At 37.0% G+C, this 105,676-nt stretch overlaps 21 protein-coding genes across 42 annotated transcripts; 10 read left to right on the forward strand and 11 right to left on the reverse strand.

Annotated features, from left to right (window-relative positions):
* The first annotated feature begins 2,673 nt into the window (after positions 1-2,673).
* Positions 2,674-45,471, forward strand: LOC119552943 (adenylate cyclase type 2). 2 transcript variants are annotated; one of them, XM_037862903.1, is made up of 21 exons: positions 2,674-2,954; positions 13,109-13,456; positions 29,765-29,898; positions 30,501-30,698; positions 30,770-30,892; positions 31,746-31,940; positions 32,255-32,482; positions 32,996-33,123; positions 35,417-35,575; positions 37,560-38,311; positions 39,198-39,296; positions 40,259-40,377; positions 40,830-41,056; positions 41,127-41,334; positions 41,982-42,292; positions 42,393-42,555; positions 42,616-42,828; positions 43,005-43,109; positions 43,232-43,246; positions 43,700-43,942; positions 44,538-45,471. In XM_037862903.1, exons 2-21 carry the CDS (start codon positions 13,276-13,278, stop codon positions 44,667-44,669), a joined length of 3,933 nt encoding a protein of 1,310 aa, XP_037718831.1. In that variant the 5' UTR covers positions 2,674-2,954; positions 13,109-13,275; the 3' UTR covers positions 44,670-45,471. The 2 variants fall into 2 exon arrangements, with proteins under 2 accessions (XP_037718831.1, XP_037718832.1); XM_037862904.1 differs by lacking the exon at positions 43,232-43,246.
* On the reverse strand, positions 15,189-16,794 carry LOC119552945. Of its 7 annotated transcripts, none has more exons than XM_037862913.1 (4): positions 16,616-16,794; positions 15,821-15,847; positions 15,593-15,760; positions 15,189-15,535 (listed from the first exon to the last, which is right to left on the reverse strand). In XM_037862913.1, exons 1-4 carry the CDS (start codon positions 16,695-16,697, stop codon positions 15,300-15,302), a joined length of 513 nt encoding a protein of 170 aa, XP_037718841.1. In that variant the 5' UTR covers positions 16,698-16,794; the 3' UTR covers positions 15,189-15,299. The 7 variants fall into 7 exon arrangements, with proteins under 7 accessions (XP_037718841.1, XP_037718844.1, XP_037718845.1 ...); XM_037862916.1 differs by having other exon boundaries at positions 15,593-15,764; positions 16,616-16,750; XM_037862917.1 differs by lacking the exon at positions 16,616-16,794 and adding an exon at positions 16,038-16,108 and having other exon boundaries at positions 15,593-15,764.
* On the reverse strand, positions 16,918-18,652 carry LOC119552944. Of its 6 annotated transcripts, XM_037862906.1 has the most exons (6): positions 18,485-18,652; positions 18,380-18,415; positions 17,524-17,580; positions 17,300-17,467; positions 16,998-17,243; positions 16,918-16,938 (listed from the first exon to the last, which is right to left on the reverse strand). In XM_037862906.1, exons 1-5 carry the CDS (start codon positions 18,591-18,593, stop codon positions 17,011-17,013), a joined length of 603 nt encoding a protein of 200 aa, XP_037718834.1. In that variant the 5' UTR covers positions 18,594-18,652; the 3' UTR covers positions 16,918-16,938; positions 16,998-17,010. The 6 variants fall into 6 exon arrangements, with proteins under 6 accessions (XP_037718834.1, XP_037718833.1, XP_037718838.1 ...); XM_037862905.1 differs by lacking the exon at positions 16,918-16,938 and having other exon boundaries at positions 16,973-17,243; XM_037862910.1 differs by lacking the exons at positions 16,918-16,938; positions 16,998-17,243; positions 17,300-17,467; positions 17,524-17,580 and adding exons at positions 17,806-17,968; positions 18,027-18,192; positions 18,251-18,321 and having other exon boundaries at positions 18,380-18,409.
* Positions 18,585-19,546, reverse strand: LOC119552948. 2 transcript variants are annotated; one of them, XM_037862924.1, is made up of 6 exons: positions 19,426-19,546; positions 19,291-19,326; positions 19,140-19,225; positions 18,928-19,090; positions 18,775-18,865; positions 18,585-18,719 (listed from the first exon to the last, which is right to left on the reverse strand). In XM_037862924.1, the coding sequence occupies exons 1-5, from the start codon at positions 19,544-19,546 to the stop codon at positions 18,783-18,785; spliced, it is 489 nt and encodes a 162-aa protein (XP_037718852.1). In that variant the 3' UTR covers positions 18,585-18,719; positions 18,775-18,782. The 2 variants fall into 2 exon arrangements, with proteins under 2 accessions (XP_037718852.1, XP_037718850.1); XM_037862922.1 differs by lacking the exon at positions 18,585-18,719 and having other exon boundaries at positions 18,744-18,865.
* LOC119552947 lies at positions 19,865-21,002 on the reverse strand. 3 transcript variants are annotated; one of them, XM_037862920.1, is made up of 5 exons: positions 20,826-21,002; positions 20,672-20,766; positions 20,463-20,619; positions 20,237-20,400; positions 19,865-20,122 (listed from the first exon to the last, which is right to left on the reverse strand). In XM_037862920.1, the coding sequence occupies exons 1-4, from the start codon at positions 20,968-20,970 to the stop codon at positions 20,315-20,317; spliced, it is 483 nt and encodes a 160-aa protein (XP_037718848.1). In that variant the 5' UTR covers positions 20,971-21,002; the 3' UTR covers positions 19,865-20,122; positions 20,237-20,314. The 3 variants fall into 3 exon arrangements, with proteins under 3 accessions (XP_037718848.1, XP_037718847.1, XP_037718849.1); XM_037862919.1 differs by having other exon boundaries at positions 19,868-20,122; positions 20,237-20,406; XM_037862921.1 differs by lacking the exon at positions 19,865-20,122 and having other exon boundaries at positions 20,267-20,406; positions 20,463-20,607.
* A 956-nt stretch (positions 45,472-46,427) lies between the features above and the next one.
* LOC119554836 (putative uncharacterized protein DDB_G0271606) lies at positions 46,428-52,566 on the forward strand. 2 transcript variants are annotated; one of them, XM_037865910.1, is made up of 4 exons: positions 46,428-46,702; positions 49,717-49,961; positions 50,030-50,236; positions 50,298-52,566. In XM_037865910.1, the coding sequence occupies exons 2-4, from the start codon at positions 49,879-49,881 to the stop codon at positions 52,375-52,377; spliced, it is 2,370 nt and encodes a 789-aa protein (XP_037721838.1). In that variant the 5' UTR covers positions 46,428-46,702; positions 49,717-49,878; the 3' UTR covers positions 52,378-52,566. The 2 variants fall into 2 exon arrangements, with proteins under 2 accessions (XP_037721838.1, XP_037721839.1); XM_037865911.1 differs by having other exon boundaries at positions 49,737-49,961.
* On the reverse strand, positions 46,661-48,052 carry LOC119554837 (uncharacterized protein C16orf52 homolog A). Its single transcript, XM_037865912.1, has 2 exons — positions 47,856-48,052; positions 46,661-47,789 (listed from the first exon to the last, which is right to left on the reverse strand). The coding sequence occupies exons 1-2, from the start codon at positions 47,959-47,961 to the stop codon at positions 47,389-47,391; spliced, it is 507 nt and encodes a 168-aa protein (XP_037721840.1). The 5' UTR covers positions 47,962-48,052; the 3' UTR covers positions 46,661-47,388.
* A 330-nt stretch (positions 52,567-52,896) lies between the features above and the next one.
* Positions 52,897-54,736, reverse strand: LOC119553198 (vegetative cell wall protein gp1). The gene is made up of 2 exons (XM_037863450.1): positions 54,371-54,736; positions 52,897-54,007 (listed from the first exon to the last, which is right to left on the reverse strand). Exons 1-2 carry the CDS (start codon positions 54,607-54,609, stop codon positions 52,963-52,965), a joined length of 1,284 nt encoding a protein of 427 aa, XP_037719378.1. The 5' UTR covers positions 54,610-54,736; the 3' UTR covers positions 52,897-52,962.
* A 197-nt stretch (positions 54,737-54,933) lies between these two features.
* On the forward strand, positions 54,934-57,055 carry LOC119553197. Its single transcript, XM_037863448.1, has 2 exons — positions 54,934-55,599; positions 55,768-57,055. Exons 1-2 carry the CDS (start codon positions 55,056-55,058, stop codon positions 57,009-57,011), a joined length of 1,788 nt encoding a protein of 595 aa, XP_037719376.1. The 5' UTR covers positions 54,934-55,055; the 3' UTR covers positions 57,012-57,055.
* Positions 57,056-57,087: 32 nt separating this feature from the next.
* On the reverse strand, positions 57,088-58,132 carry LOC119553199 (N-acylneuraminate cytidylyltransferase). The gene is made up of 5 exons (XM_037863451.1): positions 58,050-58,132; positions 57,805-57,995; positions 57,547-57,751; positions 57,311-57,478; positions 57,088-57,248 (listed from the first exon to the last, which is right to left on the reverse strand). Exons 1-5 carry the CDS (start codon positions 58,115-58,117, stop codon positions 57,140-57,142), a joined length of 741 nt encoding a protein of 246 aa, XP_037719379.1. The 5' UTR covers positions 58,118-58,132; the 3' UTR covers positions 57,088-57,139.
* Positions 58,133-58,693: 561 nt separating this feature from the next.
* LOC119553230 (flightin) lies at positions 58,694-60,360 on the reverse strand. Its single transcript, XM_037863499.1, has 4 exons — positions 60,283-60,360; positions 59,488-59,763; positions 59,264-59,419; positions 58,694-59,211 (listed from the first exon to the last, which is right to left on the reverse strand). Exons 2-4 carry the CDS (start codon positions 59,757-59,759, stop codon positions 59,079-59,081), a joined length of 561 nt encoding a protein of 186 aa, XP_037719427.1. The 5' UTR covers positions 59,760-59,763; positions 60,283-60,360; the 3' UTR covers positions 58,694-59,078.
* Positions 60,361-61,806: 1,446 nt separating this feature from the next.
* LOC119554114 (neuronal calcium sensor 2) lies at positions 61,807-65,968 on the forward strand. Of its 2 annotated transcripts, XM_037864881.1 has the most exons (6): positions 61,813-61,890; positions 63,128-63,185; positions 64,077-64,671; positions 64,741-64,884; positions 65,435-65,563; positions 65,672-65,968. In XM_037864881.1, the coding sequence occupies exons 3-6, from the start codon at positions 64,561-64,563 to the stop codon at positions 65,846-65,848; spliced, it is 561 nt and encodes a 186-aa protein (XP_037720809.1). In that variant the 5' UTR covers positions 61,813-61,890; positions 63,128-63,185; positions 64,077-64,560; the 3' UTR covers positions 65,849-65,968. The 2 variants fall into 2 exon arrangements, with proteins under 2 accessions (XP_037720810.1, XP_037720809.1); XM_037864882.1 differs by lacking the exons at positions 64,077-64,671; positions 64,741-64,884 and having other exon boundaries at positions 61,807-61,890.
* Positions 61,810-67,650, forward strand: LOC119554113 (neurocalcin homolog). The gene is made up of 6 exons (XM_037864880.1): positions 61,810-61,890; positions 63,128-63,185; positions 66,671-66,770; positions 66,836-66,954; positions 67,061-67,249; positions 67,324-67,650. The coding sequence occupies exons 3-6, from the start codon at positions 66,701-66,703 to the stop codon at positions 67,516-67,518; spliced, it is 573 nt and encodes a 190-aa protein (XP_037720808.1). The 5' UTR covers positions 61,810-61,890; positions 63,128-63,185; positions 66,671-66,700; the 3' UTR covers positions 67,519-67,650.
* Positions 67,651-68,354: 704 nt separating this feature from the next.
* Positions 68,355-71,218, reverse strand: LOC119554844 (4-aminobutyrate aminotransferase, mitochondrial). The gene is made up of 5 exons (XM_037865920.1): positions 71,058-71,218; positions 70,880-71,004; positions 70,520-70,691; positions 70,267-70,429; positions 68,355-69,431 (listed from the first exon to the last, which is right to left on the reverse strand). The coding sequence occupies exons 1-5, from the start codon at positions 71,092-71,094 to the stop codon at positions 68,468-68,470; spliced, it is 1,461 nt and encodes a 486-aa protein (XP_037721848.1). The 5' UTR covers positions 71,095-71,218; the 3' UTR covers positions 68,355-68,467.
* A 1,154-nt stretch (positions 71,219-72,372) lies between these two features.
* On the forward strand, positions 72,373-74,148 carry LOC119553249 (mitochondrial import receptor subunit TOM20 homolog). Its single transcript, XM_037863526.1, has 3 exons — positions 72,373-72,568; positions 72,629-72,704; positions 73,689-74,148. The coding sequence occupies exons 1-3, from the start codon at positions 72,439-72,441 to the stop codon at positions 73,996-73,998; spliced, it is 516 nt and encodes a 171-aa protein (XP_037719454.1). The 5' UTR covers positions 72,373-72,438; the 3' UTR covers positions 73,999-74,148.
* A 558-nt stretch (positions 74,149-74,706) lies between these two features.
* On the forward strand, positions 74,707-76,521 carry LOC119555077 (fibrinogen-like protein 1). 2 transcript variants are annotated; one of them, XM_037866289.1, is made up of 3 exons: positions 74,707-74,911; positions 74,976-76,081; positions 76,310-76,521. In XM_037866289.1, exons 1-3 carry the CDS (start codon positions 74,840-74,842, stop codon positions 76,440-76,442), a joined length of 1,311 nt encoding a protein of 436 aa, XP_037722217.1. In that variant the 5' UTR covers positions 74,707-74,839; the 3' UTR covers positions 76,443-76,521. The 2 variants fall into 2 exon arrangements, with proteins under 2 accessions (XP_037722217.1, XP_037722218.1); XM_037866290.1 differs by having other exon boundaries at positions 74,772-74,911; positions 74,981-76,081.
* A 383-nt stretch (positions 76,522-76,904) lies between these two features.
* LOC119553745 (spindle pole body protein pcp1-like) lies at positions 76,905-77,907 on the forward strand. The gene is made up of 2 exons (XM_037864344.1): positions 76,905-77,059; positions 77,243-77,907. The coding sequence occupies exons 1-2, from the start codon at positions 76,982-76,984 to the stop codon at positions 77,843-77,845; spliced, it is 681 nt and encodes a 226-aa protein (XP_037720272.1). The 5' UTR covers positions 76,905-76,981; the 3' UTR covers positions 77,846-77,907.
* Positions 77,908-78,055: 148 nt separating this feature from the next.
* Positions 78,056-79,189, forward strand: LOC119554536 (longitudinals lacking protein, isoforms H/M/V-like). Of its 2 annotated transcripts, none has more exons than XM_037865490.1 (3): positions 78,056-78,147; positions 78,208-78,405; positions 78,462-79,189. In XM_037865490.1, exons 2-3 carry the CDS (start codon positions 78,242-78,244, stop codon positions 78,526-78,528), a joined length of 231 nt encoding a protein of 76 aa, XP_037721418.1. In that variant the 5' UTR covers positions 78,056-78,147; positions 78,208-78,241; the 3' UTR covers positions 78,529-79,189. The 2 variants fall into 2 exon arrangements, with proteins under 2 accessions (XP_037721418.1, XP_037721419.1); XM_037865491.1 differs by having other exon boundaries at positions 78,468-79,189.
* A 964-nt stretch (positions 79,190-80,153) lies between these two features.
* Positions 80,154-100,359, forward strand: LOC119554987 (fat-like cadherin-related tumor suppressor homolog). 3 transcript variants are annotated; one of them, XM_037866123.1, is made up of 22 exons: positions 80,154-80,260; positions 84,508-87,960; positions 88,021-88,127; positions 88,183-88,390; positions 88,451-88,512; positions 88,605-88,760; positions 88,866-89,238; positions 89,302-90,310; positions 90,383-90,568; positions 90,628-90,802; positions 90,864-91,126; positions 91,188-91,917; positions 91,979-92,156; positions 92,216-92,656; positions 92,721-93,121; positions 93,180-93,488; positions 93,544-98,839; positions 98,898-99,179; positions 99,239-99,427; positions 99,666-99,695; positions 99,911-100,042; positions 100,105-100,359. In XM_037866123.1, the coding sequence occupies exons 2-22, from the start codon at positions 84,534-84,536 to the stop codon at positions 100,239-100,241; spliced, it is 14,091 nt and encodes a 4,696-aa protein (XP_037722051.1). In that variant the 5' UTR covers positions 80,154-80,260; positions 84,508-84,533; the 3' UTR covers positions 100,242-100,359. The 3 variants fall into 3 exon arrangements, with proteins under 3 accessions (XP_037722051.1, XP_037722050.1, XP_037722052.1); XM_037866122.1 differs by lacking the exon at positions 80,154-80,260 and adding an exon at positions 81,308-81,504; XM_037866124.1 differs by lacking the exons at positions 80,154-80,260; positions 99,666-99,695 and adding an exon at positions 81,308-81,504.
* On the reverse strand, positions 100,356-103,587 carry LOC119554988 (dynein regulatory complex protein 11). The gene is made up of 8 exons (XM_037866125.1): positions 102,817-103,587; positions 102,396-102,720; positions 102,055-102,344; positions 101,798-101,954; positions 101,469-101,732; positions 101,256-101,413; positions 100,613-101,196; positions 100,356-100,556 (listed from the first exon to the last, which is right to left on the reverse strand). Exons 1-8 carry the CDS (start codon positions 103,550-103,552, stop codon positions 100,452-100,454), a joined length of 2,619 nt encoding a protein of 872 aa, XP_037722053.1. The 5' UTR covers positions 103,553-103,587; the 3' UTR covers positions 100,356-100,451.
* A 111-nt stretch (positions 103,588-103,698) lies between these two features.
* On the reverse strand, positions 103,699-105,034 carry LOC119554989. Its single transcript, XM_037866127.1, has 5 exons — positions 104,886-105,034; positions 104,662-104,825; positions 104,053-104,186; positions 103,924-103,994; positions 103,699-103,840 (listed from the first exon to the last, which is right to left on the reverse strand). The coding sequence occupies exons 1-5, from the start codon at positions 104,964-104,966 to the stop codon at positions 103,748-103,750; spliced, it is 543 nt and encodes a 180-aa protein (XP_037722055.1). The 5' UTR covers positions 104,967-105,034; the 3' UTR covers positions 103,699-103,747.
* Positions 105,035-105,676: the final 642 nt, after the last annotated feature.

A 105,676-nucleotide genomic window follows, 5' to 3' on the forward strand; every position in this document is an offset into this window, starting at 1 on the left:
ATTTTAATAGAAAAAAGATAAGGATATTTAAAATTAGTTAGAATAATCATCAGTAAATCAATATTTATTAATGGATGATTTTTGCCTTCCCTCATCTAAATATTACATCATCATCTTTTAGTAGTCCGCTTGGAGTGCCTTCAATTCTGTAGAAAATATTCATTTTAAATTGTATGACTTATTACAAATTCAAGACCAAGCCAGCTAAATACCAACCCATGGAAATGCCTCGAAAAATCCCGTGGGGAATGAGTCCTTTGACTTGGCCACCTGTCTGAAGTGCCATCCTTGAGTCAGGACTAACTTTTCTGAACGGCGTGCGAAGGTAAACATGTTTTGATTTCGACCTGGTGATATATTATGCATGCCTCCCACCCGGGAAGTCATCGAATCCCACCTTGACCTTAGGGACCGGCCATTACCGATGCCATCTTTAATCTATCGGCTGGCGAGACACCTTTATCGGCCCGAAAATGTATGCAAAGTCCATTTGAGCCTTCAATTAGTTAATTTGCCATGATCCCCGGTACTTCGGTCGGTGGCTTTACACATTTTGAATTGCCATTTAATGGTGGCTGATGCTTAAAGCTGCTTTTATTTTTGTTTATTCACCAGTTGAAATTTCATTATTATTTATGCAAATCCAAAATCCCCCAGCAGCTCCATGGAAATGTAGCCTGCGAAAATTTGTCCGCAGGCTAAGGTGTGTGTCACATATATTTTGCGTGTTTGGTCGTTAATAATTTATTGGACTCCAAATGAATTTGCGGTGAAAAGCCGGCAATTAATGTTAATGAGATGAGATGTAAGGAATGTTAATGATTTCTGGTTGAACAGGAATATAAAAACTTTAATATTGCAACATTTACCTTTAACGTAAACTTCAAATACTTTTTTCAGCCATAGATTTTTGGCCTTTTAAAATAATCAATGGCGTTTTAAAGCGTATAATTAAATTGCTTATAATTAAAACAACGCGCTTTAGTGAAAAAAGTTGGGTTGATAATTTCATTAAGTTAATAGTTAAAAAAATATATCTCGCCATATCATGGCTAACTTGTGGACATCTGTTGGCCGGGCTCTGTCAAAGTTCATTACGTATACGCCCCGTGTTGTCAGACGGAAATTGCACAAGTCAGCAAACACAGTGCAACCAAAGTACCACCTTTGTGCAGGTGTTTGTGTGCCAACAAAGCAGTTCAAACATTTTCCTACACTCGGACAACAGGATCCTGGGGTTGAAAGTGAGTGTTGACAATATCCTGCTAAGCTGAAATTAACTGGGAACGAACTGAGCTGCTAGTAAGTAATTTAATTTCAGGAAATTGAGGTTGAAGTGGTGTTGGTGGCAATTGCACAAGGTGCAAATCAAAGGTCTACCAATTGGATTCCGCCAATTAAATGGTAAATCTATTCCGGTAATCATTTGGGTCTATGAAATGGTTTTCACTATTTTAATATGGTTGTTAATGAATTAATGTTTATTCACATTCATTAGGTTTCTAGAGGTTTGCCGATTTTTTGGTTTAAAGATATATCTTGTTAAAGTTTAAAAATCGGAGTTATACAAAAGAATAAAATCGTAATCAGTTGAAGGAATAGCTCTATTAGGTCACAAGTAGTTTTAGATTAGACATTTTCTTGATTACGGCATGACAATTGCAAATTGAATTGCACTTTCAAGAACATACTTGAAAAGATTAGCAAGAATGAATTAAAAGCTGGAATTGCCGGTATTGTTTTACTTATGGCTTATGTCAGATTTTATAATGATTGATTCACCGACTACTCCATACTTTGAGTTGGTTAGAAACATTCCACTTAAAGTTGAACTCTAAAAATAAACTACTTATCTTTACCGTACTTAAAAAAAAAAAGAATCTTCAGTGTACATACTTAAAAAAATATTATGTTAAATTATTGAACTGTATAAAGACTGAGTCTGTAATTATGAACAAATTATGGCATAGTTCAGTGCACGTTGTTATTGGAGTACTTTAAATTATGGATTTTCGAAGGCCTTGAAAAATGGCAGCCGCTGAAATGAAATCATAATGGAAATAAATCTCTCGACTTTGACTTATTAGCACTAATTGTTTAAGAATCATAACAAGTACTTTTAATTATCTTGATTATTACCTAACTGACGGATTTGTGTCATGGAACTCTGCTTGATTTAACAGTAATGTTGTTATGTAGTTTAATAATTCATATAAGTTTTTAAACAGTTTTGCTTAACTACAACATTAATGCAGAAGCTAATGACTTAGGACTCTTTTTAAATATATTTTAATACTTTGGCACTACCATAAAAAGTTTTAGATACTTTTTATCAACACGATAGATGAGAAAGATTGCAATTTCTTCCTTTTTTCTTGCAAGTGCAAGCGTTTCTTTGTGTTGGGGCTTGATAGCCGGTTATTTTAAAGATTATGTTAATGTTATTATAAGATATTACCTATTACAGCACAGTTGATCCATCACGATCGAATGATATAATATTTAAAGAGTTCCGGCGCCTTCAAAATGAAAACATGAAATCCCAAACCCATTCTACACTCTCGCGCTCTTTTACATCCAAGTTACTCTCCCGCTCTTTTGACAAGGTCGGCAACATGTTGCTGTGGGGGGTGGTTCGGTTCAGCCTGTTGGACTTTTGGCTGCTCAGTCTCAGTTCTGATTAGAACGTGCACGGGTGCGGTTCGCTGACGTTCTGAAGGCGGTTTACAAGCGGTTTACAGGCGGACGCGTTTTTCGCGCGTTTCCTTGCCAGCCGAAAAAGCGAGTGTGTGTGTGTGTGCGTTAGTGTCAGTGTTAGTGTGAATTTTTTAAACATCAAGTGCCATTGGGAAATGTCTCCTCACCTATATGCACAAATATATAAATAAATAAATTTATTGATACAAATGATTAGGAAATATACAGCGGCAGCGAAACCAACACCCAGCAATTAGGTAGTGTACAAAAGTATATCTGAAATTGAAGCGTTTAGTCAATGGAAAACTAAGCTATAAACAAATAATCAAAAATTATAAGTAAACAACATTTACTAAATAAATAAAACAAATGGCAGTGCTGTAAAAAGTTTCCGTACTGAGTAAAATAATTCCACGCATAATATCCAAAAGGAATATTTTGAAACCAAATTTTTCACCCAAACTGGATTAAATACCTAAACAAGTTTGTAAAGAAGGCAAAATATTGTGAATCAAATAATTTTATTGGTGTTTTATTTAAAACGTTTAATTACTTAGTGTTTTTATTTCATCGTTAAATTATACAAACTTTATTAAAGATTTCCTCTCATTTTAAAAACTACAACTAGTTCAACAACAAAGTGTAATACACTCAAAAATACAACTCGACAAAATAAACATCGAACTTGGGGGACCGGCAAAGTGTTTGCCCGCGATCTGCTTTCATATAATCAAGTGTAACTAATTGCCAAGCTCAATAGCAACTGAAATTAGCTAAAAATACAGAAATACGATGTGAGATCGCGAGCAAACGAATCTGAATGTTTAGCGACAGATCGAAGTATTATATATTCACAGCCCTCTCTCTATTTTTCTGCTCTTTTTGATAGTGCTAATCGCATCTGATTTCGGGTTTTCTATAAAAAAATATATTTGTTTTCATTTGAATTTCGGTTAGCTGTTTATTAATTAAAAAATAAAGGCTGCACCAGCAACAACAACAAGTGTCCCCGAATTAAAATAATAAAATTAATGCTGCTTTCAACTTGGCAGCTGGCAGCGAAATTCTGCGTCAGTTCTGGTCTTTATTGTAGCTCTTTCGTGTTTTTTAGTGGTTTCTTTTTATTTGCAATTTTTTGTTCAACGGCCGAACGAGTTGATGATCGCCTATGTGTGGATGTTTGATGAAAAAAGTGATACAAAACATATATGAGTTCGGTTGCGTATGTTGTTTCGCAAACAGCTGTGTTCAAATAAATGGAGCTTGTAAAATACTTAAAGAGCTTCCTTAAAAACTAACATTTGGCTGTAGTTTGTAAACAAAAATTAAATCCCAAGCAAAAAGTGTTTCAGACTAGAAGATTACATACCATTGTGTAAAATCAAGTATTGGAACAACATAAAATGCCTATAACCAATTATTTTTACTGAATATTATTATTTGAATATAATTTTTGTTCATATCTAGATATTAAAAAATAGTAGCAAACGTGTTTTGACTTTTAAAAATGGTAATGCTATAGTTTTGATCACAGCTGTTTAATTTTTTTTTCTAAAGTTGACTTTGGCATTATTATTATTTTTAGTTGCATATATTTTAAGAGGTTGGATTTAGGTAGGAATTTGTATTATTTATGTATTTAAATGGGATAATTTATAATTCCGTTCTTTAAAATGTCTGACAATAACGAATTTAGAAAGGAAATATCCCAGACAATTTATTAACTAATTAAATTTATCCACTTATGTTGTTAGTATCAACAGTGACCTTTGCCAATGTCCTTCTGTTTATGCCTCATAATTTCGATTTATTTTTAAGTCCCAACCACATACTTAAAAAAAACAAATGCCAAATGCCTTTGTCTTTAAATAAATCAAGTTATAAAAGTGTTGCCGCAGATTTGTTTTGGCTCACGGCTCCGCATTAATAAATTAACGCCCCCGCTCAGCGTTTCTCATTTTTTCCAGCTCTTATTTTATCTTTATGGCAAAGAACCGAGTTAAGATTCTATAAAAAAGTGTCACGCCGTGCGTATAAATAAGTGAAAATAAAAACCAAATCAAAGCCACTTGGCATATGCTGCTCAGATAACGAAATGAAGAAGCGACCAGGGCGGGGTTATTTTAGGGGTTTTTGGGCAGGGCCATTATCAAATGGCTATAGCGCCGATAAAATACTTTATAGAAGCCGGCACTAAGTCCGATGAGACAAATTGTATTTTGAATTCTTTTGCCAAGCCTATTATATATTTCCATATCAAATTATAAAATGATTGACAGAACAACTTGAAAGTCAGTGAAATGTTTGACTTATCACAAGTGTTTAACTAGGAATGAATAATAGCGCTGCCCAATAGGTATTCAAAATGAAGAATGAGTCACTCACTATACAGTGCGTTTCAAGATTCCTTGGGCAAATTTCTTATCTCTTAATCATTTTTTCGTAGTCTACATTTTAAAGACCTTATCTCCGTTCTTGCGAATAAATATAAATTATTATAGTAGGTATGTTCTATTTGGGGTTTTGGCTAATTTACAGCATTTACAGAACCCACATTTTGCACGGGCCTCTGCTCAGCATACACTAGTCAACACAACACAACTTAGCAATTCTCATATTAAATTAATAAAGAACATTAAAACTAGAGTGTATAAGCAATATATACTTCAATGTAAAGTGAAATTACAGAATTTTTAATTATTTGAGTTCAGGAAACATGTTGCCAAGTGTTTTGTTCGTATGTTTTTCCTTTTTTTCACATTTCATCTGTGACTTTGTCAAGTTTAAAAAAATTTGTGAAAATTGCGTTTTTATTTACGTACACAAATGCAGCAGAAAATGTGTTTGTTGTTTTTTCCTCAGGTCACACAGCGTCTTATTTTCACCAGATCTCCGACACTATATAGTATTACCCGCATATATATACATGCATGAATATGCGAACGAAGCTTATTTATATTTATTTCTCGTTTGAATTTAATTAAATTTGCACATTTGTGTTAAATTTTCAACACATGTGTCTCCGTCCGTCTCTCGTTTTTGGTGTGTGTATGGGTGTCAATCTATGAGGGACTTTCTGTCAGTCGGCCGATCTGTCTATATGTCCGCCCGTCCGTGTTTGTGTGCTCCCTATGTGTCAACCTAGACGCCTAATCAAACAACAACAACAAAGGCTATATCAGCCAAATTCCAAACCCTACACAGAGAGAAAATAACTGCAGAGTGGGTAACTTGCTTATATTAATCTAAATAAATACTGGAAATGAGGGTTCGAATTCATATTAAATTCAATGGTTTTTTGGCATCACTTAGTACCAAATTTCTTATACAATACCATTTGTATTGTATATAAAAAGGATATTATTATATTTAATTTTTTCCCGTTATTTTTTCTCAGTGTGTAGAGGGCCGACTCTGAAAAACATGTATAATGAACATGTGTAATGATGGGGAACAAGTGTAAAAACGAAAACAGAACAACAAACAAAATTAAGAATTGTAACAAATTCAAAATAAAGGGGATTTATGAAAACATTCTCAAGGGGATTCATTTTCAAACAGACTATATAAATAAAAAAGAATAGAACCTGTTTCGTTTTAATTAAGCGTAATTACAAGAAACAATGTCTCTGCGCAAGACTAATGTGAGAAAGTGTTTTCAACATGTGATAGGAAACGATTATAAGCTGTTATAATTGATTAATTACAAAAAGTAGTAGATCATTCACATTTAATTGAGATAAATACTACCAGCACTGGAAAACTTATTTATCAAACTAAATTGGTTTCAATAAAAGTGGCACAGTATTTTGAATGGTTTCCATTAATGGAAAGCAAAAAAATATGAATTAATTGTGTATTGTTCTTTTCTTACATTTTATGTATTCATATTTATAAACTAAATACTACATATTATTATAATATTTATTTAAAGGTACTATAAGATATATTTTAATTCACTTCATTTAATAATTATTTAATTATTTGTGAAGTATACCTTTAAAGATTAATACTTTTTGCGTCACGAATTTTTTTTGGTCGTGATTTTTATACGTTTTTTATTCCAGCTATTTGCAGCTTGCTTACGTTGGGTGCAACTCGTTGACGTAAATAATTTGCAGCTTGAACCTTGTTGAAATATTGCCTAAACACATTTAAATTATTGCAATCAATTTCCGAGCGTCGCGAATTTGTCGAAAGTTCCTACACATAGATTTGTAAGCATTTCCTTTCACACTTGTCCGACTCGAGAATGTCAAATGATCGCGCAGCACTTTTCAACATTTTTCAAGCGATTGCAAATTGATTTATTTGCCCAGGCTTTTTGGCCATAATGCAGAGGCCGTAGCCTCGCGATGCCAGAAGCCAAAAATTGATTTTATTCGAATGGCTTGGGCATTTGCACAAATCTTTGGGCTGGGCCGCTCCACTGGTCCTCGCCAAATGGGCGCGAAATTTAATTTTATGGCAAATCAAGTTTGTCTTGCACATTGCACAAATATTTCATTTTGACACACAAGTATTTCGGCGAAATAAAGAATCCAAAATGAATCCAAGAGCCGAGTGGAAAGCGATTTTCTGCATTTCGCAAATTCACAATGTTTACCATTGTTTATTTGTATTCTTAATTACCTGTTGTTTTGCTTTGGCAGCCGCTTGCCTTTATTTTTTTCCTTGGCTTTTATTCTTGCTGCCTTTTTGGCCAACAAATATTTTTAGACTTTTGATGTCGACGACTTTAATGGCCGGCGGTAGCTAATAAAATCGCTTAGCACATGTTTCAAACATTTCTGTTTGATCCATAAATGAGCAATTAAAGCATATCATAACGCCATCATCCCAGCGAATGGAATGCAGCTGCCAGGGGATTAGCGGCTACTGGAGAGACATTTAATTAAATAGTCCCATCAAGGCCTTTTTGAATATGGAAATGCCGAGAATGTTCGGAAAATCTGCTCCCGAAAACGGTAAAAACTGGTATAGCCGGTTGAAATTGGTTTTGGGTATGCCAGCCATTTGGTACTTGAATCTAATGAGAATTGGACTCCAGACACTTGAAAACGTCTCTGAAATAATTAATGGACAACAAAATTGCAGTCAATAAAAATGTACTTTTTTAACAGTAGCAATCTGATCATAAACACATTCATTATATGAGTCATTTTTTAAGGGTACCTACATTTTGTTTTTTATTAGATAGATTTAGAGTAATAATAATAATAATAAATATTATTATGTTACTTTAGTTTTAAGGGTCAACAGACCATTGTAAACTCATTTTACTTTAAGATTGGGGAAGTATTAATTACTTTGTTGAAATATGTATTGTGATTTACTCTCTAGATTTTAATTGGCATCCTCTCGCACCGCCTCTTAATTAGCTCACTACATGCCAGACCCAAATTGATGTTTTCCCTATAAGTAGTTTATGCCTACTCTGCCAAATCAAATTAAACACCGTCAGGCAAGAGTCACGCCTCCACCCACCAATTGCAATTCAGGATTCAGAGAAAGCTGCGACGTGCCAAGGGGAGACCACAGAACTAGGTTCTTGAATCCACAGGAAACGCCCGAACCACAATGGCCACACCCCCTACCATACAACGCCTACGCACTCACACCCCTTGTACCATACACACACCCCCTCAAAAAACACACACACACTCGCAACCGAAGGGCGGTTAGCCTAATTCGCATTTAAATGGCTCTCAGTCTGTGGACAAGAAGGTTTGGCTAATGAATCAGCATTCATGAGCCATGGGAAACACAAATATACATATATAATGGCTGCACCTCACCCATTTTATTTCATATTTAGTTTTTTGGCCAGCAATTTGAGCTTAGAAAACAAAAATTAGCCTTCTATTGAAAAGTTGCGCCCCGCTGCGGTCCAACATGGCGTATACTCGATGCCCTTGTGGCCGAGCACTTGGAACTTGATTGCAGATGAAGAATGCAAGGACCTGCACTCCATCTAATTGCATTGAAACCGAAAACCTCCTATCGCCCCTCGTTTTTCGGCATTCAATTAGGAAAGTTTCCCTTGAGCCCCAAGTTTTGATTCACACTTTTGTTTCCTTCGTGTGGCTTCTCTTAAACGTTAATTTAATTTTCAGCTTGTTATTCGGACAACAGTTTTTGGGCCACTGACATAAACGCAGACAAGCCAGCCACCAAATTTAGGGGAAACTTTTTGCTTACTAGGCCTTTAATTCTCTTTCGGAAGTTTGCAACTCTAACTCAGTTTAGTTGAAAGTAATTTGATAAAGCGGGCCAGGAAATTAAATTAGATATATATTGCCCAAAAACAAACAGAAATAGATTTGCGTTGGAACAAAAGGACCTTAAAACTATTAACGAAGTTATATATTATTTTAAATAATACTGAAAGTGTTGATTTGAAAGGGTATTTCAAGTTTGGCACCTCGAAAACACAAACTTGTTACTATACTTCTTATAAACATATGTTCATCTTTATGACCGTTTCAACAAATGTTTTAGCACGAATAAAATTGGGGATGACCAGAGGATGATAAGAACATAAAACAGAGAGATTGAGACAGTGTGAAAGACCTTAGGGGTGTTAGGAATTAATTGGATTTTGTTGTTCATAAAAACCAAACTAAATCGGTTGCTTTCAAAATAATAGGCGTTATGAAACGACAACACACTGATGCTGTTAGTTGTATTTATAACCCTCTACCTGAAACCAGCACATATTTTGTGTGCATTAATCCTTAATGGCTTCATCTTGAATGTGATATATATTGTAAGCCAAGTTTGTCCAATTATATATAAATGATGACAAACGCACGAATACAATACCTTCCCTTCCCACCGAAAAAACCATCAAATGGAGGTGCTCAAGTTGAAATATGAGAGACACGCTGGGCATCAAAATCCCCAAAAGCGGCGGAAAGAAAACTTTTATCACCCCCAACTCGCCGAATCCCTTGAAGTGGCGATGGCAATAAACACAGGCGTAATCATTAATCATGCGCGATCAAAGTCAAAGATACAAAAAGCACATACACATACGTATGAACACACACACCGAGAAACCCACTGACACACTAACATTTACACTCACGTTTATTCAATCAAGTGTACACCTAGAAAAAGATCCTTAACTTAAAACAATTTTATAAATGATGGCTAAAATAAAAAGAACAGTTATAGCGGTTTTAAGCTAGTAAAAACTATTGGCATCAGTGAATTTTAAGTTCTTCAAGCTTTAAGAAATTCCCTTATTTAAATGTATTTTTGAACGAGTGAAAATTATATTTGATTTGTTTTGCGTTTACTTAGCTTACTGGAATGGCAAACGAAATTTCTTTCTGTGCACAATTGTTTGGGGAACTGTCGTCGTTTTTCTGGATGAATGGTTGGGGGCTACTTTAATCAATCTCAAACAACAAACACAGCGCTCTTGGAAGCTCATCGTTCAAAGAACACAAGGTTCTTTGGGCAAGTGTTATTGTAAATAAATGTTTATTGAAGAAAAAAAATATTATATAGCTGCGGGCTTGAATAGTAATGTGGGGAATTTTTGTTTGGATGATAAATGCCCGCGGATAGCAAACAGACGACGTCACATTTGCCAAATTTGAAATATTAACACACATTTTGTATTTTTATATACCTGAAGCGGACACCCCCGAGACATTTGTGCACTTTTAAAACTGCAATAAACGAAAAGCCCACATAAAAACAAAAATAGGGGTTGTGGAAATTTATGAGTTTCCGTTCTTCCCATTTCTGTTGCCTCAGAAATATGAAAGATGATAATTATGATAATAGGTTAAGTGCAAAAATTATGATAATTGGCCGACGAGAAAGCTACGCCCTCGGTTTCAGTGCATTATCCAGAGAACGAGAGCGAAATATCAGCAAGTGCGAATGAGATTGCTCATCCGCCACGTTCGCCGGCTAGCTATAAAAATATGGCAATGCAGATTTTCAAGGAAATGCACATTGCACAGCCATATTTATGGCTTATGGCTAAACTGCAGATAATTTATAAAATGTTTACTCAAGCAAATTAGATGCAGGGTGCTAAAGACGCTTGGGATAAGCATTTGGGCAAAGTTTGTTTACTAAGTTGTAAAAGAAAATTCACAAAAAAAAAGAAATGACTTTTCTTATAAAATAATATTGCATTTACTTTTTGGATATAAAAGATGATTCAACCTTTTTGAAATATTTGTGACTTTTAAATTTTACATTTATATATTTGATTTCTGAAGCTTTTTTATTTTCTTAAATCAAAGTTAAGGCCAAAAACTTGAAAAAAACGTGAAATATACCTCAAAAAGTACTATCTAGTTGAAAAAACTGCAATTGAATATTTGCCAAAATCATAAACAAACTTGAACCTAATCTTTATATGAATTTATGCAGCCTGCAAAACGTTCTGTTTATTTATTTCCATTTCCAACTGAAGCACCCCTCTCGGCAATGGCAGAGCGTAAACAAACCGCCTTTATAAAAAAGAAAACAAAAAGCGAACACACGAACCGGCGAGCAAAGCCAAACAAAACAATTCAAAAAAGAACTGAACCCATCCAAAACCTAGCGAAATGCGGCTGAACAACAATGGATCTCCGTATATTTATTTATGAGTAGTTTCAGCGAGTGCCCCCGCCACTTTGTGTGTTTTTCTGTTCTGGACAGAGGTCAAACGCGTGGTCGCCTTTCCCCAGTTGCCCCTTTGCAAATGCGAAATTCCACAAGTGTTCACAACAAAAGCGAGACTGAGGTGAAAATGACAATGAATTTAAGTTGGACTTGAGGCTTATCAGTGGCGCTATTATATGTCCCATCTGAGGTCTTTGAGCAAGGCCAAATTAGATGAGAATTTCTTGGGAATCAAAGAAACAGACTCTTTAAAAAAAAACATTTTTAAGAAAACGAAAATATGAAAACATTTTTGAAATATAAACAGAGATATATAAACAAAATTTGTATTTTTTTAATTTTTTTGTAAAAATATTTATTTGAATATATATATATAATGAACGTTTAAAAAAATCTGTATTTTCATTTTAAGTTTTTCTAGAAATGATATATATTTTTTGGTACCTTTTCTTGATCTTCTTACATCAGCAAAATATATCATCATTTTCCGTTAACACGATTATAGGTGCAATAAAAATAAATACACTCAGACTTTTGTTTGCCATTATTCTGCATTTACACTATCATATTTGTAAGCAAATTCAATTGAAAGAAAGCAGACATTAAACAGTTACGATACGTTTTTTTAAAAGTAAATTTACTTCAGCAGTCGATTCTTTGAATCTGGAGTTTATTTATGTTCGCCCCACTTCAAATAAAGCTGATACAATTTAACTTGGCCGAAAGATGCAACCGTAAACTCAGAAACAAAAACGTTGAGCAATTCTGAGTAGCGGAAAGTTTTACCAACTTGAATGAACAACGGTGGAGCCAAAGTGTAGTTAGTTCGGTAGCTAAACAAAGGCGGTAAAAACTTTCTCATTGGGAAAAGGGACAGGATGGAAGGAAAGTGTCGCATGTCGCATGCCTTAAGGATATGCGAGAACTTCAACCGAGTCGGCTTGACATACTGACATTTATTGCACAGTGCTTAGAAGACTTGGAAGACATTTTCTCATCTTCACTCTGCGATGAAACTAAAAAATATCATAATAAATTGTATAAATTGGGAAAGAATTAAAATATTTTACTTTTGTTAAATCACAAAATAATGTTGAAAATGTTTTGATATTTTGTAAAATTCCTTTCTATATTTTCTTGAAAGTGTTACGTTATCTTTACTAACTGAGCCACAGAAAAAGTTACTTTTGTTGCGTTCTGAAGTGTGTTGGTTGGGAACTTTTCTAATTGCTGCATAGACACTTTCAAGCGAAGCCACAAAAGAAAAGCATATTTACAAGCAGATCCACATACTACTCCTGCCAAGAGGAGCGACGTGGAAATGCCTAAAGAAAAGCTGTCTCTAGAACAACATTTAACAACATACATTGAAACTAAATTCCAAGCTGTCTCTTGTAGCTACTCCTTGCATCTTCAATGTCCTTTTGAGTTTCGCACTGCCGGCAATGTAAGAAATTTTTTAAAGGAAATCTTGCAAGATTTTAAACTACTTAGTATGGTACTTCAAAATATATTGGCAAAAACAGTAATCGGAAAAATAGTATTGGATATTTACCATAAAATTCACTAATTTGAAGATGCCCAATTAAAATGATGCACAAAAAAAAGAGGGTAATGTATTTTGAAATACAATATATTATAAAGAATATATACATTTAAAATATTATTAAAAATAAAATAATGAATTAAAATGATAACAAATTATTTTTCGGATAAAAAAGCTCTTGAATTAAACCAGTATTTTCGTTTTCCGTTCTGTTCCGCCTCGCTTTAGTTATTTCCCTCCATTTCCGCAAGGAAGGAAGGAAGTCGGCAACAAGTGTTGGATCACCGGAAGCGGAAATCAGTGGGACCTTGGGCCAGGGTGAGGCAATCAGGACGCGCAGCTGGCGGCTGTAAGGAGTGCCACCCGATTCCCGCCAACCGCCACCGGTTTTCGCCATGGTAAATCACAATGCGGAATCTGCGAAAACGGAAAACGGCACGAATGCAACGAATCTGATTGTGACAGCCGGCGGAAATGCAACCCAGACCAAGACGATGACGTCCTCGGCTGCCAGGATGACGGAGGCCCTTTCGGCATCTTTGGCCGATTTGAGCGAGCAGGAAAATGGAACCACGGGTGAGTGTGAAAATCCCTGTTAATCCCTGAATGGGAAAAGCATCTTCAAAATCAAATTAGTTTCACAAAGGGAGCATTTTGAATAAAACTGTGAAACCTTCTAAGTAACGGAAACGACATTATTTCAATTTCATGTTTTACTCCGGAAAAACTATGTCTTAATACTAGATATATTACGGAAAAGTTCCAAAATGCAACTATTCAGTATACATTTTATAGTTCTCCATCGTTTGGTATCGAATTGTACTTTTCAAAGCATTTTCTATAATTAATTATTAATAATTAGGTATAAATTGATATTAAAAGTGACGCTGTTTATCTGAATATTTATAGTTGAACTTTTAAAGAAAAGGTTCTATCCCAATTTATTAAAAATCTATTCATCTGCTCTCTGATCTTTTGATTTATTTAAAATTAATTAATTAATTAACATTTTTCATTGCCTACATTTTCCTTACGCATCCGGTGACTTCATATCGTTGTTAAGCAAAAAATATTTAAAAGGTAACGAAAAACAATGTCATATTGGCTTGCTTTAAATTTGGATACGATGGTGTGACTTACCGAATGTCGCCTATATTTAATTTTTGGCTTGGGTGTTGGTTGGTCTATTAAATGAGCCTCAGGCTCGGTTGCCATTCATCTTTTGGCCAGCTCAGGGCCATATTCGCTGGTTGCCTTGGTTTGGTCTTTAAATTGAATTGCCCAACCCCGATTCCCCATCCGCCGCCCGTTTTATCCCCTAGCTGGCTGATGTAACCCCGTGCGCTACTTAATTTGGGCTTGTCACGATAACATCAGGGCTCTCCCCTTATTTCCACTAACAATTTCCACCGACGGCTGCTTTCTTTGGCCCATTGCGCGTTTGTTGTTTTAATTAAATTTACCCCACTCTGGGCACAGTTCATAATGATAACCCAAATAATGATGACAAAACTGTTACTTTAACTATTCATTTTTGATTAGCTTGAGTTCGTTGAGTGGGTTCAGTTAAGAAGTCAAAAGTCAAACAGTTTTTTGGATTACGTTTTTCCGTTTTATGGACTGGGACTGTGCTTATTAACTTATACTAGCTTTGTAATTCACAACTTGGTTTTAAAAGTTATTGCTAGCGACGAAAATCACCGAAAGAAGTATTACTAAGCCATGATACAATTTTATTTTCCATGCTCCACTTATCGTCCTGTGGCAAAAGCAATGACACTGTTTGTGGCATATGTCGTTATCACCGAAATACTTTTCATTAACTAATATTCCACATCCCAATTTTGAGTTCCAGAAGCAGCAATATTCTTTTATAGGATCTATTATAAAAATGGTCAAGGATGATCATAAAAAAGCAGGTTCTTGCAATAATGACTTACACTTTATCTCAAAATAACCTGGCATGCATTTCGGGTACGGACTTTCCATTTGACATTTGTTCCTTATAATTGAATTCTTATCATCTTGATGGCAATGAAATCCAGCGCCAGCACTGTAAATTACCCCCGAACAATTTCCACAACCGTATGAATCACTAACTGGCGCTAGCGTATTCAAAAAATAAAAGGACTACAATTAGTCCTCCAATTGCTTAAATTATAAATACTTACTATGATTATGATTCAGGTGATTATTATAACTATCAGTCTGCGAAGTAACTATGTGGATGTGGTGTGAGAAGAAAGATAGAAGCAGCAATAACATTTTCAGTTAAACAATTTCAATGTAGTTTTTATATATTGACAGCTGAGTCGCTGTCAACTTGGGTAACTTGTCAATGATTTCAAAATGAATAGTTCTAGCAACATTTTGAGCTTGAACATTCGATATTTCAATTTCAACATGATTCTAGAACTGTTCATGATGATAACCCTAATTGAAACAGAAAAAGTGGAGCCAGCAGTATGATCGAGATATGTTCAGAATTCGGATTCCTAGCGCTATTGTCATCATAGTTATCATCGGCCTGTTGATAGTCGCAAAGGTCCCGGCATCGATTGCAGCTTTTCAAAAATCCATCGGGGGATGTATCCCCAAAAAGTGACGTGCAACCCAATTCCGGTGACCAGAAGCAGCAGTACTCCTTTATATCTCCTAAAATTTGGGAATCTAAATGTTTCCCAGAAGATGTATTTCCCATTGCCGACTTACGAGTTAGCTCATATTGCTTTGGAACGCATTCCGGGTACTCATATTCAGTTGATCCGAATCTGGTTCTAACAGCAGTGCCATCTACATAATGACACTGATAGCCTGTTCTATTCCCGTGGTTAATATATGTCATCGAACAGGCTTCACAACCTGGAATCTTGGTCTTTGCTTTCTTGGAAAGAAAAATGTAAAGCCATAACTGATTACAAAAAGATAGAATGTGCATACTTTTATTTCCAGCATTATCTCCCTGCACTGAAATTAAAAGTAAAAAAAATATCAACAATCCTAGTGAAATTTTGAAAATCCTTTCTTAATTTTTAGAGATATAGCTTTGTGTACCTAGTTTATTAATAGTATCATTATTAGAAAGAAGACCTAAGGAAACGTTTTGGTTTAACTAATTTGTTTTCTATCTCCGTTACTAAATTAGGCTTATAGTTACATTGCAATTAAATCGAAAGATTAAAGTATTTCCGAGAACATATTATAACAGTTTTTTGGGTTCATAACCATCTCCACAGCACAGACAGGACCAGCGCATTGAGGTATCCATATGGCGACACCTTTTTATTTCCGCTCGTATCAACATCAAAGTTATGCTTCGTCCCGGAGCAATACCTTCCGCAGGTAGTGCAGAAAGTTTGCATTTTATCGTAGTGCTGTCTACCGATGAGTGCCGAACAACCCAACTTTGGCGACCAAAAGCAGCAATACTGGTTTATATCACCTGTTATCGGATGACGAGAGCTGCAAACTTATATAACATTTTTCATTGTATTCATGTAGACTCACGAGTTACAGTGAACTCATTTGGCACGCATTCTGGATGTTTGTTTTCCAATTTTTTAAAATTTTCTTCAATTGCTAGGTCATCGTCGAAATGGCAAGTGAAACCAACATTGGTTCGAAAGTTTTTTATATCTGAACAATTCGCGCACATAGGAAAAGATATTCCCAAAATGGCTTTTTGACGAAATTTTATATTGTAGAATTTAGATATAAAATACTTTATACATTTACCTGTCTTATATGGATTCCAATCTTTTGGAATAGCGCCCTCGGCACCCAATGCAATGTAAAGTATTACTACAAGAAATTTCATTTCTTTTGTTTCGAATAACTGGATCAATAATTTTTAAAAAGTTTGTGCCTGCCTACTTGGCAAAAATATTTTTAAGCAAAATGACAATTCATTGTTGTAACATATAGATATCATGTTTTTTTTTAATTTATAGAAACTTAAAGTTAATCGTAAATCCATTTTTAGGTTAATTATCGAGAGGTAGATCCAAAATTATATAAATATCAATATTTTTGGCAACCCCGAATTATTTATGCAATGCCTAGTGCAGAAAGTAAAATATAAGTGTTTCGTCATTTTATTCCAAATACATAAACAAACTTGCTTGATATTCTTAGTCATTTTGGTCATTTGATCTTATACATAGTCCGAGCAAAGAAAGCGGAATTAAATATCCATATTCCGAGATCTTATTACTTCCGTTCGAGTCAAGATTACTTTTAAGTCCGGCGCAAGATAGAGAACAAGCCTCGCAAGATTCGATGTTTTTATCGAAGATTTGCCTACCGATTAGCATTGAACAACCCACTTCCGGTGACCAAAAGCAGCAGTAATTTTCTATATGACCTATTCTTGGATATAAGCGATACTAACCGATATTTAATTTGCAATTCGAGACTCACGATTAACCATGAATTTCTTTGGTACACATTCTGAATGATTTTGTTTAGCTCCAGAACTATTTTCAACGACTCCCCAATCTTGGTAATCGCAAAAGAATCCAGGAGTGCCATGCACGTTTATTATATGGGAACAATTTTTACAAATAGGAAACTGTAAATGGCCATGAGCTGTGCAAAAAAAAAAAAATAAATACATATAAAAATTAAATATTTCAATCATTTACCTAAAGAGTAACTGTCTCTATTCTCTTTTTTATATCTCTGGTCTAATGGGGTGGTACCTTCGAGAAGTAAAGAAATTAATAGGATTCCTAACAATAAATTCATTTTATTAATTTTTTTTCAATTTTTGACTTCTTGCCCTCTACCTACTTGATAAACTTACAAAAATTATGATTTTTAGTTTTGTGTTTACTTTATCATGTAAAACATCATAGTATGCCAAGACTTTATTCAAATTAAAAAAACAGCAGTTAAAAAAAATTAATAAATATCATTGATGCATAAAGAGGCCAATAAATTCCAAGAATCCGTATTATCTTTTTGTTGAGGGTATTCTTTTGGGAAACATCTTACAATTTTGTTAAACTTGTTGATTTGCATCATTGCGCTGTTGCCTTCTAAGAATATAATATGATGTTACAATGTAAAGAAAATAAATGGTTGTCACTATTAAAAGAGATCTACGATTAAAATCAACGGGCCTCAGTGTTTTTTAAGATATTACCGCAAATTAGGACTACAAATATCCACAATACAATACTGTACGTGAGACTATAATTTGCATAGGTATTTGTTCCCAAAGCGCAGGATACCGAGGTATAAATAATCACGTATATCAGGTAAACTGCCTCGATTATTATGTAAATCAAAATAGAGATGAGAGCTCTCTGCTAAATGTACAATCAGTTAGGAAATGTCTTTCCAAATATGATTTTTTTTTGCGCTTACCACCAGAAGAGAATATGATAAACACATAGCGGCTACCAAATGTAACATTCCCCAAAGAACATTTAACCAGTCTAAAATCCGAAACAAAGAGGATTTCTTAAGAAATGATCTGAATATTTTAAATTTTACCTGATGCATCATAAGCGACACCAATCTCCTCTACTCCTGCAAAATATAACTTGATAATAGAAACCTGCAAAAATGATCTTTCAATGTTTCTTTATCGTTACTTACTGAAGAATTCAACCAGGTGCACGATACACAAACAAAAGGTAACAAATGATATGATTGCGCAGCCAATTTGAAAGCTTATACAACAGCAAAACTTTTGCGCTCTCCACATTATTTTAAATTTTTTCCATTTGCATTAAAATTTATCGATTCCAGTTGAGTGTAAATGACGATAAATCCAGTGTTATACAGTTACAGACAGCAATTTAGTTAGTATTTTTTATTAATATTGTATTTTCTTTCAGAAAAAATCATAAATTAATTGTTGGACAAGAAAAGTAGTATATATTTACAGCACCAATCATTCTACAGCATTTTCAGTTTCTCTCTCCTTTAGCTGTCGATAGTACGAATAAATTATGTACATATAATACAGTGTCAAAGCTAAAGTAAAGAAAATATTACCATCAATAGCTGTTGTATATAGACATTTCGATTTAACTTACCCAGCCAAAGTACCACGTAGATCCAATAGGTGATATTATGCCAAAAGCTCTCGTTAATTATTGCATTGAATCCGATTATAGATGAAATGATACTGAACACAACAAGGTACACCGCTTGGAGGGCTTGAATAAAAAGCGTTGTCCAGAACAGCCAAAAGTATTGCTAGAATTTTCTTTGTTATTAACTGGAATTCAGTTTTTGTAAATCTTACGGATATGATAGAAATCAGCAGCAGACACGATGCAAAGACAGACAGAAAATCTGGAATCAGTTGTAAGCAGGTGTATAGTACTTGCTCTAAACATTTAAGATAAAACAATTACTGAAATTAATCAAATTATTTTTACAACATCGTATGTTACCTGGGAATTTATATTGGGTTTCTCGGGAATAAGTTCCTATTAAAACATTTGAATTAATATACAAGTACAAATCTGTTATTATATTTTGAAAATAATAAATTTAAATATGTATACTGGCTATTGGTATTTATTTACTATTTAATAGATACATTATATAGTCAATGTTCATGCCAGACAAAAATAATCCAAGCAGAGCAAGCATAATACAACCCGTTTGCAAAGATATACAGAAGCAACATTTTTTGGCCGTAATCATAATTTGAGATGTTTTGACGGAAAATGCAAAAATAACTAATCAGAAAACAATTTTATATGTTGTATTAAAAAATATTTGATTGCTTTTTTAGCATTAAATGGCTTAAGATAATAGGAAATGACTAGTTGGTTAATAACAATAATGTAATGTGATTTAATTCAAGATTGTTGCATTGCATGATATGCAGAAATAACATTTTACGCTTCTGTATAATTTTTTCATCTGAAAATTAAATAGTACGTATATTATTTCGAACATGGAAAATAGTCCTTTCTAATATTTTGTAAATAATAATTTTCTGTCTACCATATGCCGGATACGTAATTTATTAACATTGCAGAAGTTTCAGGCGAAGATTGTTAGATTGCTTTCCCAGCTGTTGGTGCCAAACTTGAGAGAAATTGCCTCCTCATTTTCCGCCATATCCTCTTGAACGAGAGTATTAACTTTTTTGCATAATTTCAATTTAAGCAATTTGTATTATGGCCTCATTAGCATTAGCCTAGAATTTCCTGCTGTATGTGCGCTTGTGTGTGGCAGGCACGCGTGGAATCGTTTTCAGTTCTCATCAAGATGCTAATGAAATTATAAGGAAAATTGAGTCTGCCTTATTAGCACAGCAAAAGCGTTATCCACACTTTTTAAACATGTGGTAACAGACACTGATCGGCATAAAATATGTTTCATTACCTTAAAAATCCATAAAATATAAACTCGGCAAAACGTTGATATTAGTTTTATTATTTTATGGGATGCTTCTTTTGAGTCTCAGTTGTCAACACATGGTGGTCTGAATTCATCTGGATGCTTCTTCACGTAATAATATGAATAGACTTTGATCAGGCAAAATAGATCTATGGCTATGAGGTCTGACAATTATTCACAGGAGCTGAAGATTTTTATATGTAGACATTACCTAACGTTACAAGGTTTACCAGGACATACAAGAATGCAGACAGAGCACTAGTGAAGAACGGGTTGCGAACGTTTACCAAGGCATTGAAGACGATGTAGTAGGATATCATGTGGATGATAAACATTGCCATCCATAAGAAAACCACCTTTATATATTTCTACAGAGAGTTAAGAGTTCAATAAGGATCTATATGGGGATTTGTGGCTCACCGTCATAACAGATATTAGCAGGACAACTGCAGCTGCAATCATCAGAGCTATATGGAAAACATTGAACCATTTCGCCCATACATCAGTTTTAAATGCTGTCATTTTGGGAGTCCAAATTAAGTCAACATTTTTCGTACTGCTCTATTTAACTTACTTTCTCTGTATATGACTTCATCGACAGTGGTGCCCGCGTTGAGAAACCCGAAAAACAAGGTGTAGAATGAAATGATGATGCATCCGGAAGTCAGGGAGAGACAAAAGCAAAATTTTCTTCTGATCAGCTTCCTTATAAATGGCATCAAACAAAAATAAATAAATTTCCAAAAACAGCCTCATATTTGACAAACAATTCTTGCCACTTTAAACTTGAAAGCTCCTTAAAATTTAAGCCCTCAATGATTATTCCGGGGTCTTTCGCCCATCAGCTGGCGAAACTTAATCGTTGCATCTCCTCCGGTTTTAGGTCACTGCAGTCCATCTTTTTCAACAAAGTTTCAGACGACCTCGACTCTCCCCCAAGAAACTTTAGCTTTTCAGAAAGTTGGACAAAGTCCCTTGGCCTTTTTTGCACATCCTCCACTGAGTAAAGCCAAACGGCTGCCCTTTTTTTTATTGCTGTTTCTTGTATAATGCGTTAATTGAAAGCAGCAGCCGTCTTAAAAAGTATTCTTCCAATCGACTGGCAGAAAAGGATGATTTGTTGGGCTTGGTATCTAGCTTAATAAAGAAAACTCCTATTGTAGACCAACTTAAATGGGGTGTTAAGGAGGCTTTAGTTTGCTTATAAAGGGCTTGCCCAATTAAAAAGTTTACCGATTAAAATCAATTTGATAGTAATTACTTAAGTTAAAGTTGTGTGTGTATGCTAAATAAACCCATTCCATTTATTAAACATGAACAAAATAATACCTTCCTTTTCCTTTTAATTTAAGTAAAATTATTATAGGCGAATTATAAACTTTCCATTCCAATTAGGACTTGTCAAATAAGCTTTCCATATACAACCAAAATTGATTAGGTTCCCTAAAGACAATATTTTTTAGAAATGATGAAGGGTATTATTATACTGTAGCCTACTAATGAGGCTAATCAGATTAGTGTATTGTTTTCCCAGACTTCATTATCTTAGAGCTCCATATGTTGGTTCCATTTTTGATTGATTGCAGCATCAATTTATTTGTCATTAATACCCCGATATCAAATTGGGAAAGCAACGTGTTGATGGCCCATTAAATGTCAGGAAAAAGAACAGGCAGAAAAGAAAGTTAAAATGAAAAAGGCAATGTCACATATCATCAGCCTCGTTCTGTCCTCCTCGTCGATACATCGATCGATTCCGGGGGCCAATGAGAATCTCTTTCATCCATTTCCACCAGCCACTGGCAGCTCATCTATCATCATTGGCATGAGTCCTTTCTATCCAGGAATGCTTTTACTGTATCCTGCATCCTCTGTGCCCCCGATTGACACCCTAACACCCCATCTGGCGTATTTATAGCATCTTAATTGAATTTCAATTTTCAATTTCGCTTTTAATTGAATTCAATGAAAAAGTGTCTATGAGACGGTATTCAACACGGTCCCATACCCTCAAAAACCCATTCCACCATACCATTTCATACCATTCCATTCGATCCCTTGCAGTTGTTGTTGATGCTGTTTATTCAGCTGCCAGTTGAGCACCGCCTGGCTGGCTCTCGATGGCGCCGTCCAGGCCACAAAGCGTCCCCAGTGAGCCCGTGCCCCATGGCACTGGAAAAAATAAAACTTTTTTTAAAAATAAATCAATTAACTAAGAACGCCAGGCCTAACATAATTTAAAGATGACCACGTTACCACGTTGGTACTTGATACCCATCTGGGATTTTTATTTCGTCCTTAGATATATGTATGGATTGAGATAAAATGCAATAGTTCTTCAAAATCTTAATTAAAATAAAATTGTCTTATAAATTAAATAAAAATATGTTTAGTATAGGCTTGTCTATAACACTCTAATTCCTTGAAAAATTTTTGTATTTATGTTTGACGTAATGTAAACTTAATGTTTTGTTATCGATTAATTTTAGTAGCTCTACCTATAAAAGGCAGCATTTTCATTTCCAAGACGATTGTGGAAGTTTTAAAAAACTTAAACTCAAAGTATCTGTTAAACTTAAAAATGTCATACCCTTCCTAGGTTTTAATTTAACATGCGGGCGAGAAAACGGTCATTAAAGTTTTTCCATTACCATCAAACGGCAATTAATTTTCTCCAAGTGCACACCTAAGTGTACTAAAACGACTCACAATTGGCTTGATGTGATTGTGCTCATATTTTGCACTCTGATTGGTTTGTGATTGACTGAAAAGTTGTAAATTGATTCGACTGTGGGTAGGTTTGGCCCAATGCAAGATAAACAAACCAATTTCGGGGGTTAGTGGGTTATGCAATTATACACCAAAAAGTTTAACTCTCTCACTATGTGATCAATAATTGCGGTCGGTTGTGTTTTATGTTTTATGATGTTTGCTTAAAGGTAAATAGGGATATAAAATCAAATCACAGAATTCAGAGAGGTGCTAAAAATTCTGTGGCATTCTTCAACGTTCAACGGTTTTTTATTGTATCCAAGAACTCAGCATCGGTTCTTGCGTTTTCATTATAAATTCCAGAATAATGCAGACATGTGCCACAGAAATCATAATCCCGTTGGAAAAAAATCCGTCATCACCGAGGCAAATCAGACAAATAGAAATAGAAATTCAAATGAATGCAACTTGCATGCGAAATGAGAATTCCGGTACAAACACCTCTGAGAAATCGCACAGCAGCATGTGAATTTGTATCTGTATCTGCATGAGGCGATGAATCTGCATTTTGTTGGCAGTCTGGCTTATTATGCGGCCACCATTCCTCAGCGTCTCCTCGACCAAGCCATCTGTTTATGAGTTTGCATTCATCATTGTGCCGGCATGTGTGTACTCGAGTGTATCTGAGGCTCAGCGGATATGAGATTTATGCCATTCAACACAAGACGAAATATCCCCGACAATAGACTCCGTCGACCCCCTGCAGAATTCGCATGCTGGGGTCGAAGGTGACAACAACAGAGGCTCTGGTATAAACGGGAATTTCGCGAAATTGGCCCCCAAAGATAAAGCCGAGCAAAAATAGCAACCAGCAAAGAGATGTATGCAAATTACTTTGACAGTGAATACGCGCCTGGAGCAGTGTCAGCGTTTTATTGCTAAAATATGCACATTACGGATACAGATTTTTGGGATCTATCTCTTGATTGCCCTGCCCTGGGGGTCTTCACTTTGCATAGCTAGAGCAAATCACCGTTTAATAGGAAATTGATAGCGACGCGCTACAAATTCAATATTCATGTTAGCAAGAGACTCTTCTTAATCGATTGGCAAGTTAAGTGCCTTATGGGATCAACATGTTGACATCAACAGTATTCCTCCTTGAGAATAACGCGATTTAAGTACATTTTAAATATAACAGGCGTATTTTGGATATTGATAGTTTTCTTAAAACAAAAATATGTTTATAATATATATGTTTATATAAACTTTATATCATCTGAAAATAGTTTATCCATTTACCCACACTTTTTGCTTTTATGAAGAATCCATAAAGGGACATCACATACTATTTTGCCATTATTAAACTTGAAAGCTTAAGCGTTTTGGGTCTTAAAGCTGATTGGCTTTCGTGCCTTAGAATCGAAATAAAGGCAGCAAGAAGCCAAAGCGCATGCTGAAAAAAGGAAAAAATACAAAAATATATAAGTATTAAACTCAAGGATACCTATTTCTTGATAAAGTATCTGAAATAATAATAATAATAATAATAAGCTTGAAGTAAAATTAAGTGCGCTGGAGCTGGGATCTTTAAACTAGATCAATAACATATAATGTGGTAGAAAACATACCTATCGACCCATGCAATATCCCCATTTATGCTATGATTACCCTCTAAAAAAGTGTCAGCTCAAGCGAATGGGAAAAGGATAGCTAAAAGAGCTGGCTGGAAAATAAGTTCTCGATGTCAACGGCAGACTGTTGAGTTGACTGGCTACGGCTTTTGTCTTAGCCAGGACATTATTTACGAGCATCGTGCCAGCGACACGCACAGAAAACCAAATAAGCAGCTGTGTTTCCCTTCCAGAAGACCCAGGAAAACTATGGGGACACAGGAGAATACGTGCCCCCCAGGGTCGACTTCGTTGGCACGTCTATTACCTTAAGCGTCTGTTGCCAATTTTGCTTCCTCTTTTTCGCCACCGCATGGCACCAAAGGCTCTATTGACTGCACCTTGATTAATGCGCTGCCAGGACGCCTTTTTTCCCATTCCCGGCTCTATCCTTTCAGTGTCGCCATTAGCAAATGCGGTGGCCACGGGCATTTTCATTGTTTTCCTTTCCGTTGTTGTATTGTCACCAATTTGTTCAGATGCGACTTCTTTTCTTACGCCCGATAGACTTTTATTTAATCCAGCTAGGTGATGATGGCCCGTATCAGAGAAGTTGATGTATCTACTGTTTGAGGTGATGGAAATAAGATAGAACCATGCCCTCATCAACTGGGAAGATTTTTTGCCACCTCATGAAAAAATTCACCTTTCTGATACTGAAAACTGTAATGATTTGATTAAATTAAAAAAAGGGCGCTAAAAATGGAAATAAATAACAAAAGTTAATTTAACGGATTTTAAGACTTTCAATGATTTTAAATTTGTAATCTATTTATTTTGAACTCCCTAACAAAAACAATTTACATATAATCATGTCAAATAATAAGGAACACAGCATAAGAAAATATTGAATAGCATGAAATATGTTAAAAAGTGGCTAAGGGCTAAAAAATGTGACCCACATTCATCCCACATCATCCCAAATATCTCCTCTTTACATTTGCGAATGTTCTGTTTGGAAAAATATAAAAAAAAACCGTAAAATATATCTCAATATAGCATGGGCTATAAAATCAAAGTGAGTGCAAACAAACCGCCCATCGATCGTCCGACTAAGCCTCACACAAACTGCGGCTCCAACAGGAATTCACTTCAAGGCTGCGCGCTAAAATCGCCAACTTTCAAATCCTTGGCAAGGACATGTTGCTTGTGCCTTCTGCTTGCCATGCGGCCCACGATTCAGCGCAAAAAGCTTGTAATTCCTGTCTCAGCCCGAAGGATGTAATTTACAATGTTGCAGCAGGTGGCGGTTGCAACTTGGAGTGGCTCTTCGGTCGGCTGACAGGCATGTGCGGCATTTGCAGCTTGCATTTTGTTGCATTTTATGTTGTCGTCCTGGGCCGACGGGTCGTATGTGCAATATTTTTCGCATCTCCATTGCCACGGGCGAATGGTGTTGCATACTTTCAGGCTGCCTTAAAACCGAACAGTGAAGTATCTGGAAAATTTCACAACGCGTGCTAAATAAATGAAAACTGGCAGGAGGTAACGAGCCAGAGATAAAATACATGTATCTGAAGTGATTTAAAGTGGAAGCAAAGAACCAAATGTATACATATATGTGTGTGTCTGCACAGCTGCATGCAATTTCAATTTGTAGTTATGGAAGAACTGTCAAAACCACAAAACGTAAATCATTTAAATGTGCCATTGAAAGCCGTAAATAGTTTAATTTTTAATTATAACTGGTAATCAACATGCAGAAATACGATAGCGAGAAAAGCTTTTTTTCGCAGTCAGAATTATAGATTACTCTTGAAATCATTTAAGCGATGAAATATTAAAGTGACATAATTCTGACAGTTATTCCATTTTGCAAAAATAAAATCTGATTAGATTGGGATTGTTATAGCTTCGACTAAAGATTAAATAAATAAATGCGAGCGATCATCTTTCCATCCAATATGTTGTGAAATAGAAATCACAAAACTGTGCATTTAACAAATGTATAATTTATATACTTATAATAAATACAAAAATAGGCATATAGTATATAAATATATAAAAAGACCATGACTATTGAATTTTTGTCTGCCCTTGTGGTTATTAGTTATGGCCTTTTAGAGAGCAGCTTTACCACTAAGCCGGTTACCCAATAGCGTAACCCGAGGCATGGATTTAAGCCATCTTGTGCTTCTGTTCGGGGTTGCTGCTCTGCATCTTTAATGCGATGGCAGCCCACATGAAAATTCGTTAGCAACGAACTCAATCTCCCTAATCGCCTGCCCCCCCTCTCAACGGCTTGCCAGGATGCCTTGACAATGTGTCCGCACATACTTAATCGTATGGAGCAGGAGGAGGGGAAGCCGTTGCGGATCTCAGCGTTTCAGCTACGGGATGAAATAAAATCTATGCCAAAAGCTTCGGCAATGTCGCTGTGGCTGTCGTAGTCGTGTCTTCGTCTAGGTTGTCTGCAACTGTTTCACTTTAGCCGTTTTATTTTTTATGAGCCAACGCGCAGATACTCGACACTGGGGTGCTTCGGTTTGATTGGATGGAAAACTGGAGATATGCTTTGGGAGAGGTGCTGACTTTGTAAACTACAAGTAGTTTCGCAAGCGGAGGTGCCTTAGAGAAAATGTAGATGTTGGAATCTACTTGCAAATGTGTTTAGAGGTGTGCTGGTAAAAAAGGAAAACTTAATTGGACTTTCACCTCAAGCACTTCAACACTAGAAACATATTGTAGCACACTCTCAGGCTCATTTTAAAGAGACTTCAAGCCTACAGAACGTTCTTTGTATTTCTTAGAATTGTTTATAAATTCAATATATTTTCAAGATGAATTAAATTTTCCTTTCTATGTTTGTAAAAGTAATCAAACAAATATTCCCCTAAGTTTTGCCTAGATTTTGCAATTTCTAAAATCAAATCGAGCCACCCTAATACACACACAAGAGCATCTGTCGCCCTGCACTGGTGTGTGTGCTATCGCTTATAAAAACAGAAACACACACACGCTTACACTTTCAGGATCTCGGTTCGTGTCAAAAGAATTTCTGTTTGATTGCAGAGAATAAACAAGTGAAGGCAGCTCCACTCGCCATATAACATGGAACGAAAACTCGTTCTACGAGTATGTGCCGCTGTCCTCTGATGTTTTCCTCTCGACATATTTTTTTTCCTGCCTGTGGCTTTTCCAGAATTTTTCACTCAGACCCTGTGCAGCAATTGGAGAATCCTTAGCTTAATGCAATGTCGACAGGGCGGTTAAATGCGGTTTCCATTTTATAACCCTGCCAGCAGTTGGTTTATGTATTTTACACCTTAACCCCTGCTTATAAATAATAATGCAGTTAATGCGCTTTGTTTGGCTTTTAAGGTTCTTTATATATCAGAATCCGATTTAAAGCTTTCAAAATAAAACAAGCTTATCTAAAGCCGTAATGCGTTTATGCCTTGCCCTTTAATAAAAATGCATTTTGAGCGAATTTATAGCCCTTGCTTTCTTTGTGGTTTATGACTTTGGGTTCTTACTTTTAAATTTTAGGTGTATACATTTAAGTCGAGAGTATCATATTAAAATTATTTTACATGGTCTTATTATATATTTTTAAAAGGGTATTAAAGGAATGGTTTGTTTTAAGGTTTTTTATCGCTCTTCACAAACTGTTAGTATAAGTATGGCTCAGACTTAAGAATGACAAAATATTTCCCATTAGTAGAGTTTAAGCTGCCTACAAAATCTAATCATTTAACCGAAGTAGGGTAACCCCAAAGCATTCAGCTTATACGCCATACACAAAAATTAGTCACCCCTATAAATGTTTACACATTTTATTGTGCGTATAATTTGCGGGATTGTCCCTCATTAATTAAGCAGACATATTTCAAGCCACTAGACAAAACAACTTGACCCAACCTCTCAGACTTGTCTTCATTTCTGTTCATTAAGGGCTCTCAGGCTGGCCATATATTGATTTATCGGATCGGTTTGATGGAAACTGATACCAGAAAAAAGGCCTGTGAGTAAGGGAAAAAACCCATTTAGCTGACAGACAAAAAATCAAGTTACCACAACACATCTATAAATAGGCTGACCCCAACAAAAACAGAATAATCTGTTATATCCAAACATCCAGTGGACTTTTTGGCTTATCTGGCCTGTCTGCGACCATAAATAAATCAAACACTTTAAATGCCCCTAGTCAATTAGCGAGCCATAAATCCGTGCGTATCGATTTACAAATTGTACAAAGGGGGAAATATCAACAAAGGCCTTACGAACGCAGTATGTTAATTTTGACGTTGAGCGTAGTTTAAGTGCGTGTACAAAACTTTTATGGGTGACTGTGAGTGTGTTTTGGCTTGTTGATTTATGAATGCGGCGAGCGTGTGTTGATATTATTATTTTCCCTTAATTGCAGCTGGCAAAATGTTTGTTTGCCTGCCTCGATTTCAATTTAAGGCTCTTCAAACTGTCTACTAGTAATCCCTTAAAGTTTGGCATTCGGTTGGCCCATTAAATTGTACCTTTATTGATTAAGCTATTTCCGAATAACCTTCAGGAAACGTTTCATTTATCCAAAGGTGATATTTGATTCCATTTGCATATTTTCCCATACATCCACTCCCGACAGCACGCTCTGGCCCCTGACAGCTCAATTAAGTTGCTTTTCAAAGACAATTGTCTGTGAAATTGAACGGAGGTGGTGGAACAAAGTGGATGTGGAGCCTTTGCAAAGTATACAATTTCTTTGCGTGAGCGTCAGTGAAATGTATGCCACTGTTAAATGTCAAATTTAAATGCCAGACAAGCGGTATTATATTAGTGGGCGGTACGAATACAAGAATTGCCAGGAGGCTGATGAACTTTACCCTAGGATAAACCAATTAAGACTGTAGATTTATGCGAGTCCTAATAATGTTATGAAAAAGCTAAGGAGGAAAATACTATTTTTTCAGGAGATAAAAATTTACTTGTTCGAGAAATACAATCTAAATTTAACTTTTTTAATATTACTAAATTAAAAGAACCGTATTTTGTTGCTACTATTCGCATTTACTAGTAATAATTAAAGCTCCACATCTTTTTCACATAGTTTAAGAACTCCTCTTTCCCATTTTTCTTTCAAGGAAATGATTACCTAATGGATGCTAATGAACTCAACTTCGTTTCTCTCTTGCAGCTGAGGACATCCACCTAAACGATTTATATACCCGCTACCGCCAGAGGCTCCGCAAGTCTCTCTTCAGATCGGGCCTCTTAACTTCGCTGCTGGCATGTGTTGTGTCCATAATAATTGGCGTCGTTTACGACCAGGTGAGCACTTACCGCACTTAGATTGCCTCGAATGGATAACCGAGCTTCAGCACAGAAAACAAAGATGATTAGGAACCAAATTTTTCATCTATTTCAACCGATTAAGGGAATATTAAGAGGGATGCTTTAGCTTAAATAAGTGTTTGTTAAATATAATGGAAAGTGTACTTAAATGTTTCAGAAATATTTACTATAGTACAAAATTATAGTTTATAAAGAAGTGTACAAAAAACAAAATAAAACTAAACGTTATCTCTGCAATATTCCTTAAAAAAACAAAAAAAAAATTTTTTTTTTAAATAACTGTCTTATTTTTAATGGTAATTCTATTTAAATTTCCTTTTTTGTTTTACAAAATGACAATTTGTTGAAGACCAATTTTCTTTAAATGGCTTTTAAGAAAGGATTTTAATATGTAAGGGTAACTCCAACCAAAAATTTGCTGTCTTCACTGACTGATATTTACGGATTTCAAAAAAGATTTCTAAAATTCGAAATAAAGATTTTGTAAACTTTATGTTGAACCTGAAATTTTTATCTAAAAGGTTGTTCATTTAGTTATGTCCCTGACACCTATTATATTTATCTCTGTGTATCCACAGAGCCTGCTGCAAACTTTGCTGCTGGTGCTGGCGGCTCTAATCTCGGGATCCATTCTGACGGCTCTGCAGTTTCCGGCGGTGCTGAGCTCCCCGGCCGCCGCCTTGGCCTTCGCCATCGTCACCACCTTCTCGCTGGGCACAATTGCGGCCATCACCGGGGACGAGCTGGCCCCGCTGCCCATGTACGCCCTATTCCTGGTAAGCCGGTGCAATCGCAGTCGCAATCCCACTCCTCCGGGGGGATTATAATACTCGAGCGTCCATTGCAGTGCATCCACTCCATGCTGCCCATTTCATGGCCCGTCTCCGTGGTGCTGGCTTTATTCATGACCGCCATCCATATCGTTTACCGGATCGGCACAAGTCCCGACTACGCGCCCAATTTGCCAATGGTAAGTCCTCGTTCATTTGCATTCTCCATAGAGTCGCAGAGCCGTAAAGCCCCATTAATGCGGGCCGGACACCAGCCATTGGATTAGTTTATATGTGTTTGGCGACTACAATTGTGACGAGAGTGGGGATTACCGCGGATCAGGTTGCACAATTAATTTAAGAGCTCTGCTTATAATGTCGTATAAAACTAAAACCCATTTACTAACCTTTTTTTTATTTAAAAGAAAGAAAACTCTATAGTCGTTTCCAAAATACCATTAGTATACATTTAACAAGACTTTAGATACCTTTAGAAATTGGTCCTAAGACTATAAATACACTGGAATTTCCAAAATAGGTTTTATAAAATGTGTTCTTTAAATTTTAAATTTTCCTTCCCCATGGGATTATTAGCTAAATACTATTTTTAAGATATATCTGAAGATGTTAAAGATATTTTATTAACCCCTTCTTGAACTTCCGTGGAAGAAGACAGATTTATTTATTTGCAGAACAACAATCGTAACCAAACAGAATTCATCTCTTAAAAGCAGTTTTTCGCTTAACCCCTTTTTGCAACTGTTTACTTTCTTTTGCGCCAGCTGGGTGAGAAATAATTTGTTTCCCAGCTCGTTTCAATTCCCCCTGCTCCCCTAATGGGTTGCGGTGGGATATCCGTATCCCCGGAACCCCGTATCCCCCTGCTCCGTGATTTGTTAATTAGGTTGCATCGTGTTATTTGCCGCGCTGCAAGGACACTATGATGTGCCATGTGCCGGCTGGTAATTGCCAACCCGGGTTAGACATTTATTATTTATGGAGCGTGCTGCCTCACTCATTTTAACCGTTTGTATTTCTTCCCGGCGCTCTTAGCTCTTCGGGGAGATTGTGATGCTGGCCAGCGCCTCCGTTTCCGGGCTCTACTACCGCATCATGTCGGATGCGGCGCACAACAGGACCGTGGATGGAACCCGGACGGGAATCGAGCAGCGCGTGAAGCTCGAGTGCGAGCGGGAGCAGCAGGAGCAGCTGCTCCTCAGCGTCATTCCCGCCTACATTGCCGCCGAGGTGGGTAGAAAACTAAATCACTTAGCTTATAAAAACAATTTAAAAGTTTTAAAAGTCATTGTACCCATTTATAGTGATCAGATATAATCCAAAATAAATATAGAAACCATTTATTTGTTAGGAAATAGCATCTTTAAATTTACTTTCCTAATCTTTTTTTCCTAACTTGGATGGCATTTTAACAAAGTATTTCGGGTTTCCCTCAATTATAAAATTCTTTAATGTTACTGAATTAATCTTGAATATTTTTTTATTGCAATTACTTATTTCTTCAGTGCTATGCATTAAATAATTATAATTCTCCTTTCCTTCAGGTGAAGCGGAGCATCATGCTGAAGATGGCCGATGCCTGTCAAAGAGCTGGAGGACAGGCGTCCACCTCGGCCACTCGGTTCCACGAACTCCATGTCCAGCGGCACACCAATGTCACCATTCTCTTCGCCGATATCGTCAACTTCACGCCCCTCTCAAGTTCCCTGACGGCCAGCGATTTGGTCAAGACCCTGAACGATCTGTTTGGACGATTCGATCAAATAGCGCAGGTAAAAATCGTATTTATAATAGTATAATTCGGCATATAATCGTATTTAAAAATCAATTGAAATAAACAAAAGAGTGAATAACTAACGCGATTTAAATATGATTTAATAGAAAAACGTTGTATTTATATACAGTTGGCCAAAAATAAAATTTTTTAAAATATTTTTCCTGAGAAAACTATTACAATAACCGCTTTTTTACGTAATAACTAAGCTAATAAATAAAATTCAAGTTAATTTCTTTATAAATTGTGTTTGGCCAGCAAATTACCATGGGTTACAACCAAAATTTGTAAAACCCTCTTTGGCTATAAATTACCTTAATGCTTCTGCCGGCAATTTAAAAACGAAAATACAGTTCTTTTTGTTTTTCCATAAAATCAATAAGCTCATCAAAATGAGATATTATTCATATTATAAGGGGGTCTCGTCGAAGGGACTTTAATAGGCATAATTAATATGTGAACAATGTACACTGCACAGTTTAAATACTAATTAATTGCTTTATCCCCGCAGGAGAACCAGTGCCTGCGCATCAAGATCCTCGGGGACTGTTATTACTGCGTGTCCGGCCTGCCCATTTCCCGGCCCCAACATGCAACCAATTGTGTCAACATGGGCCTGCAGATGATCGATGCCATCAGGTGAGCGGGTTTCGCCGGGTTCGGTTTGGGCCGGCTTGGCTTTGCCAGTCCTGACGGCAATGCAAATGTTTGCATTGGAGCCGTCATCGGGTGTACGACTTGTTTGTCTTTCGCTCCTGGCCAGCCTTTGACTTTCAAACGGAGCTCCATTGGCCAAGGACATTTGACACCGTGATTGTTGACTTTGTGGCTAGCGGGAAACGGAAATCTTTGCTGCATTCACAGTTAACTGGGCCATAAAGCGTCCTTTGTTTGCTTGGTTTGAGTTTCAATGCCTCAGAATATTAAAATCTTTTGAAACTTAATTTGATTTTAAAATTTGCTGAATGAAGTTTTAGTTAAAATAATCGTATCATCAGCAGCATCTTCATTTCTTAATTTATATTATTAAACTGCTCTAAATACTTAACCATTTTAATTTTCTGCACTTTTTTCGACAATTTCCCTTAGTAATTGTGGCACGTTATTAAAACCAATTAAATAACAAAAATGTAAATTACATATTATATCCAATTTCACTCTAATTAAAAGCGTGACATCGCATTGGATCTGTTATTCTCATTTTTTACTGGTTCGAGGCTTTAATTGCAGCCAGATATATGCTGATATTCCAGCTGAAGTCACTCCCTTGAAGTCTCCGTTTCATGGAGGGCCATTAAAAATGTATTATGCAATAAAGGCAGATGAGAAAAAAACGAATGGCAAAGAGAAACATCATAAAATACAATAAACAATATCGACACAAAGGCCATTTTATTACACGCGAGAATTTATGCACAAGTGGCCTCAGGACCAAAGGGAACCTCTCATTTTGGCTTTTTGCTGGCCTTTTTCCCTGCTTTTTATTGGACTCTGTGCTTATTTCTATTGTTTATTTTTGCCGGCTGGCCTTTCCTGATTCCATTGCTTTTTGGGAGCCGTGGCCTTTTAATCTTTGCCACGGCCAATGCCCCTCAAGTGGCCTGAGACTCTGGCTTTGTTCCTGCCGCAAACTTGGTCAAAAAGATACTCGTGCTGTTGACTTTCGGGCAGCTTAACAAGCCGCCCGGGGAAAACGCCAAAAGTTTTGAGCAGAAAAGGAAATATCATTTAATTATGAATTGCATTTACTTTTGTCGAAAAGCCAGAACAACATCAAACTTTAATTTGGCTGGCGCGTCGCCCAAGAAAGTATGCTATGGTATTCGACGCAAAGTCACTTGATTTTATCTCTTTCGGTTTTGGGAAATATTTACATGAATTATGCAGTTCAATCAGAATTTCGCAACTTTTTGTTTTCGTAAAACTTTGCCACTTGGAAACTCGCAATCCCCAAAATCCGGATCGAAAATCCAATTCCTTGCTTGCCTTGTTTGCGGCCATATCCATATCCTGCTAACCAAATGACCAGGAAGGGCAAAAGCAAATAAAACCCTGAAGGGCTCCCAAGTGATTTGGCCTTCGATGCGGCTCATTTGACCCCGACGGCATTCAGGCCAAAGAAAATGCTGGTTAACGTTAATAACTCAGTAGGTTGTTGTTGGCTGACCTTCGCTTTCTAGCCACTTTCCGTGGAACTAAAGTTCCTGTACAGGCAATACTAGATTAGACACTGAAAAAATCAAAGGACAATTAAAACATCACCTATGATTTTAACATACCTTGTTCTCTTTTTATATTTTTTAAGATTTTTATGACACTTGAAAAGTAAAAACACACAAATATAATGTTTGATTACAAAAATGTTGGTGTTACTTATAGCTTTGGAAATATATTTCAGAATAGAGAATTCTTTAAGAATTGGCTAGCAAATTTGTATTTACTTTTATAAATATAGCTCACTAAAAAGAGTTTATAAAACATAAAAAATACTTTGTATGTTATTTTACATCTTTTAAACAATAAAATATCTTTTTATTTAATTGTTATGACCAATACTTTAAAGATCTAGGTGGGGTATGGTAAAAATAAAGTTACAAAATAGATAGATTTGAGAGAAAAACGGGCTGTTTCTGGGTTAGATAATTTTATTTTTTGATTTTCCCTACCTTATATCATACCATACCCTAGATTTTTCATAGTGTACCTGTAAGTTGTTCGTTTGTCCCCACTCGCTGGCCGACTCCCGCCCATATCATAGTCGTACATCAGGCTGGAGTCGACCTGGTCTGCTTGTGTTTTATGGCCCATAAAATTGTTAATACGACGGCACCAACTAGCCCGTAGTTGTGCGCACATATCCTTAATAATACATCTGCTGCTTTGTGCTCCCTCCATTGTTTGTCCTTCGCTTATTCTTCGTTTATTCCGGCAGACACGTGCGTGAGGCGACCGGCATAAATGTTGACATGCGAATCGGCATCCACACGGGCAACGTTCTCTGCGGCGTCCTTGGCCTCCGAAAGTGGCAATTTGATGTTTGGAGCGACGACGTTACATTGGCCAACCACATGGAGAGCGGCGGTGTCGCCGGGTAAGTGTGTGCCCACACTGGGAGAAACAATCCCTGAGATCGTGGAATCAATAATCGATTATATCTATTATGATATAAGCAAGGTTTCCTGAGTACCTTACTAAAAATAATTATTACTAGTAGTCGGATTATATGGAAAATCATTTTTTCTTGCAATACTACTTGTTTTTTTCATAAAATCTTAATTAGTAATACACTTTATAAAACAAATTTTAAGACAGAAATGATTTTATATACCAAAACAAAGGAGTTTATATATTGTCATATTAAAATTCGTTAAAATCCTTTACACTTTGTTAGGTTTTAAACTTGTAACATTAATTTAAAAAAGCAAATGCAAGCTTTAAATTTCAATTTAAAAATATATCACGGGTGCCACAGAAATCGCACTGAAGTCGCGTAGAATTATAAGACCCCTTAACAATTCAGCACCAAACGAATTTTTTACATTTTCTAAACTAATGCTACAAAATTAATATAATAGGTATAATAATGAGTAATATAATAAGTATTATAGGACAGACTTTGATGATATTTTTTAGCGGTGTAGGCAAGTGTATTCTCTTATTTCGCCATTATGTTTGTACGAATGACAACGATGACGAGCGAGGCGAACAAAAATAAATAAACAAAACGCGGAGCCCGCGGCGGGTGAAAATGGGGTTTGGGGAGGCGCCTCTAATGGGTGTGGCAGCAGAAAGCGAGTCAAGCACTCGTAATGGCAATTTAAATTAGCCACGTGTAGTCCCAATTAAACGGGTTTCAGTTCAAGTCTGCATAACATCCGAATGCAAAGGTTAAGGTGAGCTGCAGTGAAAGAAGAAACACAAGTACACGAAGGAATTTGCCAATTAAAGAATTCCTACATATGCAAACATTAATTATTCGCATTACCAAGGTTTGCTTTTAATTAAATTTTCGTAATGCATTTGAGGTTGAGAATTTCAATTATGAAGTTGCATTGTTCAAATTAATATTGTGAGCTGCGTACATTTTCATACTAATGATGGGCCATGTGAATCTTATACATTTTTTGAAAAGGTAAATATCAAGAAACAACATTTCTTTGGCAGCAGCTGTCATTTAAATTTTATTTGTGTATAGCCTTTTTCTTTAAAAAGATGTTTTTAAAATGCTATACATTTATTTACAGCTTTTTAGCAAGGACTTCCGCATGTTTGCTTTGCAAATACCAAAGTCTAAAACTCTCCCGCCGCCTCAACAGTTTAACTTTTATACCCCCACAAACAAACAAATTTCTTTAGGTTTATTCATTTTGCGTGCTTAAGCCACACTCGAGTCTTTCAGATAAATGGTAGCTGAACATGTTGAAATGTTTTTCTTTTATCTTACCTGCGGTCACATACGCTGACTTCAATTATTTCGAATTGAATTGAAATGCTACAGTCAATGAGCCGGAAAACACTCAGACGCCTCAATTCGGGCCTTTCGCACGAGTTCCGTTTTCTGGGGCATAAGTATAAACAAAATTGCGTAGGGATCCAGATAAATAGACAAAGACACCGACAGCCTAAATTATTTTGCATAAGCTTGTGTGAATGCACTTAGGGAAAAAGGGGTACAAATATACTTTGTAAAAAAAAGAATCTTATCAGCTAATAAGGATAGGACTGTACAAATTGATATTACATTTTTACATTTCTCTATAAAATATTAAAGATATTTGTTACAATATATAATAGGATTTTCAGAATTGAGATTTATAAAGAATATTTTTAACCCTCAAATACTAAAAATATTTAAAAAAAATAGATTTTTTCAAATAATATTAAAAAATTGATTTCAATTTTTATAAAGGTGGTCTAAAACATTAACATATATACACTAAACTTATTTTATTTCTGTGTAATTGTGTGGGAGCAAAAAACTTTTGAATGGCGCACAAATGTAGATTGCTCATACGCCCCGTATGTCAGCCCACAAGCATTCATCATCATTTCTCATGTGTGCGTCTCTCCTGCAGGCGCGTCCACATCACGAAACAAACTCTGGACTTCCTGGGCGACAAGTTCGAGGTGGAGCAAGGAGAGGGTGGCAATCGGGATGCGTATCTGGCGGATCACAAGGTGGAATCGTATCTCATAGTGCCGCCCAAGCCGGCCTACACCTACAGCGTTCCGCGAGTGGTGGAGTGCATCGAGCAGAATGATCCCAGTCCCACGGAGGAGAAGGAGACCAAGGTGGTGGATCACTCCAACGAGGGCGCAGATGTCACCGACAGCCTAATCCCGGTTACGGTGGATCCCATACCCTTGGTCGTTGACGAAAAGATGTCGCCCACGTCGACGAATAGCCAGGAGGTTCCTTTGCACGCTCCCCTGGCCTCTGCCGCCTCGATGTCCATCAAGGAGTTGTCCGAGGAGGAGGACGAAGCGGACGAGGCCACCGCGGTCACCGAGCCCCTGATGCTCAAGGATCAGGAGAGCAAGGATGGCCAGGAGGTGAAGCCCAATGGTGGCCATCGCGGCAGTGGCGATTCTGCCGCCTCCGAATCCGCGGCCAAGTCCACCGCCCTTTCCCTGCCCGCCGAGGATCTGCTCAGCATGAGCGGATCGGAGAGCGGCATCTCCAACGGCGGCACCCCGGCTCCATCCTCGAATCCCACGAGTGTCACGCCCACCGCAGCCGCCCCCGCCGGAGCAGCTTCCTCCGGCACCAACAGCCTCACTGTGGCCGAGGCTCCGGAGCGATCCCGCCGGAAGTTGTCCGTTCAAGGTGAGAATAACGAAATCCATTAAACACTTCATATATCCACACACAAAAAAATGTCCAATCAAATTTTATATTTAATGTAATTTTATGAAATGTCAAATTTATATTACATTATCAATTATAAAAAAGATATTCCTTATATCGAGTTTTTTTTGATTTCAATAATATTAAATTGATATTAACAATATCATTCTATTTTTGATCCTATATATTATGATTATAAAATAATTTCATTTTTGAGCCACTGCATCATCAATGAACTCAAGGCGTAGGTCCTCAAGATATTTTGCTTCAAGTCCTTCCATTAATAAACTTACATTTTTTAAAAATCATCATTGTAAAATACATTTACTATTTTACGAGTTCCTGAAATTTAAATATATTTTATTATAGTTTAAAACGACTTAAATTGTGTGTTTTGCATTACAGAAAAATATATTCTAAGAACTGTAACAATTTAGAAACAAATATACTTTTAACACTATCTATTTAGGTTAACAAAAAATTATGTAAGAAAATACCTTTATAAAAAAAATGTATTTTACAAAAATAGTATTTAGCATTGTCACAGAAAATCGTCTGGAGATCCATACAAAACTGATTTTAAAAGTTTTTAAGTTGCTTTTAAACTGAATTTTTGAATTTTAATACTATAAATTTATGTTCAGAAAATGCGTTATAAACTCAAAGTTCCTATTCAATATTATGCTTGAAGATCCTTACATTTGATAGTTTTTTTTTAAATAGTAGTTCACCTGCACAGTTTACACAATCATTCCCATGCCATCAATCACCACCTGTAATGGGCATTAACACTTTGGCGTTGCCTGCGATGGCTCTTATTTATGTGACCGCTCTGCCACCTCCTTTTTGTTCCTCTGCCCGCCAGGTCTGATGTCCTTCGCCGACAGACGCCGCTCCTCCGGAGCCTTCATCGAAGGACGAAAGCTGTCCATCCACAGCGGAGAAAGTTTCCGCAGTCATGCGGGTAAGTTGCCCACCGCCCACCGCCTCGTAAAACGCAACAGTTGAAAATCACTTTCACAAATGAGCTCAGGTTATGCATAATTTCATCGCTGGCAGGGCAACTTTTGCATCGTAAATTTATCGCAGGCTTGCATTTGTTTGCGGATTGGCCTTTGTGAAAACTTTATCCATGAACCATGGACCATGGACCAGGCAATTAAGCTCCTTTGACAGCCAGCTGGGCTGCTTTGGCCCTCTTAGTGGAATATATTTTGGATTGGATGGGATGAGGTGGGGGACTTTGGGTACTGCACGTGAGGCCACGAGGTTTTGTGTCGGTTTATGAGTTTTAATTTGCCAAGGACATCGAGTACGGCATGTGGCAAAGTCACTTTGATGGCATTTTTAATGCGAATGGGTGACTTTTAATGAGCTTGTCTGGCCAGCTCATCTGTAAAAACTCTGCAGCTTTCGGGGTGTCATAATGCAAGCGATTTGGGACAGATTTTTCATTATTAATGGCATCTTACTGGACCGAAAAGTTGTCGTAAAACTGTTGGAATATCTGCTGCATTCATGTAAAAACTATCACAATGTTGAATGGCACTTAAAAGTGTGGGAATTTGTACTTTGTGCGGTGTTTAATTTGAGTGCTACACAATTTTTTATAGCCAGTTCAAAGTTACATATTTGCATGTACGGTAGGGGTTTAAGAAAAAACAGAACTGAATTTAATCAATTTTATTTAAAAATGTGTAAAAAAAATCTTTAATTAATTGTTACCACTCTATAAAAAGCTAAGTACATAAGTGCATTACTCTACATATATGTATGTTGTGTATTACAATTTTTTGTATCCCTGATTTAAGTGGTTTTATATTACGGGGAGTCTTGAACTTCGAAACTGTAACATGTATTTAATTCCATTTGGAACTTTCACCTTCATTGCATTAAACTTTAATATACAGCATTGAACCCTTTCAGGTCATGTCACACGCAATCGTCCCTCATCGAAGATGACCAAATATGTGGAGTGCTGGGGGGCAGATAGACCCTTTGCCAATATTGCCGAATCCAAACTGGTGAAGAACATTGGACTGGCGGTGAGTTAAGAACCAAATAGGGAGGAGTGGGGTTTTTATGCCCCAGAAGTACGGCAAATCAAATTTAAATGGGCAGGAAATATCAGCAAATTGGATAAGGCCAAGCAGAGCATTTTCTAAAATTGCTTGGGCTGTAAACCAAGTACAGTAGATATTTGTTATAAGCAATGATATGTAATTTTTTGACATTCATTTTTCTTGATGGAAAAAACAAGGCAACACAAAAGGCAACTGTTTTATATTATTGCTACTTTGGATTTTAAACGATGAATGTCACTTGCAAAACTTTTATTATTTGATTTTTTTTAACTCTAACTAAATAACCCTTTAAATAAATGTACCTTTAAGTAACTTTTGGCTTTATACAATATCTACTGTATATAAGTTGAAGCACCAGGAGCCAACTTTATTACTATGTGTCCTCTTCGCTTTTCTCCCCTTTCTCTCCGCAGAGCATCGCCATGATTGAATCAAATTTACTGCCGCCGGAGCGTAAATGTTTCAATTTTAATTTCTTTGGACCGCCCACGGAGCTGAAGCCCTTCACCATGTGGTACCGCAACACGCCCCGGGAGGGAATGTACCGCGCCCAGCCGGATACGCACTTCCGGTTCGACCTGATATGCGCCTTTGTCCTCTTCCTCTCGCTGGCCATCGTCCAGCTGATTGTAATCAAATTGTAGGTGAGATCAACTCGCATTACGGAGCCCATCGACTCATCCTTGGTCTTTTGTTGGTGTGAATCGCAGGAACCTGGCCCTCCTGGGATCCCTTCTGGCGAGCTTTCTGTCGCTGGCCCTGTTCCTCTACCTGAGCAACATGTCCGTGCCGGATGTCCACTCCTCGGCCACGGAGCGGAACGGTCCTGGCCAGGTGGTGGCCAGCAGTCGCTACCTGCGACTGGCCATGTTCGTCGTCGTCAACATCCTCATCTCGTCCTGCGCGGTGTTCAGCGTGGTAAGTCCAGCTAAAGCTCTGTAAAAATGCAGAGAAGGGCATATCAGATAGTGTTTACTTTTAATTTAAATTTTTAATTCATATTAATTTAATTTTTCTTAAGTAAAAGGGCATATGAAATAATGTTTACTTTTAATTAGGCTAGTTTACCATACACAGAACTAAGCCATTTAAATACTAATTACAAAGGTTAAGTATTCCCTCACTTAAATTGAAAAAATTAGATACACCGAAATAATACACATACGAATCAATTTGGTTAATTAAAAAAGTATATTTATTCTTTATTTAAAAATTATCTACACTCGAAAAAAAGAAAAGAAGAAAAAATCCTCTGGGTAAAAACAAGACAGCTCTGTTAAAAACTCTCCGCATTCGAAAAAGACAGCAAAAGATGGCATCTCATATCTAGACAGAATTGATACTGAATTTCATAAAAATTATATCCATATATTATCAATTGTTTACTCTGTATAGTAATCTGCATAGCATTTTAAAAAATATTTTTTAAAGTTAGTTTATATTTTAACATAATATAATAACATAGCATACCTAATGGGTTTTTCGCTAACGTTAAAGGATTTTTTTTTAAATTGCAAAACATATTTAAATACTCTTTTTATAAAAGCATTAAACTATCATTTTAGATCAACTTCACAGTACCTGATGGGGTAAACAACGAGCCACCATCTAACGCATCCAACTTGTCCACCAATTTTAGTGACTTTTTAAACGCCACCCAGGAGGAGATGCAGCCGTGGGAAATCGCCCGTGCCATACCCATTGCCCCCGTGTTTCTATATTGCTGTGCCATTAGTTTGGCGGCCATTTCCGCCTTTCTAAGATCTGGATTTATCCTCAAGCTGATTGCCATGCTGGTGGCTCTGATCGCACAAGTCACAGTTCTCGGTTACAGCGATCTCTTTGTTATTTACAACGACACAAATATTAAATATGGGTAAAATAGATAAACCAAGAAATATAGAAATAATATTTTCCAACTTAAATAGTGAAAAAACAAAGGTTTTACATAATTCCTTTAATTTCCTTAACCCTAGCTTACCCCTGGAGATCAAGGGATTCCTGCTGCTCTTGGTCATCATTCTGGTGCTCCACACCTTGGATCGCCAGGGTGAATATGTGGCCCGTACAGATTTCCTGTGGAAGGCCAAGTTAAAGGTCGAACAGGAGGAGGTCGAGACCATGCGTGGCATCAACAAGGTGCGAAAAATAATATTAAAATGCATAAAAGCAATTCGATGCCAATCATTATATATATAGATTCTGCTGGAGAACATCCTGCCAGCCCACGTGGCCACCCATTTCCTGCACCTGGAACGCTCCACGGAGCTCTACCACGAGAGCTACTCCTGCGTGGCCGTGATGTTCGCCTCCATTCCCAACTACAAGGAGTTCTACGACGAGACAGATGTCAACAAGCAGGGCCTGGAGTGCCTGCGTCTGTTGAATGAAATCATTTGTGATTTCGATAAGGTAAGCGGCTGTATTTTATTTAATTTGAAATTAAAAAAAAAATACAAACTTAAGGCAACAGACCAAAAAAAAACTAGGTATTCCTTCTATTTAAAAAATTACCAATTATGACACCAAACCTATTTCGATTTAAAAAACTACTACAAATTATATGTTAAAATTATTTGTATTTTCAGCTCCTGTTAAAGCCAAAGTTCAGTGGAATCGAAAAGATTAAAACTATAGCCAGCACTTATATGTGTGCTTCAGGTTTGAGGCCCGGCAAAGAAGACGGCGCTACGGTAAGTTAAAGTATTATCTAAAGCCGTATCTATAATATCTGTGTCTATCTTGTCTTACTTATATCCCTTCAATGCTTTCACTAATCCTGTAAATAACATCCTGACTTGATTGCCCTATCTAGTCACGTAGCTTTGCGGTAAGTCTTCTTCTTTAAACTTGTCACATTCTCTGCTCAAAACGATGATAAATTGGCCAATACTACCTACTTAAAATTAAATGCTTTCAATTCAACCCCGCAAAAGAAAAAATGTTGGAATTCAGATAAAATTCCAACCTTTGGCCCTCTTTCCCCCAGTAAATCCCAATCGACCGAATGTTATTTACTGTTCAAATGCCTTTTAATCGCCGCTTAGCACTTTAATTAAATTTTTGCAACTACCAAACAAAGAGGAAATCAAATCACATTGGGTCAACAAAGGCCAAAGGGAGACCAATGAAAAAAAGGGTCGCCAAATGAGGGTCGAACGGTGGGCCGTGATTGGGATTAGCTGAATCCGGTGGAGGGTTTCTAGGAAGAGGGCAATAAGAACGAGTATGACTAAATAGAATCGGGACTAACGCAGTTCTCCTTTTTATTTTTCCCATAAAGGACGAGAAGCGAACGGAGGAGCACAACGTGGTTATACTGGTCGAGTTTGCGATTGCTTTGATGTCCATATTGGATTCGATTAATCGCGAGTCCTTCCAACGATTCCGTCTCCGCATAGGGCTCAATCACGGCCCTGTGATTGCCGGCGTGATTGGCGCCCAGAAACCGCAATACGATATCTGGAGTAACACAGTTAATGTGGCCTCACGCATGGACTCATGTGGCGTAATGGGACGACTTCAGGTGAGCGGTGGATCCTAAAGGTCCCTAGCATTAGTTGCTTAAGGTTTAGTAAAAAAATCACAGCTAACAATTTTAGATTAAATATTTTTTAAGTAATGAAGTCATTACATTTTATAGACAGCAGAAAAAATACCAAACAATGTATGGATATAAGATCTCCTTAATAATATTTGAAAAATTTTTCTTCACTTTTTTAAAAGTCGAAGTCGAAAGTCGAAAAACGTCAAAGTAAAGTAATGGTTACATAAAAATATCATCATTTGTGGATACGATAGGATACTGTTCTCAGTCAAAACGCAAGCTTAAAATCCTATGCTTAACGGATTAAAGGAATTCAAAATATTAGTATTAGTTTTATTATATAAATATGTGTTTGGATTATAGGATCAGATATCGATGTATCCACAGCGAACGTATTGTTGTTTTGATATTTGATGTGTAGGTTGCTTCTACAGACTCCGTAATTAAAAGTTATCATTTAACTTAATAATTATTCAGTTGTCCTATCATAAAATTTGATACTTAGAAGACAAATATATAAAACAGAAGATGAATAAATATAAACCCAACTATAATGCTATTTTTCTTTCCACAGACGACGGAAAACACGGCCAAGATATTGATGGCAGCCGGCTATGAGTGCGAGTGCCGCGGCCTGACCTATGTCAAGGGCAAGGGCAATCTAGTCACCTACTTTGTAAAGACACCTTTCGATGGGAAATTGTAAATCACCCAGTTGCTGTTGATACCTACTATTTAATGGATATTTATGATCATGTACACGTAGCGTAGGCCAAAAGTCACTTCAAAGCATCTTCTTATTTATTTTGAGCTTTTCATTTTAGTTGTAATGAATTTGCAAGCATTTAAAGTACGTTGCTCATCACACGCACATGTTAAGTATTTGTTAGCAACAATTTGTTTTTAGTTAGTTAGTAGAATTTAAAGGTTATTGACTATTTCGTACAATTTGTTAGCTAATCTTATGCGTAGCCATCACTTAAACAGCGAATAATTATATACGATTCGAATTAAAATTACGATAGACAAAGAAATGCAAATTAGCCCACCCTAGCCCAAAAATTAACCAACAAACAAATATAGCAAAAAAACATATCTATTTACTAACTGGTTAAATTCATTTCTGAGGCTCTCAAGATATGTTTCTGTCGCTATTCTCGCCCTATCGAGCACTATATAAATCGCTACTTTTAAACTATACTATTTTTTCAAACGACACTAGTTAAATTCTGTAAAAAGAATCAATTAAAACTCTATATATTTTTTTACTCAAGCGTATTTTACTGTTACTAAACTATTCACGACATCATGTTTTGATATATTTATGTATATAACTATATAAGATGAAAGCCACCAAAGCGAACTACTTCTTAAGACAAATCTAAGCTCAACAACCGCATCTTGTGTACCTAACATATCCCAACAAATTACACAATACCTCCGAGAAAAACTGACCTGCTTCGATGTGCACTTTGCATACCCAATGGATATAAAACGTACTCCCAAGACTTGGAAACTGTTTTCGAAATACCTATGCTGGAATACAAATATTGGATAAAATGTTTGTAATAACACTCTGAACGCGCTGCAGTAGTTCTTAAAGTAGATTCATTGAACAATATTTGATATTATTAAACGACTTAATTGATTTTTATTATATGATCAATAAAGGAAATCAATAAAATATTACGGTGTATTTCATTCAAGTGTGTATTTCTTTCTGTATGGTATTACAAAGATCAAAATGTGATCTAAATTTGTGTAAGTATTTCTAACCGCGAGTGGAGTTCACCCATATCTATAAATAACTGCCGCAGTAAAAACTAGGCTAGGCATGATCTACCAAAGAGCGGACAAGTAAATATATAAGATACCAGGGACCAGACAGATTTGAAAGCTAAACTACTTTGCTTTATAGGTTTTGATCAATCTCATTCAGTTTCATGTGCTAAAAGAACTTTAAAACTAAATACAAGTAATAGCCGAAAATCTGATTTGATACTGTACCACTATAATTTATTGAAAGATAATTATTGTTTTTAATTTATTTTATTTGTAAATTGGGTTTTATTCCTTATTTGAATTGGAGCGTCCTTAAGTTATGTCATGGTAATATACTATAAAAATGTAAAACTCAGCTAAGTGGATTTTTTTCAAGAAAAAAGAATATGACATAAAGGTGTAGAATTGCAGTAAATTCGATCTAGAAAGGTTATTTAGGATATAATTGAGTGGAGGGTTTGTTTATGTGGTTGTCTGATGAGAAAGAATTTGTGAAGGGCTCTCAGTTTACAAACAAGGTTTTGTAAGCAATGCAGAACCGATAACGTGCGCGGCCGATCTGAAATGCTGCTGGGGTCAGCAGTGTTCTCCAACCACATCGCCTCATATGTCACAGCCTTTATTAGAATCGGTTGTGCCAGGGAGCTTGGTCAGCATTCTCGGATCTCGGATAGCCATGAGCACATAAACACAACGCATGCGCAGACCACGAGACCCGTCGAGATCCCAACTCCAGTCTGCCTTGACATTCAGTTGCCGTCGCGGCCTTCCAAGTGGCAGAGTCTCGAAAATTTCAAGTCCCTCGCTCGGATATTTCCTTTTTTTTATGTTTCAGTGCTTAGTGTATCCGCCGTATCAAACAACTATAATAGCGACCTCTGAGGTGCTTCTGTTGGAATATTTACAAAGTGCAGATGAATTCCACATTTTAATACACATTGATAAATAAATAAAGTGGTAAAATACAATTGTTTTAATTTTAAATACAAATACAATTTATATTGTATTAATATGTCAGCATAATTTTGAAGGATATTTTTTACGTTTACACTTTGGACAATATGTACATAAATTCGTTTACAAAAAACCAACTACTAATGATCTTATGATTATATATAAATTAAGTGAATCAGCACAACAATTTAAAAGTAAACTTATTTCGCGGTCTTCTAGCTCGAAAGGGAGAACCTTTACCTTGAGCCTAAATAAGCACACAAAAATACATGTTTTATGTTGGAATACCATAAGTATATTCATATAACAAAAACGTACTAACTAAATTGGTCCTAAAACTACGCTTAATTTGTGAGATTTATCCAGACGCAGGTTCTCGATTTTTCAGCTGGAATACTGCACCAAAGTTTATAAAATACAAAAATATACAAAAGGTACTTTTAGTTTAGATGATAAAGTTGTCCAAAAGCTTGGGAGATTCGTTTAAGACAGGTATTGTTCGAGTTTCCAGCTCGGACACAAGACAACACTAGATGTTAAAATACTTAAAACAACATACATATAGAGAGGGACGGGAAGACACCCTACCAATTTAGAGCGAGAAAAATCAGGGAAAAACAAAATGTATAACAAATCACAGAGCAAACTGCAAATGAAATCAGAAAACCGGTGATGCCGTCCTCGCGTCTCTAGAAGTGCGGCAGGCAGACCTTGCCGGCAAAGAGCTCGGACACCACGGTGATCCAGAGGGCCAGGACGAACATGATGTAGGATATGCCGATCTTGAAGGTGTTGGGCAGCTGGTAGGCCTGGCCGCCGATCTCCTCGACGTGGAATCCCAGCGGGAAGACGACGGCCGCCATGCAGAAGAGCACCATGGCCGTGAATCCCACCCAGCGGGCATAGGGGATCACATTCCGGTTGCAGGAGGACGAGGCCAGCAGGATCACGGTGGTGGTCACGCAGATGCAGCCCACGAAGATGCAGATGAGGGCGATAAGCCATTCCGGCTGCAGGTCGGGGGTGTAGCACACCTGGGGTCTATTGTACAGCGTCATGCAGGTCCACATCAGGCCCAGTCGGATGTCACCTGGAATATTCATGATTTTGTGATACATTGTAAGAAAGTGGCACCTTCCTGGTTTTTAGCTTTTACCCGTCCCCGACTCTGTGATGATCCAATCCGGCAGCGCCAGGCTGACAATCGCAAACACATCGGCCGCCATAAAGAGCGTGGCACTAATTGTAGTTAGTTTATCCATTGTAATTAACAGCAAAGGGAAATTCAAAATTCAATTTCTTGAAAGTCAATTGTTTTTATACTCGTTAGCGATGGACCAGCGATTGATAACCGTGACTTTTTCACACCGATTGACAAACAAAGCAGAGGTCGATTTGTTATCGCGGTGAAAAGAGTCACTGTTATCAATGGTCGGTTCTTAGTACGCTGCTCGGCCACCAGGTGGCTGTTGGCGCGAAATTCAAACAATATGGGGTACGTTTGTTTTAGCTCAAATAGCTTTACATTTATTAGTTATTTAAGAACCGGGTTTTCAGACTAGTGGGGTAAGCAGTTCAAAAAAAAAAAAGAAAAGGATATCAACGTTTAGGTTGGCAATTCAGCCCTTCCGACCCTATAAATATATCTAATCAGGCGCAGAAGCCATGCGTGTCTGTCCATTTAAAGGTCGAAATCTCGGGAACTCCCAGAACGCCCACTCTAATGCCTACAAATCAAGATTGTTAATTATTTAGGAAAAGGCATTACAAAATAGTATCAACAGGATCGGTTTTATCATGCATTTTCGATTTAATAAGGATTTTTGCTGGTATTTACTAGATGAACTTCTCGATTTCAGCGTTTCTACCTCTTTCTTTTATTAAAAACCACCTTAATTTTAAGGAGGCTCAGAAAATTGAAAGTTGTAGAATTCAATAAGCTAGGTTAATATCTAAAGCAAACTTTTATATTCCATGAGAAAAATAGACTGTTTTATTGAAAGCAAAAGAGCAATAATGCCCGAAGTTAATTGCAGTCATAAGGGTAATTAAAACCCCAGACAGAATTGCATACAACTCCCTTGGCCAGCAATACACCCGAGTGATATGGACTGGCATTTGGGGCTGTCCGGCGTATAAAAATTAAATTACAATTCCAATTATAAGTGAGGGAATTGAATGTGGCCACGTCACATGCCCGCCGCTGACGTGTCCTTGCGTACTTAGTTCGTCTAGGTTGACCCAGGTTATGCGGCCGGTCAGCGTTATAAACGGGGTGGGTTCTGTTCAGGTTCTGTGCTTATATCTGCCCAGTGATATCTAATGGGGAAGCCAGCGGACAGCGCTCTTTCAGACCCTTCAATGCCCCATAATTGCCGGCCAGGAGCTGGTGGGGCTGTATTTTTCATCGCCGGCGGGCCATGTAACTCTCTTATTATTAGCAAATTTCATTTGCATTCATTCACTTTTCGGATGTGCAACTCAACACTTGCGCGGCTCGGTTCTCCACCGACATTCGATTCCGTCGCGACATCGAGGAGCCCAACACGAAATCGAAACCACCGCGAAATCCTGTCGGAAAGGGCTGTTTGCTAATGGAGATTTGTTTGTTGATTAGTTCGATTCCTGTTTACAAACGTATCTAAATTATGCTGGGTTGTGATTTCAGAACCGGATTCACTTTTCATTGGTGGGACATGCACAGGGGGCGGTAAGCATGCACAGAGAGAAATGAGATCACTCCTGGCATCTCATTAATATATTAAATACACTTTTTTTAAACTATGTAAGGAATACATAAAATAAATTAAATGTATTGTGCAAAGAATAATAATAAAGCATATTTTTAGTTTTTATGTTGAAAAGTTGAGGAAGTCCATTCTATTTTTATTATTTTAATGAAGAATAAAAAATATTACTGCAAACAAATTTGTTTAGAAATATAGAACTTTTTGTTAGGCAGGGTTCCGCTTTCACGTGTTTATCTATTTTGATTCTAAAGAAACTCCTATTTACAGTATTACCTTTCTGTCAAAAGTTTATTAAAGCCAACTCCACGGAATCTGAAAGGCTAAACCGGACATTCGATACCACAGCCAAACAATAACTAGGCTTTGGTATACAACTTTCATTTATAATAAGGAAACGGAAAGCTGCCCACTGGCAGTTCTTGGCACGACATGGTCGTGTCCGAATCAGAACCCGAGTTTCTGTCTAAATCTGAACCTGAACCTATGAGTGAGCACCAGGCAGCTATCGACGGGTATGGTAGCAAAGTAAAATATAATATTTTAGCCTCGTATTTTTACTAATTCGCTTTTCCATATGAAGAAATCTGGAAAACTTGCTTAGTACTCCTGCCCATGAAGGAGAGGTTGACTTGAATCCTGAGAGTGACGAGTATCGAAAAGATACCAACCAAAAGGACGATAATCAAGAACCCAAGGATCTGGATGAAAGTCAACCAGATATTAAGAGTCCAACAAAGGAAGACACCACAAGACCTCTTGTTCTAGAGGAAAGGCACTCGTTGTCCATGTAAGCTTAATCAAAAATATGGTTATAAGTTAAAGTTAATACTTAAAATATTTATTCATAGAGCGGAGACAAAAAAGCGAAGAGCCAGTGTGTATTCCAACGAATTGCTTTTTATACCCAAAGAATTGGCTCGCAGCGAACTTCAGCAGCGCACAAGGACCCTTAGCAGATACGCCAAGAACAGGGAATACCATCTGCGAATGTTGAAATTTCCCGTGGTATCCGGTCGTCCACGCTACGTGGCCAAGCAAATGAAGAAAGATCGAGATGATAACCATTCGATATCCCAAGAAACCGATAATGAATTCGAAACGAACGAATATCCTGTGGACATTAAAGAGGAAGACTTCGTAGAGGAGCCATCCGAGGAAATTCAGGACCTAAGGGAGCTACCCCTGAATATGCCCGATTTGAGTGCAGAAAGTGAAGTGAAGACTCAACTGCCCGACGATGAAGAAATCAGCGTTATGTTGTTCGATTTGGTGAAGCAGGAGGTCGATACTAACGATTCTTTGGAGGAGGAGAACCGCAAAATCCTGCAGAGCCAGCGGGAAAGTGTGATAAGGACCAGCAGCACTAGGCGTCAGCATTACCCCTACTTATGCTGGCACAATCCAGAAAGAGAAGACCTTCGCTTTAAGATGGAGCCCATGGAGCAAGGGAAAACCACAAGTGAGCCGGACACTCAAGATGGTTATAATGATATGACCAATTTAGAAACCGCAGAAGACGCAGTGGAAGATTTTGCAGTTCCTGATCAGGTTGAACAGCCATCGGATGTGCAGACCCAGCAAACGGAGACAATCAGTTACTTGTATGATCCCGCCCAGAACCAGTTAACCACTGAAATGCAGCTCCAACAGCAAGTTGCTGAGGAAGTGCCTGCCGGTAACTTCAACCCTGCAACATCCGGATCCCCTGAAGACTCTGATCAAACAGCAAATTCAATACTACGTCAGCAGTTAATCCATCACATTGTCCAACCAAATTTGTGCAACGAGGAGGTATATCAATCCATCAGTTGCAACAACAACGCCGTCGATCGAGTAAATCAAAATCTTAGACAACATCAGTTTGTTGGTCAAACGGTTGCCAATGAACCAAGTTCTCAGTGGAACCCACAAAACCAGTCATTTCACAAGCAGCAATTGCATATTCAGCAGCAATATCTGCAGCAGCAACTCCATCAGTCGTCCAGCCAACAGCAACAGGAGGTTATTTACCAGCAACATCAGCACGAGTCGGAGGATAAACTGCAACAAATGCGGGTCATGTACCAGAGGATCAAGTGCCGGGAGGAGGAGCAACTGCATCAGCTGGGCAGGTCCCTGAAAAAGCTCATGGACGATCGGGTGTCCTGCGAACGCCATCATGCGGAGGAGAAGCGATTGTTCATGCTCAAAATGGAGCAATTCAAGAAGGTGGAGGTCAAACTGAAGTCGGACAGGGAGCAAATAAAGCGCCAACTGAGATCCGATCTGAGAACTCTGGAGCTGAGAATCGCAGACCAGCAGCGCCAGCAGGAGGAGAAGGCTTTGGCTTGGTCCTGGCAGCAACAGCAGCAACAGCAGCGACAGCAATTGCTGGTGCAACAGCAATCCCAACAGCAACAGCAACTGCAGCAGCAGCATTTTATGCATCATGCACACGGCCAGGAAACCCATCATGCAAATCAAGAGCCATATATGCAGCATTCGTTCCTCTACGATCCGCCACCTTATATATACCCAACTGCCTATCGGGAATCCGTTGTGCATCAACAGCGCATACAGGCCTATCACGATCATCAGCAGAATTACAATGCCGCAGAGTCGCAGACCACAGCCATAGAGTTGCAGAGAAGACTGCTCGTGCCACCGCCCCCATATTGCCAATCGAGCAACAGGACCTCCACTGAAGTTAGTCCTCCTTCCAGGAAAGTGAGACATCGTCCTACCGCCGACCTAAGGTCAGATCCCTATCCCAGGGCCCAACTGAGAGGTCCTTTGCCACCCGCTGCAGAGATCATGCAACTCCAGAGAAACCCACGGATGAGTACACCCGCAGCCCAAGTCCAAGAACCCAGAAACGAACCCTACGGAATAACCTCTGTCATGACGAACTATGTCGCAAACTTCATGAATATGCGTGCTGAAAGATAATTGCATGGGCGGCATTAACTGATAGTTACTTGTGATTTAAGTAGGAACTCTTTAAGGGTGTATAAACATAGTTTAAAGAAAAATGAATGTGTTAATCGACAATTAAAATGGCTCATTTGTGTCCTTATAGTTTTTTTTATTGCTGTAAATAAATTAAAAACAAATTAAAAGCTGATATTGAATTTTAAAGGTGCTATTACATAGAATTTTTGAAACTTAAATCAAAGAGTTATCCGGAGATAGATTTTATTTTAAGAAGTACTTACTGTTACTTTATCTAAGTTTACTTAATAAAAACATTGTTTCTTACTCCCAATTTTCAAATTCGGGGAATATTTGTTTGAGCGTAGTCTTTTTTTTGAGAATTCGGAATACTTATAATATTTTATCAATTTTGAGATGTTTTGAGGGAAAGCTCTTGAACTGCTAATACACTATATTTAAACTAAAGCTTTAGGTTCAAAAAAAGTACCAAATTCCCAATTTCCAAAACCTATATCAGTTTCAGGCTTAGTAAATAGCCTTTATAACGAGAGCGGTCTTCAACAAGGTTATTATAAAGATTCGATTTAATGACTTCTGTTTCTATCGAGTGTCTCTCGGAGGAGTTCGCCCCAAGCCAGGATGCCAGAAGCAGTTGGAGCAATTGCAGCGCGGACAGTGCCAGCAGTTGCCGCACTTCATGCACACGTTGCCAGCTCCATGTTGCGCGGCCGAGGGATAGGGGGCGTGGCTTGGGGTGGCGCCACCACTGGCCCACAAATCCTTGTTCCGCAGACAGGATCGACTGCGCTTCGGGCTGGCTGAACGGGTACGTGGCAATCCGGCTGTGGAGGAGGAAGATGCTGCCGGTGGTGGTGATGCTGGTGGTGGTGGTGGTAGGTCACAAGGAGTTGCCACCGCAGGATCTGGAGCCTGGCTCTTGGCAGGACTCGGTGCTGGCTGATCCAAAAACTTAACCGTGGGCGCATAGAGCTGGAAGGCCAGGGGCGACGGGATCTGGAGCTCGCAGCAGGACCTCTCCCGATCCCTTCGCAGTTCGGCGAGGAGGCGGGTGAAGGGCAGGTCACATCGCACCAATTGCTGCGTCGGCAGCTGCGAATCCTGTGCAGGACTCGTCATCAGCTGCTGCTGCGGCAATGGCTGCGATTGGGCCGCCACGGGCACCAGGTTCCAGGACTGGGGCACTGGAATCAGGCTGCAAAAGTAAACGGGCGTGTGTTCCGGCTGATAGAAGCCACCTTCTGAACTGGGTCCAGTCAGGCAATAGATCGGCGGCACTACAGTGGCTCCGGGACTCGGATGAGCCACCGTCATCACCGGTGGCTCTGGTCTATGTGTCGCTGGTGGCATTGGCAAAGGACTCACTGCAGCCTTTGGAGCCGACAGCGAATCGTATCCCGAGCAGGCTCCTCCGATGGGACAGCACTGGCACTGAAAGCTGCAAGCAGGCGACTGGACAGGATTGGGGCTATGACTGGGAATTGGAATGGATCGAGTCGCCCCTGGTTGTGGCGGACAGAAACCATCCAAGTAGCCCCCATTGAACTGTGAACAGCTGGAGCAGATCATCTGATTCTTATACTCATCCAAATTGAAGGAATTGGGCAGGGGAACATTGCAGTCAATGCTAGAAAGTAAATGTAGAAGAAAATAAATGTATTATACGTAATATAATGTACGTGCTTGTCTAACAAATCTGAAAACGATACCATGAATTTGAAAGAATTGAATGCATAATTCAAACATATTTTAAAGAACTGAACAAACAAAAATGTATAGCTAGTATTGTTTGTATAACTCCTTGTTCCTTGAGATCTTCTTAGTTCCCTATTCATAAATATAAAAATATATAAAATTTTTAAAGAAACTAAAGGGTTCTTCCGTAAAATATAGAAACTTTTAAAATACATACAATTTACACAGTTAAACTAAATATTTGTCGAAAGATCTTAACTAATGGCAATTGTGTTGTATACAATCGCTAATATACCTTAGACCCTCTGGACATTCGGTGACCAGGCACATTCCCACCCGCGGTGGCTCCACCTCGCACTTGCTGCAACCCACTTCGTTGTTGGACTGCATCGACAGTGGAGCATAGCACATGTTGAACTGCTGCTGTGGAGTCGTCTGCGGCTGCAAGCCATTGCCATTGCCATTTCCACTGGAGATCAGCTTTCCCGAGGATGTGGCATTGCATCCATGCTCACAGCTCTCCGTGCAGAACATCTTCAACCCTCCGATTTGGCCTAAGTGTTAGCAGCGGCTAACTCCGGGGTAATACAATTTTGTACATGTTAAGTCACAAAAAGTGTAGAAATTTTTGACAATATTGAGTTGTGAAATACAGATTGCTGCGTATTTTTATCTGTTAGTTTTCCGTGATCTATTAACACAAATTTTCTTTTATCTTTTAGCTATCAACAAACTCCTGGCCAAAATATTTTTGGGTACTGTTGCACTGAAAATAAATATTTAGGGTAATTAATTCTGCCAACTAAACTTGCAAGCACCCTCTCTTTACAAAACTAAGTTGACATCAAAGTTCTTTCAAAATTGACAATCCAATTCAATCACCTCAAATACATAAGGAAATGCTGTAGAAAAACGAACACCTTAACCAATTCCCCGAATAGAACATCAAAATTCGCGGTTAGACCCAGATAGAGTGAAAAATGGAGTCCCAAGGCAAAAGTGAATCTTTGGACCAAAACACGAAAACAACCGAAGAAAACGTAGCCAAATGCTGTTTTGTGATTACCGTGGGAAGTGACGGACTAATAGAAATTAGTTCCCATAATCCAGACTCCCAAGCGACACAAGATGAACTAAACAGTGGTAATCCCACATCAACAAACAAGGTTTCGGATATGGTGTCAAAGAAACAGCGCTTTAGCATAGCCGTTCTTAAAGAGGATTCCAATGATATCGATGAAGGCCCTGCTAAAAGTTCCGAGAAGATCAACACTAATCTGCAATCGCTAGAAGGAGAAAAGAAAACCGAAGTGGTGCCGCCTTTCGTGAAGATCTGCAATAAAGACCTGGCGAACAGGCCTTCTTTCGTGGTTCTCGAAGATGCTTTGGAACGAAATCGGATTAAACAAGATCTGGAGCAGCCGAATTCAGAGCAATGCCAGAAAAGCTCACATGCTGAATCTCAAACAGGTGAAACTTGTTCCAAGAACAGCATGACATCCACCAATAATATCAGCCAGAGAGGTATGTTATAGATGACAGTTCATGTCTCTACTAGTATTATTTTAGTTATTGGAATTTGATACTTGGTTATTTTTGTCGAACCCCTAGTGGAAACTAGTCCCTAGCCATCTTTATTACTTTTAGAATGTATATACATTTTTAAATCCATTTCTTTTTTGTTATTACTAGATAATGCCATAACACCTCTTCGGAAATTATCTACGCAAACTGCAGCTCAGGTCCGTCAAAAACTGTCTACTTTGAACAATAAACAGCCAGAATTGGTTTCCGAATCAATCATGAGGGCTGGCAACAGTTCGATTGTTCAAAAACAGCAGCAACATCAGCCGCTGCAGCAGCATGCAAAGCAGCAACATCAGTCGTTGCAACAGCAGACACAGCAGCAACATCAGCAACTGCAGCAGCAGCAACTTCAGCAACAGTTTGGCAACAACTCTCCGTATGTGACCATTAGTTTCTTACCTATGACCCAGCCTGGAGCAACTTCTGGCAGTCCTGTGATGTATCCTTGCCAGCAATTCCTGAGTGCCACACCGAGCAACATGTCAAGTTGCTCCTGCTGCAGCTGCAGCAATTGCTGCCCGCCGAGGGCAACGCAAGTCTGCCAACTGCCGATGGGCAATGGTTGCTGTCAGATCCAAAATCCGGTATACGGCAGCAACTGCTGCATGTTGAAGCCGGAAAACTTTCAAAACAGCGGATCCTGCTGTCCTATATCGAGTGTGGAGTCGCATCCTTCTATGGGATTTAACGGCCAATTCAGTCAGCACATGATGCATCCCATCCTGACAACTTCACCTTCAGCACTACAGCAACAGCAACCAAATATTCCGATTGCCGGGGGGTTTTATCCTTGCTGCTCCTGCCACTCATTTTGTACTTGCAACCAATGCGCCCACCACAGGATGCCAGCCTATCATCATCCTTGCTGCCATTGCCCAGGGTTCTTTAACAATCAACAGATGCATCAATTCCAGCAGCAGCAGCAATCTCAATGTGTCTGCTGTCCTATAAAAATGAACCAGCAACGACATTCTCCATCCAAAGGAGTTAGGGTGTTGAAAGCCACTGGAAAACCCACCAACCGTGATGGACTAAAGCATATATTTAGCAAGAAGCCAGCTGAGATCCCGAAACCACAAGCCCAGGAGCAGGCCAAGGACCAAGAAGATCATCAAAGCCACAAGAAGACGAGCAGGGAAGCTCCTCGATCGATTGGAGGTGCTTCGTCCTTAAAAAGCAATTCCAACCCCACCCCCTTGTATTTAGCTCGATATGGAAAAACTTGCCTGATTCTGAGACCCATCAGTACGGCTATAATGCCGCGTCTTCTGACCAAGCGAATCAGTCGCTATACCTCGGTGATAGCCTGGCCCACAAATAATATCAAGTCAAATGTACACACAACCTAAACTATCCATCTATCTGGGATAAATTATACAATAAAGAAGCTTCATGGGGATCGACTTTACTTTTTAATAATTTTAAATATTTTAAGGATATAGCTCTTCACCATTCAACATAATATGCATTCTAATGTTTATAAATCGGTCTTTGTTTCACTGCTTAAAATATATTTGGCTAATGTAAGGTCGTGGCTTGTGTCTATTTCTAAACCGTCTTTGACATCGATTTCCACAATTGAGCACCTAAAAGGGCGTCAAGATGTTAGTGCAAATAGGATAGTTAGTTATATACTATGAGTTTTTACCTGTTGTTTTGCAACAACCCACTCTTTACCAGCCTCCGTCGTGAGAAATAAAACATTCCTGTTTCCACTATATCCCCATCCCAGTCCTGACGTCTTGGTCTGGCATTTAAATCGAACTCAGCTGGAATCAACTCATCATCAACCACTTTCCATCTTAAGTAATGTGATCTGAAAAAGAATATCAATGTTTTTTTTAATGATTTTGGGAGAAATATTCGGTATTTGGAATTCCTTACCTCTTAGCTGCAAATACACAGTCATGGGTCTCAAATTTTTTAACAGCTTCTTGAATATAATTAGTTTTTAAAAACACAGATGTGCATTGAAACAAGGCAAAGTCTTGGATACTCGTATGCACATCTAGGAATTCCTCAATTGCATGTAACGAAGGAGTATCGTCTCTAGCGAATTTCTCAGGACGACGATGTACAATGGCACCATCTGAAATTGCTTATTAAAGATACTAGATTCCTAACTATAAATTTAAAACTCACACTTTTGCGCTTCAAAGGCAATTCTTTTGTCGTCTGTGGAAACCCAAATGTGTTTAAAGCAAGAAGAATTTTTAATTGTTATAATTGTGCGGGCCAATAGGGACAAACCGCCAACTTCAGCAAGGTTCTTAAGATTGATGCCTTTGCTTCCACCTCTAGCTAAAATTAATGCATGAATATCATTTTTCAAACTGAAAAATAAGTATATATTAAAGAAGATTAAAGGTTATATATATTTTGCTTACCAAAATTCTGTGCATCCGATTTCAAAAGCAAGTAAAATAAGGAAAACCACCGACTTAAGTTTTATCATAGCGTGGTGCTTTCTATTTCAGGTCTGAATAAAATAACGAAAAAATTGGAGCACATATGGAAAGTATTTGTTAGGGTGAGCCAGTGAGTAAAAATTATAATGTAACAAAATAATTTTAAAACATCTCAAATATTTAAACAGTATACCAGTAATGGTATATTTTTTTAACCTGTAATCTTTTTTTCATTTAATATTTAAAACCTTAGAAAAAAGTGTTTTACTTGTCCACTCTGAATATCTTACTAATTCAAACGCACACAAAAGCTTAATTTACTCTATTATGTGTTATTAGGGTGAGAATCTCTGTATATTCTGGTTTTATTAAGCGGGCATAGAGAGTAGTATTAAGCTGGCTTTTCACCCATGTGGATGTTACTTAATCTGTACCTGCATAAATAAAAACACAGATATCAAGTTTCATCACCAAGTACAAAAGCAATATGTGATGTAATACTAAAATGTGTAAAACGAAGCTGTTACAACGTTATTTATAACTTTAAATGTTATTTTTCTCATGTACTGTTCCCCACCCCATAATTTACAGACAAATAAAATCACAAGGTTTTTTTATTTTTATTTATTGCACAGTTTTTATTTTAGGCTTTACGATATAAATATGTTTTTTAATTTATTTACTTTGCTAAAAATCAAGTAAATAACCTTAAAAATACCATGTATTGAGAGGTAAGTTGTGTTAATATATAAAAATATATATACCAATATATTAACAGAAATTACGCGTGTAAGAAAATATACAAAATATATTCTTTGTCTCTTGAAAAGTGTTCCGATCCTTACTAACATCGTTATTTAAGGTCGATACAGAGTTTGGATATGCGCAGATATACAAACGCTTACTGACTGACTATATGTAAACATCTTTTAAAAATGATATTATTTTTTATAGCTACGAGTATTCATCTTTTATGACGTTTCTATTATTACATTTAAGTGTGCTTACTTAAAGAACACTCGCATATCTTTGGTTGATATATGCCTTGGTGTGGTAATTATAAGTTCTTATTGAGGCCGCCAGTGTTTGAATTAATTGTTTGTCCCTCTTTGCTGGTGCATAGGAATCAATGTCACTGCCACTAAAATGAGTGGTTAATAAAACAATAAATTTATTTTTTTTTAATTTTTTACCTGATATTTCGTGTGCGCAGGACACGTTCCGCCCACGTTTGGGGTCTTGGGATCTCCCGTGTTACTCCAGTTTGTTTTTTGTCAATATAGTCAATTACATCATCATAATAATTGGTTCTGTAGTTGTACATATATTTGTATTGGAGAAATTTCGGCCTGAAAGTACAAGATTGCATAAGATTGCAAGATGTATTCGATACGGATATTGTTCCAGAAATACCAACCTGACCCAGTGCCGGTACAACTGCACCGGTTTCCTGTATCCATCATCTTCTGGCGGAGGTGGAGGCGCTTTGATTTCTTCGATTTCTTCAGGAGCAGCCTCCTCGTTGGCCGGAGTGCCTGCCACCACGCTATCAGCCTTATGATCGGATGCCACACTCGGTGCTTTTGATGGTGGGGCCGGAGTTCCCTGGTTGGATGCCTGATTCGATGAAGCCGCCTTCTCCTCCTCGCCGCCGTCGTCGAAACCCCATGGATCTTCTTCGTCTGCCATATTACTGGAATATAAACGGTGGGCTTATAAGTCAAGCAAGATCAAGTACTCAAAATACAACAACTTATTTACGGAAACATATTAATACTTCTTAATTAGTTATCATCTTATTGATTTAATTACTCGGTGACCTTTTCAAAAGTTGCATAACATTGCTCAACCTAAACTGCATTATCATTTAAAAATAAACTAAAATAGATTACATTTCTTCAACTTTTCCGAAATAAGGACACCCGCATTGTTCGCACGACTTAAATGGTTCAATGCATCTAATTCTATATATAAAAAGTTACATCATTCGTCTAACGGATTCATTTTTAAACTATTTTAATCTGTTTAAATAAATTTACTTTATCGTTTTTAAAATGCAATATTAAATATTAAGGATATAGAATAATCCTTGTATTAACTGAACTGCGAATATGTCGTTTTATGTTATGGGCAAGGGTATCACATTGAATTTCTATCACCTAGCACGGCTTATCTAGGATATTGGGTTCGCTAGAAAATTTAGCGATAATACCTTTACTATAGTGTTGATACTGATATAAAAGAAAAAAGACTAAATGATCGAACTGCTGCTCGAAACAAATGCACTTAGAAAACTTAATCTAAATATATCGAGAAGCAGAATCTATATACATTGATTGACATACATTCACACATACTAAATTTAATTGGCCAAAGCACTATTAACACCTATGTATAAACCGAGCAATCAGCTGAGTGAACTCAACAGTTTAGTCCTACAATTAGATTAACAACTTAAAGCAGAAAGATCATGTCTATTTTGGAAACCGAAGAAGCCCTTTGTATAATTTCCCATTAAGTTATGATTGAATGTATTTTGATAAAAACAGGAATGACGAGCGTGAAAATCCCAGAGCATAATATTAATACTTTTATTAAGTGTTATCTTATTAAGTGAAAATATTTTGTTCTTCACTTGAATTTAGATTTAAAGGGGAATATTGTTGTGATTAAATGGAATACATAAAAATAAAACTAACTAGTATATGTTTTTACGACCAACAGCCTTATCATCATATGTAATGATTTTAAATCCCAAATTAGCAGGTGTTATATTATTCATATAAATAAAAATAAAATAAATTAATTTAAAATTTGTTGGGTTAAGTCAACCTTTGCAAATTCTTTTTTCAAATACGGACAAAAACTTACCGAAAGTGAAGAAAGCCGAAAAGAAAATAAAGAAAAAAATTCACAATAAAAACTTAACTTATTTGAATAATAATACGATTTTAAATGGAATATGATGTTATTTTATATTTTCTTCTCACAGAATCCACAGATTCAGTCTGAAACAGATTATTGAAAATTTAAAAAAATGTGAAACTCCGATTCCCACAGCGCATCTACCATTCGTCATCCGATAACAGCTGACGTGACAGCAGTTCACATATAAATTAAGAAAGGTTTTAACTCGATATTTTAACAAAATTTATTTTTTCTGGTCGGGGCTGTTGTTTTATTAAAACCAAAGTTTTACCCATGTTATTTACAAAATCATTACAGCTCTCTAACAATTTAGGATCACCAGTATTTACTTTAAAATCATGTCACAAAGTACATTTTTAACTCTATTGATAATTTAATTTAATAAAGGTAACCCAGTGAAGTATAAAACTACATATTTTAAGCTCGGAATATTTTGACAACTAATCACAGCTGTTTGAAAATTCAATGTATTACCTCTATTACTGAGATTTTTTATTGAATTTTCAACAATTCTAAGATTTAATCCATGTATTGATTCGTTTACGAATTCGTAGAACCAGTTTTTACTGGCAAGAAGAAATGTTCAAAAACCATCGTCAAACTATCGCACAAAAATGTTGCTAGTGGATAGAGGCTATTACCGACCTCAATACGGTCACCCTAATGTTGTTGTTTTCTTTCAGATAAGGCAAATCCAACAACACTATGAACAACAGTATTATATCGATACAACTCTAATTCAATATATATCGTGTTAGTTTCAGCCACCCCTAAATTTGTTGTATTGATTGTGTTTTGGTCGAATAAGTTTATTGCATTTGCAAAAAGTGGTACTGTTTTATTTAGCAGGTGGCAGAAATGTGCCTGAAATCAATGTGTAATTCTTCTTCAGGTAATAAACGCAAATACGCCCATGGAGGCACCCTAGTACCGAGTGATCCGAGCTATATACACACTTTACTCATTTTGCGTGCATATATTGTGTGCGTACGTATGTATATATGCACTCAAGAGTACATATATATAATAAAACATCAAAAATAAGAATTTAGGACGAATTTATATTGAAAATAAAAAAATGTGTATGTTATTGGGCGTTTATACTGGATGTTTTGAGGGCATGTGGCCCGTGTGACAAACAAATTCGATACATATGCACGTACATATGGACAAACAACAAACTACTTTATTTAAATTGAAAGCCCCCACCATTTCGAGCCGGTTATATTAATGCATTTAAGTTCTGGGCGAAAATAGTGTCAATTTATGTAAGACGGCGTTGTATCGAGAATCCAAACCCCATTGGGAGTTGAAACGTGTAGTTAGTCGGGCCACCCAATCGAAAGTAAACCCCTTTTTAAACTAACTATGGGGAATATTTGGTTCGGCCTAATTCGGAAGTGCCAAGTTTTTTTTTTTTATCTGAAACCGCCCAACCCGATTGTGTGCGAATATTATATGCAAAAAAAAGCCATAACACCAAACTCTGGGAAGGCAAAAAATTTGTAGGCGCGGGCCGTGTTTTCCCCACGTGACACGCAGGCGTATGCGTGTGCCAAAAATTCCATTTCGTTCAACGTATTCATCATGAACAGAGATTCAAAATTGCATTGGCTTCGCATTCGCATATTCCGGTATAAAGAGTAATAACTTAATAAGAAACAAGATTTAGCCAGTGACCCGAATGCTATTATAGCCTTGTTCTCAATCGCACTTTCAAGATACGCACTCGAAAGTGGAATAAATTAAATAAATCCTATATAAAAACAATATGTTTTATTAAGTGAACTAATTACTTTTAGATTGGCCATGACCTTAGCGATTTTTTATATTATATCCAAAGTCTTAAGTGGAATTTAAAATTAGTAATAATACGAGTGATATTGTATCTCTTGGGACCAAAATTTATTTTAAATCGCTTATTTTCTCTTTAAAAAAGTTCAGCTTAGCAAAATTGTTATTAATAATATTACGAACAACTTGCAAAGCATAAAAAGGAATTACCAAAAACTAAGGATCCTTAAAAAAATTATTTAAAACAGGTTTTGGAATTTGTTTGTTTTTGATAAAAATTTATTAAAATTAAATTGTATGTATTATATTAACCAGCTGTGCTTTTAATTTTTCAGCGTATTAACCTCTTGAGGTATATAATGCCTTGACTTGGTCGACGGAAAATAATCTCACGTGAGTAAACGGTCTTATACGAAGCAAATATTAAATCCTACCATTAATATTTGTGCCTAGCTTAATATAGCCTAAAATGCATGACTAATCCAATACTTAAGCAGCCAATTAAAAATATATTATTTGTACTAAATATTTTCCAAATGTGTGTGTAAACCTTTACAATAATCAATCATACTAACTGATCATGTTTAAAACCCATTCGGATTTTATAAAACCACCAATAAAATTATTGTTAAAACCAAAAGAAAATACCCTTGCAGATGTTTTTAATGTTGGTCAAAGAACGCATTTTTCTTTGATAGAAACATTTTTTGACAAAAAGGACGTATGTATGTTAAAGAGATCATACACTGTTTCTATAGTTTAATCTTACTGTTCTCTCGGTAAAAAATATAAAACGAAACTTTAAAATCACAAAATCGAACAATGTCTCTATTAAATTTATAGTCGATTCAAATAAAAATTGTTTCGTCGTCGTCCGAAACTAAACCATTGTTCATCTTTTGCACTATTAGATCATTGATATTTGCTTTCTCCAGAATGGCAATTTGCTTTTTCTGACGGGATCGCAATTTATGTGACGGTTTGTTTTGATGGTGAGGTAACCGATCTACGTGGGAATTGACTGACACAACTTTTTAATTTGCAGCTCTGCATCGCTTTTTGTACATTTTTATAAATAATACTTAATAACAATAAAAAGTGATATACAAATTAAACTTTTCCTAAAATCTATTGATTATTCTAAACAACTTAAAAAGCGGAAAGCAATAAGCATATTTTGCTATTAAAATAAAAAGCTTTTATGCTGCGGAATAACCTTGCTAGGGGAAACTTTTTGAAGTTTATTAATTTAATTTTTCTCATTCAAAATATTTTACCTTTTAGCATTTAGCAATTTTAAATTTAAAATAACGTCACTGTAGTAAACAAATTGACACTATTGTTAAATGTTGTAGGTGAACGTGGCAACCCTGTTTCCTTTTTTAAAAAAGTCCTACCGTGTACAGAAAATATGGTTAACCAATAATCGTCATGTATAGAGACAATTTCCGCGCATGCGCCTCAACCATTTGATTAGTCCTTCGGTACACAGCAGGTTTGAAATATACAAGTTAATAGTCAAGTACATTTTTGCTTATTATTATCAAGAAAAATTTATAAATGAGTCGCTCGTTCAATCATCATTTGTTCGTGCCACAATTCATACATATCGTTAACGTAATGCTGTACAAACACAATTATTGATTTGGAGTTTTTCTGTCCAGAAATAAACATTAAGTCAAATGTACAGACCAGGCAAAGCAATTTAAACAAAGAAAAAACTAAATAGAAACAAATTAGCTCCTAAAAAGTTATAAACAGTGAAAACATGGGGTGCTTAAGTAGTAAAGACCGTTTAACCAAAGAAGACATGGAGTTTTTAAAAACGCATACGAGATATGACGAAGCCACAATTAAAGAGTGGTATAAAGGATTTAAGGTGAGTACAAAAATTACACCACCAAAGAAAAAAGTCTCATTTTATGTACGTTCGTCTCATTTTATATAGCAAGATTGTCCCAACGGCCGATTGACGCCAGCAAAATTTGTCGATATGTATAAAATGTTTTTCCCATCCGGAAATGCGGAAGAGTTTTGTGACCATGTTTTTCGTACATTCGATATGGACAAAAATGGATATATTGACTTTAAGGTAATTTTTTCTCAACTACATTTTCATTGCTGTCGATACAGAATTACTGTAACAGTTTTCTCTTGATATTATGCTGGTTTTGATAATTACAGCAAACTACGGTTGCGAATTTCTTTAAAATAAACTGTCATTTGCAATTTAATTATAGTCGCATAGGCATTTTAATATTTAAACAATTTCTGGACAGGCTTCAAGAAAATTAGTTTATTTTTTATGATTTCAGAGTGTAGGTTTAATAGAGCTGAGCGAGACAGTCCCATTCACTTGATTGTTGATTTGAGATGTTTTAATAATTTTTTAAAGCCGATTGTACATATTTGGATGTCCCTTATTTGTGGATCGGGATGATCGTATGTATATTGTATATGTGATGAGAATGCATATTGTGTTATTATTGTATAGCTATGTCAGTTTGTGGGCCCTTTCGCGCATGGTATTTATAATAATGAATCAACTAAATTAATAGATGCATCTTTATTTTGACAACGATTCTTAACAGCGTAATATTTAATATTTTATTTTTTATTCAAAAACAAAATGTTTTTTTCAGGAATTTTTACTCGCAATAGATGTAACTTCAAGCGGAACACCGGAGGAAAAGTTAAAGTGGGCTTTTCGAATGTACGATGTTGATGGCAATGGTGTTATAGACATACAAGAAATGACCAAAATTGTTCAGGTGGGAACTAAAGTCTTTTGATAAAAGACATCTATATTTACTTCCAATTATCTTACTATGTATTAACCTTTTAAGTTGTCGTTATTAATGTGATTTGTGTCTTCTCAGGCAATTTATGACATGCTAGGAGCGTGCTCATCTAATCGTCCAGCTGATTCAGCAGAAGAAAGAGCAAAAAATATTTTTGCAAAAATGGACGAAAATAACGATGGTCAATTAACCCAAGATGAGTTCTTGAAAGGATGTTTGCAAGATGAGGAGTTGTCAAAAATGTTGGCACCATAAACAATTATATCCTACAATATGTGTGTATTTGATGAAATCAGTAATGAAATGTATAAATATTTAATTTATATTTCTTATACTAAAATTAAACTACTATAAAACTATGAAATCATTAAACTATTTTCAGTGTGTCATTCAAAAAAATACATTAAAAGTTTATCATTCGATTTATAATTTTTAATTTTGCTATTTCGCATTGATCACACTTTTTGGTAGTGGTTTTCCTCAGCTTGGTCACGACGGCGGTTTACTCTTCAAACTCGAAATATGATAACTTATTGGATCACATGTGCTATGTTAAGTAATGGATTGTAAGACAGAATCAAAATAAATATGGCTATGCGTTTTACTCTAGTGCTCACTATTGAAACATTCCGATGTTTAAAAAAGTTTTACCTTTAGCGCGCCTTATTAGTCTATTAGACATAGATACAATTTTTTCCACTGCTTTAAGTTATTTTCATGGATAACAAGTATTTAGGCTTCTCCATCTGCTCTTATAATCTATAGCTTAGTTTTTCGTTTTTAGTATCAATATATCTACTAATATATTTCCTATTCACACCGGGAATGCTTTTCTGTACAAGTCTCATTTTTGCATTTAGTCCAACTATATTAAGTATATTAATTATATTTTATAAGAAAGAAGAAATAAAGGTTTACACTGCAAAAAGGTAGTACATTTTCTAATGGCAACCTGCTTAATTTGGTTATTCAGAAACAATCGGTCTGCAAGAGTATTTAAGCTTCGGTACCCGATGAAACAATTGTCGTTTGTCCAATTTATAGTTGTTAATGATAAATATTATATTGCATTTTAAGATAACTGTATAATGAAATTGTTCTGCAACAATGGGAAAGCAAAATAGTAAACTAAAGCCTGAAGTTTTGGAGGACCTCAAACAAAACACAGAGTTCACAGGTGAGTTCCTAATTGATAATATCTTTATGATAAATCATAACGAAAAATAAAATACATTATTTTAGATGCTGAGATCCAAGAATGGTATAAAGGCTTTCTTAAGGATTGCCCTAGTGGGCATTTATCAGTAGAGGAGTTTAAGAAGATTTATGGGAACTTCTTCCCATATGGTGATGCCAGCAAGGTAAGCTTATGGGCTATACCTTTGTTTTTAAAGTTATTATAAACAGGAATACATTTCGATTTATCATTTACCTTTCTAATACATTGTTTTTTAACCCGTTTTATAGTTTGCAGAACATGTTTTTCGAACATTTGACGCAAACGGCGATGGCACTATAGACTTTAGAGAGTTTTTATGTGCACTAAGTGTCACATCTCGAGGTAAACTCGAGCAAAAACTTAAATGGGCATTCTCAATGTATGATCTAGATGGAAACGGATACATATCGCGGCAGGAAATGCTAGAAATTGTTACAGTAAGTTTCAAAAATTAAGTTAATGTTGATTTATTTTGCATCACAGGTAATTAAAAGAAATATTATTTATTTAGGCAATATACAAAATGGTCGGATCGGTGATGAAAATGCCAGAGGATGAAAGTACTCCGGAAAAACGAACCGATAAAATTTTTCGGCAAATGGATCGAAACAAAGATGGAAAATTGAGCTTGGAAGAGTTCATAGAAGGAGCCAAAAGTGATCCATCAATAGTACGATTATTACAGTGTGATCCACAGTCTCATTAACTTAATTACTATTGAAAAGCAAGCAATAATCATTTAAACGTGTATAGAGTAATTGCGAATTAAATTGTTTTGTTTCAGTATGGCCATTATGTATATTTCTTTCTAATAATAAACAATTCTTATAATATTAAATTATAATATTAAATAATATCTATTATGACCGTTCCAAAACACCCATGTTGAGGTTTTAAAATTTTCATAATAAAATGATCATAAAGGAAGCGTTTTTGTAAAATAATTTAAAATGTGAAAATGTAAGTACTTACTATAAATAAAAAAAGAAGCACCGCTTAACTTATATCAAACTAGCTCATTTTAAAATAAGAATTTTTTAAACAAAACTTATTCAAGGACCTTGGAAATCCTTACAAAATAAGTGATGCATACTTTTTTGCGCAATGCGCATTTGAAAAGCATGAAAGATTAATTGAATTTAATCGTTCGTACTCTCCGTACTACGCAGACTGCCGACCACGGTGAGATTTTTACCATCGGAGTGCTTAATTTAAACTTGCAAAATATATTTTTTATTCATTTGTTATCCTCGTTAAATATGATCTGAACGCAATTAAACATTTCACTAAACCTTTTAAAAAAATATCTCGATTTTTGTTTGCTTTCCCTCACCAAGATAAGATTACCTTATCTGCATCACTTAACTGTACTAGCTAATAACTATATTTTAGTGGCTTTATCTTACTTTTATCGTAGGGAGGCTTTGAATTTGGCATACTAATGAAATCGTGCCTGATGTTTTTATCTCTTGCTCATAAATAAAAAATAAAATTAACTTTCCTGGCCTTTTTTTTCGCAGTCAATAATAAAAAACACCAGAATTAACAGATGGATAAAATAATTTCATTTTATTATTCATTTTGGTAACATATATAAATTGCATGCACTTGCAATTTTCAGAGCACAATCATCTTTGGGTTTCTATATCATTTTCTTAAATAGTTTGAAGAACTTTGCGGAAGCGGTCCAGGACGATGTTTGCATGATATTCCTTAAATATCAAAGCTGGGCGGAATCTAATGGAAATATCCCCGCAACCGCCGGTTTGGATGCCATGTAACTTCAGTGCGCCAATTATTTGATCACGCACTTTGGTGTTGGTGCAATTAATTGCCAAAAATGTTCCACGACCGCGTGTAGAGTTCAAGATATGTGGAAATTCCTTCTCCAAGCTTAGCAATCCATTCTTCAAAACCTTTCCGGCCACATCAACATTGGCCAAAAGCTTGTCTTCCTGAATTACTTTCACAACTTCCTCCAAGAGCAGGACTTTTCCCGGGTCGCCCATCCAGGTGTTGAAAATTCTATACGGCTCATTAGGAATGAAGTCATCGTTGTGGAAGTAACCGCCCAACTGCAGCTTCTTGCTGAAGGTCACGACATCTGGGGGACTCTCCAAGTTGAAGTGCTCATGGGCCCAGAATTTTCCAGTGCTGCCTCCGCCGGTTTGGACTTCATCGATCAAGAGGGCGATGCCGTTCTTCTTGCAAATAGCCTGAAGACTCCTGAAGAATTCGGGCGATGCTTCGTTGTCACCTCCCTCACTTTGAATGGGCTCCACCACAATTCCGGCTACAGGATTCTTGCTCGCGTATTGCTGAATAAGATCCTGTACTTCGCTAAGGCACTTTTCGTCCTCCTTCTTGTTGTGCGCTACATTTTCGTCCAAAGGATACTTGTATTCCGGAAACGAGGCAATAGGCCAATCGAAAGAAGGAACATCCAGCTTATGAATATACTTTGAGTGCGTAGTGGAGAGGGCACCTAGAGTACGCCCGTGGAAAGCTCCCTTGAATGAGAGAATACTTAGTTTTGGAGCTCCTGGTGGAATGTTAATCATGCAAGAGTTCTTCTCCTCCTCGGTAAGGGGTGAGTTACCGCGAAGTTTGTTTTGGTACCTATAGGGAAAAAATAAAAAAACCATAATAACATTATTGAATGTTATAATATAATATCTATGGTTACTTATCTACAAGGGTGGTCAAAAGTATTTTCACAAAAAAAAAGTTAAATATATTCATAATTTGAACTTACATCTTGTTAACTTTGGCATCAATGGAAAGGTAATTTAAATGCCGTTTGAATGATACAATACATTTCTTAACACATTCAGTACTTATTGAAAAGGACGAATTTGTGTGAAAATGTCCTTTTTGAACTTTTTTCCTCGACTTGAAAACTTAAATTTTTTGATGCAAAAAGTTTCTTCAAACAAAAATAATTGTAACTGCAAAAAGAATTTTTCAAAAATCATTTTGCTTATATTTTTTATGATTTTTTGAAAATGCTTAGAAACATGCATTTTAGCCATATTTTTCTCTTTTTCATACAAATTTTTTCCGACATTGTCACCTTTAAAAAATCATAAAAAATATAAGCAAAATGATTTTTGAAAAATTCTTTTTGCAGTTACTATTATTTTTGTTTGAAGAAACTTTTTGCATCAAAAAATTTAAGTTTTCAAGTCGAGGAAAAAAGTTCAAAAAGGACATTTTCACACAAATTCGTCCTTTTCAATAAGTACTGAATGTGTTAAGAAATGTATTGTATCATTCAAACGGCATTTAAATTACCTTTCCATTGATGCCAAAGTTAACAAGATGTAAGTTCAAATTATGAATATATTTAACTTTTTTTTTGTGAAAATACTTTTGACCACCCTTGTATATATCTTACTTTACAGCTAACTATATAAATTCCTATACTTGTTTCAAGATGTTTTCGAAATCTTACCAGATAAAGATGCTCTTATATGCGTTTTCATTTGAACACGAACCACACATCATCGTTGTGATTTTGTTAAGTCCTTTCGGTGCAATGTTTAAAAGAACTGAATGGAGCTTTTCTGGCCATTCTTTTCCAGGGAAGACACCAAGGGCTGGTCTATTAATCAAAGCTGAAAAGAGTCAAACGTAGATTTTCAGTTGTGACACTGTATATAACAGTATAAAAAGTATATGATTTTGTAATAAAGATGATTACGTACTCTTCACGTTTTGCTCATTGTTAAAAACATTGTAAAGTCGCGGATGATTGTAACCCAAGGGAACTGATGAGATTTGAGTGTAGACATCTAGTAAAATATTTCCATCAACATCGTAGATGTAATTTCCAATTGACTTTTCGTAATCAGCAAAAAATTGGATGGTTCCGGTGGCCTATACAAAAGCAATTCGTTTTAATAAATAAATTGCGTATATAAGAATAAGGCACTTTGGGTTGTCTAAAAAGTTATCTTAAAGTGGGACATATGGTCCGATGTCGAAATTAAAGATAAATGAAGAACATATGAGCTTGTAAAGTATTATTTGTAGCTGTACTCTTGATAACGGAAAAGAAAACTCACCTGAACAGAATCCAGTTGCTTTTTTAGCTCAAGTGATTTGGGGCCAGGTATCGATTTAGTTTTTACCACGGGTTCCTTGGGCTCATTGTTAGTGGAGTACCTCTTTGTACTCAACCTATATAAACCTAGATCGGTACCCTTCAGTTTCAGTAAAAGTTTAAATACTATTTTTTCTTACTTTGCTTGGTCAACGTATTTAGCCACAAGCTCCGCATGGTTACTGTTACTGTCGATTGAGTGCTCCCGGGTTAAGTGAAAGAATTGTTCAATAGGGAACCTAACAACGAGCCACTAACACTTATTTATTAAAGAGAAATGAATATTTACAGAATACAAACATATAGGCTCTTATATATGCGTGTATATACACATATCCATACTCTTGGGCCCAAACACACACTCTCAGTTTGGAACTTATCAATTTAGCTTTTGGAAATCATCATGGTTCTGCGTCAGTTAGATGTTCTTGGGTGAAAGTAAAGAACGCTGATTGAATTTTTACGAAGCTGAAAGCAATAGATTGAACTGTATGGACTAAAAGCCATTCAGATTATTTGTTTAGGTTTTATTAATTTTTTATTGATTATTAAAAATGGGATTACTCTTAAAAAAAAATTTTACGTTTTTTGGCAGAAAGAGTAGAGCTTAGGTAAAGCTGTTGAAATGCCAAATTCTTATATGGTCAGCATTTTATCAGCTGCTCCGTACAAAATAAATTTTCAGACACTTTCAGGTACTTTAACAATCTAGAGGCTTTGGAAATAGTCTCCTGTAATGTGCAATTTTGCAATAAATGAAAGAAGGCTTTTGATTTGTTTATTTGTTTGCAAGATTAAAAGTTAAAAGTTAGAGGCTTACTAAGAATGGAGAGAGTGGATTTGGTAGGTTCGGCATTTCCACATTCAGCCATCTAAATAATATTCTTTCTAAATTCAGAAAGTAAGAGCAGGATCTAAAACAAACAGTTTCGCCTAGTTGAAGCCCACCATTGTTTATGTTGTGATGAGGAACAGCAGTTTCCTTTAGCTGTTAGTGGATGGTGGATGTGTTTTTCCGAATTCGGGTTTCACAATTGACAAAAATCCCAACTGTTTCAAACGGATCTATTCAGTGGGAAAAGGCTATATGTGGGAAATTTTCGGAAGGGAAAAACCTTTATTGAACGGATGGTAAATTGAACTATGTGGAATGTCCCAAGACTAATTTATAAATGCAAATATTAATGATAATAATTAAATTATCTCTTAGTTAACACAGTTCCGTATTAGCGAGAACATCTTGCAAAATCGATTCCAACCAATTCTTATATTGAAATAAAAATAAAAATATATAAATATCAATGTTTTCCATATTTATAGATTTATAAGTTCAACATCTAAATGAGCTATGATAAACTATTTTATTGTTTTAAAATTATTTATTTAATAGTATATTTTTGGTATATTTACAAAGCTGAAATGGTATTTAAAGTATATTTCCGGACGGGATTATTGATTGACAAGTCCACAGTCACACTGCACTACTAAATGTAAAATAAAATAGTTGAAGGCGAGATAATAATGATTGAAATGAACAAAACTGCAATTGGCATTGCAGCGGGAGTGGCTGGCACTCTGTTCATTGGATACTGCATCTATTTCGACAAGAAGCGCCGCAATGATCCCGAGTACAAGAAGAAAGTCCGTGAGCGTAAGAATTAAGAGGGCCAAGTAAATTATGAAAGAAACTTAACGTTTCATCACGTTTTAGGTCGCCGTCGCAACCGGAAAAGCGGCACTGCCAAGCCTGGTATTCCAAACCTGAACGACCATGAAGCCATTGAAAGGTAGGATTCCCCGATGGAAACTATATTATATAATGCGGCACGTGTAGTGGTGCCGATTCGTTACAGCTCCATTCATACACGCACGTCCATGTTTTTCCAACGAAATCGATGTACACATGTATGTACAGATGTATACATACATTAGGGTGGGTCGGTTGGGGTGCATAAAATTTGTATTGGGAAACGAAAACTTTAAAGGATTCTAAGCTATGTTGGCAAACAAACTTATGGACTAAAGTGACATTTGGCCCCTCCCCCACCACTGATGAAAAATAAGCCTTTAAGCGACCCACCGTAGTATTTACGTAAGTTAATGATGAGGATCACTTGCCTAGTCGATCTATCCATGTCCGTCCGACTGAACGCTGTAATCGGGGATGCCTTAGAAATTAACTGGGGGGCTGTATCCAACCTAGGTCATGGTGCACATAGTTAATGACAGTTGCGAAAGTTTCAGCCAAAGTTATTACACGTACATTTTGTAAACACCTCCGCCATTACATTTAAATATGGAACATAAGGATTTTGGAAGTAAACCCCCCTAATTTGGGAGAAAAGTGAAATGAAATGTGGAGATGTGCACCAAAAAATTGTTTTAAAACCTTACCACAACCCAGTTTTTATAAATAAAAAACGCATAAAACTGATTTTCGATAGTAAGTCTTACCAAAGATCTTTGAAATAAAAATTTAAAATAATTTTTTTTAGTAACAACCTAAAGTAAATCTTCATTTGTGATTTTTAATATTTAAATAATAATAGTTACGGCAGCTTGTACATGTTAATATACCAAATGTAATCGCGTACGTCAGATAGATATGTTTTAATAACTTTAGATGTGATCAAGTAAGATGTCAAAATTTGCCAATAAGAAGACCTCTGTCTCCATAAAATTGAAATCGATCGGGATATAAAATTCATATATCATTCTGTGCAATTGAAAAAGGTCGTTCCCCAACTGATGATGTCTTCCAATTTTTTCAGATATTTCCTACAAGAAATCCAGCTGGGCGAGACCCTGATCGCCCGTGGAGATTTCGAGACTGGCGTGGAGCACTTGGCTAATGCCATCGTGGTGTGTGGCCAGCCGGCTCGTCTGCTGCAGGTGCTGCAATCCTCCCTTCCAGCTCAAGTATTCGCGATGCTGATCGTCAAAATGCAGGAGTTCGGGAATCGGGCGGCCGAGGGTAACGATGGGCCAATCACTTTGGGGCAAAGTTCTGGGCAGCAGCTTGATGGTGCCAAAATTATAGAGTGTTCATCTGGAAATGCAAGTATCGATGACCTTGAATAATATTTGGAGATGGCTACAGAAATTGAATTATAAATTTCAACAGTAGAAATTAAGGGCTTCATACAAAAACATAATATTTTTTTTATATATTGATTTCTCTGGATGTTCCCAATACATAAAAATAAATATGCGTAAACTGTTAACACTTAACGATTGAGCTCTGATTTTTGTTTTGTGTGGTAGTGCGTTAAGCGATTATTAAAGATCAACCCTACAAAGCTATATTTTGTCAAACATTTTCATATGACGGGTATGTTAATGTGCGTAAAAGTATAACAATAATAAAAGGTTATGAAAATGTTGGAAATATTGAAAGTGTTTTTAATCTTGGGAATCGGAATTGAACCTCGTACTATGGTTTTAAAATATGTAGGTTGGTTTGGCAGGGACTCGAGAAATCTCAGTGGTCTTACAGCTCTTCCAGACGGAAGACCGAATAGTATGCATTTATTGGTTAATAGGAAGCTTAAAAATATTCCTAATTTTACATAAATAATAAAACATGAAATGGTGATTAAATTTAAAAAACAGTATATATATATATTGAACCGGGATATTAAAATTGTTGGACCCCATTTTTCAAGGAACAACTTCAAAAGGTTGATTAGTAATCGTGAATGTGATTAATTCTTGGGAATACCCTAAATATAAGTTGGCCTTGTCAGTCGAAAATCACTATCGCTATAATGAATAGCTGGGCACACCAGAAGATAAAGACATATGTATTTTCATTGCTGACAATTTGTGATTTTGTACACAGTCGCTTTTCACTTGCAATTATATATGCAAATTGAGCATTAACAATATTATTTTGGACATTTTGAATGCTAAGCAATTGAGCATGAAGCCCGATAGCATGAACAACTTGTCGAAAGAGCCATGTTCCGGAAACTCAAGCACAGAGAACATTTCGGTAAGTAACAATGCACATACATACTTAGTTCGATGCAATTTTTGTATGCGGCATTATATTTCAGCACAGCAGTGATTCTGATATGGAGTTTGTTGGGACAAGCGCTCAGGGACTTCGGAAAACTAAAGGAAAAAATGAACGGAAAATCTCTGATCTGGAGCGAAAGTTGGCAGAGGTTGAAATCCATTTCAAAGCCCAAAAGGAGAAGGTCAATTTACTTGAAAGTTGTATAAAAGATAAAGATAACTTCATTAAGACCTTACAAATGTCGATCGAATTAGTCAATCAAACGAAAGACTTGAGCATACAGAAAATGCAAAGCCAAATCGTGGAATTACAAAACACTCTTGATTTGAGCAAGAGTAGTACTTCAATGAAGGACAACGACGATAAGGAATCATCCGGATCAGTGGACTCCAACTCTCAGCATAAAAAGAAAAATAATGAGTTAAATTCGGAAATTGGAAAATTGAAAGAGAAGAGCGATGAACTTGTCGAGTTGATTGACAAAACACAGAAATATGAAAATAACCTAAGAGAAAAAGAAGCACAGATCGCCAGGCTTGAATTCAAAATAGACGAATCGAAACTCAAAATTATGAAGTTGGAGGGTATGGTTCAGGAGAAGGACGACAAACTATTGGAAATGGAAAAGAAATTGGCTGCGTATACCCTAGATGCTGAGGACACAAGTGAATCGCACGTATTTCTTAACTCTTCTAAAGTGCCCTCAATGAAGTTGGTAACGCTTCCTGATTTCGAACCCTTTGCAGCAGTTTTTGAAGATATTCCTTCAGCCGGTGCTGGTTGGATGGTCATTCAACGTCGAATCGATGGAAGCTTCGATGCGGACATTATTAAACAATTAGTCAACGGCTGTGGAGACTTGGGCGGGGAATTCTGGCTTGGCCTCGAAAAATTGCATAGGATGACGACAAATCGTAGATTCGAATTGTATATCCACCTAGTCGACTTTGACAATGTTACCGCTTTTGCACGATATGATAACTTCATTGTTGGAGGCCCAAGTGAAAGGTACAAATTGATGTCCCTTGGTAAATACTCAGGAAATGCGGGCGATGCTTTGCGGAGTCATATAAACAAAGCAAGCATTGAGGATTGTACTTTTGGTTTTCGTCCCAGTACCAAATGGTGGGGTAACAATGATTGGTACGTACTTGTTTTAAGAGTGTCTAAAAGTATATATACTGTTACTAAGAAATTTTTTGGAAATTGTTAAACTACCTTTTGATTATTTATTTAAGGTAGGAAATTACATGCATTGGTTTGTTTACTTTTCTAATCAAACAATGATTTCTTCTCGACGATTTTTTAAAAAATCTTGATTTGAATATACATATAGTGCAATAATATGATCAACGTTTCTTACTTTTTCAGCAATTTAAACGGAAAATACTGTGGATCTAAAGTTCAGTTGGACACCTGGGATGGAATTTGGTGGGGCCGTTGGAATTTGGGGAAGAGATGTTCTTTGAAATCGTGTAAAATGCTAATCAGGCCAAAACCGTAAATTTATATACTTATTTTTAGACCAAAACTTATAAAAATTTAATAACACTCAAATAAGAATAAAATGTTTTGTATCATAACCTAGACTATATAAATGTATGTATCTACATATATCGGAATGGGAACAAATGCGTTTGCAACAAATTTTAATTCCTATATAAAATTTAATCACAAAAAAAGTTCATTCCCAAATTTTAAAATTGATTATTTTACCAAAAAATTTAGATGAACTTGCAAGCCTACATTTGCTTATAAAATCAAGTGCAAATTAAAAAAGTTATACATATTTTTACAACTTTAAAATTAAAAACAGCCCCCTCCTACGTTTTTACAATCAAATACATGTACATAAAATATTTAAAACTCGAATTTTTTATTTAATCAAGAACCCCCCTATTATTTTATATACCTTATGTGGATAAAGTCTGGCCACACTCGATGATGAAGAACCACCTGTGCTGTTAATATATTGGAGCATTTAATACCATTTATAAGTGCATCTGGGAATTCAAGAAACTGTCCACTGATAAATTAATCGCCATGAAATCTGACAACTTACACAAACTGTCGCAGAATCCTCCGACTTCAGAGGAAGATTTAACCACTGAAAACAGTTCGGTAAATATAATGTTATTCCGCTAGAGCAGTGGTGCACACACAAAGGCAAGGAAATGTAAGACTTGAATTTGTGTGTGTAAGCAAAGTCGTGGCAGAGCGCCGGCAGGGGACTCCCCGACTCGCGAGACAGGCCAGTGGGCACCACTGCACTGGAGTATTGAGATCACATACTTTTTTTTGCAGCTCAGCAGCGATTCGGATACCGAAGATATGGCTAGCGATCAACAAAAGATAGTGCAAGTACTAAGAAAGACTATTAGAAGGAACAACACCAAAATAAATGATCTGGATGTGAAGTTGACAATTTCAGAAATTCATTTGTCAAGTGAAAAAGAAAAGTCTAATTATAAGGATGGTTTGATAAAGACTTTAAACTTGTCGCTCGATTTAACTAATCAAACCAAAGATTTAGGTGAAAAGCAACTTCAAAGTCAAATTTCGGAGCTGAAAAATGCACTTGATTTGAGCAAGAGTCAGGCCTTAATTAAAGAAAAAGAAAGATCCGGCCTTGTAGACTCAAATAATCAATATAAGAAAAATATTAAAGAACTGAATTCCGAAATTTCCAAATATAAATGTGCAGTTAAAGACATGGACGATGAACTTTTTGAAATAAGAAATAAAGTCCAGGAACGTGATGACGATCTGAAAGAGAATGAGGACCACATCGCCCGGCTAAATTCCAAAATTAAGACCAATGAAGCCAACATTTTCTTTTTACTGGTCTTTATTTCTAGTTTTTTGTTACTTTATATCGAGCATCTTATACTAAATGTAAACGTGTAGAACGTGTAGAATTTTGTATCCTTTTTAATTTTACCAAAATAAATGTAATATTGTTACGTTTATTAATTTATTTTTTAATTAACAAGCCCCAAACGGCCACCGTTGATATTTTTACGGGATACCCCTAATATTTAATTATCTTTCAAAAAGTTGGCGCCCCTGGTCCAGTTTGGTACGATTTTGAAATATTTGTCTGGTCACACTGCGGCATTCAGCGGTCTTTCTTGTTTTTCAATATTTATTTACAACCGGTAATAGGGCGGTATTGGAAACGGACAGCGTTCAATAAATTACAGGAAAAGGTATACATCTCTATCTTAGTACTGTAGATCAGACGGTAATGTTCGTGGTGCACTTTTCAGATTACCTGTGCAACATACTAGAGGCTACCTTGAAATGGATCATCAGCTGTGCCTGAGTTGCAAAAACCACCAGGCCACTTTGGTCGGGGTGTTTAAAAACCTGCTGGAGATCGGATCCCTGGCCGATTGCACCGTCGCCGCCGAAGGAAAGTATATCAAGGCCCTCAAACTGGTGCGGGATTCAGTCCCTACTTTGCGGTGAGTATATTACATTTCTGGGAAAATGGGAGCATCCATCACAGGCCCTTCTGCAGGAACAGTACGACAAACACCCCATCTGAATGGTCAAGGACGTCAGGTACACGGAACTTCGCGCCATAATGCTCTATATGTACCACGGCGAGGTGCACATTCCGCACAGCCAGCTGACATCCCTCCTGAAAGCCGAATCGCTGAAGATCAAAGGTCTCCAGCAGGAGAATCAACAGGAGGATATCCAGATAGAACGTTTGCAAGAGCAAAAATATATCATATCGACCTCAAAAACTCGGTCGTTTAACGACAAATGGTGAGAAACCAGTCGGGAAAATGCGGCAAAGATGCTATACAGCGTAAAAAATAATTTATGCCAAAAAAAAAACCATCTGAATTAAACGACTCAGAAAAATGTTAATTTATTTATTTAAAAACTATATACACTTTCTGACCTTAGGTACAAAACCAACACAGAAACAACACACATGTTGCGATAAAAAAAAAAATTGCGAAAATATGTGCGAAATTGGGGAAAAAGTTCTTAACCAGATCCAAAATCTTCCCGATCTGGTAGCACAAACCTCTTATTTTTCGGTCTGGCAGCAGGATATTTTTAATTTGCTAGTGGCAACGCTGGAAGCTTTAAATCAAGAAATGTAAATTCTGAGACTTTAAACCTGGTGTAAGTCCAGGCTTTAATACAAAATCCCAATATTTCTCCACTTAGGAAAGTCGAAAACCTTTTACAGTAAAATCTCACTAGGTGGCGCCACCCTCTAAAACCCCTAATATAATAATGATTTTTTTTTTATAGAAATATGTTATTACGGTATTGAAACAAACTTTATTAAGTTAAAAATTTGTGACGCGTCAGTTGGTTAGGACATATGTTATATATTTTACGGATACTAAACCTAATATTTAATACTTAAATATCAGAAAGACAATTTGGTATAAAATAATAACCACTTATTAAGCCAATGTAAATGTAAGGACAGGTCCAAATTTCTCTGTTAAATAAAAGTTCACAAACTCCCACCAAAGGGAACTTCTTTTGAACCTGGGAAGTTGGGAATACCTTACATAACATATTCATTTGCGTTGGGCATTTTGGTTATCAGCCAAAATCTCTGTTAAAATATCGGGACATTTATATGTTATATATGGGATATGTTAGGGAAATATATAATGTATGGAAATACGTTATTACGGTCTTGCAACAATCAAAATATGGGGATATTCTTAACAGATGCTTCCCCTCATTTACGAGGTTTTAATAATTTATTATTATTTCATATTGCAATTATTTCACCGCGATCGTGTTTCGCTCCCACTCAATCATCTTTTATTAAAAACTAAACAAAAAAAATAATAAAAAAGCATGTTGCTACTCTTATTTTCTGTTGCTGATACCAAAAACCCGGTTTTAAAAAATAATTTGAGTAAAAAGTGAAAATTGCTGTTTTTACTCAAAAATATTCAATTTACAGGACCAGGATGTGCCTGTAACAGTCAGGAGAAATAGGGGGTGCAGCGGGTTGTTGTTCGACGGATTCGGTGTTCAAGGTTCCAGTTCGTGGTTGCAACATGAAAGGACTTACGGTGGCCAGGACAACTTGCGTTTGCGAAAAGTCGAATCAGTTGAATTTCTGTTCTCATTGACTGCGGTTTATATTGGTTTAAATCGCGGTATACTGTGCGTCGGTAGCTTGCAATTGAATGAAGGAAAAGTATGTTTCAATCAAAAGTCGCGCTGTTGTTTTAATATGACTGCGTGTATAAACGATGATATGCGAATCCACGCCAAATCCACGCATTTCCAGTGCTAGTGATGTTTATCTGAAAAATGCAAAAATATGTACGTACGTATTGTTGTTCACAAATACGTTCAAGTCGACGGCTAATAATAATGTTTTATGAATAAGTGAAACAGTGATTAAAGGTTGCATAACCCCATGTGGTGAAGCAGATTTACAGAAACGGAATATAAACAACAAACTTCAGTGGAATTAGCTGCAAAATACACCTTTAAAAAGGAAACTTCGCCAATCGAGTGGCTTACATTTCTTAAATTGCGAAACCATTGCAATGCGGATTATGGGGGAAGGCAGGGTTCCATGTTTGGTTTCCCGTGTTGGTTTTAAGAATTTCTTCTGGAAATAACTTTATTTATTAGATAAGGAACTAAATATATTGCAGTACAAGATACCACCAAAAGGTCAACGCATTCAGAAGGATTTTAAAAGGCTTTAATTTCGGTTAAAGAATCATATTTCTTTTACATAAAAACTCAAATTCTTAATTGCCGGTTTTGTCTTTGGTATTATCATACTTTTCGTATAAGTTGCATTTGAAAATCAATACTTTTATATTATCCAAAGGACAATATGAACTCAGAAAATATTTACCTTTTGAATTAAACAGATTAAATACAGTTAAAAAGTAAAATATCTAATACATCTAATGGGAAATATTGATGTTCCTTAATATTCTAATGTTATTCTTTTACCATTTTCGCAGGAATAAAAAGTTGAGGGGAAAACTATTTCAAAGAAACTTTATTTATTTAACCCCAAATACTTAAGCTTCTATTTCTTTTGACCTCACCATATTAATCATTTGAATATTTGGTTACATGTAAACAATTCAGGGGTACAATTTTATTAATTTGGAGCTACAATTTATAATCGAGATTTTAGATCACTTAATTGGTTTTCAATATAACTTGGGGTGATAACTGTGATTGTTTCAACTTTTAGTTGGCAGCCAACCAGCTGATCGAGATGATTTGAATTTTGGCGGGTACATTCTACACTAGAAACGGTCGCTCTAAAAATACTAAGAATTAACGATAGTAACTGTATTTCGGTCACGCTAAAAACACGGTCAGTTTGGCGCGGGGAGTTAACGACGATCGTAGTTAAAGGCAGCTGGCAATTTAATTAATGTTGTGTATTAAGTGCTTGAGAATTCGGCGATGAATGAAATAAGAACCGATGAAAGTGATCGCCCCTGAATCAACGAACGATCAACGAAAAAGTGGAGTGCCAGTGGGTTCCAGCAAAGTTGTTTGCGCAGTGGCTTCAACTTCGAATTATAAAGGTATACACACACACCTACGTTCGTTTGTATGTTGGCCAAACATTTTCGAAAAGATTCAACTGCGGATTGTGCATTTCTGTATTTTATTCCACCAAAGTGCTGCCCACACGGAGTTTATCACGGTGTGTGTTTACTTACCTTATCGGAAAATTAGGCCCACGGAAAAAGAGACACATGTTATCTGTGTACACCGATGTATGTACATATGTCTGTATGTAGGCAATGCATACCTATGTAAATGCTGCACTCCTATATACAAAAAAAAACTGGAGTTTGTGGTCGTAATTGTGACTTTGTGGACCGATTTTCGGTGTGAAAAACCAGACAAGTTAAAAAGGGTCTTATAATATGGCGACATCTGTGATTCGGGCCTACTTGTGATCGTCTGCTAAATAAATATTAAAATCTGGATCACTCACTGATTCACATTTTCTGTGCTGATCAACCCGTTTCGACTTCTTTTCTTATGTACTACGGATTTATTACTCATAATTACCTACGCGCCGCACCGATTTCGCAACCCTCACATTTTCATGAATCGTTTCGAAATTTCTTCTGCCAACAAGTGGTTCTTCAATTAAGTGACTATGTGACAATTATTATATTTAAATTATCTGGAAAAGCAAACTTAATAAAAAATGGTCCCTCGACCGGTTGTAAAAAAAGAAATCCATAAAAACGAGAGTTAGTGAATATATTCTTACAACCTCTTTCATAAATTCTACATGGGGAAAACGCAGCCCTTCTTTTCACACTTTTGGTTTATTAGTTTTCCTTATCTGTAAAAGGTGTCAAGTCAAGGGCTTTGTTAGAAGCTCCAACAGTTGAATCAAGTTATGAAGAAATTCACGGTTCTTATGAGAGTTTATTTTAAAACATTTTTATAAAAAAAGTTGGAGATACGTTGTGTTACTGTAGATAACAAAGCTAGTCTGGTTTATACCAATTTTTAATCAGTAATATTTCCAATATTTGCTTATTTAATGAAATAAATTGCGACAAAAAAATGTGTCTAGTATAAAAGAAATTTCTGCTATTTTTGCGACTGAAGACCTAAGACCTAAGAAAAAAATATGCAGACTAAATTTATTGAAATACTGGATTCTTTAACTTGATAAGGCCCAGTATAATAATATATAAAATGAAAATATTTTGGCTTTCGTGTTTGTTGTGACTTAGCACAGAATATAAAATTCCAGTCATTTTTAACGAATCATTAATCATTATAATTGATATTTTCCCAGGTGGACAATATTATGATCTTTTAAAAACAACTAGTTTGTATTTTCACCAAACACATAGTATTATTGGGTACACAAATATATAAATACAGATGTAGCAAGCAACAGTTAAATTAAATGCCGTATTTAAACTGACTGCTAAATTAAACAAACAAAAAACAAACAAAAATTAAAAACCTATTACTTAAATGAACAGTGCATTGACTGATAAGGTGGTCGCGCCCTTAATGTAAAATCTAGGTCAAATCGATTAAAAAAACCGGTTTACTACTGTTGGCGACCAAATAGTTTTCGGGAATTTTAAAGCATAAAAAATATCTTTAAAAAAACTGGGGCAAGTTCATAACTCACTTATATTGTAAGTGTTGACATATTTAATTATATGTTGTGTTTTTTTTAGTATCAATGCCACAATCTAGTGATAAATACTTACATACTTATGCTTTAAAGGGGGAAAATTAAGCTAAAATTTGATTGTGTTACACAAGCAATACTTTTACACAAATAAAATATTTTTTGCAAAACGTCCTGGACGTTTTTTTTTAATTTTACGGAAAGTTAAAAAAATAACCCTAATAAGATTTCTACGCAGATATACAAGATTCGCAAAAACAAAGTTTTCCGAAGCACTCACGAAAATAAAAATTATTTGTTAAACTTTCTAAACTTTTTCGCACCCCCACTCGTGTCACAACGAGTAGAGAACAATTGTGATTTTTAGTACAAAGAAAACTCTTTAAAATCGATTATATAAATAATCGTTTCAAATTTAAACTCAAAAGTAATAATTTCACGATAAGCAAAAGTGGTGGAGCATCCTTGATGTTATTTAGTCGGAAAGGCTTAAGTATAACTAATCACATTTTTCAATTACTATTGTATGTTTAAAAACCATAAAGAATGAATATTTTTGGAAGACCATAATATAACTTCCGGAGACTGCGACGCAATGACCATGAAAAGTGTACATATAAAAAGTTATTGTCAGCAAATAAGAATGAGAAATACTGCGGTTTTTTTTGTCAAAAGTAAATGATAAACTATTAGTATGTTACTATTGTTCATAGCATCATTTTAGATGAAGTAAATCAGTTTAAAATTATTGGGGAAAAGAAAAGATTGCAAGTTCCACTAAACATGATGTGGATATGGGCTTCGTAGGCTGAATATGATTTGATACACATTTCCGCCATACGATTTCTAATATGAATAAGACAAATGTAATCTTCCGAAAATCAAAAATTTTTAACGAAAGTAGCAGTAATATAACATGTTTAGGGAATCCGTTTAATAATTTAAAAACAATATTGTTTTCAAGGTTTATGCTAAAAGCTTTCATATAAATAAAAGTTCCCAACAAGTGATGTTTGTTTGTTTAATTAAATGAATAACTCAATAGGTACAATGGATTAAAGTATTTTAAAGTGTTTTGGTACTCGATGAGCTTGAAACTTTTCTTACATTATTTTTTATCCGTGGCTATTTTGGCTTAACGTTGTTAGCACCAGGATATCAGTCTTTTAAAAGTATATACATTTTTTTCTGTCTGAGAAGGCATGGATTAATGTGAATGCAATCATGCAAGCACGGGGGCAACCATCCTGGAAAAAGTTGGACAACTTTGTTTTCTTAAATTTTATTGTATTTGATCCCATTATAATCGTATTATGCGATTTAAAAAAATGTATGACTATTAGAATAATTTGTAAAATGATTTCAATATTTCTTGCCTAATAAAATGTTTACCTTGCTTACCTTGCAGGATATTATGTGAAATAAGAGCAGTATATGTTTACTATGAAGATTAAAAAATATGTAACTCCTGTAAAAAGAAAAGCTTTCAACATATTCCAATGGATTTCACTACTGTGTAGTCTATGTGCAATCCCAACTGTACAAAGCAAACCCGATGAAAGGCACACAGCAACCCTCGAATATAGATTAGAAAACCAATCGCAAGATCTATATCGGTTTAGCCATAATGTATATAATGTTACCATACCAGAAAATAGTCTGGGAAAGACTTACGCTAAGGGAGTATTGCATGAAAGACTGGCCGGCATGAGAGTTGGCTTGAACTCAGAAGTTAAGTATAGGATAATAAGTGGCGATAAGGAGAAGCTATTTAAAGCCGAGGAGAAACTGGTGGGAGACTTTGCCTTCTTAGCTATTCGAACTCGAACAAACAACGTTGTGCTAAACAGAGAAAAAACTGAGGAATACGTAATACGAGTAAAAGCACATGTACATTTGCACGACAGAAATATATCAAGCTATGAAACGGAGGCGAATATTCACATTAAAGTATTGGATCGCAACGACCTGAGTCCACTATTTTACCCAACCCAGTATACCGTAGTTATTCCAGAGGACACTCCCAAATATCAAAGTATTCTAAAGGTCACGGCAGACGATGCGGATCTCGGCATCAATGGGGAAATCTACTACAGTCTTCTGATGGACAGTGAACACTTTGCTATCCACCCAACCACAGGTGAAATAACCCTACTGCAGCAGCTTCAATATGCGGAGAACTCACACTTTGAGCTCACGGTACTGGCCTATGATCGGGGGTCGTGGGTAAACCACCAGAACCACCAGGCGAGCAAAGCCAAGGTCAGCATTTCGGTGAAACAGGTTAACTTTTACGCTCCAGAAATTTTCACAAAAACCTTTTCGAGCGTGACGCCAACTTCAAATCCATTAATTTATGGTATTGTCCGCGTAAACGACAAAGACACTGGAATCGATGGTAATATTGGTCGTTTGGAGATAGTCGATGGCAATCCAGATGGCACTTTTCTTCTGAAAGCGGCAGAGACCAAAGACGAGTACTATATCGAATTAAATCAGTTCGCGCATTTAAATCAACAACATTTTATTTACAACTTAACGTTACGAGCAGAGGATCTAGGAACTCCCCGTAGATTCGCCTATAAATCCGTTCCGATACAAATAAAGCCAGAGAGCAAAAATATACCCATATTCACGCAGGAGATATACGAAGTCTCAATTCCAGAAACGGCCCCCATAAACATGCCTGTGATAAGGCTGAAAGTAAGCGATCCAGACTTGGGTAAAAATGCATTGGTCTATTTGGAAATAGTGGGTGGTAATGAGGGCGATGAGTTTCGCATCAACCCCGATTCCGGAATGTTGTACACAGCCAAGCAACTTGATGCTGAAAAAAAATCAAGTTACACCCTAACCGTTTCCGCCATTGATCAGGCAAACGTTGGGTCCCGAAAACAATCTTCAGCCAAGGTGAAAATAGGCGTTCAGGATATGAATGACAATGATCCCATATTTGAGAATGTAAATAAAATAATTAGTATAAACGAAAACAATTTGGCTGGCTCCTTCGTTGTAAAACTAACAGCCAAGGACAGGGATTCTGGGGAAAATTCATACATATCGTATAGTATTGCAAACCTTAATACGGTTCCTTTTGAAATCGACCACTTCAGCGGTATAGTAAAGACCACGGCTCAAATTGACTTTGAAACAATGAAGCGGAACTATGAACTGATAATACGTGCATCGGATTGGGGATTACCGTACAGAAGGCAGACGGAAGTAAAACTATCCATCGTCGTAAAGGACATTAACGACAACAGACCTCAATTCGAACGGGTCAACTGCTATGGCAAGGTCACCAAGTCGGCGCCGATGGGTACTGAAGTTTTTGTTACCTCTGCCATTGATTTCGATGCTGGCGACATAATTTCATATCGGCTGAGCGAAGGCAACGAGGACGGCTGCTTTAACTTGGACCCCACATCCGGTTCCCTGTCTATTTCCTGCGATCTGAAGAAAACCTCTCTAACAAATCGTATTCTCAAAGCTTCCGCCACGGATGGTACCCACTTTTCGGACGATTTGATTATCAATGTACATCTAATGCCTGAGGACTTGGGTGGCGATGCCAGTATTCTACACGGTTATGGATCTTTCGAGTGTCGTGAAACCGGAGTAGCCAGAAGGTTGGCGGAAACATTGGCGTTGGCCGAGAAAAACAACGTGAAGAGTGTGTCGCCATCCGTTTTCAGTGACCTATCCCTGACACCCAGTCGATATGGCCAAAATGTGCATAGACCTGAATTCATAAACTTCCCACAGGAGCTGTCCATCAATGAAAGTGTCCAATTGGGCGAAACAGTTGCTTGGATAGAAGCCAAGGACCGGGACTTGGGTTACAATGGAAAGTTGGTATTTGCCATTTCTGACGGCGACTACGATTCGGTTTTTCGAATTGATCCCGATCGCGGTGAACTGCAGATAATTGGCTATTTGGATAGGGAACGTCAAAATGAATATGTCTTAAATATTACGGTCTACGATCTGGGAAACCCAACGAAATCGACATCGAAAATGTTGCCAATAACGATTCTCGATGTAAACGATAATCGACCTGTTATTCAGAAGACATTGGCCACATTCCGATTGACAGAAAGTGCCAGGATAGGCACTGTGGTGCACTGCGTTCATGCCACGGACGCTGATTCGGGGATCAATGCTCAGGTGACTTATGCCTTGTCGGTTGAGTGCAGTGATTTTACGGTCAATGCGACTACGGGGTGCATTCGTCTAAACAAACCACTGGATCGCGAGAAACAGGACAATTATGCTCTTCACATTACGGCAAAGGATGGCGGAAATCCTGTACTATCCTCGGAAGCTCTGGTTTACGTTCTGGTCGATGATGTTAACGACAATGCCCCGGTTTTCGGAGTCCAAGAGTACATATTTAAAGTGCGCGAAGATCTGCCCCGTGGAACAGTGTTGGCCGTAATCGAGGCAGTGGATGAAGACATTGGTCCCAATGCTGAAATCCTCTTCTCCCTCAAGGAGGAGATGCAGGATGAGGAACTGTTTCGGATCGACAAGCACACTGGTGCTATACGAACCCAGGGATATCTGGACTACGAGAACAAACAAGTGCATAACCTTATTGTCAGCGCCATCGATGGCGGAGATCCATCTCTAACATCGGATATGTCCATAGTTATAATGATCATCGATGTGAACGAGAATCGCTTTTCTCCCGAGTTCGAAGACTTTGTGTATGAAGGGAAAGTAAAGGAGAACAAGCCCAAGGGGACGTTTGTAATGAATGTCACTGCCCGGGATTTGGATACGGTTGACCTGAACTCAAAAATCACGTATTCCATCACAGGTGGCGATGGGCTGGGAATTTTTGCGGTCAACGACCAAGGTTTGTATTAGCTTTGTATGAGCAAGTTTGAACGGATTAATATGAATATTTTGTTCGAAGGCTCAATAACTTCCCTGTCACAACTCGATGCTGAGACTAAAAACTTTTACTGGCTCACCCTGTGTGCACAGGATTGCGCAATAGTTCCCCTCAGCAATTGTGTGGAAGTAAGTACATATATACAAACTCATAAACTGATTAATAAATGCATTCTGTTATAAGGTATACATCGAAGTCGAAAACGAAAATGATAACATTCCTCTGACGGACAAGCCAGTGTACTACGTTAATGTTACGGAAGCAAGTGCTGAAAACGTTGAGATCATTACCCTGAACGCAGTAGATCCAGATATAGATCCTACACAGTCTATTACTTATAATATCGTTTCTGGAAATCTGGTCGGTTATTTTGAAATCGATTCAAAGACAGGTACTTTATTTATTATTTTAAGGTTTATTTTAATTTAAATATAACCGATTACTCTTTAAGGAGTTATTACAACCACTGAACGCAAACTGGACAGAGAAAATCAAGCAGAACATATTTTGGAGGTAATAAAAGTAGAAATAAATATGTTATGTATATCTATCATTAATAACATATCAAATTTCATTTTGTAACAATAATTAAATTTATTTTTCAGGTGGCTATATCAGACAATGGATCGCCAGTTCTATCGTCTACATCGCGAATTGTCGTTTCGGTCTTAGATATAAACGATAATAGCCCCGAGTTTGACCAACGGGTTTACAAAGTGCAAGTTCCGTCTTCAGCTACTGTCAACCAATCTATTTTTCAGGTAACTTTACCGTTTTAAATATTTAAAGTAAAAGAAAGAAAGGTTTTATAACTTTTGTAACTTTACCTTAAATAAACAAATTCTTTTTTATGTCTTCCCTTACAGGTTCATGCTATCGACAACGACAGTGGTGAAAATGGCCGAATAACCTATTCAATTAAGTCCGGAAAGGGTAAAAATAAATTCCGCATTGACAGTCAAAGGGGCCACATTCATATAGCAAAACCATTGGAATCCGATAATGAGTTTGAAATTCACATTAAGGCTGAAGACAACGGGATTCCTAAGAAAAGTCAAACTGCTAGAGTTAATATAGTTGTAGTTCCAGTTAATCCTAATTCGCAAAACGCACCGTTGATAGTTAAAAAGACTTCTGACAATGTCGTTGATCTGACGGAGAACGACAAGCCTGGATTTTTGGTCACTCAAATTTTGGCAGTCGATGATGACAACGATCAGTTGTGGTACAATATATCCAGTGAGTTTATTTAACATAATCAAAATGGAGTAAATCTCTTTAACATTTCAATTTACTTTGTAGATGGCAATGAAGACAACACATTTTATATTGGCCAAGACAACGGAAACATTTTGCTATCCAAATATTTGGACTACGAAACTAAAAAGTCATATAATCTGACTATTAGCGTCACTGATGGCACATTTTCATCGTTTACTTATCTATTGGTTCAAGTGATCGATATAAATGATAATCCTCCGCAATTCCCTAAAGATGTCTATCATGTCAATATATCAGAAAACATTGAAGAGGAATCAGTTATAATGCAACTTCACGCAACTGACAGAGATGAAGACAAGAAACTATTCTATCATCTCCACGCTACCCAGGATCCCACATCCCTGGCTTTGTTTCGAATCGATTCTATAAGCGGAAATGTTATTGTCACTCAGAGATTGGATTTTGAAAAGACGGCGCAGCACATACTAATCGTGTTTGTTAAAGATCAAGGAGCGCCTGGGAAAAGAAACTATGCCAAGATCATTGTGAATGTGCATGACCACAACGACCATCACCCGGAATTTACAGCGAAAATTATTCAAAGTAAAGTCCCCGAAAGCGCAGCTATTGGCTCTAAGTTAGCCGAAGTTCGGGCCATAGATCGAGATAGTGGCCACAATGCCGAGATTCAGTACTCGATCATCTCGGGTAACGTGGGCAGTGTTTTTGAGATCGACCCGACTTTTGGTATAATCACATTAGCTGGCAGCTTGAATATAAACAAGATCCAAGAGTACATGCTTCAAGTAAGGGCAGTAGACCTGGGTAACCCTCCTTTGTCATCGCAGATACCGGTACACATAATTGTTACCATGTCTGAAAACGATCCACCAAAGTTCTCAGCAAACAATATTGCCATAGAAATTTTCGAAAATCTGGGCATCGGAACGTTTGTTACTCAAGTCACCGCTCGGTCCTCGTCATCTATATTCTTCAATACTATTTCCGGGAACACAAATGAAAGCTTCCGCATAAACCCCTCCACTGGAGTTATTGTTATTAATGGAAACATTGATTACGAAATAATCAAGTAAGAAATACAAGTTCAAATACCTAGTGAAATGTATGTAGTTACTAAAAATATTGTCTTTCCTCTTTCTAGAGTATTCAACCTTACGGTCAAAGGAACCAATATGGCAGCTGAGTCATCCTGCCAAAATATAATTATACATATCCTAGATGCTAACGATAATATTCCGTATTTCGTTCAAAATGAATATGTTGGCGCATTGTCTGAATCGGCTGCAATTGGATCTTACGTACTAAAAGTACACGATTCATCGAAAGAGTATGTGTTTGTATTTATTCCTAAAAGTGTTGATAATAATATAATATTTTGTACTTCAGTCATTTAACTTTACAAGTTAAGGATGCTGATGTCGGAGTAAACGGAATGGTTGAATACCACATAAATGATGATCTGGCCAAAAACGTATTCAAAATAGATTCGACAACTGGCGCTATAGAACTGTTAAGGCATTTGGACTATGAAACGAACGCGGGCTATACTTTTGATGTTACGGTGAATAACGAATGATAGAAGTTGTAGCTTTTGTTTTTAATTATTTAATTATATGTTATAGGTTAGTGATATGGGAAAACCCAAACTACATTCCACTACAACAGCACACGTTACAATTCGTGTGATCAATGTTAACGATTGTCCTCCAGTATTTAATGAAAGAGAACTCAATGTAACCTTGTACCTTCCAACTTTTGAAAACGTGTTTGTTGTACAAATTAATGCAAAGGATGCTGATAACGATACTTTAAGGTTTGACGTTGTGGATGGAAACACAAATGAATGTTTTCAAATCGACAAATACACCGGCATTATAACAACAAGGTAAAATCACAGCATTAATCTGTAAAAAGCGTCTATTAAAAAATGTGTTATTTGTTTTCAGAAATTTCGAAATATTAAATAATGAAAATGATCAGGACTATACCTTGCACATCCGTGCCTCTGACGGAATATTCTCTGCAATTTTAATAGTTAAAATTAAGGTTCTGTCTGCTTTAGACTCAAATTTCGCATTCCAACGGGAATCGTACAGATTTTCTGCATTTGAAAATAACACAAAGGTGGCTACCATCGGATTGGTTAATGTGGTTGGAAACTCACTGAACGAAAACGTCGAGTACCGTATCTTGAATCCAACAAAATTGTTCGACATTGGAATCAGTTCGGGAGCCCTAAAAACCACTGGAGTCATTTTCGATCGCGAAGTACAAGATTTGTACAGACTCTTTGTAGAAGCCAAGTCAGTTTTATTTGACGGAATGAACTCCAATGTGCGCAGGGCAGTAACCTCTGTATACATATCTGTCTTGGATGTGAATGACAACTGCCCTTTATTTGTCAATATGCCGTATTATGCCACTGTTTCAATTGACGATCCAAGGGGAACGATTATAATGCAAGTAAAGGCCGTTGACTTGGATAGTGCAGAAAATGGTGAAGTTCGTTATGAACTAAAAAAGGGAAATGGGGAGTTGTTCAAATTGGACCGAAAAACTGGAGAGTTATCCATAAAGCAGCATGTGGAAGGACATAACCGAAACTATGAGCTTACCGTGGCTGCTTATGATGGCGCCATAACACCTTGTTCTTCAGAAGCGCCTCTTCAAGTGAAGGTTGGTTTTAATGGAATTAAAAAAATAAACTTTTTGATTACGATTGGCGTCCTGTACTTAGGTGATTGATCGATCGATGCCCGTTTTTGAAAAACAGTTTTACACTGTTAGCGTCAAGGAAGACGTGGAAATGTATTCGGCTCTTTCCGTATCCATCGAAGCCGAAAGTCCCTTGGGGAGGAGTCTTATTTATACCATATCTTCAGACAGTCAGTCGTTTGAAATTGATTACAATACAGGTACATTCATATTTTTTTCAATTTTCCAACGTAAATTATTGTTTGAATACATTTTTCAGGATCAATTTTTGTTGTAAACGAACTGGACTACGAGCAAATGAATTTCCATGATGTTTCTATTCGAGCGACTGATAGTCTCTCTGGGGTTTACGCAGAAGTTGTTTTATCTGTTTCCATCATTGATGTCAACGACTGCTATCCAGAGATTGAAAGTGATATCTACAACATAACCATTCCGGAAAATTCCTCCTTTGGGACGCAAATTTTGAAGATTAATGCAACTGATAAAGACTCCGGAGCAAACGCAAAACTTTCTTATTACATTGAATCCATAAACGGGCAAAACAATTCTGAACTGTTTTACATAGATGTCACAGATGGAAATCTGTACCTAAAGACTCCCTTGGATTATGAGCAGATTAAATACCATCATATTGTTGTTAATGTAAAGGACCATGGATCGCCATCATTGAGTTCCCGATCAAATGTATTTATAACAGGTAATATAGTGTAACATTCTTGGTATTACTCATATAGTGTATATACACACATTTATTATTTTAGTTAAAGACTTGAATGACAATCCGCCATGCTTTGTTGAGCCTTCCTACTTCACAAAACTGTCTGTCGCGGCTGTTCGCGGACAATTTGTTGCTCTGCCTAAGGCATACGATAAGGATATTTCTGATACTGATTTACTGGAGTATAAAATTGTTTACGGAAATGAATTGCAAACCTATAACATTGATAAACTAACAGGCGTGATATCCCTTCAAAACATGTTAAACTTCACCGATAAAAGTAGCACAGTCTTGAATATTTCTGTTTCTGATGGAGTGCATACAGCCTATGCTCGTTTGAAAATATCATTATTACCAGAAAACGTTTACAGTCCACAGTTCGATAGAAGTAATTATGAGGCAAAAATTCCAGAAAATTTGTTACATGGTCACAATATAATAACGGTATGTTGCGGTATATCTAAAGTTAATGGTCTTGACAAAAAAACATTTATATTCCTAGGTAAAAGCAACGGATGGCGATTTCGGCACGTATTCGAGCCTTTATTACGAAATTGTTTCCGAAGAAATGAAAAAGTTTTTTCTTATCGACCAATCTACGGGGGTTATAACCTCTAAAGTAACTTTTGACCGTGAAAAAAGGGATGAGTATGTGGTGTTGATGAAGGTGTCCGATGGTGGCGGTAAATTCGGATTTGCATCCCTCAAGGTTATAGTAGAAGACGTGAACGATAACGTTCCTAACTTCCTGTTAAAAGAGTACAAGATTGTTGCAAGCACAACAACGGAAGCGAACACAACTATTTTAACGGTAAGGAGTGTTTTTTATAACGTTATACATTTTAAAAATGTAATATATTTTGTAGGTCAAAGCAAAGGACGACGATATCAACGAAAATGGATCGGTTTACTACCAAATTGTTCAAAAGTCTATCGACGAGGCATCAAAGGATGTGATTGATATTAACGAAAAAACTGGAGATATTGTCTTTAAACGAGATGCCGGATCCTATGGAGTTGGCTCATTTCAATTTTTCGTACGTGCATCTGATCGCGGCGAACCTCAATTTCATTCCGAAGTCCCAGTTTCAATCGAAATAATTGAAACAGATGCAAGCATTCCCGTTTTTGAGAAATCATCACTACTGCTTAAGATTATAGAGTCAACGTCACCGGGAACCGTGCTTACAAAGCTACACATGATTGGTAACTTTACGATTAAGTTTTCAATAGCAGCAGATCAGGATCATTTCATGATATCCGATGGTGGCGAATTGATCCTTCAGCAAACACTAGACAGGGAGCAACAAGAATCGCACAATTTGATTGTTGTGGCGGAAACTTCTACGGTGCCGGTGCTCTTTGCCTACGCTGATGTTTTAATTGAAGTGAGGGACGAAAATGATAACTATCCCAAGTTCGACAACACATTTTACAGTGCCAGTGTTGCGGAAAACAGTGAAAAGGTCATTTCGTTGGTAAAAGTATCAGCAACTGATGCTGACACCGGTCCAAACGGAGATATTCGATACTACCTAGAAAGTGATACCGAAAACATCCAAAATATTTTCGACATTGACATTTACTCTGGCTGGATCACCCTGCTGACCTCCTTGGATAGAGAAGTTCAATCTGAATACAATTTCAAAGTAATTGCTGCCGACAATGGCCACCCAAAACATGATGCAAAAGTACCTGTAACTATAAAAATTGTAGACTATAATGATAACGCACCAGCATTTAAGTTACCTATTGAAAGAATTTCTGTGTTCGAGAATGCACTGCCTGGTACTGTTTTAATCAACCTACTCCTAATTGATCCGGATATTGAAAAACAGGAAATGGACTTCTTCATCGTTTCTGGAGACAAACAAGCTCAGTTCCAGATCGGTAAAAGCGGAGAGCTATTTATTGCCAAACCCTTAGATCGCGAACAAATCATGTTCTATAACTTAAGCATTATTGCTACTGATGGAAAATTCACTGCCAAAGCCAATGTGGAAATAGATGTAAAAGATATAAACGACAATACTCCTTACTGCCTAAAACCCCGCTATCATATCTCCACAAATGAATCAATCTCTATTGGAACTACACTAGTTGAGATCGAGGCCATAGACTTCGATTTACAAAGCAAACTTCGCTTCTATCTATCTGGCAAAGGTGCAGACGAATTTACTATTGGAAAGGAAAGTGGAATACTGAAGGTGGTAAACGCACTAGATCGGGAAACAACTCCAAAGTATAAACTAGTAGCACATGTTCAGGATGGCAAGGACTTTACTCAAGAATGCTTCTCCGAAGTGATCATCACAGTCAACGACATTAATGACAATATTCCTGTTTTCTCAATGGCTCAATACAGAGTGAGTGTACCCGAGGATGCTCAATTAAATACTTTGATCACGAAAGTACATGCAATGGATAAAGATTTTGGAGTCAATAGACAAATCAAGTATTCCCTAATGGGCGAAAACCATGATTACTTTAAAATATCAAAGTCGACTGGTATTATAAGGCTGGATAAGAATCTCGACCGTGAAACAATTTCGTTATTTAACCTAACTGTCAAAGCCGAGGATTGTGGCGTTCCAAAATTACATTCAATTGCAACAGTAGCAGTAAACATATTGGACATCAATGACAATCCACCTGAGTTCAGTATGCGACAGTATTCCTGCAAAATTCTGGAAAACGCCACCCATGGCACGGAAGTTTGTAAGGTCTACGCCGCCTCCATAGATATTGGAGTAAATGCGGATATTCACTACTTTATAATGAGTGGCAACGAACAAGGAAAATTCAAGATGGATTCCATGACAGGCGACTTGGTGTTAAATGCAACTTTGGATTATGAAATGTCAAAGTTCTACTTCTTGACCATTCAAGCTATCGATGGAGGCACACCACCACTTAGCAACAACGCCTATGTGAACGTGTCTATTCTGGATATCAATGACAACAGCCCCAGGTTTCTGCAAAACTTGTACCGTATAAATGTCAATGAGGATATTTTCGTGGGATCCAAGATTCTTGATATCCAAGCCACAGATGAGGACTCTGATATTAATGGCCTCGTAACTTACAACATTGAAAAGGGTGACAACATAGGACAGTTCTCAATAGATCAGGCGAACGGAACAATTAGCGTATCAAGGCCCTTAGATCGTGAGACTATTTCGCATTACAATCTGGAAATTCAAGCCTGTGATCAGGGAATCCCTCAACGTTGCAACAGTGTTCCAGTAAATGTAAATATTTTGGACACAAACGACAATGCGCCCATATTTTCCAGCGCCAACTATAGTGTTGTTCTTCAAGAAAATAGACCTTTGGGTTATATATTCCTGACTTTCAAAATATCAGACGCAGACGAATCACCCAATACCACTCCATATACCTTCGACATAAGGTCTGGTAATGAGGGTGGACTTTTCCGACTGGAGCAGGATGGGTCTTTGAGCACTGCCTCGCGATTTAATCACAACCTTCAGGATGAATTCGTGATCCAAGTTCGAGTTTTTGACAACGGCACACCACCATTGTATTCCGATGCCTGGGTGGTTGTGAAAATAATTGAGGAAAGCCAATACCCGCCAATTGTCACTCCCCTTGAAGTTACAATTAATTCATTTGAGGACGATTTCTCCGGCGCATTTATTGGAAAGGTCCATGCCTCCGACCAAGACAAGTACGATGAATTAAACTTCAGTTTGGTGTCTGGATCAGAAGACATGTATCAGAGTTCTAAGTTGTTTAACATTTCCAACCAAACAGGAAAGATCTACGCCATATCAAATCTAGACATTGGTCTGTACAAGCTTAATGTGTCAGTTTCAGATGGAAAATTCCACGTCTTTTCGATTGTCAAGATCAATGTAGAACTGGTAACCAATGATATGCTCAAGGAATCAGTTGTCATTAGGTTCAGCAGGATATCGGCATCTGAATTTCTGCTCAGTCACAGGAAAACTTTCATGCGCTCAATTCGCAATATAATGCGATGTCGCCAAAAGGATGTAATTCTAATAACCCTTCAATCGGAAGCACAAAAACATTCAGTAACCAATCGGCATGCGAGATCAGTTGACTCCAATTTAAATGTGGTGTTTGCAGTGCGAAAACAGCAAATAATTCCCGATTCTGATGAATTCTTCACCAGTGACGAAATTCGACAAACACTGATTGACAAAAAGAACGAGATTGAAAACGAAACCAACTTGGTAGTGGAGGATATACTACCATCCACTTGTCAGAGCAACAAAAACGCCTGTGTTCATGGGGAATGCAAACAGATTTTACGAATCCTGAAGAACAACGTAACCACCACCTTTACGGATGTGATAAGTTTTGCAGCTCCTTCGTATAGTCAGGTGAACAGATGCGTCTGCAGGCCTGGATTCGATGGAAAGCACTGCAATGAGACGGTGAATGCCTGCTCAACGGATCCTTGCTCCCCGCAGAGGATCTGCATGCCTTCTGGATCGGTCTTGGGGTACCAATGTGTCTGCCCCAAAGGTTTCTCGGGAACCTACTGCGAAAGGAAGTCTTCGAAGTGCAGCAATGAATCCTGCGATATGGGTCTTTTCACTGCGGTTTCCTTCGGCGGAAAGAGCTATGCCCACTATAAGATCAACAAAATTAAGGCCAAATTCACGCTGGAAAATGAATTCTCTTATTCCCTGCAGATAAGAACTGTGCAGCAAACTGGCACCCTGTTGTATGCCAGCGGCAAGGTGGACTACAACATCCTGGAAATCATAAACGGAGCCGTTCAGTATAGATTCGATTTGGGTTCGGGCGAGGGAGTCATCAGTGTGTCGAGCATCAACATCTCCGATGGCGAGTGGCATCTAATAAGTCTGGAGCGATCCCTTAACAGTGCCAAAGTAATGGTGGATAACAAACACGTCTCGCATGGCAGTGCTCCAGGTGTGAATGGCATCCTGAACATCCAGTCAAATGATATCTTTGTGGGCGCTGAAGTTCGACCCCATCCATCGATTATCGGCTACGAGGACATTCAGCGCGGCTTTATTGGCTGCATGGCCAACATAAAAATAGCCAAGGAGTCGCTGCCATTGTACATTTCCGGCGGAAGTACCATTGCTGCCCTGAAGCGGTTCACGAATGTCGAGTTCAAGTGCGATCCATCGAATGTGCTGGTGCGTCTGGGTATCTGCGGATCTCAACCGTGTGCCAACAGTGGAATCTGCAAGGAACTGGACACTGACGTTTTTGAATGTGCCTGCCAGCCCCGATATTCCGGTAAACATTGTGAAATCGATCTTGATCCCTGCTCATCGGGACCCTGCTTGTTCGGCGGAAGGTGTGACTATCACGGGCCCAACAACTACAGCTGCACGTGTCCCATTCACTTATCCGGAAGGAGGTGTGAGTACGGAAAGTTCTGCACTCCCAATCCGTGCAAAAACGGTGGCATTTGCGAGGAAGGCGATGGAATATCGCACTGCATGTGCCGAGGCTACACTGGACCCACTTGTGAGATCGATGTGGACGAGTGCGAGAACCAGCCGTGCGGAAATGGAGCGACCTGTATCAACGAACCCGGAAGCTTCAGGTGCATCTGTCCATCCTACCTCACAGGAGCCAGCTGCGGAGATCCCCTGTATTCGAATTCGATATCCACGAAGTTGAAGAACTTTTCCCTAGAGCACATAAGCGGGATCATATCGGGAGTGGCTGTAGTATTAGTGATCATTAGTTGTGTTCTATGCTGCGTGGTCATTCGGAGGAGTTCCTCTTCGAAGCGCAGGAACCGACTTGAAAAGGACAAGAACAAGCCTTCGTACAAGGAGGCAAACCTAAACTCGCTGGTGGACAAGGACAATTACTGCAAACCGAACGTTAAGTTAAGTAATTTGGAAGTCAACCAGCGGCCCATTAGCTACACTGCAGCCCCAAACGACAACCTGTTTCTCAGCAATAGGAATTTTGTAAATAATTTGGATATATTGCGGAGCTACGGTTCAGCCGGCGATGAACTGGAAAATGTGCCATTCGAGTACCAGAAGGTGAATCGAAATAAGCAGCACGTAAATATAAATTCATGCCATTCCGCCGATGCAGACAATGCCTACAAGCAGGAATGGTGCGAGCAAATGCATTTAAGAACCTTCAGTGAAAACAAACTGAACAATGGTTGGTTCATATTTCTATTTTATATTTTATGAAAAATACTAAATTGTTTGCCTTTCAGAACTCAAACGAGATTTCGGACCATCTGTTAGTCGCTTTTCAACTGGAAAACTCATCCAAGTTGAAATGCCAAACGTGTGCCACTCTTCCAGTGCGAATTTTGTTGATTATTCAGCTCTTGCCAATGGTCAATATCATTGGGACTGTTCCGACTGGGTTCGCAAAAGCCATAATCCCTTGCCAGACATAACCGAAGTTCCTGGAGCAGAAATAGCTGACTCATCGAGCTTACATAGCAACGATAGCAACGAGTCCAAGTCGAAGAAAGCGTTCTTCGTCCACAGTAAGTATAGTTTTTATAGTTTTAAATTGCCGCATAATGGAAATTATTATTATCAATAGGGGAAGACGGAGATGTTGATCCGACTAGGGATATAGCTGCATTAAATGAGGATATCGGATCGGAGTATTTGGATTCGGAGGCAGAGAGCTGTTTGGAGCCGTTTATGTTGCCGAGATCAAGTAATCAGCCACTTTCAAGACTGAGTTCTTTTAATAATATCGAGAATGAAGACTATAAATCAAATACAGGTAATGAAATTCGTTGGCGACTGAATACGTAAACTTAATATTTTCCAAGAACACCTATCTTGGAACAAAGATTATGGTTGGTTACGAAATCCTCCTATATATTTTTAGAAACTCGATTACTTAGTTCTATGATAAAGTAGAGATTTTTAGTTATGTTATTTCTTTGAACTTTCTAACACCATAATAACACCCACCTATGTATACTAATCTATTTAACTACTTCATTTCACGCAATCAGTGCCTTTACCGTCGAAAGTTAGTCATTCGTGTAAGTTTTTGATTCATCGAAAGTTAAAATGGTTTTTATCCAATACTATTTCCTCTACATATCTCAACGTTTACAATTTTTAAAAATTTTTTTTCATGTTTTTTTTTTCATTAATCAGACGCATTGCTTTGTTTTTAATTTAAAACGATATATATTAATAATTTAGTATATAAATAAGAACACGTTAACGAAAGCTCATTTGTTTTAATCAACAGGCAAAGTATATTTAAGACATCCTGATTCGTATTTACCGACGATGCATTTTCCAAGTGAGACAGATGGAGAGAGCTCTATGACCGAGGGGCCGATTTCAAGGAAGGAAATGAAGACCAGGAGGACGATAAGTGGTAAGCAGAGGAATAATTTGTCCATATATTACGAATATCACAATTATCCACTTTTTATTTAGAAAATTCAGAGGAGGCATACCTATTTCCATGCGCTGTCGGAGAAATTGGTTCCAACAGCAATATTTCGGTTCGACTGTGCGAAATTGAAGATTCTGAGTTGGAAGAGTTTTTACCACAACAACAAACAAACAATTAAATGACATGCTAAATATATAAGATCTACATTTTACACAAATTATTTGATTTCGTTAGATACTATTTTCCATAGGAAAAAACTTTGGTTATATATTTTCAATAAAAAATACATAAATATAGTTCCGACTTTAAGTACGTATTAAAAATTTAATAGGATCGTTTCTTCCAAGGTATTTATACATTGCTGATCGATTTAGAAAGATATTTTTTCCTATTTCCTTTTGCTTGCTTTAGCCAACTTTTGAGCATCATAAATTTTTCTCATTTTCTGCAATTTGTTTGCGCTGCCGAACCATTTATTAAACTTTTCCATGAGCTGAAAGAAAATACATTTCATTATTATAAAACATATATGAATACATATGTATGTACCTTCTCCTCTGGAGGGAAAATAGGGGGCTCATTCTTGCTCAAAAAGTATTCCAAAAACTCGTTGGGATCCAATGCCTCATTCTTAAGACGCATTTTGCGGTCGATACTTAATGTCTGCTTAATATTTTCATTGATATCGCCGGAGGTATAGGCTTGTAAGACTCTTGCCAGAGCAGAATACGCGTGCTCCTTCATATCATCTGGGGCGTTTTCGGTCATCAGTTCTAGCCAAAGTAGGAAGCTGGTGCCATAATCGCACTTTGGAATTAGCAGAACTTTTTGGAACGCTCTTTTAATTCCCCCCTTGGCAGCCCAGGGCATGTTGCTGGTGCCGACGACTACAATTTTGTCATTTTTCTTCAAGGGCTTTAAAATTTTACTGGCTATGGAGGAGCCCAGAAGCCTTGGTTTTATCTCGACTGCCTCTGGCGGAATCTTTTTCCAAAATAATCGATGAGCTTCTTCGAAATACATTATGGTCGGCTGAAACGCCTTCGCCACTTTCAAGACAACATGTAAGAAATACTTCAAGTCATCGGCATACTTGTATGTCTTCTCTGGACTTAGATTCATAAAAACTGCGTCTGTAATAATAAAAGTTTTAAACTGATTAAACGCACCTGCAAATATAACATCAATTTACCTAATTCAGATGCAATAATTTGGCATAATAATTTTTTTCCGCTATTTAGGGGTCCAATTAATAAAAGAGACTTGGGTTTTGGAATATCGAATTCTCCCATTCCCAGCATCGACTCTTGAATAACCATTTTAATATCACCTTTAGCTGGACCCAATGTACTATGTAAGAGAAAGCTTAGTGTTAAATTCTATTTTTAAATAAATAAATAAGTACGTCAAATCATCTTCATTTCGAGTGTCGTCTGCCACAAAGTTAAAGTCCGCAATAAATTCGTCAAAGTCTTTATGCGCAACTTTCTCTATTATTCCGCCATCTTTTAGCTCTTGGTACAATGATTCAAGAGTTCTATCTCCTGTCATATCCTTTGGCTTCTTCTTCCTCTTGTTCTTCTTCTTTTTTGGATACTTTACTTTAAGTGCCTTATATTTTTCATTGTTATCCTTTGCCAGAGCTTCCCGGAGCAGTTCATATTCTACCCTAAATTATTGAAAATGTTTTTTCAAATTTGTAAGTTTAAAATGGTGGTTTAAGAATCATTTTACCTCATGTACTCGTCGACCAAACCTCTTACTTCCTGATGTATCTTAGCCAGCTCTTCCTCTGTAACCCAATCTTTGATAGGATCATGATTTTTGTTAAGATATTCGTCGACATTTCTCCAGTCCTTGGCATATTTCTTCATAGTTTCCTCAATGTTTTCTAAAAAAAATTTGAGCCAATATTAGAAGTTAGCTATATAGCGACGGAATTAAAAATCTGCTACGGTAGTACGATCGAAACAAGAATCACCAAAATTTACCTATTGCCTTGCTTGCAGTTAACTCATATCCGATATCGATGATTCCAGCGTCTCTTAATTTTTTCCTGCGTTTCGCCTCCTTCATTTTTACTAATTTCTCCTTTTCTTTCTTTCTTCTTTTATCTTTCTTCTCTTTATCTCGAATTTTCTTTTTCTCTGCTTTTGTCAAGGGCTTTTTACCTAGGGATTGTTGAAACTCCATTGGGGTCATTGTTTCATCAATGACAACTAATACTGTTCCCTTTTTCACAGGATCAGGATAAGGATGAAAGTTTCCAGTCTTTTCGTAACTGTAGAGTATCAATATGTTAATCGTATGTCTTCTAATATAATTACCTTACAATTCTTTAAACCAATCCCGAATGTGATCGGAAATATCTTCCATCATCCATGGACTTCGAACTTGCAAAAGCCTGGTGCGTTCATCATTGATCAAGTTAATGAAATCCTCGTCCAGTTTTCTTTTGAGCATCTCGTTTTTGTACATTTCCATAATTGCGTTTGCATTTTGGTTCGGTCGCTTTAGTTTTCTTATTTTCTTCATACCATACAATTCTTCCTTAAATCTTTTTCTAATTGTAACTATTTTCCTTGTTCTGTAACCTCGCCACCAGCTTTGGATTTTACAAGCAGCAATATTCCTCTTTCTATTTAAGGCTTCTTCATCTGGAAAAGGGTAAACATAATACTGAATAAATAAATTTTAAATAATTAATTTAAAAACTCTACAAACGATTTAAAATATATTCATTTAAAATTTACCATCCACTGCTGTCTCCGCCACATCGTCATTTTTTCGTAAGTTTTCACAGGACTCGTCAGCTTTCAAGAAATCGGCCGAAAATATGGTTCTCTTGACGGGAATACTCATTGCCTGATCGGGTTTGAAGGTGAACTTATAATTGATTTTTTTTCTTTGATACACCTTGAGGAATTTCTTCTTGTCGTACTTAATGCTGGACTTATATACTCGAGCCCTGCGTGCCCTCTCATGAGCTTGGATCAGCTTCACGGCCTCACTTATAGGAACCCAATCCTGAGCAGCCTTCTCCTCCTTTTCCTCGTCGTCCATGTACAATCGATTGTCGGCTAGAATATTTTGAACATCCAATGGGCGGCGGTACAAAAACTGTGGCGATCTCCATATGACCAAGTCTCGCGGCGTTAGTTTCCTGGCGATCAAAGCTTTATCTATATATATGTACTCGCTCATTTCCAAGTCCTTCAACTCCTCCTTGAGCTGCATTAGCTGCTGAGTCGCACTCTCGACCAAAACACGAACTAATTCCCGCTTTTGGACTTGGAAAGTATTGTGGTAAATGAAACCTAACTTGGCGACTAGCTCCACGTACAAAACGTAGAGTTCTGCGAAAATTTTAAATGATATGGCTTTTTCCTGGGGAGGATCTATCTTCTTCAAGCGGTTCTGTTTTTTAATTAGTTGTCCAATTTCCTTTCGGGTGGACACCCAAAATTTATGATTCAAGTCGAAAGACATTTTTGATTTTTGCCTTTTATGAGCCTTGCTAAATTAAAAAGTCTCGGACGTGTTAAGAATATAGATTGTATTTATTTGTTTCTGTACACTAAATAAAAATAAGTCGATTACCTGATTATTCAAAGGTTACTTAGTACCAATATAGATTTTGATTTCATATAAATTTATCACTTTATTTCACTTATGATAGGGTAATCAGGGAATCCGGAAGGGTACAACCACAGCCTCCTTGTGGTCGATTTGAATGTGCGAAACACTGATGTGTGCTTTCTCGGTAAAGAGTTTCATCTGAAAATATAAATAAAAGATGAAAATAATGTTAAATCAAATCATAACCCTGTTTTGTAATATTCAATTAGATAGTTAATTACTTGAGCAGTATCCTCGGGGAAAATGGGCTTAGACAGATAGAATTGATGACTTGGAACATCTTTAAGGAGGCCTGTAGTTTGAAAACACGTTAGAAATAAAATAAATCAGCATATAGTATCAAGTCAAACCTTTTAGTGAGATACTGGGGTGCTGAACATTATTCCATTGCTGATGCAACCGCTGCGAGTACAATCTTATTCTGTCGGCGTACTCCTGGTGCTCCAAGCTGTGGCAGTCCATGGCCCCCACGTTTATCATGTTTCTGAAGAACAAAAGAGTGCATATTAGTATTGGCTTTATCAATTCGGAATCCTATAGATGGGCGATAACCACGCTTCTGGAACAGCTACATTACATTAATAACTGAATTTAAATAATATTAAAAAATGGAAAAGGTAATGTACAGATGTTAATCACATGTGAAAGAATTTTTAAGTTAGATGGATGGATTATATTAAGCATTTAAAGTCTGGTTCTTAAGGCCAAGAGCACTTCTCATCCGCATGTTAAACGTAATGTCAGTTTTTGACATGGTTAAAAGCTACTTTTAGTTTTACATGCGGTCGACAAACACTTTATCTTGGGTGTTGCACTCCTAACCAATCTGAATATTGGCTTTGCAGTGAAGGTAATAGAGCCCTTAGCCCCAGCCCCTATCAGAATTCACGAGCTAATGTTACAAGATTGTAATCTCATGTGGGAACACCCTATCAAAACACGCCCGTGGGGCTACGTACATCGCAGTATTCTGCACCAATCTGGAGAGGGCATTCTGGTCGTCCCTCTTGGGCAGGGAGTGGGCGTAGTCGTTGCTGAGGCCATCGGAATTGCTCCTCCGAAGGGCAGGACTATGGTTCACGGGGTCCACCAGAAGGTGTGTCCTCTCGTTCGGCTCATTGGGCTGCAGATAAGACGGGCAATACAATAGTCAGATCTTAAGAGTGTATGCTCTTTGGGTTACCTGGGCACCCGTGTCCTCGGTGCATTGCCAGCAGTTGCAGATGGAGGCGAAGTAGCTCCAAACAGAGTGCACATAATCCATCCTAAATGCAATTGTTCTTTATTTTTATTTTATGCAAGTTCTTTAGTGTTACCAGATTGGATAACAGATTTCATGCCATGTGTTTTCGACCAGCCCTGGTTTTCCACTTAGAAAATCAATCTTTTCCCGCTGAATTCTAAATCCTTTTGATTTTAAATGAGTACAATTTTTAATTGTAGGTCTCGTTAACTGCAAAAGAAGCAGAGAGTTTAAGTAAACATTGTTAATCCTAGTTTTTGTTATTATTTTCTTAGCATATATACTAAATAGTTCCTTATGCATATTTTCTACCTAAGGAAAAATTAATTCTAAGAATCCACTATACTTTCTAACTTAAGTCCACCGTAAAATTTGTATCGATGATTTCCATTTTTTACAAATTTTAAATGATTTTCAAATATTACGCGGGAAAAACATTATAATTACCCTCGACACAAGCCATCGGTTTGAGTATTCACTCGAACCCTCCAAACTGGAAAGTTCAATCTAGGACTCGAGCCTATTTGGCGATGACTCGAACCATTTATTTAAAAAAGAAAAAAGCGCTTGGTGGCAACGCCTTCTAGTGGTCGTTTGTTCTATCGAAAATCAAATCGAATAATAACGACCTCGCTATTTATACCTATTTTATTATTAATTTCATTATTAAAAGTGGTTTTGTAATATATATTTTTTAGAGTTCAAAATTAACTTAACATTTTTGAGTAAAT

This window comes from Drosophila subpulchrella, chromosome 3L, assembly GCF_014743375.2.
Source record: "Drosophila subpulchrella strain 33 F10 #4 breed RU33 chromosome 3L, RU_Dsub_v1.1 Primary Assembly, whole genome shotgun sequence".
NCBI lineage: Eukaryota > Metazoa > Arthropoda > Insecta > Diptera > Drosophilidae > Drosophila > Drosophila subpulchrella.

Excerpts from the sequence above, each read along its gene's own strand:
- LOC119552945 (XM_037862912.1), bottom strand. The coding sequence starts at position 16,697 with ATGAAATTTCTTGTAGTAATACTTTACATTGCATTGGGTGCCGAGGGC. Across the intron at positions 15,848-16,615 it reads TTGGAATCCATATAAGACAG|TGCAGGGAGATAATGCTGGA; the intron begins GTAAATGTATAA and ends TTTTAATTTCAG. Across the intron at positions 15,536-15,592 it reads AAAGCAATATGAGCTAACTC|GAGATATAAAGGAGTACTGC; the intron begins GTAAGTCGGCAA and ends CCCAAATTTTAG.
- LOC119555077 (XM_037866289.1), top strand. The coding sequence starts at position 74,840 with ATGAAGCCCGATAGCATGAACAACTTGTCGAAAGAGCCATGTTCCGGA. Across the intron at positions 74,912-74,975 it reads CAAGCACAGAGAACATTTCG|CACAGCAGTGATTCTGATAT; the intron begins GTAAGTAACAAT and ends ATTATATTTCAG. Across the intron at positions 76,082-76,309 it reads TGGTGGGGTAACAATGATTG|CAATTTAAACGGAAAATACT; the intron begins GTACGTACTTGT and ends TTACTTTTTCAG.
- LOC119552948 (XM_037862924.1), bottom strand. The coding sequence starts at position 19,546 with ATGATTACGGCCAAAAAATGTTGCTTCTGTATATCTTTGCAAACGGGT. Across the intron at positions 19,226-19,290 it reads AACCCAATATAAATTCCCAG|AGCAAGTACTATACACCTGC; the intron begins GTAACATACGAT and ends TTAAATGTTTAG. Across the intron at positions 18,866-18,927 it reads CTACGTGGTACTTTGGCTGG|CTTTGACACTGTATTATATG; the intron begins GTAAGTTAAATC and ends TCTTTACTTTAG.
- LOC119554536 (XM_037865490.1), top strand. The coding sequence starts at position 78,242 with ATGGATCATCAGCTGTGCCTGAGTTGCAAAAACCACCAGGCCACTTTG. Across the intron at positions 78,406-78,461 it reads GATTCAGTCCCTACTTTGCG|GAACAGTACGACAAACACCC; the intron begins GTGAGTATATTA and ends GCCCTTCTGCAG.
- LOC119554844 (XM_037865920.1), bottom strand. The coding sequence starts at position 71,094 with ATGCGGAGCTTGTGGCTAAATACGTTGACCAAGCAAA. Across the intron at positions 71,005-71,057 it reads AAATACGTTGACCAAGCAAA|GTTTATATAGGTTGAGTACA; the intron begins GTAAGAAAAAAT and ends GTACCGATCTAG. Across the intron at positions 70,692-70,879 it reads AGCAACTGGATTCTGTTCAG|GCCACCGGAACCATCCAATT; the intron begins GTGAGTTTTCTT and ends GCTTTTGTATAG.
- LOC119553198 (XM_037863450.1), bottom strand. The coding sequence starts at position 54,609 with ATGTTCTGCACGGAGAGCTGTGAGCATGGATGCAATGCCACATCCTCG. Across the intron at positions 54,008-54,370 it reads GAATGTCCAGAGGGTCTAAG|CATTGACTGCAATGTTCCCC; the intron begins GTATATTAGCGA and ends TTTACTTTCTAG.
- LOC119553199 (XM_037863451.1), bottom strand. The coding sequence starts at position 58,117 with ATGATAAAACTTAAGTCGGTGGTTTTCCTTATTTTACTTGCTTTTGAA. Across the intron at positions 57,996-58,049 it reads ATCGGATGCACAGAATTTTG|TTTGAAAAATGATATTCATG; the intron begins GTAAGCAAAATA and ends CTTATTTTTCAG. Across the intron at positions 57,249-57,310 it reads GGGTTGTTGCAAAACAACAG|GTGCTCAATTGTGGAAATCG; the intron begins GTAAAAACTCAT and ends ACGCCCTTTTAG.
- LOC119554837 (XM_037865912.1), bottom strand. The coding sequence starts at position 47,961 with ATGGATAAACTAACTACAATTAGTGCCACGCTCTTTATGGCGGCCGAT. Across the intron at positions 47,790-47,855 it reads CATCACAGAGTCGGGGACGG|GTGACATCCGACTGGGCCTG; the intron begins GTAAAAGCTAAA and ends TGAATATTCCAG.
- LOC119554836 (XM_037865910.1), top strand. The coding sequence starts at position 49,879 with ATGGTCGTGTCCGAATCAGAACCCGAGTTTCTGTCTAAATCTGAACCT. Across the intron at positions 49,962-50,029 it reads CACCAGGCAGCTATCGACGG|AAATCTGGAAAACTTGCTTA; the intron begins GTATGGTAGCAA and ends TTCCATATGAAG. Across the intron at positions 50,237-50,297 it reads GAAAGGCACTCGTTGTCCAT|AGCGGAGACAAAAAAGCGAA; the intron begins GTAAGCTTAATC and ends ATTTATTCATAG.
- LOC119554988 (XM_037866125.1), bottom strand. The coding sequence starts at position 103,552 with ATGTCTTTCGACTTGAATCATAAATTTTGGGTGTCCACCCGAAAGGAA. Across the intron at positions 102,345-102,395 it reads CGGGATTGGTTTAAAGAATT|TTACGAAAAGACTGGAAACT; the intron begins GTAAGGTAATTA and ends GATACTCTACAG. Across the intron at positions 101,197-101,255 it reads AATTATTGCATCTGAATTAG|ACGCAGTTTTTATGAATCTA; the intron begins GTAAATTGATGT and ends TTATTATTACAG.
- LOC119553230 (XM_037863499.1), bottom strand. The coding sequence starts at position 59,759 with ATGGCAGACGAAGAAGATCCATGGGGTTTCGACGACGGCGGCGAGGAG. Across the intron at positions 59,420-59,487 it reads TTGTACCGGCACTGGGTCAG|GCCGAAATTTCTCCAATACA; the intron begins GTTGGTATTTCT and ends TTGTACTTTCAG. Across the intron at positions 59,212-59,263 it reads CTGCGCACACGAAATATCAG|TGGCAGTGACATTGATTCCT; the intron begins GTAAAAAATTAA and ends CACTCATTTTAG.
- LOC119553745 (XM_037864344.1), top strand. The coding sequence starts at position 76,982 with ATGAAATCTGACAACTTACACAAACTGTCGCAGAATCCTCCGACTTCA. Across the intron at positions 77,060-77,242 it reads TAACCACTGAAAACAGTTCG|CTCAGCAGCGATTCGGATAC; the intron begins GTAAATATAATG and ends TTTTTTTTGCAG.
- LOC119554987 (XM_037866123.1), top strand. The coding sequence starts at position 84,534 with ATGTTTACTATGAAGATTAAAAAATATGTAACTCCTGTAAAAAGAAAA. Across the intron at positions 92,157-92,215 it reads TGAAATTGATTACAATACAG|GATCAATTTTTGTTGTAAAC; the intron begins GTACATTCATAT and ends TACATTTTTCAG. Across the intron at positions 100,043-100,104 it reads GACCAGGAGGACGATAAGTG|AAAATTCAGAGGAGGCATAC; the intron begins GTAAGCAGAGGA and ends CTTTTTATTTAG.
- LOC119553249 (XM_037863526.1), top strand. The coding sequence starts at position 72,439 with ATGATTGAAATGAACAAAACTGCAATTGGCATTGCAGCGGGAGTGGCT. Across the intron at positions 72,569-72,628 it reads CAAGAAGAAAGTCCGTGAGC|GTCGCCGTCGCAACCGGAAA; the intron begins GTAAGAATTAAG and ends ATCACGTTTTAG. Across the intron at positions 72,705-73,688 it reads GACCATGAAGCCATTGAAAG|ATATTTCCTACAAGAAATCC; the intron begins GTAGGATTCCCC and ends CAATTTTTTCAG.
- LOC119552947 (XM_037862919.1), bottom strand. The coding sequence starts at position 20,970 with ATGCCATTTATAAGGAAGCTGATCAGAAGAAAATTTTGCTTTTGTCTC. Across the intron at positions 20,767-20,825 it reads TGAAGTCATATACAGAGAAA|CATTTAAAACTGATGTATGG; the intron begins GTAAGTTAAATA and ends CCAAAATGACAG. Across the intron at positions 20,407-20,462 it reads GGTAAACCTTGTAACGTTAG|CCATAGATCTATTTTGCCTG; the intron begins GTAATGTCTACA and ends CAGACCTCATAG.
- LOC119552943 (XM_037862903.1), top strand. The coding sequence starts at position 13,276 with ATGGTAAATCACAATGCGGAATCTGCGAAAACGGAAAACGGCACGAAT. Across the intron at positions 29,899-30,500 it reads TTGGCGTCGTTTACGACCAG|AGCCTGCTGCAAACTTTGCT; the intron begins GTGAGCACTTAC and ends GTGTATCCACAG. Across the intron at positions 35,576-37,559 it reads GAGAGCGGCGGTGTCGCCGG|GCGCGTCCACATCACGAAAC; the intron begins GTAAGTGTGTGC and ends TCTCTCCTGCAG.
- LOC119553197 (XM_037863448.1), top strand. The coding sequence starts at position 55,056 with ATGGAGTCCCAAGGCAAAAGTGAATCTTTGGACCAAAACACGAAAACA. Across the intron at positions 55,600-55,767 it reads CAATAATATCAGCCAGAGAG|ATAATGCCATAACACCTCTT; the intron begins GTATGTTATAGA and ends TGTTATTACTAG.
- LOC119554114 (XM_037864881.1), top strand. The coding sequence starts at position 64,561 with ATGGGGTGCTTAAGTAGTAAAGACCGTTTAACCAAAGAAGACATGGAG. Across the intron at positions 64,885-65,434 it reads ATGGATATATTGACTTTAAG|GAATTTTTACTCGCAATAGA; the intron begins GTAATTTTTTCT and ends TGTTTTTTTCAG. Across the intron at positions 65,564-65,671 it reads AAATGACCAAAATTGTTCAG|GCAATTTATGACATGCTAGG; the intron begins GTGGGAACTAAA and ends GTGTCTTCTCAG.
- LOC119554989 (XM_037866127.1), bottom strand. The coding sequence starts at position 104,966 with ATGGATTATGTGCACTCTGTTTGGAGCTACTTCGCCTCCATCTGCAAC. Across the intron at positions 104,826-104,885 it reads CCGAGGACACGGGTGCCCAG|CCCAATGAGCCGAACGAGAG; the intron begins GTAACCCAAAGA and ends TCTTATCTGCAG. Across the intron at positions 103,995-104,052 it reads CCCCAGTATCTCACTAAAAG|GCCTCCTTAAAGATGTTCCA; the intron begins GTTTGACTTGAT and ends TTCAAACTACAG.
- LOC119552944 (XM_037862906.1), bottom strand. The coding sequence starts at position 18,593 with ATGTGGAGAGCGCAAAAGTTTTGCTGTTGTATAAGCTTTCAAATTGGC. Across the intron at positions 18,416-18,484 it reads GCACCTGGTTGAATTCTTCA|GAGTAGAGGAGATTGGTGTC; the intron begins GTAAGTAACGAT and ends TATATTTTGCAG. Across the intron at positions 17,244-17,299 it reads AAAGAAATTCATGGTTAATC|GTCATATAGAAAATTACTGC; the intron begins GTGAGTCTCGAA and ends ATCCAAGAATAG.
- LOC119554113 (XM_037864880.1), top strand. The coding sequence starts at position 66,701 with ATGGGAAAGCAAAATAGTAAACTAAAGCCTGAAGTTTTGGAGGACCTC. Across the intron at positions 66,955-67,060 it reads CATATGGTGATGCCAGCAAG|TTTGCAGAACATGTTTTTCG; the intron begins GTAAGCTTATGG and ends CCCGTTTTATAG. Across the intron at positions 67,250-67,323 it reads AAATGCTAGAAATTGTTACA|GCAATATACAAAATGGTCGG; the intron begins GTAAGTTTCAAA and ends TTATTTATTTAG.